At 42.5% G+C, this 144,179-nt stretch overlaps 2 long non-coding RNA genes and 1 pseudogene across 2 annotated transcripts; all 3 read left to right on the plus strand.

The window, feature by feature from the left end:
* Nucleotides 1–36,399: 36,399 nt before the first annotated feature.
* Nucleotides 36,400–100,794, plus strand: LOC143272771 (uncharacterized). Its single transcript, XR_013050359.1, has 5 exons — nt 36,400–36,517; nt 38,308–38,426; nt 99,548–99,696; nt 99,887–100,078; nt 100,210–100,794. It is a non-coding gene; the product is annotated as an uncharacterized LOC143272771 (long non-coding RNA).
* LOC102913624 (large ribosomal subunit protein eL28 pseudogene) lies at nt 46,464–46,984 on the plus strand (annotated as a pseudogene).
* Nucleotides 100,795–132,952: 32,158 nt separating the features above from the next.
* Nucleotides 132,953–138,018, plus strand: LOC121829142 (uncharacterized). Its single transcript, XR_006071936.2, has 3 exons — nt 132,953–133,004; nt 133,771–133,901; nt 136,142–138,018. It is a non-coding gene; the product is annotated as an uncharacterized LOC121829142 (long non-coding RNA).
* The last annotated feature ends 6,161 nt before the right edge of the window (nt 138,019–144,179 follow it).

Consider the following 144,179-nt stretch of genomic DNA (forward strand, 5'->3'; position numbering starts at 1 on the left):
GAGAAAAATTTAGATAAATTCAAAGTCAGTGCCATCTAAGTTGGAAGAAGTGGACATCTCGTGAATCCTACAAAGAATGACCTTGTAAAGAATAAGACGCCCTGCCCAAAATAAAGATATTAGAGACCTCCAATGTGAGTGATGTTCTTCCAAATAATTAGTCTCCATAATTCAAAAAGTAGCTTAAGACAGGTTAGGAACTGTCCCCAAACCCAAGAAGTCTACAAAGGCACATCAGGTGAGGCCAGGTGGGAACAGGTACTGGGCCAGAAAAAAGCTAGAAAGGGTGTTGTGTAGTGGGTAGTCATTCCAGCTTGGATCTGGAAATTCCAACCTCCATTGAGACTCTGGCAACTGTCATGCCTATGAGGTGGGGCCAGGGGAGGTGCCTGGAGACCCGAGATCTGGATGGGTGAGCACGCTCTCTGTGCCGGGACCCTGAACGGTGGAGGTGGACTGAGCAGAGCTCCAGAGAACAACGCTGGACTGCGATACACCTTCCCCAGACCCTGCGACCTACCTTTCCCTTTTTGTAAGTTGCCCACTAAATAAATCTTCCTTTTAACTAAGTGGAGTGGCCTTAATAATTTCACCAATAGTGTTGTGTGGACAAGTCTGATATTTTAAATGGACTCTGGAGTAGCAACAGCATTGTGTCAGGGGTAATTTTTATGATGACATGATGGTTATATGATAAATGTATTGGTTACAGGAAACAGCATTTAAAATCTGTAAGCACTGAGTCAACATGGGTGCAGAATGTTGAGGCGACGCTTTACATGGTGCAAGACAGAAAGGTCCTAGACAGGGCTTGTGTGGGTCTTGGGGTTCCTGTCCCTGGTCTTTGTATGAGGCTGGAGGCTTCAATTGCACGTGTGTAAATGTGTGTGTATGTGTAAGAGGAAACTGGTTTTCTGAAGTCTCCTTTAAAAGTCGCTCTCAGAGCCTGAGTGGTTCTGGGTTTGTAATTAGTTAAAAATTTTCACCTTCAGGGTGAAAATGGGAAGATATTATTTCCCTTTCTTCTCTACAGTCCCAGCTTTAAATCTTCTACCAGTCTCACCCTCCATTCTTTTGTTACTTCCTTCTTCCTTTCTCCTCCCCCTTCCTTCCCTTCTTCCTTCTCACCCCCTCCTCCTTCCTTCCCTTCTTCCTTCCCACCCCTCCCCCTTCCTTCCCTTCTTCCTTCCCACCCCCTTCCCCTTCCTTCCCTTCTTCCTTCCCACCCTCTCCCCCTTCTTTCCCACCCCCTCCCCTTCCTACCCCTTTTCCTTCCCACTCCCTCCCCTTCCTTCCCTTCTTCCTTCCCACCCCCTTCCCTCTTCCTTCCCTTCTTCCTTCCCACCCTCTTCCCTCTTCCTTCCCTTCTTCTTTCCCACCCCCTTCCCTCTTCCTTCCCTTCTTCCTTCCCACCACCTCCCCTTCCTTCCCTTCTTTCTTCCCACCCCTTTCCCTCCCTTCCCCTCTTCCTTCCCTTCTTCCTTCCCACCCCCTCCCCCTTCCTTCCCTTCTTCCTTCCCACCCCCTCTCCCCACTTCCTTCCCCTCTTCTCATAGTAAAACATTGCTAAATCTAGAAGATGGGCTCATGGCTATCTGCTGTACTATTACTGCTGTGTTTCAAAGCATTTGGAAGGTTTGGCAGTTAAAAAAGAAAATACTGAAATAATACTCATGTATGTTCCTGAGAAAGAAATAGCCTATAGCCCACACCATATCTACTGGAGTCAAGTCTCTGAGGCTTGGGCCATTAGCATGTTTGAAAAGCTCACACAGATTCCCTTATGCAGCTGCATGTAAGAGTCACTGGCCAGTAACTCTATCTCTGGTGCTAATTTCCCAGAGAGGTGTTTTGCTCAGATTGGGTTGTGGGGGGCACCTACTCAACTTCTCTGAGCTGACAGGACCATGTGTTGCATGAATGAGTAAGACAGTTGATTGAAGATGCCAGCAATCACATAAGGGAGAGGTGTCCACCAGGCCTGGTCATTTGTTTAGGTCAAAGGAACGTAGAGATTTTGTCCTACAGAACTCTAACCAAATGCAAGCCCATTGCATGTCTACACTCTCATGCACAGATGAAGCTGTGGGAATGAGAGAACCAAGAATTCCTTGATTGGATCCTGAACTTCCCTCGAGGGAATGAATCTAGAGTGGCCCTAAACGCCTTCACCTCCCCAGATTCCATCATGGGCCTTCACTATGCTCTACGAGTCTGTGACCAGGTTGAGTACAGACTGAGGCTCTGCCCCATGGAATCTAACAAGATGGGAACACAGAGAGAATGAGTAAACACCGAGAGGCTAGTTCTCTTCTGTTAATTGGTATTCCAAAAAGACAGGTAGAGATGATCCAGACTTGGATAGTTTGACTTAACAATGGCTCGGTGCTATGATGGTACAAAGGTTCATCCATCATCCATTCTGATTTTCACATTTACAGAGTGCTCCTTAGATTGCATAAGATACACAACACTCTTATGAAATACACTTTGCATTAGGTGACAGTGCCCAACTGTTGGCTCATGTGACATTCTGAGCATGTACAAGGTGATCTGGGATTATTCATCATGTTAGATGCATTAGAGATTTTGTTGACTTTGATATTTTCAACTTACAATGTGTATAATGGGATATAACACCATCATAAGTCAAAAAGAAATAAAGAAGTCCAATGTGAATGATATTATTCAAAATAACTATTCTCTGCAATTCAAAATCAACCTAAAGAACTCTCCCAGACACAAGAAGTCTACAGAGATACATCAAGTGAAGCCAAGTGGGACCAGGGACCGGGTCAAGTGTAGTAGGGAAACACATCAGAACCAAAGACAGGCTTCTTGTGAGATAATATATTGGGATGATTACTTTTTGTAAAGCTGCACAAATTGGAGTCATGTAGGAAGAAAGAAACTCAGTTGAAGAATTGGTCTGTAGGCATGTCTATGAATTTTTTTTTTGATTAATGATTGATATGGGAAGGTCCAGTCTACTGTGGACAGTGCTATCCCAGAAAGATGTGGAACCAGAAACCTCAAGCATAATTTTAGGGGAGATGTCCTACATGCCCTGGTCATCTCTGTGAGATAATAACTCAGGGCTATAAACAAAAATATAGATAACATTGCAACAAAAGCAACACTTAGGAAGCCTTCTTATTTTTATTAATGATTCTCTTTACCCCAGATGTGATAAGAATCCATTTGTGTACCTCTGTATGCTGCTGTGGAAGAACAGGGAGTATGGTTAAGGGCAGCAAAGAAGACATCTTCATCTGTACACTTTCGTGTGCTTCTTCAGAGATGTGGGGCATATTTCCCCATATGCCCTTCCTTTCCCCTTGTATTAGTTACTTTTCTATTACTGTGATAAAGTAAGGCAATTTATAGAAGAGTTTATTCGGGCTAATGGTTCCAGACAGATAAGAGTCCATTGTGCAGGCAAACATCGCAGCAAGTGTCAGGACAGCAGCCAGAGCAGAGAGCAGACAGCTCACCACCTCAACAGAAAGCGTGAAGCAGAGAGAGCAAACTGGAAGTGAGACAAGGCTAGATAACCTCAATGCCAACACCCAGTGACAGCCTTCCTCCAGCAAGGCTGCACCTCTCAAACCTCCCCAAACTGCCACCAACTGGGAACCAAGTGTTCAGGTACAGAGCATACGGGGTGGAGTAGGGGGTAGGGGTGGGGTAAGGGTATTCCTCATTCAAGCCATCACACCTCTCAACAGAGATACCTAACTTTTGCTCCTGTGGTTACCTAGTAATGTTCTCTTCAGTCCTGACTGCAACATTCTAGGCTGGAGTGCAGTGGTGTCAGGGATGCTTTAGTGACAAGAAGAAATGAACCTGTAGCTGGTGGGGAAGCTCCTGAATGACCCTCCCTGGGTGTGGTGAGCTCTCATCCTCATCTAAAGCTAAGTCCTGTTTGGCTTCTCTCAAGTCCAATCTTCCACTGTAGGGGCTGGAACATACCAGTACTTTGCATATTTTCACTATGTCAAGGTTTGAGTTTCTTGTGATCATATTTTCAGAGGGTTTTTGTTTGTTTGTTTGTTTTGTTTTATGTTTTGAGACAGGGTTTCTCTGTGTAACAGTTCTGGTTGTCCTGGAACTCACTTTGTAGACCAGGCTGGCCTCAAACTCCCTGAGATCTGCCTGCCTTTGCCTCCCAGAAGGTTCTTAGTTTGTTGTTATTTTTCATCTCTTTCAACAAAGCTTAATGTTGTGGAATAATCTTGTTGTACACTGTGAAGATGTGTCTTTGCCAAGGTGCCTTCTTATTGGTTTAACAAAAAGCTAAACAGCCATTAGCTCAGCAGGAGGTGTAGGTGAGAAAACCAGACACAGAGGACTCTGGGAAGAAGGATGGAGTCTCAAGGAGATGCCAGGACTCAGAGAAAGCAGCATGGGCAGTAGAGAGGAAAGGCAATAAAGCCACAAGGCAGAAAGTAAATTAATAGAAATTGGTCAATTTAAGTTATAAGAGCTGATTAGAAACAAGCCTAAGCTATCAGCTGAGTTTTCATAATTAATAAGAAGTGTCCATGTGATTATTTGGAAGCTGGCTGACAGGACAGAAAAAAAGTCAGACTACAGCTTAAATCTGTCAGCATTTGACTATGCCCCGTGAATATGCAGCACTTGGAATTTCCAGTGTAGAGGGGATGTTTACCTGCAAAGTTCAATAAATAAATTTTACTCTGCCACTCCACTTAGATCTGTGTAATTGTGTCAGACAAAATTGAGTGTGTATGAATGCATGGTATCTGTTTGCCTGTGTTCAGAACTGCTCCTCCACACACTGAAAATGAGCTTTGACTCCTTATGGTGCAATAAATGAGAAATTAGAGGGGTCTGCTGTCTCAGAAATCAGCTTCTCATGCTTTTCTGTAAGAATGAAAATCCAGATTCAATAGATATGAAGACAGGCAGCACATATCCATGCTCTGCCGTTGAGAAGCAGTGACCATCGTCAGTCACAGTAATCACACGGAGCCTGCAGCTATTAACCACTAAACACCATCCTCTACCAATGAGAATCAAGGATCTTTTTATGGGAGACTGGGCAAGGAAAGAGAAACAGGCCTGGAACTTCACTCTGAAGCACAAAGTGACGAAGTGGTAAAAGCATGATGAGAATACGCTGCAAGAGCCTGTTCAGGATGCCAGAACCAACAGCACAAATGAGGCTTCAACAGCAGAAATGGAAATGACCTTTCACAATTTGGGAGGCTAGATATCTGAGTCCATGGATCAGCAGGGCTGGTTCTCCACTTGGCTTGTGGAGAGCCAATTATCTTATGTGTATATGTTTGGTCCTTTTCTCCATTTAAATGTAAAGGGAGAGAGAGAGAGAGAGAGAGAGAGAGAGAGAGAGAGAGAGAGAGAGAGAGAGAGAGAGATTGGTGGCTGAAAAATAATGCCCAAGGTATATAACACTTATCCACATGGCACATACACGCACACCCTGAAACATATTCATATGGCCACCTACACACTAAGAATACCAGTTCTAGTGGATTAGGGCTTTACCCTTAGATCTCATGTAGCTTAAAAGTCCTGTCTCCAAATGCAGTCAGACTGAAGTTCAGGCTTCAGATTGTGAATGAGGGTGTTGAGGACACAACTCAGTCCATGATACATGTGAAGGTCCATAGGAACTGGCTTGAAGGGCACCAACTGACCACATAATGATAACAACAGAGAATATAAAATCTATAAAATCTGAATCTATGTGTCCATTCTGATGTGACTAAACTGAGTGAATATATTAAAAACTAGGGCAGATGGAGAAGTCCTCTTTGGAATTGAAAGCTGGCTAGCCACTGCATCTGGGATGATGGACTTTGACACTTGCAGCTACCACATGGTGATCATTTCATTGACACCAGAGGCACGTATTGACAGTAAATGATGAAAGCCATGGCTAAGTTTTCATGAGGAATAAAATACTTTCCCTACCTCAAAGCATCTTCCCAAATCAGAAGTACCTTACAAAAGAGAAACAATAAAGCATGGAGAAACCACTTTAAACACTCTAGCAGAACTGGCCAGAATCCTAGTATTTCAGAACACAGCAAGAGCTCATGGTCAAGGCCAGCACAGGCTATGTGACAAGACCCTGTCTCAAAAACAAAGTGCCATCATTATGCCTCTCCTAATATGACTCAATGAGGAGGGAAATGCATTTCTGAAATATTTCTGGAAAAAATCTGCATAACCAGAATGTCATCATGAGAAACTATCAGACAAACCCAACTGGGGCAAATTCTATGAATTATCTAAGTATTCCGGTACCTGATACACAATACAGCACCTGCTTAGAAGTCCTAGTCTTTACTCTCAAATGTGGAAGTTCATAAAACTTTGAATCTTAGAGGAGTCACTCAACCTTCTAATTGCCATGTGGCCCCTCAAGTCCTTCATCTCACTTACACAGTGGTGTGAGGATAGTCACAGTGCATCAAAAAGCATGGCCCATGGGGACTTTAGAGAAAAGTTATCATTGTTTATCATAGGATTGGTGACAGTACATGCACTATTACCACTGCATTTGGTACTGGTTATAATGCTTTGGATTGAATTGTGTCTCAAAGATTCTTATGTAAAAGTTTGGGCCTCTCTCCACCTGTGGTGCTATTGTGAGATTGGTAGAACAATGTCATGGAGGTGGGGCCTGGTGGGAGGGAGGAAGTTGGGTCATTGGGAATCCTCTCTCCTCCTCTTCTTCCTCTTCATCTTTCTTTTTTTCTTATTATTTGTTTACTTTATTTTAAGCAAGAGTTTATTTGGGTCTACAGTTCCAGAGGGAAAGTTCATAATGACTGAAAAGACTTGACAGCAGGCACCCAGAGCAGGAAGTTGAAAGGTTAGATTTTTTTCAACCATGTAGCACTGGCTGGTCTGGAACTTGCTATGTAGATCAGGCCCTAGCATTGAATGCAAAGAGATCTACCTGCCTGCCTGGCCCTTTCCCTTGAGTGTTAGAATTAAAGACATGTCACTACCATGCCTGGCTCTCTCTAGTCACCATGATGCATGGTGATGCAAACAGGCCTTTCCCATTGTGAGATTCCCACCATGATGTTTGCCTCACTGGCCACAAACAAGATAACCAAGTGACCACAGACTAAAACCTCTGGAGCCAAGAGAAAAGAACTTTATCCTCTTTTTCCTTTTCTTTTAGAGATAAGATCTCTTTGTAGTCCAGGACAGCTTCAAATTCACAATCCTCCTGCCTCCACCTCCCAAGGGCTGGGATTTTCCTCCTCTCCAGTGCCTATCTTGGATATTTGTTCCTGGTAGGAGAGGCAGACTGACAAGCTGATTAAAGTGAGAGCCAGTTGACAGCAAGTCAAATAATCAAAATGCTTGTGGGAGTGAGAGCTAGTAGGAGAGAGACTCAAAGTGACCCTAAAGTGAACATTCATTTCATTACCTCATTGCATGTAAGTTGGGGGGTGGGGCGCCCTGTGCCTGTGCATGTGCCTGCCTGTGCATATTCGTATGGAAGTCCAGAGGTTGTCATAAGGAGCCTTCTTCTATCATGCTCCATGTTCTTGTTGGAGGCAGTATCTCTCATTGAACCTGGAGCTTGCTGTTTTGGAGGCGGGTTGTCGAGCAAGCCCTGGGACTCACCTGTATCAGCATCCCAGCACGGATGTTACAAAGGAGAGCCACTGTGTCCAGCTTTGACATAGATTCCTGGGATTTGAACTTGGGCCCCTGTGCTTGTACAGGAGGCACTTTCCCTTCAGCGTTCTCTCCCTGGCCTCTGTCTCGTGGTTCCACCAGCTCAGTCCCCTTGCATTTTCCCGTCTGCTCTTTAGAGGCCACCAGTCTCCCATTTTTCGGGCTGATCTTTAAAAAGCGTGCCTCGGGGATGGCACCTGCCCTCCCTCCTCGGCTGCAGCCACTTCAGCTTCCTGTAAAATATGAGGTTTTCCCCCCTCGCCATATTTACTATGCACAGATGCAGAAGGAGAATTACTCACGTTCTGCAATAAAAATAAGCTCGGCTTTGCCAGCACCTGCCTTCTGCTGTTTAATAATGCCGGGCTCCCTTCCTCTACGTGCCTCTGTTTACTCTTCCACAAATTATTTTTGTTCTCAGTTGACAAAGATAAATGGTGGGATTAATATATATTGAAGCAGTCCCTGTGAACAGAGTGCCAGCCCAGGAAGGGGTGGGTATTATTTCCCTCAGGTAAGGCGGCATAGAGAACTGGATTAAGAGTCATTTGCTGTGGGGCTTTACATGATCACAGTCCATTAGTGATACACCGTTTATGAAAATTGCTTTTTCTTAAATAAAAATTAGAATGACTTTCATTAACTTGTCAGGACTGAGCCAAGCCAACTGCAGCCCCCACCCCCTACCCCCAAGGGAAGAGAAAAATATCAATGGCATCAATGGCAGGGCTTAGTTGTTTTGTTTTTTAGTTTAACCCAATCATCTCCAAACTATTGAATGGAACCATGGGGGTGGGGTAAGGAACGCTATCCCTTAAGATTCCAGGATGCTGACCTGCAGTTAAAGCTGAAACTGTCAATGGAATGGGAGGAAGAAAGCATGCAAAGTGAACCCAGCAGGAACCTCTTGGCTGGTGCTTTAACTTATGCAAATCTCTCTAATGTAAAGACTTGGCAAAATGGTGAGTGAGTGGGTGCTCTCAGAGCTGTGGTGTTTTTGCTTTCATTTTAAAGCATGTTCTTGAATAACAAAAGTAGAATTTTCAGCTAAGCAGTTCAAAGTTGACCTAAGCCTAAGCTTCCCCTGAGCATAGGATGGATGGAATACACAATGGATACTTACCTATGTGCTTGGATTGTCCAGTGATGGGACATTTTTCTTTGCTAGGATAGTATTTGTTTGTTGCTGTGTTTTAAATAGTTGTTAAGGCTACTTAACATTTGACCTTTTTGTTTTACTTTGTCTCAGTTATAGAGCTCAGTTTGGCCTCAAATCTTTATATACTTGAGGATGACCTTGAACTTCAGATCTTCCTGCCTCCACCCCGGAAATGCTGGGATTACAGACTTATGGCACCACATCTGGTTTATGTGGTGCTGGGGACTGAACACAGGGCTTCCTGCAGACAGGGCAAACACTGTACTAGCTGAGCTAAGCAAGTCCCCAGCCCTAGACTCCTTAACTATGGTGATATTTTATTTGTACTGAAATGTGATTTTATTTGTATGTTAATAAATAAAGTTGCCTGGGGGTCAGAGCTAATAGCAAGCCATAGCAGAAGCTGGGCGGTGGTAGTGCATGCCTTTAATCCCAGCACTTGGGAGGCAGAGCTAGGCAGATCTCTGTGTGTTCAAGGATACAGCCAGCATGGAGACACACGCCTTTAATCTCAATACCAACCATAGAAGACCTGGAGGTCTGTATAGATGGGCAGTGACAAGGAGGTCATGTGGTTGGGTTTACAACCAATGAGAAGGCAGAACAGAAAGTCTACATAAAGACAGATACACAGGAAGTAGGGCACTTGCTGAGGAGGATAGCAGTGGCAGTGAAGGGTAAGGTTTTTAGCTCTTAGCTATTGCTCTGACCTCTTGGGCTTTTAATTGTGCAATTGGCTCTGTGTTTCTTATTTAACAAGATGGTTACATCTACACTTAACAGTTGGATAACATCTCTTAAATGCGTTAAATGCTAATAAAAAGATGTCAGAAGTGCTAATTATTGATGATCATATCTGAGATTTAAGTCTTTCCTGTTCCTGCTTTGGTATGTAGATCAAATAACTGTTATATTAGATTTTCAAGCTTCTTATGTTGGAGGGGGTTACTAATAGTCCAGCATCTCCAAAATGAAGCAACAAGAACTCAGAGGGTCTGGGACAAATAGCTTAGTCAGTGGATCTATGTTCAGCAGACCAGTTTAGTACTCCATTTATACAACATCTAAGGTTACATTGAAACAAATGACAACTTGTTTAGCTCAGAAATACTTCATTCTCTTGTACCAATCTTTCAAATGAAAAGAAAGAAAGAAAGGAAGAAAGAAAGAAAGAAAGAAAGAAAGAAAGAAAGAAAGAAAGAAAGAAAGAAAGAAAGACAGACAAACACAGGACCTATAGCCTCAAACATTTGGAGAGGGCTGCTGAACACTGGAGCAATACCTTATTAGGATAACACAATATGTAAATGTATTTATTTGTGGTAATTACCTCTTTTATGTGCTTGTGTATCTTGGGATCCAGTGTGACATTGCCTAGCCTCTACCCTTTCTTTCTTCTACCCCCTTTAGCCTTTAGCACGGGTTCATGATTTGAATGTTGTTGAATCAACTTCCAAGGGTCAGCACTGGACAGCTCAAGGTGAAGAGTCTTTCTTGAAAGATATTTGGTCTTGCGGGTTGCTTCGGGGAGATTTAGGCTCATAGTGTTGGTCTGTATCTCTTCAACAGCACGAGACCCCCTGCCCAGTGAAGTTGACAGGGTTCACCAGAGGTGAAGTATACAAAGAGATGGGCATCCTTGAACTGCTGGATCCTTCTGTGCCTGACTTTCCCATTTATGTGACCTAACAGATAGTACTTTCTGCTTGACAAATTTCAACTGAGTTTCTCTCCCATCCAGTGGAAAAAAGTCTTAGTACATAATCTAGCAATCATTTATTAAGACTCCACTTAGTGGGGTTGGAGAGGTGGCTTAGCAGTTAAGAGTGCTTAAGTTCTTGCAGAGGACCTAGGTTCTCTAGAACCCACATAAGAGCTAACAGCCATATCTAACTCCAGTTTCAAGAGGTCCAATGCCTCCTTCTGCCTCTGCATATACCAAGTATGCATATAGTGGACATCTGTACATTCAGGCAAAGACTCATCCATGTAAAATAAAACTAAGTTAGCATTTATTTAAAAAAGAAAAAAAAAAAAACCTACTTGTGTCATGAAGTTTTAGGTGTCTTATTATCGGCATTGTCTAGTTTACATTTCCTCAAAGGTAGATTTTCCAGACTGTTAACAACCTTTGGAGACCAGAAATTTGTTACCTCCATTTTTCATAGAGGGAAAAACTGAATCAAGTTGGAGAACTTGCTCAGCATCCTACAGCTACCAAATGATCAGGTTCAGACTTGAGTCTGGAAGCCAGGATATTACTTAAACAAACACATGTATAAAACACAGTGCTTTTGAACCAAGTACAGTGGTGCAGACTTCTAATTCAAACACTTGGAGGCTGAGGCAAGAGGACCGTGAATTGCAGGCCAGCCTGGGCTACAAAACAAACTGGTGTCTACTCTAAATGCTTTTAAGGAGCTTGCAATTTTGTAGAGCGATAAATTTGTATGCAGCACCCAAGGAACTATAAAGATCTCGAGACTGTTGTGTGGTAGGGAATGTAAAGGGAGATATCATCAAAATCTTAGCAGCAGATCTCTAACCAGCCATGAAAGCACAGGGCAAGTGATAAAGTAGATGCACAGAAGAGAAATAGGGAGGGTGGTGGCATGCTTATAGTTTTGAAATGTCACTCACGGAGCCATGCGTTTGAGTACTTGGTCCCAGGGGATGCTCTTTTGTGAGACTGTGGAATCTTCAGGAGGTGAGGTCAGCTGGCAAATACAAATACAAGAAGGGGCTGGCCTTTGAGTGGCAGCACATCCCCCATTTCAATCTATCTCTCTCTGCTTCCTGTTTTTCCCCTGTAGTGTGACCAGCTGCAAGATCCTGGCACAGTGGACAAAGCCACATCAGCTGCCAGGTGTTCCCTGCCGTGACCGACTGTGTCCTCTGAACTGTGAGCTAAAGTAAACCCATCTTCCCTTAAGTAACCCTGACATGTGTTTGGTTACAACAGTGGGAAACATGGTGAATAGAGCTGGGGGTGTCAGGGTGGTATTCTAGAAGACACTAGGCAGCCCTTAAAAGCCACACTTCAGTGGCTCAGCATCCCTGGCCCCTTGCATGGCTAGATGGGGCATGTTCCAAGAGCCAGGAACTGAATTTCTGGTTCCTCACGCACGGATCTGGAAAAACAAAACTCCCCACTGCCTCACTTCCTCTCTTCTACTTTTCCCTCTCTTCTGTACCCTTCGCTGCCACTGACTGGCCCAATCAGGGGTACCGTGACCATAGGAGAACCAGGGCTTGGGTAGTCAGGAAAGCAAGGACTTGGCGAATGACAGACAGACAACACAGTCAGAAGTGGTTTGAATCTGCTGCAATTTTACTTCTGCAAATCAGTAGTTTATTTTATTTTATTTTATTTTTGAGACAGGGTTTCTTTGTGTAGCTTTGCACCTTTCCTGGAACTCACTTTGTAGACCAGGCTGGCCTCGAACTCACAGAGATCCGCCTGCCTCTACCTCCCGAGTGCTGGGATTAAAGGCGTGCGCCGCCGCCGCCGCCGCCGCCGCCGCCGCCGCCGCCGCCACCACTTGGCTGCAAATCAGTAATTTATAAACAGAAAAGAAAACTATCAAGTCATACAAGGAACAACAAGAACTTGGCAATAATTCAATTACATCATCTTTAAAAAAAAAAAAAAAACCTTAAGCACACAATTATTAATTGGCGCTAGACATATCTCTTCACCCACAAGAACTTTATGACCCAAAGAGCAGTCTGTGTTTTTTAAACTTAGCACAATCCCTAGACTTGTGTAGACTTTTTTGTGGTTGTAGCTGTGTCCTTCATCTTATCTAGTTTATTGTGTACTTTTACTTTTCTGGTTCTCATGACCTACTTAGCCAATTTGGATGTAACAGGCCCTCTCTAAGTCTTTCTTTAGTTCTTTTATCACATATCTGTTTTAATATAAAACCTTTTTACCTGCTGGAATATGGATTTTTGTACTTTTACTCCTGTAAGGGGAAGAAGGGGTTCTACTGTAGTCCTTAAGTTTCCCATTCTGAACTTCCTCAACGGAGGGGCCCACCATCTGCCTCCTATGAGATAACATCTTCTGCCATAAATCAATTTAGCTGGGATTCCTAAAGTATTCCTATTGGGTGAGTGTTCATTCCCTAGAAGTGCCTGAACCTTTATACTTTCTTTATCTAGCAGCTTGAGGTCTTTAAGAAATAGCTCATTCTGTTATATCTGATTAAGATCCATGTCCAGCTTTCCCTTTTCTTGATAGTTTACAACCCAAGCATTTATTAATTTTTGTTGTGCTTCATAGATTAATTAAAACATTATCAGAAAAGCAGTTATAAAAGCTCCCATATCCCAGGGAGCTCATGATCTGTGAAGCACATCTTCTTTGAGAAGGGAGCATAACACAGACACTCTGCCAGGGACCTCCAGGGAGCTTAGTTCCGTGGGACACGTATCTCCAGTCCGCTATTATAGACATAATTGTTTATGTCACATGGACGACACTGGAGTTGGTGTGGCACTTTGCCTGTCCTTTCCATATGTTTCCTCTCTGACTCCCTCCTTTCCTTATGCTTTGGCCCCTCTCCTCCCTGTCTCCTGTCTCTTAGGGTTGGCAGCCTTGGGCAAGTAGAAAGGACACTGGAGTTTTAGAATCAAGACAATTGGTTCCCAGTCCAGTCTCTACTTACGACTGAGAGATCAGATGTTTGGTCTCTTTTAGCCTCCCCTTCCTTGTCCCTCAATTGAGAATTCTTTCTTCAGAGGGGTGTCAGTGAGCGCTGAAGCCATTTCCCACATCAGCTCTTTGCCTGTGTAGTTCACTTTCTGATTCTTCTCTAGGGTGGAAATCTCTGAGCACAGCCATCATATAGCCACACCATGAGGCTCATCCGAGCCTTCCTGCTGACTTGAGAATCAAGATTATAATTCCTTTGGGGGTCACAAGTCTTCGCTCCTCTCTTCCTGAGATGCTCATGCTGGTTTGGGACCCGAGGTGCTGTGGCAAGTCAGCAGTTCTGTCAGCTTCTGAGACCACAGTCCCTCAGACCTCTCCTGGCTTCCTCACTCAGAACCCATGCTCACTGCACCTGGAAGACAGCTCTGTGTGTGAAAAGAGGAGGGTCGAGGTTTCTTCAGGAATTGGGTCCCACATATCCACAGCTCGGTCAGCTGTCCTTTCCCACGTAACCTTATCAGTGTACTGCAACCCCTCCCCTGCCCCCAGAAAGCCTTCTATGACCCCATCCTAGGTCAGGTCTCTCAGTTATCTGTCTGTCCCTGCAGCATCTTGTACATCTCTTGATAATATCTGGCAGAGTGGTAATAAATAACTGGGATATATTTGTAACCAATATAGGAGTCTTGCTGTTATAATTCTTCTCTATTATAGATTATCAGTAAATATTTAAGGAGATAATGCTGAATACATATACAAATGAACATGTGAAGGGGCAGTATGAGTATATATCTAACTTGTAAGGCTGAGTAAACTCTTCACTTCTCCCCCTATATCACAGTTCAGGGGTCATGGAGTCTCTGCAACTGTATATTGTAAATCATGCTTGCTTGATGCTATGTAACACCCAATGTAGGCACTGTCTAGTTAAGCTTACGGATATTGCACACTCTGCTTATAAACTGGTAAATTTATGCAGCTTGCCCCTAGCTGGGGATCTCTCCAACATGGCTGCAATAAGTGTGTCAACACACCTAGGGGACAATGTGAGTAGGGACATGTGAGCTCACTAGGTGCGATTCAGAGGTGGAAGATAGGAAGACCAGGCTTGTCTAAGGCCTTCAGCAACTGCTATGTTCATCCCTGGGAATTCACTCTGGTGGGAACCAAAAACAAGGTCTCCATGAAGTGCACTGCATCATTGTTGTGTTGGTACCAATCAATGCTTAGATCTTTTTTTTTTTAATGCTTAGACCCTTAAAATCATGGTCCATCTTATATCATCTCCAATGTTGATGATATAAATCTTACTTTCATAGACTCCCAAATAATAATGGCAAACTGATATTGGCTGCATTTTGCTGTTTGTGAATGATACTTGAATGGGGCTCCTTTAAAACATGAACACACTTATTTTTTGCCAGTCAGTAGGGAGGGAGTCAGACCTCACTAAAGTTCAAGAAATCTTCAAAGTTAGGTGAAGTGATAAAAGGAGGATGGCATTTTCATATGACTGAAGTCTGTCTAAAAACTAAGAGGCATCTAGACTCAGTGTTGCTAGGTCAGGTCCTCTTCAACATTTTCTGCTCGAAACTTCTCTTTATCTGAATTTTTTTTTTTTTTTACAGAACTCTGGACATAGAAGTCTATAAAATGGGTATACAAATCAAACATTTGCTGATCCTAAATCATGAAGGATTTTATTTTAAAAAGCATTTTGATGTTAACCATTTCTTAAAATGAAAGTAAATCTGCACAATAATGAAATAGAAGTGCTTGCTTTTTTTTGCTTTATTTGTTTAGTTGGTTGGGTTTTGGGGTTTTACTGCTTATTTTTCCACAAAGATCTAAATCCCAGCTCAATGTTTAATACCATAAGAGTTAGAACATCTTCAACATTTTTCAAAATTGATTGAGATTTTTATTTTATAATCTTAATATTGGAAGCATGAGTTAACATAAACACAGAGTAGAAAGCTGCAGAAACATGTTTAGAGCCATTTCAGAAATCATTGGAAGTTTTATTCTAAACTCAAAGCAAAATGCATCAATGATGTGAAAATCCTGAATCAGCGGTGTTAAAAATGAAACATTCTAACACTTCAAAGCTAAACTAACTTGATACTTGAATGTTGAAGCATGCTGGAAAGTATTAAAAGCTTTTGTTTTCCATCACTAAACCACCTCCTTTCTACAGGAGCAGAGATCTGTGTATATAGTGCTAAACCTCTGCAGTTCCTAACATATATTGGTCCAAGTGTCTCAGACAGCTTGAATTGATGTTGAGTGGCATGGTGTGTATTCATAATCAAGGCTGCTCTGAAGCTCGGCAGCATATCATTAACAAGGGATGCCGCACACCCCTCAGATATCTTATGTGTTTTACTTTATTTTAAATTAAGTTTTGGTCATTGAACTTTCAGAAACTTTCTGTGGCTGCCATTATTTTCCCACAAACCCTCATTCAGTTATGTGGCCTCATTTGAGGTCTAGGAGACTCTGCTCTGGGGGTATAAATGGCCACACCTCGTCTTTGTCTAGTGTGAGGACAGACTATCTAGAAAACAATAGAGCTTCCATGTTCACAATACAATCAAGTCACAAACCTTACACGCCAGTGTGTGCCAAGAACCACAACACAGGGCAGAGAGCAAAATCAAACCAGAAGGGTTTAGATATTTTTAAATGGCTACATTTTACATTCTAAAGTACTTACATAATGTTCTAGAATTTTCTTGTAGTTCACATACCTAAAATGTTTACTTTTTTTTTCAACTCCCAACTTAAAGCAAACTTGAATTTTCTTCCAAAAAGCTCACAAAATACAAATTGACATCTCCTGCCATTGTTCAGAAGAGCAAATTATGCAGGACAGAGGGAGTGATGTGTTTATCTTAGCTTCATGTGCAAAGGTTGTTCTATTTCAGGTAAAGACTGCTCAAGAAGTAGACATGACAAATGACTTGAGCTAGCCTAGAACATAGCCGGGGGCCTGGAGAGGTGGTTCAATGGTGAGAAGCACTTACTGCTCTTCCAGAGGACCCAGGCTCCATTCCAAGCACCCACTTGTCAGTTCATCACCATCTACAGCTCCAGTGCTAGGGGATCCAATTCCCTTGCCTGTCCTCTCTGAGAACCAGGCATGCAGGTGGTGCACAGTCATACATGCAGGCAAAACACCCGTGCACATAAAATAAATAAATAAAAATTAAAAGATCAATGGAAGAAGAAAAAGGAAGAAGAAAGAGAGGAAAAGGAAAAGGAAGAAGGGAGAGAAGGAGGAGAAGAAAAAGGAGAAAGAGGAGGAAGAAGAAGAGGAGGCCGATTTGGAGTGTGAGACTGTCATATATACGGTCTTACAAGTATTGTGGCTGAAATGCATGTTTAAAAGCTCATTTTTACCCAACAGCATTGATAATGACTCCTTAATGTCTTTCCTTTAGCGCAAAATCAGTATTGAAACTTTGTTTGCATCTTTGTATCGTGCATAGCTCCATGGGCTTCCTCAGTTCAGACTGTCTTCCACAAGTCAGTTATGCAGCAGACATACCTACAATTGTCCACCTGAGGGCACCAGAGAGCAATGCAAGAAAAGGCAAAAAAAAAAAATTCAACTGCCAATTTCAGGCAAGTACAATAAATGTCTGTGTTGCTGGACCAAATTTGCAATTATATTCTGAAAAAAAAAGTTTTTAGATGAAAAGAAATTTTAAGTAAAATTTTTCTAGACCAAGAATGTAGGACTGAGACTTAAATGTTATCCCCACCCCCCATCCTGTAAGGAAATCTTCTGAACTCTCAGACCCCCAGCTAACTTGATGAATCACAGGGAGTCTAGGAATCATGGAGTCACTGTCTCGGACCAGAATGTCCCTCTAGTGCACTGCACCACCTGCAGGCAGGGCTGTGGATGTCTGATCTCAAGTGAGAAAACGCTGCGTGTGGTCTTGATTTCACCAGGAAGTAACACGTGATAGGTAATTTTTTTTTTTTGGTAAATAAATTATTTATAACATCTTTGTGGGATATAATACATTGAGAAATGATGGCCCCCCTTCAACCCTTCCAGATCTTTCTACAGACATTTATTTGCTCATCTCATTTTGCCTTTATAAAATACACGTGAGAGAGTATCCCGTGTAAAAGAATCATTCTTGCTTAAATAACCGGCACCACAGTGCCTGGCCCAGTTGCTGCTCCTTGTCCATCTTTCAGTGTTGAACTGGCATCCTTTAAGCACCTGTCAGCCCTCCTTTCAACTGAACAGTCTTTGTGAAGCACATGAAGCATAACCCGGTGATGTCAGCAGATGTATCCAGGCCGCTTTGAGCTGTCACTCGTCCAGTCCCTGAATTTGTGCAAACCCCCCCTCACACCCCCCACACCTCCCCCCTCCCCCCCCCCCCCCCCCGTGCACCTGGCTCTGAAATTACCCAAGAGCTAAGGTGGAGCCCTCTCCTTGAGGCCGCGTGCCTGTCTCTGAAATGAAAACAGTGTGCATTATCCCCTGTCATGGTCTCCCGTTTCTCCTCCCTAGTTTGAACAAATGTTACCAGTTTCAGAGCTTTTGGAATTATTACCAAATAATAATTTCAGCAGCCCTCTGGGTTTGGGAAACAATACTGAGGGAAACAGCTCTTGAGCCCCTTTAATCCAAGATAATTGCTCTGGGACTTCGTGGGGGGTCTGGAATTCTCCTGCTGGCTTTGCCGAGTGGGTCTCCTGGAAAGGGGCTGTGGGGACATTTTCGGTCTCTACTGACAAACGTTTCTAGCAGAGCTTCTGTTTACAAAGGTCCCTTTTCCTTCTGTGACAACCGGCAGCTCCCCTGAGCTGCAGGTACGGCTGTTGGGGTGTCAGGGTGGTCATCTATATGCCCATTTGCTTCCTTTCTTCTCTCCTCCCTTTCCTCTTCTCTCTTTCCTTCCTCCCTCCATTTTCTCCCTTTCTCTTTTGTCTCATGCTTCTTCTCTGTGGTTCACCATAGTGAGTTTTTTTTTCAATTGCAAGGGTTTTCTTTAATTTATTTGTTTTTATTTTATGTGCATTGGTGATTTGCTATGGGTGTCGGGTCCCCTGGAACTGGAATTACAGACAGTTGTGCGTTGCCATGTGGGTACTGGTAATTGAACCCAGATCCTCTGGAAGAACCATCAGTGCTCTCAACCACAGATCCATCTCTCCAAGTGAGTTGTTTTTTTTTTTTTTTTCAATCTTATTTTTTTAATTTAATGAGGCTGGAAAGATGGCTCATCAGTTAAGAGTACTGGCTGCTCTTCCAGAGAATCCAGGGTCTATTCTGAGGTTTTACATGATGGTTCACAACCATCTGTAACTCCAGTTTCAGGAGATCCAACTCCCTCTTCTGACTTCCAAAGGTACCAGGGACACACTTGGTGCATAGACATCAATCCAGATAATGCATCCCCACATATAAAATAATAAAATAATTTTAACAGCCTCTGGTGACGCCTGGTTTTCTTGTGCTTAGAGGTTTCAGACCAGCTTGTGTGGCAAAGGATATTCCTGGGGTGGTCTCCAACACATCATCAGGGTTATGCTGGTCTTGATGGGACTATTTGCTCTGATTTGAGTGCTATCTATTTACCAAAGGTATGAAGGAAGAACTTACCTGAGAAGTAATGGGACCTTTGGGTGGGGCCTAATAGGAAGTCTTTAAATCTCTGGGAACGGCCCTTGAAGGGCTTTCTTGGTTAATGACATCAGTGATTTATTCAGCCAGGGACCACACCATGATGTTACAGTCCCTCAGAAGTCCAAAGCACAGGTCCTCCCCATCCCTGTCTTTGACTAGAACTTCCAGGGCTATAAGCTGAAGTAAACCTTTGGTCTTCTTGAGTTAATTGTCTCAGGTGCTTCAGTATAGTGATGGGAAGTGAATTCATTGTTGTACCTTGGGCAACATCCTCAAGCACACTACCAGTTTTATCTGAATTTATTTCTTCCTTCCTTCCTTCCTTCCTTCCTTCCTTCCTTCCTTCCTTCCTTCCTTCCTTCCTTCCTTCCTTCCTTCCTCCCTCCCTCCCTCCCTCTCTCTCTCTCTCTCTCTCTCTCTCTCTCTCTCTCTTTCTTTCTTTCTTCTTGTTATTTTTTGTTTGTTTGTTTTTCGAGACAGGGTTTCTCTGTGTAGTTTTGGTGCCTTTCCTGGAACTCACTCTGTAGACCAGGCTGGCCTCGAACTCACAGAGATCTGCCTGCCTCTGCCTCCCGAGTGCTGGAATTAAAGGCGTATGCCACCACTGCCCGGCTTATCTGAATTTCTTAACTTGAAACTTAGAGGTTGGTTCCTAGAAGTCACGCTAAACTTTGCCCTCAGAAACTCAAACCGGAAATGCTGGGGGCCTGGTTTGTTGTCCACAAACTTTGCTTTTAGGAACAGGAATGGGGGGAGCTGAATTTGAAGTTACAGTGCCTGAGGTGGAGAAGGCAGCCTCTCCTGTTATGAAGGAGAAAAGTCTGCTGTGTCATAGCCCTCATCCTCCTGCATGTGGGTCGGTCCACCCTTTGGGGCAGCTTCTCACACTTCTTCTTTCAGACTGGGACAGCTGCCAAGGACTCTGCTGGCCAAGTCAGAGACTTTCACCCTGCTGTCCTTGCTTCCCTGGGGACATTTTAGATTCCTGTGTTTTCCTTCTTTTTCACACCCCTGTGAGATCTCACCAGTTGCCCGCCCTGGGCCCTCTGAAGATTCCAGCAGTCTACTTGTCACCAGGCTACCTATAAGTTCCCCAGAAAGTAGATTTGGGTCTGGAGGATAGTAAAATCTCAGAAACAATTAGAACTTCAGGAGGTGACCGGGAGACTGCTTCTCTTTTGCAGACAGGCACACTTTAGAGGCCAATTTGAGGGTAATAACTGCCCTGAGAGTGTGACCTTGTTATTTAATCCCAATAGAGTGGGTAGAATGTGAGGCCTTACTGATCTCCACCTCACAGCAAAGAAACTAAAGCTCAGAGAAGTTGGACATCTTCCTTAGGTCATAGAGCTGTGGGCCTCAGGGCTGAGTGAGCTTCACAGGAACATTTCTTTGGAGGTCTATCAGATGTTGGATAAATGACACCATTCTGCAAGGAAGGTCTACAAGGACAAGTGAGTGCTGCTTGCCAGTGTTTGCTGTGTTAGCAATGTCTCTTGTGGCGATCCCAGACACCCAGAAAGAAGCTGCCATCCAGTTGAACTAAGTATATCACACTCACTGCAGCAAGAAGGCCAGCATCTGGCCACAGGTCTGGAAGGGACATCGGGAAGAGTATTTGCTGGGTCTTGGTGGGAATGGCTCCTAAAGCTGTTGGCACTGGGCACAGCTTCTGACCTTGTCAGTTGTGGGTCAACACAGAAGGTGAGAGATGGGAGGTGAGCGTCACTCAACTTTTTTATTCTCTACTAACAGAATGTTCTAGAAATGGGTTTTGCTTTTTCTCAATATTGTTCCAGTCCTTAAATATTGAGGACAGGAAGGCGACCCCACACAGACCAGGCTTCTGCTCCCAGGAGCTTTGTTGTCTGTGAGTAACACAGTAATCTCACTGGACAACTGAGAATACAGATCAGAGGTTTTAATAATATTATTGCCAAAGTTGGTGAAAGCTGGGCCTGGGACTTGCATTCAAATGCTGGATCTCAGGAACATTGGTGCTCAACCAGGGCTGTCCACTGATTTCTGTTCTGTTCTCCCAGTTACAATGGGAGACTAAGACATCCAGAACAGAGTCAGCAGAGAGAAGAAAATGTTCCTTCCGGGTCTACAAGAGATATCCACACCCTCATAATCACTGCGGCATTTTCCATAATACCTAATACATGGAAAGAGCCCACATTCCACCCATGGGTGAATATACAGAAAGAATAAGCATGGTATATGAAATCAAGGGAATATTATATTTACTCTTTAAAACTGAAGCAACTGTTACCAATTGATGTTGTGAACAGGCCTGAAGGACATTGCGTTAAGTGAAACAAATTAAGCACAGAAAGATGAGGAATGGATCTGACTTAATGGGAAATCTACAGAAGTCAAACTGTAAAAGTACAGAGTAGAATTGGTTGCCAAGGGCTTTGGGAAGGTAGATATATAGAGGTATTGGACAAAGGGTGAATCATGTCAATTAGGCCAGTTAAGTTCATTCCAGGAGTCTAAGGGACAGTAGTGACTCTGGTACTCTTAAAGCTTTCTAAAGGGTACCTCTTAGTCTGATCACTCTACAGCACATGAAGTTATTCAAGGAGGAGTCTTGGGGAGGTCTCTTTATTACATACATGCAACTTTATACATGGTCAACATGCGGCAGTAAAGTGAATTTTAAGAAATAAAAGAAAGCTGGTGATCTAGCTCTGTTGTATGATGCTTGAACATGGCACATGAGGCCCTGAGTTCAATCTCCATCACCAAAAACTGAAATAAGACAGACAAACAAACAAAACACGAAGGAAAATATCACTTGTGGAAATTCACTGATAGGAGGATGACAGAAGCCACTATATCAGTGTCCTGAGAATTCCTATATTAGTCTGCATGGACCTCAGCTATATCAGAGTGTCCTGAAAATACCTGTATTAGTCTGCATGGACCTCAGCTATATCAGAGTGTCCTGAAAATGCCTGTATTAGTCTGCAAGGACCACAGAGCACTGAACTGAAGTCTATGAGATTATGCTGGGGAGGAAGTAAGTGGGGGTGATAACATGAAAGGCACTGATTTCTGGAGTCAAAGCTCATTGCCCATCCTTTGTTTAACCTCTCTGCACAGACCTGATTGGTGCTGGCCTCTATCTTGCATCAATAACCAAAAGTGAGGAACAAGAACAGAGTAGGAACAGATGCTTTGAGGAATTAAGGAAAACCCCCAAGATATGTAGGTGATCTAACCTTAAGAAAGGCCTCTGGCCTATTCCTATCATGGACACATCTGCACACTAAAATGGTGTGGCGGTTAGTTGTTTTTAGTTGTGTTTTTTTTAAAGTCAGTTGTGTCATATTTTGGCCTCAACTTATTTCCCTGACCCCTTACATTTTTTTAAGTCTCCTAAGGTGGGTGAGACAGTTACTTGTTTATTTCTACTAAGAACCCTCATTTGGCCACCAGGGGGCGGATGAGACCAGCAAATTACCCCCAGACACTCACAGGTCATTTTGGTCTGTCTGAACTCCAGGCAATTAGCAAGGCCTGAGAACTGCCTCACAGGCTGGATTAAAGGTTAAATAAAGAGGACCATGCATTGATTTGGGTATGACTCAAAGGAAGATTATGGGAAAGGAGAGTAGCTTTGAAAAGGGTCTCCAGGTCTTCTCTGTCAAGCGCTACCCTGGCTGGCTGGTAGCTTTTCTTGTCTGTCTGCTCACCATCTCATCTTTGTTGTAGAGACCATCAGAATGCCAGTCCATAGGTGCTCCTCTAAATCCCACAGGGTCGCCTCAATTCTCCTGCCCTCTCCTTTATGCAGAATGTCAGAAGTATAAGTTAGACGGGACAATGATGTGTCTTGGCTGCTCAAGGCCCCTCTGATGCTGCTTTCGAACAGCCAGCCAGCATCCTTCCAGGACAATTCCAGGAAGACTGGAGTGGACAGGAGAGCAAGGCCCCCATGCTCATGGCTGCTTTTCAGTGTCTGGTTGGGAGGCAGCCTGGGATCAGAGAGGTAACTGCTCCATGGAAACACTGTGTTAAGCAGAGGATCACAGTGGGGCTGTTTGTATCACTGCTGCCATATTAAAATTTTTCCCAGCAGGAAGCAAGAGAGGCCTTTTAAGAGGATGGTCTTAGGTCCAGACAAGCCTTTCTACACTCTGCCCCAGGTACCTGTGCTGGGTCCCTACAAACCATAATGGGTTTGGTCAGCTGTTCCTTGTTAGATTTTGTCAGGAGGGGAGGAGAGATTGGGTGTGTGTGTGGAATAAGAACCAGTTGCTCCTGGCCTTTGAAGGACTTCCTCTTCCTGTCAGACTCCCCAGCAAGGCTTCTCCACCCTAGCAGCCATGTGACCATCACTGAAGCCACAGCTGAATCCTGTTTGCAGTTTTCTGATATCCACAGGGCCAGTGCCATCGTGCCTCCTAGAAGAGTCCATTTTCCCTGTCCATGGAACTGTGCTGAACAATGTAGCTGCTGTGGAAGAGAATGTGGTGGCTTCTTACAAAGGTAAACATATTTCTACCCTAGCACCTACCCGTGGTGCCCTTTTGGTATTTGCTAAAATGAGGTGAAACTGAGGTCCACACAGAAGACTTCAGGTGGATGCTCACAATAGCTTTATTTGTGGTTACCAGAGCAAAGAAGCAACCGAGATGTCCTTCAAGAGTGAGACATTATTTCAACCACTCAAAGAAGTGTCACTCCACAGTAATGGGAAAAACAAACAAACAAGAATGAGCCACCAGGCCATGGAAAGACAAGAAAGAGCTTTGAAAGGGTTTTGCTGGAGAAACAAAGTCAAATTGGCAAAGCTTTATTTATAATGTATGATTTCCGACTGCACACAGCATTAAGCTATGGAGATGGTGGACTTAGGCAGGGGTGGGTGGGGCACACAGAGAAGTCCTGAGGTGATGTGGGGTTATAGAGTGGGGAAGATTCTCCCAGGACACCTGTTCAGGGTACATGGGACTGTGTGTGTATCACAATCCATAGAGTACACATCACAAAGAACAAGCCCTAATGTGAACCAGACCTTCACTGATGAGTGCATCCACACTGGCTCCTCATTTGTGGCCGATGCCACACTAACACAGTTATTGAAGGCCAGGGAAATGCTGAGTCAAATTGGGGCTGAGAACATTTGCACCAGTTTTTGTTATTTCTTGACCAAGTGTCTGAAAACCTGAAACTAATCTAAGAATACAGTCTATTCACTTTCTAAAAAGCCAAAGAAACAACCAGACTAGGTGATGTTCCTGGTCACTGCCACATACCTACGTCCCCAGTGGTGGGTTCAGGCAAGGCAGAGACCTGGCTCTTGCTAAACTCTCAGTGGTGTCTGGGTCAGACACCCCACCTCCAGCACTCTGTGACCTTCTTTCTAGCTTTAGAGTCCCCCTTTCCTCCTTCCTCTGAGGAGACATGATGGCTAGAGGCTGCTTGTTTGATCTGAGATTTGTGTAGCTGGGTTGTTCTTGTTGCTTCAATTTCAAAAGCAAACGTGAAGCTGAACTATTAATGTTCAGAACCTGACATTTAGGCCTTAAATAGACTTCCAGCAGAAGGGTGTGGCCTAGATTAGAGGTGGGTCTTCCCACCTCAAAATATCTGGATTAAAGTTGTGTCTTCCTACCTCAAAGACCCAATTAGAAGTGGATCTTCACGCTTCATTTGATTTCATTAAGCAAAAATCCCTCACAGGTGTGCCCAGCCATTTTGGGGGTTTTAGTTAATTCCAGATGTAGTCACACTGACAACCAAAATAGCCATCACAAGATCCAAGGAAGAAACCTCCTGCATCAACCCACAGAGGTCTTTTAATTAGATGTGCCCTGGTGATGGCAACAAAGCCACTTCTCAAATTAGCTTACAGTGTCTAGAATGGCATTGTCCAACAGAGGTATAATGCAGGCCACAGAAGCAGGTCAAGTATTCCAGTGGCCATGTTAGAAAGGCAAAAACAAGCATGATATTAATTCATAATACATTGCATACAATGCAGTACACCCAAACTATCTCGGAGATACGTTGCACTCTTCCATGGTTTTCTTTACACTAACTTCAGGAATCTACTGATTCCTGAATCTAGGTCAGGGCATGATGGCATACACCTTTAATCCTAGCACTTGAGAAACAGAGGCAGATGGAGCTCTGTGAGTTCAAAACCAGTCTGGTCTACATAGCCAGTTTTAGGACATACAGGAATACATAGAGAGACTATAGATGTAACCAGCCGTCTTATTAAATAAGAAACACAGAAACAATGCAAAAGAGAAAGCCGAGAGGTCAGAGCTCAGAACTAAAATCTCATCCTTCCGCCTGCGATGTCCCGGCTTCCCGAATGAGGGTTCTATTTCCTGTCTGTTTGTCTATTTAAAGTATTTTGTTCTGCCTTCTCATTGGTTGTAAACCCAAACACGTGACTGCCTCATCACTGTCTGAATGTACAGCCCCCTAGGTCTTAAAGGCATATGTCTCCAATGCTGGCTATATCCCTGAACACACAGATCTCTATGGGATTAAAGGCGTGTGCCACCACCGCCACACTCTTGCTATGGCTCTAATAGCTCTGACCCCCGGGCAACTTTATTTATTAACATACAATCAAAGTCACATTTCAGTACAATTAGATTACCACCACAAGAGACCTTGTCTCAGAGAGAGAGAGAGAGAGAGAGGAATCTATACTTAGATTTCATATACTGATATTTGCAAAGGTGAATTCCAGTTCCAAAAATCCCCAGGAGACTCCATTGACTCAACTTAACATCAGTTCTTAACTATGAGTTAGAGATCTGCAGATTTGGTTCTAAAGTCCGCTAACTCCTTCCTGCACATCAGCATCACATGACAGTGGATGATGTGGTACAGGTGATAACACCAAGCCTTCCAGCTCCCTCAGGAGCTTGCATGCAGATTTCACTGACCTTCCCCTGGAGTGAGTCTGAGAGCCCAAGTGTGATCAACAGAATGTGAGTTATCTCAGAGCTAGACAGACAGCTAGGCAGGAAAGAGCCTGTATCTGACAGAGCCCAGATTTGAAGTTCAGTTCTCATCACCCATGCCAGGTGGCTCACAACCACCTGTATGTAACTCCAGGGAATCTGATACTTATGGCCTCTGTGGACGCCTATACTCAGTGCATATACCCACACACTAACACTAGCACACATAACATATTAAACATAATAGAAATCAATTCAGCTGCCAAGGCTAAAGGTAAGTTGAAATCTCTTTCATTTCTGAGTGATGGAAAGAGACCCATATTGGAAATGTTTCTCACCCAAGACAGTTTTCCAGTATTCTCTTACATAATCAGTTATACCAATGAGTCTCTCGTTTATTATCCATTACTCTTGTGCTCTCTGTGAGCTGCCCTGTGCCCAGTGTGGAACTTCAAAGAGGACATCTGGAGTGTCTTCCTAAAGGAAGAGGTGCCCAACCCATATGCGAGATGAGCAGGATTGAAATAGGGGGGTCCTCGTGATTCATAATGATCACCACTCTGCACCATCATCCTTCTAGAATGCTCCCAACCCAAGAACACAGAAGAGGGAAAGTCCCCACCTGAGACTCTGTAGTTTTTCACCTCAAGCCCTGGTCTTCCAGCCAGTGATGTCCAGCTAGTACTCAACCTTCTGCCAGAAGCTGGAAGTGTTAGCAGCCTTGGGATCTGGGGCACCCAGAGAGAGCTGGTCAGATACCTAGAGAGCTTTCTCTATGGGGACTTCCACAGGGTAAAAGAGAGAAGCCATTGATTCATCACACACACACACACACACACACACACACACACACACACACACACACACAAACAATGTTCGCTATCACAAAGAACCTGTGTCTCTTTGTAATCCGTGGAACAGTGCAGAGAACAGTAGGGAGCATGAGGATGAATTCAGTATCACGGTGGCTGTGGCGCGTGGCATTCACGCATTAAAACTTTATTTATCCAGCAAGTTCAAGGAAGTGCTGACAGTAGTTCTACAAGACAGAAGGGAATTTTCCTGTCCTCCTGAAGGAACCATAACCCACAGGGGCACACCAAACACCACCCAGGAACCCAGGTAGAAATCGGAGGGAACTGCAGAGGAGTGGGAACCCTGCAGTGTTGCCTGGAGGAAAGAGACAGAGAGATTTTGTCAGCTGACTCTGGCTTGTGCCTGGTATGGAGCATTTGTTCTAATGAAGGCCTCCTGAACTAAAGGCAGAGCTGGACACAGTTCAGTGATGCTTAAAGTCAGGGGCCCTAGGAGGGCAAGACAGGGAGGACTCCAAGTCCTCAAGGGCTGTGCTATGGAGATCTCATCTGCTGTACACAATAGAGGGTGGCCATTCTCCATCTCAACAGCACCACAGAACCAAAGCTGAGATGGGCTATAAATCAGTTCTAAAAAGTAGAGATAGTTAAGTTCACTGTAACCAAATGTATGCAGAGTTCTAAATACATGGTCTAGAGAGCCCTTGGTGCCTAGAGATAGTTCTAAGAAGTCAATGTGTTCAAACCCATTCAGTAATATGGTATTCCAGGGACATCCATGCTTTTCCCACTGTTTCTCTTACAAGAGGAGTGAAATTTCCAAAACCTTGGGAACACTCACTGTTAGGACAGATTGGACAAGGGAAGCAAGAGAAGCCATTTGTCTTCTGTGCAGTCTGAAATGAGAATAAGTGTTCCCCTTTCTTTCAGCTCTTCTGTTCTAGAACGCACTGTTTTCTAAAACTATCATTTCTGTTTCTGTAACAGAGAGTGTGTGTTTATTATTTTGAATGGATTGATAAATATTTAAGTGTCCCAGCTGTAGTTTCTAATATTCTATATCTTGATAGATATTAACACTTAGAGACCAAAGTTCTCTAAATCAATAATTTTTAAGAATAATGGGATGCTAAGAGCACAATGTTGGGAAGCACTATTCTGTTCTCTTACATTGAATGATACAAAGTCGATTTAGCTGATAGTAACCAAGAGAAGGGCATCCAACAGCATCTGTTTACAGAAGATGGGGTCTGAATGGCTCTCTAGTTTTCAAGCAGGGCAGACATCCCAAGACACACTGCACTGACCTGAACGCTCAGTTCCCTTCACCTTCTATATAATCCAGGATTCTGGAGAGGTAATGGTGCCACCCACAGTGGATGGTTCTTCCCACCTCAACTCAATCTAGATGATCTTAGACAGGCATGACCAGAGGCCTGTCTCACAGGTGATTCTGCATTCAATCAAGTTGATAATTAATAGTATCCCATATACCGCCTAGTGCAGTAACTGAGGTGAATGTCTTGGGACAGAGACACACACATGCTTGGGGCTTAATAGATATTGTTTCTTCTCTTCCTCTATCTCAAATCTGCATACATTCTTGTGCATTCACAAACTCAAGCACATGCACACTCACAGGCAATAAAACTCTTGCACACACATGCATGCTATATACTACCTCAGACATGCTTTCATGAGGCTGGCATTCACAAGTACTTGCACATGTTGGTGGGGATGACAAAAGTATACACTGGCCTCATAAACAATGGTAATTGGGGGACAGCACCACTGAACAAAAGAACATGAATCTATAAATAAAAACAGCGTTTCTCAAGGGCTTTGAGTGGTAGAGCAATTGTCTAGCTTGTATGAGGCCCTAGGCTTGATGCCCAGCATTGCAAGAAAGCAAGATAAAAAAGAACATTAAAAAATGTTTATCCTGCTGTGTTGACCTTTGGTGTGTTGTGTTCACTGAAGAATCCTTAGCCCTCTGAGCCTAGGTTTCTCATCTGATACATGAAGGCATGGAAGATGAGACTCTTTTATCTCAGAAACTATTCTTTGATAAACATCAGCAAAGCTTCTGGCCTCTTGGAAGCAAGAATTCAAAGCTCAGATTCATCCCATGGTGATTCATTCATTTCAAGTCTGGCTTCCTCCTCACTTACAGTGAGTGCTGCTGGTCCCTCGGCCTGTTGTGAGGAGGACATGAAACACAAGGACACATTCACCAGCATGAGGGGCATGCGTTCTTGGCCATCCAGCAGAATGGAATGTGCTCACCCACATGGAGTTGGATCCTATCTCTTCCCACTTCTCTCTCCTGAGTGGCAGATGGAACCCCACTTCCTCACCTTCTCAGAGAAGCAGAAAATCTTCCTGTCTCCTCTAGGTGAACTTAGCCCTATGTCCAAACATCATAGAAGCAGTTACAGGAGGAAACCCCTCACACCCACTCTGGTACACCTTGGTGTTTGCCATTATTAGAACAGCAAACTGAGTGCTGTTGATTCACAGGCTTGTGGTTTACCAACCCAGGCAGCTCAGTTCCTCTTCCTACCCAGTGACTCATGAATACACATCAAATCCTAAATAGTTTATTTACCATTTGAATGCCTTTTTGCTTCTTGTCCTATTTCCCTCTGGACAGATAACCTAAGATGCTTTCCTTACCCACAGAAGTAAATATGCAAACAAGAAATACTCTTTTAGGAATAAAGCAAGACAGAACACTAGGAATTTTATGGGAAAGGAAAGGAAAAAATCTATTAGAGGGCTTTTCATTTTCCTTTTTAAATCGCGGTTCTAATTTAGAACCCAGCATAATTCTAACTCAAAGAATAATTTCCATTAGGTAGTGATAATACTTGGAAGAATGCTGAATTATGGTGATGTCCAGGGCAAAGGACTGGGCAGAGCCCCTAGCTTCTTTGTAGGGAGTGAGGGGGATTGCTTGTTAACCCAACCTCCTTTACAGGCCCTATATGGTATTGCCATGCCACATCACACCTGTGTCCTGGGCTAGGGCCATTGAGTCACTAGAGAAGCTTGTTAGAAAAACCAAACTGTATGATTCATGGCTATGAAAACCAAATCTGTACTTCAGCTGAATGTAGGTAAACCATGTCCATGCTCCAGTTAGAGACCACAGCCTTGAAAAACGCTGCCAGGACCAAGATGAACATACATTTTAAAGGTTAGTCTATGTTTCACTGAAATTCACAGAGTGATTTTTCCAAAGTCTTCCATCTAGAGGATGTCAGAAGAGAGACTTCCTTAGATCATAGCATCTGCTGTCATTGTCTCTGAGCCTCTCCATATGGACAGTGCTGTTGCAAACTTCCTAAGGTCTACCCTCCAGCAAGAGCTTCCCTATGATGCTTTCTTGGTGCAAGGTAGAACTTGCATCTTTAGACACTTACCAGCCACTCTTCTTTTGAGAAAACATCCAGTCCCTTTCCCTGAGAAGAGGTTGGGATACCAGAGCAGCTCATGTCTGAATCCTGTATAGTTTCTCTCTGAAGATCTCCAGTCAGTTCAGAATCTCTGCCATTCAGAACCATCCCTCCCAAAGTGGTCCTGGGTTTGTCCACCTGATTCTGAGGCCACTGGATCCCATGTCAGCAAGGTGAGAGGTGGATTCCACATTTTTCTAATGCACTAGGGTGTGACTAAAATTACAGTGATCTTCTCATTTCCAGGTGGTCCATTGGCAAGCTGAGAGGTTGGATGCTGGGGCTGTTTCTTTTCTCTCACATGTCCACATGTGAGGCAGAGCTATAGGCAAGGCTCTACATCTCGACTGACAGCAACAATAAAGCCTCTTGAAATAATACTCTGTACCTGAGTGCTGGATGGTATTATGTCAACTTGACAAACGCTGGAGTCATTCGGGAAGAGGGAACCTAAACTGAGAAAATACCCCTGCAAGATTAGCCTGCCAATGAGCCTATGGTGCATTTACTTGATTGATGATTGATGTGGCAGGACCCAGACTACTAAGTGCAATGCTGCCCCTGAGCTGGTGGTCCTGAGTTCTATACGATAGGAGGATGAGCAAGCAAGCCATGAGGAGCAAACCAATAAGCAGCACTCCTTGGTTTCTGCTTCATTTCCTGCCTCTAGGATCCTGCCTTAGATTCTTGCTATGACTTCTCTGGATAACGTATTACAGGCTATAAAATGAAATTTTATCCTTTCTTCCCCAAGTTGCCCTTGGTTGTGGTGTGTTATCACATTAGAAACCTAACTAAGACAACCAGCTCCAGCAGGAGACATAGAGATCATAGGCACTGACCTTCCACAAGAAGTGCAGTTCAGATCAGCCACTGGGTGCAGATATTAGTGCATCACTCAACTTGTTTGATTTCTTGGCAATGCCTCTAACAGCTGATCTCAGTGTTCTCCAGGCAGTCAAGTTAAAGATTATCCTTGATAATTTAATAGTCTATAATCAGTCAAGTTAAAGATTATCCTTGATAATTTAATAGTCTATAATAACCATCTAGTGGATGTTTCCTATGAGTGAGTGTGTTGTTGACCCCACTGTGTAAAAGAAACAGGTAAGGCTCAGACAGGTTAAGTCACTGCCTATGTCTTTATAGCTATAGATTCAAATTCTTCTGCACCACTATAAAGCTTGTATTGTCAGTTATGATGTTGAGGTCTCATGAAGAGCTCAATTTATACTTAACATGGCCTAAGTGAGAAACTAAGAAAGGTGTAAATTATTTTTTACAATATTTACTCATCTGGCAGACAGACATTATTATTACTCCCTGGAGATGCAATGCAAATCAAAGTATTGTAGCCAATTGAGAAAGAGGCTAACCTGGCTTAAATTCTGACTCAGCAACTTAAGAGCTTAGTAAATGTAAGCAAATTCCTTAACCTCTCTGATTCTCTATTCATTACCTATAGACAGGACTTCCTCATGCCAACTTCTGAGTCCAGATGTGTCACTCCATGGTGAATTATATTGAGACCATAGTGTATCCAACAAGGCTTCTAACCCATAGGTGGGAAATAAATAGATGAGAGATAAATAATGAAACGTTTCAACACATGGTTACACACAAAATTCATTTTCATTTTTTTTTTCAAGAGAATGAATGTAGCCTTGGAATGAAAGTTTTACACCCTGTTTCTTCCTTTAGGACAGATTCATCGAGAAGTTAAGTCTGAAGGGTGGGGTATAATGTTAGGGACATCATTTTGGAGCCTCCGTATTTAGAATCTTATGGCCCAAAGCTGGAGGATGAATAGAAAAGCAGCTGCTGAAAATACAGGAACCACGTGTTGAACTTGGCATGAGAAAGGAGGGCAAGGATAGGAACCACCTTTCAAGCTGTAGGACCAGGGTCAGCAAATGTGTTCTGCAAAGAGCCACTTAGTAAATACTGTAGGCATGGGAGCCCTGGAGTCTCTGTCTTACTACTTAGCTCTGCCTCTGTGGCAGAAAAGCAACGGCATAACCTGCCACTGTCCCAATAAAACTTTATTTATAAAAATATTTAGGACATGGGATTTTGCATAAGCATCATAATTTTTCCACTGCTGATATAGAGTTTAAAAATAGCTTGAGAATATCATTATTAAGAAATGTCCCTCTTAAAAAGGGGTATCTTAAGAAACTTACTTAATCCCCAAATAAAGTCCAAGAAATTTTATAGGAAGAGATAATTTCTGGAGGTGGGGGTTCATGAAAAAATAATTCTTTTTTTACTGTCTTAGAAATGACTCTGGAAAATGTACAGGGGAGGGGAGTGTTTTCACTATTCTGTGTCTGAAAATAGCCTCCCACAGAGGATTCAAATGTTATTTTATCCAAATAGTGGTGGCAGTTTGGAGAAATGAAGACTCCGGTGCCAGAAGCTGCTACTGAACGGGAAGTCTGTGTTTAAGGGTGGGGTCCAGGTTGTGCCCAGTGTCTTGGCTTGAGCTGGCCACAGGCTGTCCAGTTGCTGGGAGCTAGGCTTCCCAAGGAGCGACACACACACAAGGAAACCTTCTTTCCCTGTGCAGAGGGGGCAGCTGTGTGCCTGGGAAGCTTCATTCATTCTGTGACTAGCTTATTGAGAATTTGTTGGATGAATTTCACCCCTAGAATTTCCCTTAAGTAATTCTAGGGGATTTTCTGGCAGAGCTTTCCATCCAAAGGTCTAAAGGGACAAATGGCTCAGCTTCCAGAAGAGTCTATGTCACTTCTGGCAGAGACAGTGACTATAAGCCACAGTAGGCTTAGGACTATTTTGGACTGTCCTTGCTTGCTTCAGGTGTCTACCATAGGTTGAAGGCGTATGAACAGCCCTTACCCATTCCAGGATACCCCATAAATGGGGAAGTTTTCTCTCATTTATTGATGTTTCTGACTTTGTGTGTAGCTGGAAAAGTGGCTGGATTGCAGACTGAAAGGAAGAGGGAGTGTTCCAAATCAGATCATTTCTATCCTGGGTCCTCAGAGAAGAAGTCCTTTTGAAAGACAGACGTTTAATCTTGGAATCTGAAGTGACATTAGAACTCAGAGAAAAGAAGCAGGCAGTCCTGCTGGCTTGTGGCACTGGGGGCTGTTCTGGTTTGTTTTTCTGTTACTGTGATAAAGCATCCCCATCAAAAGGACATGGTGAGGAAAGGTTTATTTGGCTTACACTTCCAGGTTACAGTCTATCATCAGGAGAAGCCAAAGCAAGAACCCAAGACAGGAACCTGGAGCAGAGGAAACACTGCTTGCTAGCTTCCTTTCTTGCTCTCTGCTAGTTTTCTTTCATATAATCTAGAACCACACACCTGGGCATGTTACCGCCCAGAGTGGGCTGGATCCTTCCACTTCCATCATCAATCATGTCTTCTCTGCAGACATGCTTACAGTCCAATCTGATGGAGGCAATTTATCAGATTGAATTAACCATATAGGTTAATTAAACCAACGATACAGGGCCTTCTGTACAAAGCCATATGAAAACTTGCTACACTCTCCTTCAAAAGAAGGCACTGCCCGGAAGTTTCAAAAGTAAAAGCTCTGGTCACTTGTTGGCCCCATTCATTTTTCCACCCCCTTTAAAGGAGAATCAGCACACCCTGTATTCATCTTGAGGAAAATAAACTCTTATTTCCAAAGTCCACCTATAGTTCTTGTAGTAAGCAAGTTCTTCTTTCCTCTTTAAGATAGTTTATTCTGCAAGCTATTTTTAGCTGTAATTGAAATATTACTCTGGGTGTCAGAGTCACAAGTACATCTACTTTATTTATATGACATTCATTTAAATGTTTGCTTGCCACAAAATATGATGGGATGGCTATTTAAAGAATCAATCTATTTCTTAGTTCTATCGTAAAATGCTCTAACTTTTTATTTCTTCATGGACTCACTTAGCATTTCAATAGATGTGAATTTTCTAGGAAGAAAAATATAAAGGCAAGTATTTGCTAATTCCTTTTTCAGTAGTACTTTTTCTTGTATCATTAACTTGTGCATTGTTCGGTTGATGGAATGAAAAACCATCTCATTCTATGTCTACTGTTAAGTTAAAAACAGAATCAAGGGATTTAAAGTATTGCTCCCAGACCTGACTACAACCCCATTTTCTGTATATTTTGTCTATGAGTCAATTTGAAAGCTGCAACGTAAAACTCTATTGAAATCTAGTTTAGCCTTAACAACAACTATCCTATAAGAACAATTCTACAATCAAATTAGTAATCAAATAACCAACGGCAAATTGAAAATCGGTCAATGTATTATTTCTTCTAATAACCCAATTCAAAACGAGACATTTAAAAATGTAAATCTCTCTTTTCAGTGTTACAGAAGCGTCCATGAATATTTCTATGAGCAGGGAAATCTTTATTAAAATAGTGACCAGCTATTGGGTCTGATCTTAGTCTTTTAACGGTCACCTCTTAGAAAAGACATCTGGGACAGATGGAGTCCAATGACAATGGGAAATGGAAGGCAAAGTACGTCAACTTGGGGTTGAGCTACACAAAGTGGGAAAACCACAGCCCCAACGCTTTCTGCTCGCAGACCTAGAAAATAAAACAGTAAATTAATTATTTCATAGAAGAATATTTGCTACAAATACATCCACTAAATGAAGAATAATCTCCTTAAGATAAATGCTTGGTATTTTTAAATGAGGCTCATTAAGGTCTAATGTCCCTGTATAGCCAACTATTAAAAATGAGAAATGATTAAAAGTTCAACTAACTTATCTTACCAGCTCTTCATTTTCTCTTATTCATTCTGTTTTATAGCCTTTGTCCCAGAATCCTGTCAACTTGTGACTGCCATTTATATATACCTCCCAAGGTTATATCAAATCCACAGGTGAATTAATGGGATTTGAAGAGGCCTTGCAAAATAGAGTAAATGAGCTGAAGGCAACTGGAATTTCTGCTTGGGACTGTACTTGGGCTTCTGGCAAGAATTCTACATTTCTGAATTTCATTGCTTATTGGGGTCTTGATAAGGGTACTCGGTTGGAACTCTGACCATCTTGGGAAGGTGTGTGGATACCTTTGGGAAAGAGTGATGCCTTGTTGCTGGGGTTCTTAACATCTGTTCCCTCCATGACTGCTTTGACAGATAAACTTGATAGTAACTTGAGAAGCATTTCCTATTAAAAGTTTACTCCCAGAGGAAGTAGAGATAAGGGCAGTCCTCTAGGACTTTGAAACCCTGGATCCAAACAAACCTCTCCAAGACTATTCTTATCAAGACTAGATGGATCACCTCACATGTCCACAATTTGTCAGTCTCTGAGGCTACATTTTAGATTTTGTTGTTGTTGTTTCAGCAAGAGTTTTGACACATGAAGTGACTCTCTGCTTCTAAGTCAGGTGGAAAAAGAAAAGTTCAAAATGATAATTAGAAAATACAATCATTTCACAATATTGTTCAATATTCAACCTTCCTGTCCATGGCTATATTAGAATAACAAGTTTACTTTGGACTTTGGGGAGTATTAAGTATCAGAAACATGTACCTAATGACTCAAATCGTCAAGGGACAGAAATTTCTAATTGTCATCGTGTCGTAAGCCCACATCTGAGGTTCCAGTCTGCAGGTCTCCTCCTAGCAGGTTTGGTGACTATGAGAAATAAGTACTTTGCAACTGCATTGAAAAACTTAGAAGCCAACTTATGTAACAACATTTAACAGTTCACAGCACTGTCAAGGAGTAGGAGAGCTGTCACAATCTCAAGTTAGTATGTTAAATCTCCATTCAATAGGAGGTAGATCTTAGCCTGGAATCACAGGCCTGGTGAGACAGATACAGATTTTAGAGTTGGGCCTCCCATTCATTTCTTTTCTCTTATGCTGTATTTCTTAGCCAGGCTATCAGAAAAATTCCCCAACAGAGTTTTGAAATTTGACCTAGGGCCTTGAACATTTCTCAACTGAGACATCCACCTATTCTGTCACCAATGATTAAACCAGAGGAAGTTGTTTTTGATTACTTCTTTCCAATGAATCAGCAGCAACCCTACCATATCCAGGCAAACACAGGTAATTTTGTTGTCCTATGCTTGTCTATGATGCTGGAGATGGAACCTGGAGCCTCACGCATGTTCACCACTCTCAGCCCAAGTGTAAGTAGTAGTCAGGAGTTTTAATCTTTGCCTGGGTTGGTTTGTAAACTTGAGTGATCCCATCTAGAAACTCATTACCAAATGGGAAAGTTAGCTTTTGGAAACTCATGTCTGCAGCCTACTCTCTGGCTAAGAGCACCTCAGTTACTTCAGTAAACACTAAAATCAATGTTTATCACATTTAAGCAAGCAGATATTGTGAAAATGGAGATGACAGCTCAGTAGGTCTGAAATGAGGTTAAAATTCTGCATTTCCCAAAAAAAAAAATCCCATGATGCTCCAGGTGTAAGGAGCACACTTTAAGTCTCAGAGTCATTAATTGGAAGGGCAACATAAACTGTGTTCCTTTGTTGCAGTAAGCGATATTAGTGACCACATTCTAGCAGTGTTTGGGGCACAGGCACCCAGCAAGGCTCAGGGCTGTGGTCTCTTCTCAGTAGACCCTGCAGCCTCAGCACTGGTTGTGTGCTATCTATAGCCTTGGGGATAGTGGAGGCAGCAATGGAGGAAAGAGGCCTTCATTATGAAATATACACATTTCAGTTGGTAACCCAATAGCTTCAGTTAGGGAGAATTCTTAGTATACTAAACACACATTTTCTCACCTCACTCAGCCACTGAAACCTGGAAAAGTTTAACAATATATGATGTGTGATAATCAGTGTGAAACTACGATACCGAGCTACTAAAGACTCCAGCAATTTCCTAAGCAACAGGGTTGCTAACAGTATCTTTTGTTTCCAATTTCTGCCCTATCTTGTTTCCTTTGTCTGTCTTCCGTCTTTCATTGCTTCCTGCCTTTCCTCCCTCTTCCCCCCTCCTCTGACACAGAGTTACCTAAACTTAGGATCCTTCAGCCTCAGGCTCTAGGGTGCTGAGGTTACTCACCCCAGTGCCTAACACATGAGCTCCAAAGTCCCTTGGAATTTCCTAGTTGATAGGAGCCTTTTGTTGTAATGAAAGCCTCGGTGGACTCCTGGGTAGAGATAGTTCACCAGAAAGACCAAGCTATAATTAGAATCTTAGAAGATTCTTTTCCATCCCCTACTCTCCATGAAGGAGAGAGGAGCTGGAGAGAGAGAGAGAGAGAGAGAGAGAGAGAGAGAGAGAGAGAGAGAGAGAGAGAGAGTTAATAATCAATCATGCCTTTATACTGGAGTCTCCATAAAAATTTCTAGAAGACTATACCCATGACACACCCAGCTCCACAGAGACAGAAGTTTCTGTGCTTGGGTCTTTTTCCACCTCACCCATCTACCTTTTTATCTGGCTATTCTTCTGTATTCTTTATTGTAACCTTACTTTATTATATAATAAATCAATAAGTATGTACATTTCCTTGAGATCTGTAAGTTCTTCTGGTAAATGGCTGGACACTGGGAGGACCCAGAAAGAGGAAGATGCCTACAGACCCTCACCTGAGATTTCAGTCACAACTTCCTCCTGTCTTAGTTGCAGGTGGTCTTGAAGGGTGACACAGTAGATAGGAGATAAAAGTTGAGTAGGCTAGATACTCTCCAGTGATGACCATCACTAAGCCAGGCTGAGGGTTGGACTTCCTGGTGGAATTGTTGCGTTTAAGTCACCCATGCCTCTGTAAGAAAGCCTAATAAACTCACTGGTTCACCAAGCTGTATTTGGAAAGAATTCTTCAGTTTGTTGGTGCCCTTCCTGTCTAGGATAAGTGGACATTTCTTTACACATATCCAAAAATAATCAGACAACAGATGAGCATAGGGATTTGCTGTAGCCTGGAGGATGGACATGCAAATTATGGTACCACTTCTAGGCTGGCGACTTTGCAAAGAAAGATGGATGCTGTCTCTTCTATCTCCTCTGTTGATATGGACTGGAACAAAGACATGGAGGGGATGTCCATTTGATGCCAAAAATATCTCTTCTTAATCAGTAAGTACCATACATGACATGTAGCTTGAGTGTGTCTTCCAAAGCATATGATCTGAAAAATCACTCCCCAGTGCAAGTGCATTATAAGTTGGAGCCTTAGGGGAGTTGTTTATGATCCTTATGAGTGGATTGATGCTGTCTGTAAAAGAGGTTGAGGATCGCATCTTACCTGTCTTGCTCTCTCATTTGCACATAGTCTCTTGCCCTTTCATTTTCTGCCATGAAATAATGAACAAGCAGACCTTCATTAAGTATGGCCATCTCCCCCAACCTTGAACTTCAAGTCTCCTGAACTGTATAAAGTAAATACCCAGTCTTTGATATTTTCTACTATTACAGCAAGAAAAAAATGGACTAGGACAAACATACATGTGTTAAACTTCCAATCAAAAGATAAAGACTGGGTTTAAAAAAAGTAAACAGGAGATCAAGTTATATGCTACCTATTAGATATCCATTTTAGCAGCAACTATGGTTGAAAGTGAAAGGATGGGGAAAGACTGCTATGTAATCACTAAAAGAGTGTAGGGTGGCTATACTATTATTTGACAAAGTGTACTGGCAAAATCTGTTGTATGAGATTAAAAAAAGGCATTGTGTAATGATAAAAGTGTTACTATTTCAAAAAGGAATAACATTTATGAACATGTATTTGTCAAAATCTAGAGCTCCAAACTGTATGAAACAGTTTTAATGACACAAACAATCTAGAATATAACATGTGTCAGTCTGTCAGTCTCTTACTTTCAACAGTGAACAGAAGTTTTGAACAATACAGACAAATTGACTTATACCCCAAACTGCACCAAGCAGTAGCAGAACATAAAACCCAATGCAAATATAGTTTTCTTTGTAATAGACTCTGTGTTAGGCTATAAAATAGATCTTAATAAACTTGAAAATATTGAAAGCATACCATTTTTCTTCTACTGCCAGTTGAATAAAATTAGAAAATTAGAGCATGAAGAAAACTGAACATTTCACAAATGTCTAAAATTAAATGATGTAGTTAAACAACAATGGGTCAGAGAATAAAAATCCAGGGAAATGTAAAGATATATAAGGAGAAATGAAGACATTATAAAACATGCCAAGTGTAAGGGCTGTATAACAAATGGTTCTTATTTGGAAACAGCTACAGAAAGATACACTAAAAGTAAAGAATGGCTCAAATCAATAAGATAGCTTTACACTTTAAAAATCCAGAAAAAAACAAACAAACAGTTAGACTCAAAGCTAGGAAAAGGCAGATAATAAAGAGTAAATAGATTAAATAAAATGAAGAGAAAAATGGGAAAGAAAAGTCAATCAAACTGAGAGTTATTCAAAATGATAATGAAATTGGAAAGACTTGAAATTAAATTGACCACAAGAAGAAGAAGAGATGAAGCAGGTGCAGATATGTAAAGCCAGACACTGGAGTCTGCACATTTTATTAATTTCAGTAAATTAAAAAAAAAAGAGTAGAAAACAGAACTACGAAAAATTTAGGTCAACAAATTTTATGATCTATACGAGATGGGGAAAACCCTAGGAAAAACAACCTAACAACTGAGCCATGAAGAAATCTACATAGATCTGTAGCAAGTGAGAGTTCACCACTAATAAGCCCTCCCAAGCTCAGGTTAGGACATTTCTGTGTGTGGCTTAGACGTGAGACATAGCTATCACTTTCTTACAGGACTCGTCTGTGTGTTCACTTCAACTTTAGCTCCACTACCAAGCATTGGAAACTGCCTAGGGAACCTCCACTCAGCACCCCATGTCAAGCCCCTCCCTGTCTCTCCGGATCATTCCCTATCACGTGTGTTTCATGAGATCCTGCAACTCAGATTTGCAGAATGGACCAAGTATTTCAATCAAGTGGAGCTGAGGAATTAGAGACCTGTAATACCTACTCCTGACAGAACGGGCAGCCTCGAAGAGGTGGAGCTCATTCTGCCATTTCATTTTCAACAGAAGCAGGTGTCACTCTGTGAAATATCTGTGTGTTTAAATGCTGCGATTCAACTTTCAAATACCAGATAAGCTTAGGAATGCCTGGTCTGAAATCTCCACCTAGTGTGAACACAATAGAAAACACAGCACTTCCATTTCCTGGTGTCCTTAATGTGTAGGGGCAGTTCATTAATTCTTCTGTGCATAGAAAGAGTACGAAATGGATTTCAGCATGTCTTCCAAACATCAGACTCTTGACTTGAGAATATCAAAATGAATCCTTTCTTAGAAAGGGCTTTGTTTCTCCTGCAAAAGGGTCTGAAGAGAACCAGGTGGATCTTGTCCTTTCTTCTTACCCCATCACTTGGCATTTTCTCTGGCTGCTGCTCTCATGTGATGGTGGAACTGTGGCATGGTAGTTTGAATGTAATTGGCCGCCATACGCTCTTAGGGAATAGCATTATTAGGAGGTGTGGCTTTGTTGGAGTGGATATGGCCTTATTGGAGGAAGTGTGTCACTGTGGGGCGAGCTTTGAGGTTTTCAGTGCTCAGGATACTGCCTAGTGTCTCAGTTGACTTCCTGTTGCTTGAAAGATGTAGCACTCTCAGGTCCAGCATCACATCTGCCTGCATGTCGATGTGCTCCTGTCATGATGATAACAGACTGAATCTCTGAAACTTTAAGCAAGTCAACCCAATTAAATGTTTTCTTTATAAGAGGTGCTGTGGCCCTAAGACATGTGGTTACTCATGAGACTTCCAAAAGCAGCTCCCCTCCTCCCACCCCTTTTTCTAAAAGCAAACACATCCTCTTACCCAGCACAGGCTACCCAGAACCAGCTGACAGGTTCAGAGCAACGATCATAACTCTTTCCTTAGAAGGAACCATGGCCCTTTCCAAACCAGTGTTTAGTTTGAGATCCTTGAGTAAAGGATGTGACACTGAAGTGTGCCCAGAAACACCCTGTCATGTTGTAAATAATTTTGCCAACACTGTAAGTTTTAAATAGGTTCTCAGAAAGTTCTAGAAAGACTTACTGTGCCACCTTTCTGTTATTTTTGCCACATGAGTGGACATATTGAAGAGCAGTTGGTAAATGTGAATGCAGACACAGAATGTGAATTTGAAGTTGGTGTGTCACCTGTGTGCTCCATTCCCGCCCCCCCCCCCCCCCCCGCCCTCCCACGTCTGATGCTGCTGAGTCCCTGCTGGGGTACTGCTTTGTACCAGTCCTGGTGACACACAAATGATGGCACCGGATATCTGAGTGTTACTCCACACAACACCAGGATTTTCTCATGCCCTTAGGAAGATCCATGTGCGGTCATTTGGATCTGTCAATGTTCCTCAGAGGCTCATAGGTTTAAGACTCCAAACTCTGCTTGTGGTACTGAGGTGGGGCCTTGTACCCAGTCTGGTGTACTGAGGTCGGGCCTTGTGAGAGGCTACTACATGGTTGGGGGTGTACCCTCAGAGTGCATTGTGGGACCCACCCTGGGACCTCCCTCTCTTTTCCTTCTGTTGCCTGTCTGTGAGTGAGGTTTCTTTTTTGTCACATGCCACCTCACTGCAGGCCCAGAGCAAGGGGGAGATTTGATGTTTGGAGTGGAACCTCCAGACTGCGCAAAAGCAGAGTAAGCCTCATTTTATTCAAGACATTTTGCTATAGTGATGGAAAATTAGCCCAGTGTGTAATGACTTTATACTATGCAACATACCCATGTTTCCTTTCAGTCACCTTCCTGTTCCTCTGATACACGCATCCTACATGTGACCTAAAACATGCAATATTTTCCTCAGGCAGAGCTAAGGAACAACCACGGCCTTGGAGACAACTGTGTCAAACATCCTACTGCATATTTTTATGAGCCGTCTTGCCAAATCCTCCCAATAGTCCAATGGAGTCTTGATTGCCATCCTCATTTAGCTGGTGACAAGCTCTGCTGAGATGCTGGCACAGCTCCATCTCCCCTGCAGTGGTTTTCAGACCCTTAGTGCCAAGACTAGGATGTGGCCCAGAGACACAGAGGGTGAAATCCTCAGTTGAGGCAAGGGGCTTCTGTGCTGGTCTTAGTTCTTCAGTTCTTTAGTTCTGCTGATAAAAATCACTCAAATTTTCTGCAGAGAGAAATGCAATCTGGACCACTGATTCCACCCAAAGTGTCACTACAAATAATTTGGGTGTCTTGTACACAAGTTTCCTAAAAATTAAACTTCTGGGGAATTCTGGAGGGAAGAAAAAAAGTGGTTATGTTTTCGAACCAGATTTATAAATTCAGTATGAATTTAACAAAACCTCGGCCTGGGCTTCATTTTACTGCAGGAAATGGCCTGTTTAGTATTAGTTTTTTCAAAGGCCTCTTGCCCCATTCTTTGTACACAGAGGGTCATAAAGGCAGGTGCAAGCTGGGAGCCAGAAGAGCAGACAAAACTGACCTTTAGAGTTTTGTTTCAGGCCAGTGTGCACAGCCTCCCGAAGCACACTGACAAACACAAATAACTTTTGACCTCTGCCCTTGTCGCTTGTGTTGCCCACTGTGGGTGAGGCATCTGTCTTCTCCCCGGCACATCTTTTGAACACAGAGAGACTGTGTATTGAGTGATGATGATTTTTGTGACCTTCTTCTGTGACCTGTTGGGGTATTTTGCATACAGTGAACAGGCTGGGTCGAGGCCGATTTTAAGTAACATGTATTATCATTTACTTCTGCGGAGTCTCTAACTCTGATTTCCCATCTCAGCTCTCACGTCTTTAATAAGTTACTTTTCATCTTTTCTTCTTGTGCCGTTAGTTGGAATTTAGATATAGAGGTGGAGTTAAGGTAGGGAAACAGATATTTAATTCCTAGAAGAGCCACTGCTTCTTAGATAGTAACGGTTCCCTCACTGCTGCCTAGCTATTCACAAAAGTCAGTAAGAGCTGTGACTACAGCCAGTCTCTGCAGACTTTGCTTCTAAGGGAGAAAAGCCTTGTTCACCTACAGGGTCTTCACCATCCACTATATTAGTCAGATTTTCTTCAGTAACAAAAAGAATTGCAAAACTCAGTAGCCTTATAGCAGCAAACTCGCATTTCTTGTGTGGGGCTGCAGCTGTACTCTCTGTAACATTTGTTCCTGGATTCGAGGAAGAATATGTTCCCAGGATTCTCCTTAAACCATCAGTTTAAACACAGCAGGTATCATATGTGTTCTTTGCATCGCACTAGTCCAGCATGGCACAGGGCCAGGGCCAGAGACTAGAGGGCAGGGAGGCAGACAGCACATGTAGAGAATCCTGCTCACCTCATAGGAGGAGACTTAAGAAATGGTAAATCTGTGTAAGTCATGCATCCATCCGGTCCACTAAACTCTCTGAATATGTGTGGCTTGCCTTCTCCAGGTAGAGACAAATAAGAGTGTGTGCCAGGCTGCATAACTGCAAGAAAACAGAGGAAGGCGAAAGAGCAGATTGGGATTTTCTTTAGCCAACACAGAATCATGGTAGCTTCTGTGTGTGTCTGTCACTTTCTGGCCACCCAGCACCTGTCCCTCCTTCCTAATGGCACTTCTTAATAGTTAGAGAAGCACACAGCATAGACCTTTGGAGTCTTCTCAGTCATCCTGTCACCTCCACAGGAACTAGATGCTTTTTTCTCTCCAGTGCTCTTTCTCGGGACTTTACTTCCAGGTATGTGCTTCTGGGATGCAGGAAGAGAATGGCTGTGGGTCACACCTTCTACAGCTGATAATGCAAGGGGCTTACTTCGCCCAGGTCCTATCTGTTTCCTGCCCAGGCCCCTTACCATTCCCACAGAGTTGGGGGTGGGTTTCCCCTTTCCACTGAAATTCACCAGTGAGAACTTCTCAACTTGTGTCCAAAGAGAATGGTCTGACCTAGGGCAGCAAATAGAAGGATTAATCCTTTGGTATTTATTTCCATGGAAGTCACACTTGACACTGAGAATTAGAAAATATGTGTGGCTATAGCCAGATAATAAGTGAATAAAAAGGCAGAGTGGCTTGTTATAGTGAATTGGTGGCCACATGCATCTGGAATGTGAGTTTCTTCATGGTGTATGGTTCATGACTGTGGTCAAGAGTAAAAGAGTCAGTGTGGAAAGTAAGAGCATCCTAAAACACTGCAAATGTTTCTGTGTAGAAGAATGGGAAAAACTGACATCAGTCAGAAAAACACAGGTAAAATTGTGAGTGATGCTTACAAAAGAATTGCAACAGCATGTGATGATTATATTAAACTATTAAGTGAAAAGAAACAAAGGCATTTGCAACGACACATTTTGTTCTAGTAGAATGGGAGCATTATGTACACAGGACTCTGGAGTGACTTCAGATAAAACATGAGTTCCGATTTTCTCCTTTGTTCTACTTTCATGTGGCATCCCATTCTCAAACAAAGGGGCATGAATCACCCTTACAAAGAAGGATAACATCTTTGAAAATTAACGTCATCTGCAAGTAAACAATGGAAAGCCAGGGAAGGATGATTTTATAAACAAAACACTTGACTCAGTCAACCTTTAGATGACTGCAGGTCCTCCCTCTCTCTCCCTCCCTCTCTCTCCCTGCCTCCCTCCTTCTCTCTTGCTCCTTCCCTCTCTTCTTCCCTCCAACCCTCCCTCTCTCCCCCGGGCCGTTTTTGCCTGTGCACCTCTCCTCCCCTTGGTCAGAGTCTCTGCCAATCTGCACTGAGTTGGAATGAGTTAAGAAATTCACCGGCTGTACATACGCCACCTGGATTTCTTCAGGTCTTTCTATACAATGCTTCTCTCCCTTCTTTTTGATGTTGTTGCTGCACCTCAGCATTAGCTTGTAACATCTTTATAATAGCCAGCCAGGGATCCAACGCTTTCTAAATTTAAAAACAAAAAAGCACAAAGGCTTTTGATCAGAAAGAAACCCTGAGAACAATGTGTATGCTGGCAGAGAGAGAAACTATGCAACAGCTGCTTGGAGGCTGTGCTGCAGTGGCCTGCCCCTACCCCTTGTCACTTGCAGGAAGATCTCCAGGAATTGCCATAGAAAAGGAGACATTCAGGACCTTAGCCAGACACCTGCAGATCTGTGGATTATCCCATATTCCGTAGCTGTGGGTAAACGTTTTCACGTTAATGTAGCCAACCAATTAGATTTTCAGAGCTTGCTTTGGATGTCTACTGACTAAAAAGAGATTGTCTTATTAGAGAGCAACACTGTCCTGAGTGCTCCAAGCCTAATGCTTCAAGGCCATTTGTCTTCTTTGGAAGCTGGTGGAGTATGTGAAAGGATGAAAGCTGGGATCCAAAACTAAAGCAGCATCAACATACAGAAAGTAACCACAGTGATCATATATACTGTGAAAGCAAGATACTGGGATGTGCCAGCCTCTGGATGTATAATATATACCAAGTTCCACTCCATTCCAGTCCCATACTCATGGTGGAGACTGTTATCCATGACAACTCTCTTTGTCACAAAGACAGATGTGGGCCATATCGAAATGACCCCAGATGCTGAGACTTCAGTAACCTTAGAGGCTCACAGAACCCCTTCAATATGCCTTCCCACCTGGAGTTCACTGCCAGCCAGGCCGGAGATTGTGCATACAGATGATGTTATTTTTCAGCACATGTAGGTACCAGGTTCTTATGGCCGTGTGGTCACATTCTCTCCCATGAGTTGTGAGCACCAACCCTCTTAACATCCCTCTACTGGAAACAAGTACTGCCGCTTTAAAAACCTTAAAAGAAATGGGCATAAGCAAGCAATAAATCGTGATAAGAAGAAAGTGCTGGCTCTACTGCCTCTGATCCTGTGTGTGGTCCAGGAGGTTTGAGAAAGGTACAGCCATCAACAACCAATGAGTTTGAACACTATAGTCCTGAGATTTTACACTTTGTATGAGTTTTCCAGTTGCTTTATTTTTCTGACTGAATGAGATTTTACCAGAAGCTATGGATGTAGCTCACTGGTAGAGTACTTGGCTAACATCGACGAACTCCTTGGTTTGGTCTCCAGCACTACAAAAATAATAATGATAACTGTTTTTAAGATAGAGGATAGGTAGATAGATAGATAAATGGATAGATCATAGAAAGATGGAGTCTGACAAGAAGTCCCTGTTTCCTCTTTCTGTCTCCGGCCGCCATGTCTGCGCATCTGCAATGGATGGTCGTTCGGAACTGTTCCAGTTTCCTCATCAAGAGGAATAAGCAGACGTACAGCGCTGAACCCGATAATCTGAAGGCCTGCAACTCCTTCCGCTACAACGGGCTGATTCACCGCAAGACTGTGGGAGTGGAGCCCACGGCCGACAGCAAAGGGGTCGTGGAGGTCATGAAACACAGATCGGGTCAGCGAAAACCAGCCACTTCTTATGTGAGGACCACCATCAACAAAAATGCACAGGCCACCCTGAGCAGCATCAGGTACATGATCCGAAAGAACAAGTACCGCCCCGATCTGCACATGGCTGCCATCCGCAGGGCCAGTGCCATCCTGCGAAGCCAGAAGCCCGTGGTGGTAAAGAGGAAATGGACCCATCCCACCAAGAGCTCCTAAGCCCTACACCCCAGTAACAATAAAGAGTCCGCTGACTTTTTCAACCATAAAAAAAAAAAAAAAAGTCCCTGTTTAACTCAAACCTTTTTCCTATACTGTGTTATAATCCATTGGCTTTACTCCTGACTTGGTAATTTTGTTTACTGACATCCACAGTAATTTTCTTTGGTACCCGTGAATGCCAGTGTCTCGAACTTCTCATTCTAACAATAAAAGATGGTAACCAAGCTGAATTCTGTCCACTAAAACAAAAGACTATTTTTAAACAAATCTGCACGTCTTTCCCACAGGGGTTGCCTAATACTCTTTTTTTTTTTTTTTTTAAAGAAGGAGCGTAGTCTTCAGAGCCCAGGTGAAGTCAGGCTGATCCAAAAGCAGGTATCTTGCCCATTTTCCAAATGTGAAAAGCCTTCCTTTGTTGCTAGCAATTTCTTAGTAACAGTGGTAACTATCATTATGGCTTGTCATAGTTATAGAACCTACTTTCGGGACAGCAGAGAATTACTAATACTTTTGAAAAGCCCAGTTGGGAGAGGAAAAAAAAAGAGAGAGTAAACCACAGACTATCACACATCCCAGATTGGGTGTGCCTCACCCCAGCTGTAGTGAGTCCACACAGCCAGGGGCTTGTACCCTTTATACCTTCCGAGGACCTTTAGTAGAGAGAAGCCAGTGCTGCCCATAGCCCATCCCACTCCTGCTGATGAGGAATAGAGGACTGGTTGCTGTGGGTGTTCCCCTTCTATCACTTTTGACTCTATGTGTAAGAACTTGAAAGCTTAACCTAAGGTCTGACATCTGAGTAAAGAGCATAGAGACTGGCAATGGGATCTAGGGCTCAGCCTTCCAGAACAGCTTCCAAAGCTTGGCTGGGAAGAGAGGAGGGCATGGTATCTAACTGTATTCCTTTGTCAGGAAAGATCTTTCTTCAAGTTACTCTGTTTGAAGGGCACTCATCCTGTTGCTTTCATTTGCTTGCAAGTGGAAATGCTCTGAGAACAGGACTCTGCTGGCTTCCTCTCCTCATGAAGGCTTCTGTAGCCTATACTGCATGGCTTCCTGCCTCCTCTCCTCCAACTCCTGCATCATGGGACTGCCTCCTAGATCAACCACCTGCACTCAGCTCCCGCATGCAGGTTTGCTCCTAGGATCTATCTCTCTCTCTCTCTCTCTCTCTCTCTCTCTCTCTCTCTCTCTCTCTCTCTCTCTCTCTCTCTCTCTCCCTCTCCCTCTCTCTCCCTCTCTCTCGCTCTCTCTTCTTCTTTCTCCCCTCTCTCCCCTTCTCTCATACATGCATGTATGCATGCATGCACACACACACACACACACACACACACACACACACACACGAACATGAACACACCAACACACCAACAAGTGCTGGTTAGTTTTTAGCCCCTATTCACTATACAGTATATAGAGAGAACAGGAGTTAATGAAGCACCTACATTTTTCCTCCAGGGCTTCATATGCTTCAAGAAGCAAGGGATCTATGTCAGCAGCACTGGGTAAGGATGTGGGTCAGTGCCATGATTTGTACACATTGTGGAGGCATCTTTCTTCCTCTGGGTCTCCGTGACTTAGCACACATGCCTGGGAGTCATTGTTCTGTCCTTATACCATGATAGGGGAAATTCACAGAAATAAGGCATTCTGGGCTCTGTCAAGATGAGACTAATGAAGTTTAAAGTTGCTGAGTGTTTACATGGGTTTGGTCCCAGACCGTGCATTCTATAGTGCTGCATAATCCAGGCCACAGACAAACGTGGCTGCACACTCAGAATTGATAGTAAGCTAGCAATAGTGGAGAAGGTGCTGAACTGGCCTACCCCAGTAATCAGATTGGTGAATACCCTAACTGTCATCATAGAGCCTTCAGCCAGTAACTGATGGAAGCAGATGCAGAGATCCACAGCCAAGCACCAGGCCGAGCTCCAAGAGTCCAGATGAAGAGAGGGAAGAGGGATTATATGAGCAAGGAGGGGTTAAGATCATGATGGGGAAATCTACAGAGACAACTGAACCAAGCATGGGACCAGACTAGGCCCTTTGCATATGGGAGACAATTGTGTAGCTTAATCTGTCTGAGGGGCAGTGGGATCAGGATCTATCCCTGGTGTATGAGCTGGCTTTTTGAAGCCCAACTATTACCTATGGTGGGACATCTTGCTCAGCCTTGACACAGCAGAGAGAGGCTTGGTCCTTTCTTAACTGAATGTACCAGGCTTTGCTGACTCCCTATGGGAGCTCCTACCATTTTGGAGGAGGGGATGGGGGTGAGGGATAGGCTGAGGGGGAGCAAGAGAAGGGATGACAGGGGGGTCTGTGGTTGGTATGTAAAATGAGTAACATTTTTTAAATAATAATAATAAAGAATTGCTAGTAAGCAGTTAAGTAAGTAAGCATCTACTCTTGTAAGATAAAACTCTGGACCAGGCAAGAGCTAATCAGACAGGAATGGTGCTTCCTCCTCAAGCCCATTGCTGCGCCCACTAACCCAAAGCCCTTATGGCATAAGCTTCCTAGGTCCTCGTTCTAAGACATCACTAAGCCTCTTAAGGTCACGTTCTCCCTGGCTTCAGCAAACCTAAGAGACTTGACTTTATTGGACCCACAGGTTTCTCCCAAGGCCTTCCGGGGACCTGAGCATAGTCTATGCTCTCCCAACCAGTGGTAGTTGGTAGGTAGCTGTGTCCAGTTTGAGCACTTGTCCTGTTACAGAAGACAGAAGTTCATAACAGAGCAGGAAAGAGGATTGAGAAGGGAGCAGTCCGAGATTGCACCAGAATCATAGGAAACAGTAAAAGTAACCCATAGCAAGAGCGCTAATAGCAACTTGAATTTGGATTCCGAGTCCATTGCTCATGTTTCTCCACCAGGACACACTCTAGGAGGGTGGTAGGAGATGACACATTATCTGTACCTGGGACTGGAGTGTGTTCATCAAAATGCAGCTGTTCTGTGGCCAGCAAGGGTTGATGGCCTGAATGCAGTTTACACAAAAGTTGCTTTGGCACTTGGTGACAGGCCCCTTGCAAAAGTCACTAAGGGAAACACTGGATGGCTTCCTTTGGAAGTAAATTTTGTTCCCAAATTCTACCCCTGTGCACACATTCCATGAGATACTTTGGTCAATTAACAATGACACCAAGCATCAGCCACACACATATTTATACTTCACATAGTTTCATCCTGTTCAAAACATCAGCTAGAGCATCACTTGAGAGAGAGCCCATAATGTCTTATCCTAATTCTCAAATGTTGATGAGTAGAAAAACCACAGGGTTTTCAAAACTCTGTTGTTGGGAATCTGACTGGTACATCTGGGATGGGTGCCAGGACTGTGTATTCAGAAGTTTATAGACCCAGAAGGTCATAGGCACACAGCTGAGACTAAGATGAGGAATTGTTGCTTGGATCTGCCTCCTAGTTCAGCAACGACCACTTCTCAGGCTTATCTGAGGACACCATAAGTAGTGATGGTAGTTGTCAGAGTTATGGCAGGAAGTGGATGAGTTGGTGTTCAGTACATAGCCGTCCTCTAGGAGCTCTGCAACAGAGCAAGTTGTGCAAACCCTAGCAAGCATATGGCTCAGTGTATGACAAATACTTATGACTTGGGAAGGAAGAACTGAAACCAAGCTAGCCTTGAAGATCCCCAGCCTTTTAGGTGAGCCCTCTGTCCCAGGGACAGCACCTTATATTTGATTTTGATGAACAAAGCAAGGACTGTATACTCATCTGAGATCTTCGATGGAGGTATCCCCAGGTAGTCTCACTTCAGGCTCTCTGAGTATCAGACCCTACACTTAGAGTTTGGGTGTAGTAGTGTATCAAGGACTTGTTACTAGTTAGAGTGGCAATGGATAGGACAGGCGTGGGCTGTGGTGTGGGGAGCATGAGAAGAAGCAGAGTGAGGCTAGGGGGCGCTTTCATGTGAAACTCTTGCCTACTTGATTTCATGGAGAGCTTTCAGCCATGAAGGCAGAGTGATGTCCCTCTCCATATTTTCAAGGGTTTTCCAGTGATGATGGCATGGAACTCTAATCAACTGAGCAGATAGCAGTGGGGGAATGGAAGCACAGATTGGCTCAAGAGGACCCTGGAGACACCTGCTGAGCCCCACTCATGGCAGATGTTGGCCCAGGTGCTCTGTCTTGGGCTTCTGGCACAACACAAGGCTTTGGTTCTGAGTAGCTGAGTGATAACCCAGCTTAAGGCTTTTAATTTTAGTGTCCTCGTAATTGAAAAGGGAACTGTAATGGGGACCCGGCCCTTGTGGTGCAGGAAAACAATAAAACAAGAGCTGCTGGCACAGCGGTCACTGAATCATTCTATGACTGTACTCATCCTTCACCTCTGTAAACACACTTGGCAGGTTTCACCTGCTCCAGGTTGCACAGCTGTTAAACAGCAATGACAGCCATCATTCACTGAAGGGGTACCGTGTGCTGGGCAGCCTTCCAAGTGCTTTTAACACTTAACATATTTAATCCTCAAATAACCTGGAAGTTCACATTGTTGTTAGCCCTGGGCATGAGACATTATTAATAATTTTCCTGAAGTCACAAAACCCTTATGCATGGCGCTGGGACTTAGATTCAAGTCTGTCTCACTAATATGGTAGCTACACCACACTGCCTGCAGTACTTGTGTGTGTGTGTGTGTGTACGTGTGTGTGTGTGTGTGTGTGTGTGTGTGTGTGTGTGTATATACATGTGCATTTGGGCACATGTATGGTGGTCAGAGGACAACTTCTAGGAACTATCTACTTTGCTTTTAAAAACAGGATCTTGCAATGAATTGGCCCTTGCCACATAGGCCATATTGCCTGCCCAGCGAGCTGTCTTTCTCTGTCTCTCCAGAGATGGAATTACAAATGATCCCCACTGCGTCTGTCTTTCTGTGTGAGTTCTGGGCATTGTGCTCATGACCTCATGTTTTGTGGCAAGCACTTTACTGACTAAGCCCATTCCCTCAGCCACAGTAGTTGGTTCTTTATGTCTCTCTACGGTCCTCAAAAGTAGGGGCCCCTTCCTGTTTGTATCTGCATGTTTAATTCTGGGCATAGAAATTAGATATTTGTGACACATTTGGATTATTTTGAAGCCACCTGGAAATGCTTTGCTCTATTGTTTAACTTGCCTAGAATGATCCCAACAACAACAAAACTGTTTAAGCCGGTTTTATTATCTCATTCAATAGAAACTTCCACAATGCTTGGCTTCATGACAGGCCCAGGAGGAACAATGGTGAAATCAGATACTTTTCCGGGTCATCCCAGCAGGGCTGTCCCCTCAGTAGGCAGCTGCCGTCCCCACCTCTAAGGTATCCAATAACAGGGCCCAGGTGGCCTCACCATGGTATGTCAAGAGGTCTTGATGCTGTGTGAGAGGAACTCTTCTCCAGTCTTCATCCTCAGGTTCTCAGCACCTTAACAATCAACCTTATTCTCCCCTGACCCTGAAATCACACAAGTAATAATCAGCATCATAATTAGCAAACCCGGAACTACAGACGGGGCAAGAGGGATAATGTTTCAGAAGGCATTCTGAGAACCCAGACGGACTTTCCCAAAGTTGAACACACTGTGAAAACACTCTCTGGCCACTAAGCATTACAGTCACTTCTGATTGTTCCAATGTGTCTTAATAATGACTAACTGTTAACTCTTCAGTGGAGGGCATTTCATCTGAGCTGGTTTCTTTTCCTACACCCATGCCATGTGATTTATTAGCAAAAATGAGTGGCTTTTTAATGAAAGAAAAACTCCAAGCCAGTGTCCCCTGGGCAGTGATCAGTAATTTCTTGCTCTAAGATGAGGAAGGAAAAGACTCGTTTTACTTCTTCAGCCTCACTCCCATGATGCAGAGCTGGCACTGATGAAGGCAATGGGGTTCCTGCCTTCCCCCAGAGTGACAGCAGATCAGAGTGATGCAGCACCCAGAGTTTCACCAACTATCATCCCACCCTCTTTCATTCCTGAGGATGAAAAGGAGATGTTACTATAGTCAACCAGGTGGAGTTAGAATGGGCATTTTCTCACACAAATTGGGATTGGAATATTACCCCAGTCCCAGAGGACTTGAAGGACCCTTCGAACTGAAACACCTGAAATCCTTGAAGCTTATCACCCCCATCTTGTGTCCCCTGGGGACCCACGGGAGCTCTACTAGCTGTCATTAGCTGCCAACTTTCAGGTACAAGAATCAAGGAGCTCTACAGAGGATGTACCCAGTTCTGATTTAAATTTAATCTGTGTGGTCAATTATTTGTATAAGAATGGAGGAAAATAAAGACTATTTCACAAAAGTCAACTCTGTAATTTTAGAGCCTTTAAGACATTTGAAAACGCCTTGTGCAATTATGTGGCGCTTAATACTCAGATAATGGAACAATGAAAGATGTATGTTTGCATTTTGTAAAATTAAACTGTATGCAGTTATTTATCTTTTACCTTAATTGTTTGAGCTTGTTTCTAATGTAAACTGTTGTAATTTTAAATAAATATCATAGAAAAAACTTTCATAGGTATCAAGAATCCAGAGTAAATTTACTTTGCAAATAGGCTTTGTAGGTATGTTTTACACTGAGGATCTTAAACTGACACTTTCATTCAAAAATACTTTGAATTACTCACCATTTGCCTAACTGAGGTCAGACAGATCTCAAGGAGGCAAGGCTTTACAACAGAGTTCAGTTGACTTCTTCCAGATCCCAAGGTATGACAAATGTACAGAATCAGCATAGTAAAAGATAGGGACTATATTTTTGACTGATTCTGGTTCAGCATACAAAAGCTCATGCTTTAATCTCTTCTGTTCTTCAGACTCTGTTCCATATTAAGTGCCCAATTTTTTATGCCTTCTGAGAAAATTTTTGGACAACTTGAAATTTGGTAGCTTGCTAGAGCATGGAGGCATAAGAATTTGAAGTAGATAGGATCAGTTACATAATATGAGTTTATGTGTTAATATATAAAATCACCAATAGGGAGCCAGTTAAACTACTGTTTTGGAGTCCAGTGTTCTAAGTGTTTTCTGTTGTGATAGTCACACTGTGACTACAGATACTTGACAAATAATAGTAGAATAAAGCAAACCTGATTTCCTATGGGTTCTAGCCTCTGAGGAGTCCTACCCAATCACATACACTGCGTCTTCCAACTAGGATTGCAGCCCTTTAGTACTGAGTCACCCCGGGTCAGTGTCAAATAGGATCAAGTCTGAACCCAAGCTCAGATCTGTGGTTGGCTAGGTTAGTAATCTCACACATATAACATGAAATTGCTGTGCCTCAGTTTCCTTATCTGCAAAATAAGTCATGGGGAAAAGGGGTTGTTTATTTTTCAGGACTTGGATACATTAATATGTTTTAAATACTGTTGTGTCTAGTGAGACGGGCAAAGAGTTAAGAGTGTATACTGTTCTTGCAGAGAACCCAGGTTCAGTTCCCAGCACCCATGTTGGCCAGTTCACAACCATCTGTTACTCCAGCTCCAGGTATCTGATACCTTCTTCTGAACTGCAAGGGCATCTGTATTCATGGTCACATACCCACACACATCTACATGTATACACATAATTAAAGGTAACAAAAATAAATTCTTTAAAAATACTACTAACAACATATGGCACATTGTGAGTCCTATATGTGCTTTATTTTTGTGATATCTTATTTTAAGCGAATTTCAGATTTACTGAAAAGTTTCAGAATATTCAGAGATTCTCTCAGGGTCTTATATTTTGACAATTTGCTTTAGATAATATATTTATTTTATTGTGCTGTGTAAGAAACAATCACAAACATAGAAGGCCAAGGGTTACACAATTACTGTCTCACAGTTTCCATGTACCAAGTGCCCAGGTACCACTTGTCAGAGTAATTTACTCAAGATGTCCTCAGACTAAAGCAAATGGGTCAATAGGGACAGTTACCTACATTGAGGCTCAGGGTCCTCTGCTAAGCTCCTCCCTCTGACTGTGGGTGGAACTTGGTTCCTGTGGTTGCAGGACTGTGGCCAATCTTTTTACTCAGCATCAGTCAGAATCACACTGAGCACCTAGAGGCCAATTGTCATTTCCCAATATGCGGCCTTCCTATCACATGCCAGTTTTATTCCAGCAAGAAACATCTTCCTATTGTAGCTGACCCAGTTAGTCTTTCTGCAGTTTCAGGTACCCATGATCAACAGTAAACCAACACAATTAGATTGAAAGTTCCAGAAGTAGTTCATACCTTTCAAACTGAACACCATATAAAATTGAAAAACATAAAATTCTCAGTAGAGCCTTCCCATTCTATCTCCTCTAGGGCATAGTCCTTGCCTTGGAACAGAGTACCTATGCCTTAGAAGTAGATTCTCCCCATCTTCTAGTGCATCTCAGTTATCAGATGGACCATTGGGAAATCACAGTAAACTTCATCTTCATTACTAATAGCCCCGCAGCTCAAATGAAGAGCACCTGCAGTTCAGATGCTCCAAAGGGAAGCCAGGATGTGTCCTGTGAGTGAGACCAGTGTTCTCTACTTAAAAAGGAAATGGAAGACTCATGTGTGGCTACTAAGAACTTTGGTGTGCAGACTGTTATATGTCATCATGACACAAAATAAAGTCATCTGAGAGGAGGGAACCTCAATTAAGAAAATGCCTCCATAAGATCAAGCTATAGGCAAGCCTGTAGGTCATTTTCTTAATTAGTTTTTGATTGGGGAAAGGCCCAGTCCATTGTGGGTAGGGCCATCTGTAGCTTGAGTTTTCCTGCCTTGCCCACAGTCAGGACAAATCTTTGTCACCCGCCAGTCCCACAGCCGCTCAGACCCAACCAAGTAAACACAGAGACTTATATTGCTTACAAACTGTATGGCCATGGCAGGCTTCTTGCAAACTGTTCTTATAGCTTAAATTAATCCATTTCCATAAATCTATGCCTTGCCACGTGGCTTGTGGCTTACCGGCATCTTCACATGCTGCTGGTCATGGTGGTGGCTGGCAGTGTCTCTCTGCCTCTGCCTTCTGCTTCCCAGCATTCTCCTCTCTCCCTGTCCCACCTACTTCCTGCCTGGCCACTGGCCAATCAGTGTTTTATTTATTGACCCATCAGAGCAATTGAACATACAGACCGTCCCACAGCAGCCATCCATGGGATGGTGGTCCTGGATTTTGTAAGAAAAGCAGGCTGAGAAAGCCATAATGAACATGCCAGTAAGCAGCACCCTTCCATGGCCTCTGTATCAGCTCCTGCTTCCATGTTCCTGACCTACTTGAGTTCCTGCCCTCACTGCTTTTGATGATGAAATGTTATATGGAACTGTGAGTGAAATAAACCCTTGCCTCCCAAGTTGCCTTTGGTCCTGGTGCTTCATCGTAGCAATATGGTACATAGCATAGCTAGGACATATGGTAAGACCATTCTGCCACCAGTGAAAGCAGAAAAGGGGGAAACAACTTTGCTGTCACATCTTGAACTGCAAAGGTTAATGCTACAGTATGTGATACGACCGACAGGTATAGGAAAAGCATACCATGAAGGAAGCTCGTTCTGTGGGGTTTCTTCTTACCCAGTGACTTCTCTGTCTGTTGTTGTCAGTCAGTAGTCCCTATTGAAGAGAATGGCTCTGCTAGCCGAGGTCTCTAATCCTCTTCAAGCTTACTCAGACACCTGTCACTGTCGGAAGCTGGATTCTGGGAGAGCGAATGACATGCAAGGACTTTGGAGGCCTAGGCTTGCTCTGGCCTTCAGCATCTCAGCCACAATCTGTTGGCCAGAGTGAAGCACAAGATCAACCCTAATTCAAGAGGGAAAGACATAGATTCTATCTCTGTATAGGGCGAGTTGCAAAGTCAAATTGCATGAGATGTGAATAAAAGGCGGTCCAACTATGGCCATTTTTATCAATTAATCTGTATACTCTTTTAAAAAAAATTATTTGTACTTGTGTGGGGAGGGGGTGAATACATACATGTGCTCTCATAGGCCAGAAGAAAATATCAGATCTCCCAGGAGCTAGAGTTGCTTGCAGTTGTGAGCTGCCACACTCAGGTCCTCTGCAAGAATGGTGTGCACTCTTAGCCACTGAGTCATCTCTTCTTCCCCATAACCTGCAAACTTGTAACTCACCAAAAATTGCCCCATAGCAGAGATATATCAGCTGCCTATCATCTCCTTTGTTTTTACATCTCTAGTGAGGCATTGTCCCATGGTCCCTGCAGCTTTTATCACACACTCAGCCTTCCCCAAAATGTTGCCTTCAACAAAAACGGTTGGTTCTCCAGCAGCCCTGTATAGCCATGAAAGCCTTGGTGTTACCAGTCCTGTACCAATCACAACAAGTCCTAAAATCACCCAATGTGGTGAGGAACTGCCAGAGATGGAGAGGCACTTCCAGGACTCAGCAGAGTGTGTGATCAGAGAGTCAGCTGCACTTGAACTTAAATTTCTAACAAGACACCCAACTCTGTCACATCCCATGATTCTCAGAGGAAAGCTGGGGTGCTTTTCCTTTGGTAATTCAGTCCTCTGCTTGTTTTATTTTTCATTTCGAAGTGCCATGCTGCTTAGGATAGATCACTATTTGTAGGCCAGGAAGCATGAGAAATGATTATTCCCTTCACACTTATTCTAAAGTGAGACACTACCAGAATATACATATTTCCAAAAACGCTACTCATTTTCTCAGTCATAACAGGCTGGGAGGCTGGGAAATACAGCAGGTATTTTCCTTCTTAGGAGCCATTAGGACCAACTGGATAAATTAGAAACCTATGTGCTCAATGACCCTCCAGGATCCTGGGGAACAGACTGGTGTGTCCAGGTACAGCCCAGGAATCTGTATTTCTTCAAAAGCTTTGCAGCCTCCTCTTACCCCCTGAGACTCTGAAGAATAACAGAGCCAGGTACCAGGATCACTTGATTTCTCCATCCAGCAGAGGCACAGTGATAATTGGAAAGGCAACTCACTCTCTGTTCTTGTGAATTGTGTCCAGGTTGACTGTGACAGGCCCAGAGCATCAGGCAAATAGAACAGAGATGGTGAAACCTGGAATCCAGATCAGCACCTGGAGTTGTGAGTGCTGCCCTTCCTCTAACTCATCTGGACCAAAGCAGAAGATGAGTTCTGAAGCACCTGGTGCCCCTCTGGGAAGGCAGAGCTGAACACTTCTGTAGGTTCTGAGCTAGTGGACAGTATTCCTCAAGAGGCAGGAAGAGGTAGCCTGTTCTTGGAGCCCAAGAGAGTGACAAGGGATGTTGAGACTTCAGTCTCCTGCATCACCAAGGTGCAGCGAGGAAGACAGGAGGTCGTAAGAGTTCTCAGAATGCTACGGATCCAGCACTGAGCCACTGAGGATGGAGGAAGGGTAAGAGGGACGCGCTGCATATATGTGAACCACAGTTGGGCAACAGTGAATTTTGTCAAAAGCATCAAAGTGCAAAAAAGTGTCCAGATACCTCCAGGTATCCCTGCTGCAGAGCAGAGGTTCCCAGCATACAGAAAACAGGAAGCCGCCATGTAAAGTAAGCTGCCTGTTTCATAAGACAGGAAAACAAAATACATTTGAATGTGCTTGTCCGTGCTGAAGAAACTCTGGAACGTCACTTAAGACACTAACCAGAATCATCAAATCAGAGCTGGGGGGGCTTGGCAGGAGGGTAGAAAGACATGGCTGGAGCTATTTTATCCTATTTCTTTTGGAGTTTTCTGGGTTTTGAATCATGTGTTACTTATTCATAGATTTTTATAAACTTTTGGGACCAACATATAATGCTAACTCAACTCTATCTCTGGACCAAATACATGAACACTTTGAATTCAAACTGTTTATATTAATTATCTTCATAGTATATGTACAGTCATTGAAACATTTTTATATGTGTAGCAGAATACTGACACTAGTGTGATAAATATCACTTTCTCAGGCTGCCAGTGCTGCCTGGGACCTGTGATGACTCCAGTCCCTGTAACTTAAGGGGAAAGGCTCCAGGCTGTTTTTCCCTTGAAGCAAAGTCCATTCCTCATCAAAAGTGTTTAACAAGTTAAGTCGCCTTTTCAGACGCGTCTGCTTCTGGCTTGAACGGCTTGCATCTTAGAGGTGTACGGGAAGCTGGGATGCTGTCTTCATCTTCCTTTTGCTAAACATGTGGAGGGCTTCTTGCTTAGACCCACCAGTTCCTAGAGGCTGACCTGTCTAACAAATACCTGGTGCCATTATCTTAGCTGCTAGTGACAAAAACCCCAGTCTGTGTAGGCTGGCCTGTTGAGGTAATGGAGCAGATCCTTCTGGGGAGGCAACACATTGTATGAGACAATCTCATCAAAATCACTCTCCTCCACCTGAGTGATTGAGCTGCTTCCCTGGGTTATTAAAATGATTCAGAATGTTCCATGGCCCTATTTGGGTAGTGTAAAAGTGGCCTCCATTCAGGGAATGTTCTGTGGCTCACCGCAATAGGAATTCTCAGCCACTTTAGAAGTGGCATATTTACCGTTAGCCTGATGTCCAGTCTGTGTTACTAACCAGATCGCTACAGCTAGGTGACAGTTCAGGCCTGCATCGTTTCCAGTCTATTAATAGCCCATGATCATCAAGGACCATTTGTTTCCCCTTTACTGCCTCTAAGTGAGCAGGCAGAGCTAAGCTTGCCCTTATGAGGAGCACCTCACCTTCCTATACAGTTTGTCTAAGATAAAGTTAAAATCCCATTTTTTTTTCCAGTCCTGTTGTGTTCACATGAATTTTTGATGCTGCATGCATCATATGCCTAAGGCAGGGGAGGGAAGTTGATTTGACATTCCAAGCAGAGCTGTGTGGGTGTAAGGAACCATGCGCTGGTGTGCGCTGCTCCACGGTGCCTAATGGGAAGGTTTGATGATGCCTTTCAGTGAGTTCTTTCTCAACTCAGGTGTAAAAGCCTTCACACAGGCCCAAAGAGCATGTGTGTCCGGAGACATATACCCCTTTCCCTTGGTGACCCCATTCTTGGAGAAACACCATGGTCCTAGAAGCAGAAAAAGGAAAAAAAAAAAATGTGTTGCTTGCGAGCTGTAGCATGTGGCACGATTTATTGTCCCTCTGTTTGCTTTCCTTATGTGCACAAGTGTGACAGCTTGTGGGGACTGAAGGCTAGGTTTTCCATTGCACAGCCCAAAGCAAGGTATCCACACAAAAGAACCTTCCTGCACCTTCCCCGCCCCCCCCACCCCCGACCCACGTGCTTTTGTTCTGTTCTGCTGCCGCCCACCCTCTCCCGTGTCCATTCTCTCTCCTCCCTTTTCTCAGACATGCCCAACCAAGAGCTCCCACCACGGCTCTGGAGACTTCTGCTTCGAAGTGTCCGCTGTAGGAAACTGGGGTGCAGAGTCCGCCCCCCCCCCCAACTGCACCTGGCAACCAGCTCTGCTAGCAATGCAACAGAATTCCATTTTAGGTTTGGGGTCCAAAAATCCAAGTGCTGAAAGTTTGCTGCGCTAGGAGTAAAGAGGCTGTCCTGGGACCAGGCCAAGCTGTCTTGGGAGCACAAGATGGTTTCTTTGGGCTGGAGGAGCAGGCTGACCCGAGCCCTCTGCAAGTGCCACCCTGTGGCTTGCTCTCCTCTCCTTTAGATGGCACCATTTTACTGCCGGGAGGCCATTTGATCTCCCTTCTCCAGCGTCAATTAGTATTCGCTGTGCAGAAATCAGGAAATTCCTTCATTATGCCGGTGCCCGGTGGCAATCGGATAATTAAGGTGGTGCTTCGGCATTTCCATTATAAACTCCGCTTCTCACGGAGGGTTGTGGCACAGCAATAAAAATTTGCCAGGAGGGCTTCACCTTGGGACATTTTAGAGCAAACACTGCATTTTCCTTCTGAAGGGTCTTTTTTTTTCTTAATCATGTTATGTCAAGTCTGAGAAATTTATTTTTCTCCATGTGACCAAAAATAATTAAGGATTTTTCTAGAGATTTTGTAATTTTAATGCAGACATTGATTTGCATTTAACTGTAAAGAAGCAAGTAGCATTTGAGGTAATATACCCATTAATTGCCCTGATTTGATCATTACACATTGTGTACATGAATGGGTGTATCACATGCTACCCATAAATTTGTATGATTATTATGTGACAATAAAAAATGGGAGAATATAAAGTAAAATGCAAATGTCAAAGTGTTTTCATTTTAAAAATGGAAAGAAATATTTTGAATTTTGAGACTTGTTTTCCCAAAATGTTAAGTAGTTCTTGCATTACCTTTTCCCATGCCCTCCTTTTATTTTTAGTCTATGTTGAAGTCTTCCAAAATCAGGCAGTATTAACTTATGAGACAATTGTCCAGAACTTTACTCAAAATGCATTACTGTAGGTGCCTCCTAAAAGTCACTGACATCCCAGCTCTACCATCAGCAGAAGTTTGTGCAGAGAACCAAAGCAGCTACAAGGACTCTCCTGTGTAAAGTCTCAGTCACCATCTTAGAGGTTTCTGGGGACAGACACCATCTACATGTCTCCACATCAACTCCTGTAGTCATAGTCTCCATTTCCACTGTTCTGTTCTGTCATCGGGTATTGAGTGAAATCATGTGTCCTACCTTCTAGTCATAAAAATACCATGTCACAGTAAGTTTTTCAGTCTACTGGAAAATACTTGTATATTTTCATACCCTGCTACCATATGCTACAATGGGAATAAAATCTCAAACTAACGGCATGCCCTTACTTTTAAGAGTCACTGGTGATTGACAGTGACTGTATCAGCTTGTTTACTGTGGCTGTAACCAAATTCTTCAGCTGAGTATATTACAAAGAAAGGAGGTTCATTTTATTAACAGTTTTGGAAGCTGAAAGTCCAATATCGGATGGCCCTCTCAGCTCAAAACTGGGGCCAAGCTGCCAACATATGGGCCTCTGTGAGGCACACACAAACCTTACCAAACCAGAGCAGCTACCTGAACATGTTTTTGTTTCAGCCTCTGGAAGAATGTCATTTTAAAAAAAATTGAATCTGTAAATTGCATGTCATAAAATCATATGGTGATATATTAGTTACATTTCTTTTTTTAAAAAAAAAACTTTACATTTATGTATTATTATAACAGGGATGTGTGTGAGCATGTGTGCATGCCATGTGGAGGTCAGAGGACAGCTTGGGGAATGGGTTCTCCCCTTCTACCACATGAGTCCCACCCTTCCCCTTTGGGCCATCTCGCCAGGCCTCAGCTGTCTTTCTTATTACTCTGACAGCGTACAGGGCATAGACAATCTAATGGGGAAAGGATTTATTTTGGCTAATGGGTTTCAGAGTGATTGGTCCGTGTTCACATGTCACTGTGCTCTTCAACACAGATTCATGTGTCCCCACACTTTTGAGCACAGATTCATAACAGAGAGCATGTGATGAAGTATGGTTTTCATTTCATAGTGACAAAGCAGAAGAAAGAAATGTCACATAGGCTGACTAATTTTAACTTTTGAGTCTGTACAGGTCCCTAACTTATGTGAAGGTGCCACTGGTAGTTCTGAGGGGTCTTTCCACCCTTAGAGAATCCTCTCTGGAAACACCCTCCCAGATAAAGCCAACGGTGCCCTTCACTGGTCTCCGAGTTGAAGCCAGACTGACAGTGAAGGTTAACCAGTGACAATGGATGATTGTGCATTACATAATACACTGTGTATTACCCAGATGATATTCCTTTACTTTTACTTTTTGAAATCAGAACAAGGTGTTCCAGACACACATGTGAGCTGATTCACATAGAAAATGGACATCGGACATCTGAATGCTTGTTACCAACCTCCTCTGCATGTCATTGTAAAATGACAATGATTTGCCATCTAAAAGGCAGATTTGGGACGCAAGCAGGTCGCAGTTCTGGAATTCGTAGCTCTAAGCCCTATTTGAGTTCAGAGGAAGGTCATGCAGTGAGAAACCCAAGGTGATACACAAATGAAACATACATGTTGCATCACGGGAGCTGACACAGAAAGAGGAGAGAGAGAGAGAGAGAGAGAGAGAGAGAGAGAGAGAGAGAGAGAGAGATTGATAGCAGAAGTGAGCTAGATACTATAGTTTCAGGTCTGTGTCACTTCCCACAATTATAGTTGATACTTAAAAAAAATTCACAGATGAGTCATGAGAATTGGAGTAGAATTACTTTTGTGTAACTGATACAAAGATCGAAAACAATTCCTTCCTTCCTCTTGTGTTGGCTTAGCCAACAACCTCTGTTTCTCAACACACACACACACACACACACACACACACACACACACCACAAACTGGATTTTAAAATATTAATTTAATTATAAACCAAGATTGATTGCCAGGAATCTTCAGACACAGAGGATTTATCACCAAAAGTCAAGGCAGAGGAGTGTATGGTTGGAGCACAGCTATAGAGACTCTTTGTCCAGAGGAAGTGAGGCCAAGAAGATGCCTAAAACCATAGTAAGTCTAGGTGGTTCCACTGCAGAAGCTACAAGGATAGAGCTGTCAGTGACAGGTCAGCCAGGGACTTGAGTTCATTATGCCATATATATATATATATATATATATATATATATATATATATATATATATATATATGGACTTAGTCCCCTTCTCTGCCCAAGAAACTGTTGTTCACCCTATGAAACCTAGTTCCAATGTCATACCGGATAGGATGGATATTATAAAAAACAAACACAAGAGATATGAAGTACTGGGGAGAAGATGGACAAAGGAAAAGGCTTTCACACAGCAGGTGGAAATGTATGTTAGTGCAGCCACTGTGGAAACAGTGTGGGGGTTCCAACAGCATCAGAAAACAACAGCCATATGACCAGCCATCCCTCTTCCATATAACCAAGGGAGTTTAAATCTCCAACCTATAAGGATAAATGTAATTCCCATGTTTGCAACAGTAGTATTCACAAATCAGGTATGGAAACAAGCCAAGATAGCTGTAGACAGATCAATGGGGACAGAAACTAGAATATATGCACACATGCATGTATGTAGGGTGAGCCAGTGTAGTGTTCTGATGAACAACATGAAGACATTTTGTATTACTTGGGGGATTTTCTCTAAATTGGTAGCTTTCATCTGCTCTTGTCACACAGGTTTACTTGCTCTTATCACAGGCATGAACGGCTCGCCGTGTGAAAAGATAAATATATTAACTTGCTTTGCAATGGTAACCATCTTTCTTACTATCTTTGTGCTCTATAAAATCATGGGCATTCTTGAAATACATATAATAAAATTCATTAAAAGGTTGCAAAAGCAAATGTAACATTAGCTCCAATGGTCCTGCCCTTCTTTGAGAGCCTATTCAACCCTTCCCTTGTACCCAAGCCTCCCACTATGGCATTTCATCATATTTGTGTGTAAAATGTACTCCTATAGAACACTAACTAGGTAAGGATGCCATTCTTCCCAGTGTATTGAGTTCTAAAGGATCAGTGCTTACACCTTCATGTCTCCAGTATCTTGTACAAGCCTTCCCAGGAGACTTGGTAACACAGTCAGACACTGGCAAATGAGTAGATGGATATGTACACACAGGGCTTTCCAAAGGCTCTCGCTTTATGATTGGTTTGCTATACTTGAGTGATTAGGAGGAAATAATTAGTGGCTAAAAGCCAGCTTTTCATTGTGGCTACGGATAACATTTTTTGGCCTATTTCCATCCAGTACCCTAGTTTGAAAAGAATGCTGGGAAACCATCTGTGTTTCACTGAAAATGCCTAAGACTTCCTGAAGCTGAAGATCAACCCAAGCTAGGAATTTCACCATGAGTCCCAGGCCTCAAGCCAGCCCTACTACTCCCGGATTAAGATGGCCACTCATTTGTGTGAAGCATTTGTTAGCTGGGAATGTGGGCAGTGGGTAGTGAACTGTTCAGATGCCTGGAAGGTATTTCCTAAGAGACCACACGTCAAGCACCTGCTGAATCATGAGCTCCCCTTGTACAACAATGGGATGCTTTGACAGGTTGAGGGAGGGCTGTGCTGGAGCTGATACCTGGCACACACTAGAGCTGCCCAATCTGAGACTGAGAGAAGGAAAAGGGAAACTGGAGACTGACTCACCGAGACTGTGCTTTTCATGGGAGTTGCTTCTATGGGAATCCTGGGTTCCTGAGTCAGAAAGAGCCACTTAAACTTTTTACCTCACTCATGTTTAGTAGATATTCTTCTACTCCCTCTGTAGTTCTCACCACATAGGCATAAGTGGACTATTAAGAGTATAAGTCAATCTTAAAAAAAATAAATTAAATTAAATCCAGTGTCAGGCATGGGAAACCTCCCTTCAAGTGTTGGTCAGAGGTATCCATGAGACTCTCAGAACAATATAGGCTATTGCCATTGCCCTAGGTTGCCTCCCCAGACTCTAAGGTAAGACATTATTGATGAAGAAACCACACATTTTAGACATAGCACTCGAGGAAGCCAGCTGTAATAAACATGGGAGCCTTCTCCTCAAGGACTAGCTCTCACAGTATCTAAGTATCATAAGGTGCTATGTAAGCTCCCAATGGAGAAAAGCCATTAATTAATCCCATCCAGCTATACAACCTGTGGTCTACAACAATAACCAGCCCTGCTAGATATCCCCAGTGGTGTAATAGTGGCATTTTTATCTTGGGGGTAACAAACAGCTGTCTAATCGGATGCTCAATAGGAGGAAATTCATATATATTACTGTATATCTTGCCAAATACCCACGGTGGAGAGGCCATACACTCTGTGGGAGAACCTACCACTGCCATTTTCCTAAACCAATATAATCCCTAAGTATATTCTAAATACTTACCCTTATACCCAGGTAAGTGTCCCTCTCACACCTCATTAAAGAGGCTTCTGTTTCCAGCAGACAGAGACTACTACAAAAATCTACAATTGGTCAAAATTCAGAGCATAAGTGAGCATAGGGTGTCCTGCCCCAATTAGTACATCTTCAGTGCATCTTCTACATCTGGGGCTCAGGGAGCATTGAGATATAGGAGGAAGAAAGTGTGTAAGAGCCGGAAGACTAGGGCTGTACTGTAGATAGTACCTTCTAGACATGACATGGAAGCTGTACCCACAAAATATCAACAATATGGTTGTTTAAACAAGACCCACATAATGCTAACACCAGCTGACATGACACTGTGGATGAAGTAAATTTCAAAAGGCCCCATCCCTAGATGAAGAGCCACAGGCAATCATTCATTGGCTCATGAGAAAGGGAGAATCGATCTGCTCCAGGTATGAACCACTTGATAGGTTACTGAATCCCAAGTGGTCAGCCCTAAGTACATGTACATGCGAGTTACAGTTAAAGGGACTCAGTAGGATGGATTTATGTATATATGGAGTTCATAGGGAGTGGGGAGACATGGGAGGAGTTGAGGAGGGAGGGTTAGAAATGATGTGCTTATGTTCGAAATTCTCCAAAAAAATTAGAAGTTAACAAAAGAAAAGTTTAAAGACACATAGTAGCTGACGTTAAGAGTTACTAATGAGACGGTGATGAGGACAGTGTGACAGTAGAAACCATGGGCACATAGTGCATTAGTCACTTGTTTTGTTGCCACAACAAAACACCTGACAGAAGCAACTTAAAGGAGAGGTTTACTTCAGCTCACAGTTCGTGGTCCCAGGTCAGATTGTGTCAACCATCAGGAAACAGAGAACAGTGAATGCCCATGTGCAGCAAGCTGTGCCCTTTTGCTGCAGTCTGGTAATCCAGCCCACGAAATGGTGCTGTCCACACTCCCACTGCAGTTAACTGAGTCTAGATAACCCCTCATAAACATGCTCAGAGCCTGACCTGATCTAAATAATCCCTCAGAAATGTGTTCGGAAAACTATCTCCTGGGTAAGTCTAGATCAGAGTGACAATCAATACTGAGCACGGCACATAGTTTATTGTAAAATTTGAAAATAAACCCATGTGCATGTGGCCTATTGGTCTTTAACTAAAATATGAAGGTATCCAATGTGTAAAAATGTTTTTAACAAATGATGCTGAAACACATTTATGTAAAAATATCTGGTCACTGTACATTATGTATAAAATAAAATTATATTTTTATACTTATTTTATGTGTTAAAAATATTTATGCTTTTTTCATAAAAAAAAAGAATAGTCAACATAGCTTCACATGTTCTAAATGAGAAGCTTGATAACTCCTAAAGAGGATGCTGAAGGTCAACTTGTGGTAATAGAAAATTGTGGGCTAGTTCCAACAAAGCTCAAGGAGAAATTTCAATATTCAGACAAATAAATTAGAAATCTGGGAGACATAAGATTTTATGGTTAAAGCCTAAATGTAAGCCAACATTTCTGTGCATGTTTCTAGACACACTTCACCCTCCACTACAGATCCATAATGATCTCCTGTGACCTGTGATACCATCAAAATTCCAAAAACCTGTAGACTGAAATAGAGCAAGGAGCACACAATGTTTAAAGCCTCTTTTGGAATTCCATATCTTTTCTTCCTAACATTTGCAAAGGACCATTATGTTAAGGGTGACCAGTTGGCCAACTTGAGAGAGGAAAAGGTAGATTAGACTATAGCTTCAACTCATAAACACTTAGCAGAACCTCTCCTGATGCAGAAACCATGGATTAGAACTACATTTTCTTAGTAAAATATAACTATCTATAAACCATACAACAAAGGCTTCTTAAAAAATCATTTATTTATGTTTTATGTATGCATGTGTGTGTGATTTTATATGCAACATATGACATCATAGGTCAAAGGGATGTTAGTTCTCCTAGAACTAGAGTTACAGGGCATTGTCAGCTGCCATTTTGGTCCTGAGAAACAAACCTGAGTCCTCCACAAAACCAGTAAATGCTCTTAACTGCTGAGTTGTCTCTCTAAACCCAAAGAGTGGCTTCTTTAAGAAAATATTCCTCCTTACTCATCCATTTCATCAAGGAGCTAATCTTCCTGCATCCTGGGTCTTCTTTCCTCTTACCTATAAACCTGAATGCCCGACAGGAAACTCAGGAGAGACCCAGTCATCAGAAAACCCTGGAGTAGAATTCTCTTGCTCAGAAATTCACTGTCTGCAGGCCTCTGCCTCATTACAAGTTGTCTTGGTCTATTTTATGTTTCTATAACTAAGTAACTGAACCTGGATGATTCACAAAGGGGTTCATTCTGATTCTGGAGTTGCTTGAGTGGCCATACCTTGTGCTTCTTCAAATCATAGCAGAAGGGCTAGTATATATGTGCAGAATAGAAAAGAGTCAAAGGTGTTTTGTGTGTGTGTGTGTGTGTGTGTGTGATACACAAGTATATGTGTGTGCTTGTTTGATATGTGTGTGCATGTGTAACTGTGTGAGGTGTCCACCCACACCTTTCCACCTTGTTTGAGACAAGCCTCTCTCAAGCATTCTAGAATTTGTTTGTATGAAAATGCATTTATAGCTGAGGAATTCTTGCCCTGTCTTTTGCCTGAGTTTTATCAGATGACCTCTACTATATGAGCTAGCTTCCTGTACCTTTATATTCCCATATAAAAGGTTCTCATCAAAACGCTCTCCCTTTTCCAAGGAAAGTAGGGATAACAAGGCTAAAAACCTGCAAATGTGGAAACTTTTTATAGCTGGCTTGGTGTAACATTTAATATGTATAATTGCATATATTCATTGTTTTTGTTACAGATTGATAGATATGAATAGGACAAATTGTGATGCTGTTATGTGGACATAAACACTCAAACTTCTCAATGGAGACAGCTTGTATCTTATACCTCCATAGAGGCTCATCTTGACTCATTCAGGAACTCATTCACAGCTGGGTACTGACTTCACAACCAGGAAATAGAAGCCTCTTAAGGAATAACAATCAAGAGATTTTTATCTTAATTTACTTCCATCTCATGACTACAGAATACTGAAGGAACTGATAGGAATCATCTTGTGTTCTGAGGTACACAGTCCCAGACCACAATGAAGAGAGGATACTATTTATTACGTGGGTATTTTCAAGTGTAGAGATGTGTGTCCGTGTTGAGACATTTCTATCAGGTAAACAGGGCTGGTCACAAATGCCTGCATTATTGGGATGGGAATTAAATGCCCTGTCTTACTCCTGGAAACTGCTACCTGTGCAGCATTCTAGCTTGAAGGAAATATTGACACCTAATAGTTGCCCCTTCTTTTCTTGCCTTCAGAAGTTTCTGCTGTAGGCTGTTGCTTTTTGCAAAATCTATGCACTTAGGTGCAATGGTGAGCTGATTGTTACTCTTACCATACATTAATGAAGGGTTAGGGAGATCAGCTTTATGGAAATGGTAGGGCTAAGCTTTATGGACATGGTAGGATATCTGCCCATTTAGCACATGAGGCATAAAATGGTCAGAGCACACAATGGGGTGTGTTGCTGGAAGCAGGTGCCAGGGTCATCTCCTCAGGTTCCTTATCTGTTCAGATCCCTGGCTATGGGGATCCCAGCACACCCTGAGGTCTGAGCCAGCCTGGAGGATGTTTGATCAGTGCACCTGTCCCTAATCTTCTGGCTTCCATTTCTTGACAAACGAATGCAGCATAATCCCATTTCATCAAAAGACAACTTTGATGAATGGGCTTGTGTCTTGCTCAGGCCCCACCTCTTTGTCACGCTCCCAACCACCCAGTCCTGGCCAAAGCCCAGCTGGGAGGAGAAATAGAAATAGAAAACGTCTGCTGGTTGGAAGAAAGCTATGCCACCTGTCTAAACTGAATGTTTGCTGCTGAGCTGAGGCGGAGAGACAATACCCTCACTGGGAACCTCATCCTGGTTCATAGAGAGCTGCATGTCCCTCATAGTGGGGGTAAAGAGAAGCTGCCCTTCCTAACCAGGATGTAGCCACTGGAGAAGATACGTTGGCCTTGATGTGCTGCCCTTCAGGCTCGTACCCTGCTGGGAGAACAAACAAGGAGGGGGTGTTGTGTTGTGTGGACAAACATGGCCACTGGAGGTCTGCCTGTGGGAGGAGTTTTTTCTCCTTTTATCCAGGGTGGGATGGAAGACTTGAAACTGACTGAGCATGTGCAAGCAAGAAAAGATTCTGATAGTCTTCTCAAGGGTAAACATTTTCTTTCTTGTTCCTCTCCTGGTGTGGACCACCTGTGCTGTTTCCCAACTATTCGAGAACACCTATTCATTCTCTCAGTAAACATTCTGTGGGTGGTGGTGCTCCATGAAAGGCGACAGATGCTGAAGAGGATAGATAACGCAGGTCCATCTCTGCCCTCACACAGCTCACACTCCTTTCTACAGCCTAAGGAACCTTCTTCAGCTCCACCTACCTTTCTTTTCACATGACAGGACTTCCGAGCCTTGGGTGAGCAGGTGCAGTGGCCGTCACTCCCACGTGACATCAGTGTATTCGATGCTGACTCTCATCAAATTACACGGGGCGTGGATTGAAAGAGACCATAGCATAGAGATATCCAGGCAGCACAGTTTTCAAACACACACACTGAAGGCCAGATCTAGCCAAGACCCACAGGACCTCCAAGGTGGGATGAGATCAGAGCTCCCAGCTCCCCACACTCCCTGTTCTGTGGCTACTGAATTTCTTCTTCTCCTTCTTTCCCAGCTTGACTTTCCATGGCTGAGGGCTTTTTAATCCAAATATGAACACAGAAGAAGTATTCATGTCAATGATTTTTATTGCAAGAACAGCCCATAACTTATTTTTGGAATTCATAGCATTTCCCCTGAAATAACTCAGTAGGTGATGAATCATCAGGTCCATTAGCAGCTGAATCTTGTGTGGGATATGGTCTGGTGTAGCGTGTGCCTTCACCATGAAGGTTTATCCTGGAATCTGCTTTCCCTCCTGAGACCAAAAAAATAGCTACTGATACCTCAAATTTTTTATTTTACTTTATTTTATTTAGTTAGTTTTTCTGAATCGTGTCTTTCTTTAAGCTGATCTGCCAGCTTCATGTTGAGTCTTCCAAATAACTACTTAGGGTTGAAAATGAAACGCCTTTCCTCCCCAATTTCAAGCAAGGCTGCTCATTTTTAAATGTTCAAGCCTCTGAGGCCCCACTCATTCTGCCTTAAGAAGGAAAAGGGAATTATTATTTATAGTAACATTTGAGTTGGGACTTTGGCAATTGATGGAATTTAGTCCATCCGATTCTGGGACAATGGTGAGAGATTGGCATAAGAAGTACGGTAAGTCTAATTTAAGCGTACAGAATCTAAGACTTTGGGATGAAGAAGCACATTAAAACTACAAGGGATTCAAAACAGTGTGTCTCAGCTGAACGGGGTGGGGAGTGGGGCAATGTTCAAATTGAAACTGGAGTCTCCTGGGACTGGTTCCCAGATACCACTGCCCGGCCACACTAAGCTCATGGCTGCCATTTTGCCATTTTTCTCCTCTAAAGATTACTACTGATTAAAGTCCTTTTAACAGATGGTATCATGAAAAGGACTACTGCAACAGAATAGAAGCTCAGAATGTGTAGCACATAGAAGATCAGTATGTCATGAGAGCAGTTTTCAAGAAATAGTGGAAATCAAGATGTTAAACCTTATATAATATCATGCAAACATGTACATGCGTTCTAGATAAATTCTGATTTTTTAATGTTGATTTTTTTTAAATTACAAGAAATTTTTTATGTAACAGAATCAATATGAAGAGGGTAGGGGAACACACAAGTTCAGTATAGGAGAATGCTACCAAAGACACTCTCCTAAGTGTATGCCCAGCACCAAGTATTATCTCTAACTACATAAAATATTAATTTTAAAATATTTTTTATATTTTTGAGGCTATAATTACATTATTTCCCCTTCCCTTTCCTTCCTCCAAACCCTGCCATGTACCCTTCCTCACATTATTTCAAATAAATACCCTTTTTCTTTGTTTGTTGTTACAAATATAAATGTATGCATACACACATCTATTTATGAATATACATATATATATTCCTAAATACATAAGTACAACCTGTTCAATTTGTATAATGTTACTTATATGTGTATGTTCTTGGGGCTGATCTGCTGTGGGATGCAGAAATATGTAGCAGGAATTCAGCTAACTATGACAAAAGCTATTACCTGGAAGGTCAAAGACTTTCCAGAGGAAGCCAAGGCTTAAGGAGTGTAGCTGGAGTTTTCTCCAGTCCTGCCTGGCCCATGGTCAGGACAAATCTCTCTCACCCACCAGTCTCACAGCCGCTTAGACCCAATCGAGTAAACACAGAGAGACTTATATTGCTTATAAACAGCAAACTTCTTGTTGTCTAGTTCTTTTTTCTTAAATTAACCCATATCTATTAGTCTATAAGTTGCCACGTGGCTTGTGGCTTACCAGCACCTTACATCTCACTTTTCATGGCAGTGGCTGGCAGCGTCTCTCTGACTCAGCCTTCCACTTCTCAGAATTCTCCTCTTTCCTTGTCCTGCCTATACTTCCTGCCTGGCTACTGACCAATCAGTATTTTATTTATTAACCAATCAGAGCAACACATTTAACATACACAGCAAAGGAGTATTATTTGGCTTTTTTAATATAACAGCTATTTTCTGCTATGAACTTTATGTGCACTATCATAGCTTCCCCAATTGATTCTTTTTCCTAAGAACTTCTAAACAGTGTGGATTGATCATTCCTTGGGCATATATGATTAAGATATTTGGATACAGTCACACAGGCAAGGCTTCCTGCTTCCAGGCTTTCTGCTTCTTCTTTTTAGCATTAGAATCAGATGTCTGCCTTCTGCAATTATCTCCGTTAGCAAGTATCCAAAGCCAGGGCCAGCTCTGGACAAAAGCATCCAAGGATAAACTGCAGACAGAATAAGCTCCAGATCAACTCACTAGTCTCCTGAATTAAGGTAAATATCCATACGAAGACATCACCTAGGCCAGGTGGATGTTAGGTACATGACTTTGCTTCTTGTGCAAATTAAGTCAGACCCCTCTTTCTCTTATAGCCTAAGTGGCATCTCTAGACTTCTTCTCAAGCAACTTATTTAGAACAAAGGGGCTTTTTCATACCAGGTGATTCAAGCTATGACACAGGTTTGCCAGCTTGAGCAGACTTACCCTGCTGGACCAGAAAGCTGAAGGGCCAGAATATTGCTGATTGTAGGTGTATAGAGATGGGTCACAGGGAGAGGAAAGGAAGGATCAAGGATGGAGAGGGGAACAAAGATGAAGATGAGAATGAAATGGAAAGAACTTAGAGCTATGAGAGGACAGGAGGAGAAGGGACAGAGAGGAGGAAGTATGAGAATGGAATTGAAGCTGTGTAGATAGAATTTCGTTTTAGAAGAATAAAGTGAGTGAACTAAGGAGTTTCACGTAAGTAGATTCATTTGGTGTCCCTCAGATGACTATCCCCGCCACTCTAGCATCTTCCCCAGGACTCGGGGAGAAATCTCCCCAGGGCAGACACCTGAGGGGCTTTTGATACTGATCATTTGGTGTTGGATAACCAACTGATATGCTCTTCCCTGGGGAGACTATTTCTCCCACTCTAAGCCTTAGTTACCTGTAGTTCTTTGTCTAGGGTTAAGGCCTACCAAGAATAAGTAAACAAATATATAAATCAATGAAATTTCAAAATACTCACAGTAATCTACACACCATAATATATATAGCAAAGAAAAGATCAATATCTCTACTATATAGATTTTTATAAATGTATATGAAAAAAGTATCTTGATAATAGAAAATAAGCATCCCACTGAAGAAAAGAGACAGAAAAGGGTAATAAAAACACGTAATCTATTTATAACCTAATTTGTAATCAATTGCAAATTTCAATAATTACATTGAAAATTTATTTTTATCATAATTTATTATTATAAATTTGCATTTACATTATATGCCCATATTTATTATATATAATAAATGTTGAGTATATATATACATATATATATAATTGGTCAATGTTTTCTTTTTAGCGAATATGCCTAGCATTTATTAAAAAGTACAGAAAATAAGCATTCTTCCCAGCTCACAGAAATGCAAATTGGAATAACAATTCTAAAGAGGAATCTTAAAAATAAATTGAAGAATTTTAAATAGTGGTCTATGGCTGAGGATGCAGCTCAGAGGCATAGCAAGGCCCTGGGCTTAGTTCCCAGCTCTGAAAACAACACAAGAAAATAAATCAAAGCACTTTCAGCTAAGGAAGGGAGGGGGAAGGAGGGAGAGAGAGGGAGAAAATTAAGGGTAAGCAAGATGGCTTGGTGAGTAAAGCTGCGTGTCACCGTGGCTTTGATCCCTGAGACTCACGTGGTAGAAGAAGAGAACTCCTGCTAGTTTTTTTCTGATTTCCACCTATGCATCATGATACATCAGAACCCCCACACACACCAAACAAATAAATGAATGGTTTAAAAACAAAATGTTCAAGTGATTTCTCAATTAAGCAGGACATATATAATATAAGAATATTGGATTATCCTAAGGATAAAAACAAGGCATTGAGGAAAAGGTATTCACTGTAACATTATATCTTTTGCCAAAAAAAAAAAGAAAAAAGAAAGAGAAAAAGAAAAAATGGAGAGAAATCATTTTGCTGTCTAACAGTAAAAAAGTTTACATTGTGGCATGAGTGCATGAGATGGACATAATGTGAAGAAGGCACAGCCCATTTAGCAGAAAAATGCATTTTTACCATGGGAACAATTGGCAGTGTATTCTCTAAGGGAAGTTCTCCCCAAATGGAGACCTGTTTACAACAACATGGTGAGTGTTGAAATTACCGTGTAAATAAAGTTAATTTAGGTGCATATTTAAAGAAAGACATAGCAATGGTTACTTTTAAGTATTGAAAATTATAACTAAGACAGTGAAAGTACATTCTTCATCTCCCCATTGTTCACTTTCATAAACATGTAGGATTCTGAAATCAAGGGGTAATGGGACAGTTCTAACATGTCATGCTTTCTTTAAAATGTCACCCTGTGGCCATGCTTTTCTTCCGTCAGTTACAGTATGTTATGCTTTTTGTTTCTCAAAACTTCTTAAGAACTTATTATAGCCAAATAGTTTCAGCTGCCTCCCCCACACCCCAACAATTGTCCCAGGCTAATTAAAGCGCTTTGATGCATGACCTGTGATTTCAGCCACAGCTTCCTGGATGCTTCAGAGGCAGCAGGAGGAAGAGTTTGAGGTATAGGGTGTGGTTCCAGGATGCGCCTTGGCCTCTGGGTTTCCAAACCACACTGGGACGCAAAATCAAAACTCTCCCTGGTGTCAGGGACATGGAGTACAGCAGAATGAAGTGTACAAATGAGACTTGTTAAAGCCAAGCTGCACCACACCTTATGGGGCTGCTTGTGTGCTTTCCTCCCTTGTGTGTGCAAGTGTGTGCATGCGTGTATGTGAATGTTCAAGTGTGACAACCTTGGGTGTCAACTGTGGTGGTAATCTAATTGTACTGAAATGTGATTTTGATTGTATGTTAATAAATAAAGTTGTCCGGGGGTCAGAGCTATTAAAGCCATAGCAAGAGTGTGGCGGTGGTGGCACACGCCTTTAATCCCATAGATATCTGTGTGTTCAGGGATATAGCCAGCATTGGAGACATATGCCTTTAAGACCTAGGGGGCTGTACATTCAGACAGTGACGAGGCAGTCACGTGTTTGGGTTTACAACCAATGAGAAGGCAGAACAAAATACTTTAAATAGACGAACAGACAGGAAGTAGAACCCTCATTCGGGAAGCTGGGACACCACAGGCGGAAGGGTGAGATTTTAGCTCTGAGCTCTGACCTCTCGGCTTTCTCTTTTGCATTGTTTCTGTGTTTCTTATTTAATAAGACGGTTGGTTACATCTATAGTCAACCTTAGAAATACCACCCACCTCCTTTGAGACATGATCTTTTATTGGCCTGGGATTCACAAATTAGGCTAAGGCTAACTGGCCTACAAGTCCCAGGGGTCTTTCTGTGTTCTTCCTGGTGCTGGGATTACTAGTATACTAACATGCCTATCACTTTTTTTCATTATTAATTTTTTAATTTATGGATATGGGTGTTTTGCCTGTTTGCATGTATGTATGTGGATGTGGATGACCAGGGAAGCTGGAAGAGGGCCTAGGGTCCCCAAAAACTAGAGTTGTTGCAGACTCTATGGTTGTGAGCTGCCATGTGGTTATTAGGAACTGAACCCCAGTCTTCTTCAAGAACAGAGTGCTCTTAACTGCTGAGCCATGTCTCCAGCGTGATACTTGTGTTTGTGGAAGTTCTGGGAATCAAACTTGGGTCCTCATGTGTGTGCAAACACTTTACTCACTGCGCCGTCTCCCCCTTCCCCCCTTGCTCCTTTTCTGAGTGCCCGTGCATCTTGCAAAGACTCTTCAGTTCTGCGAGAGTAAAGCCACCCTTCCAAACTTCATGGATAAAAGTAAGATGTTCACCTCTAAAGGATTTATTACATTAACTACCTTTACTGTGTATTATGAAAAATGATCAATTAGAATCAGACCTCATTAAATATGATGGGACATGTAAGGCATGGTTCCTTTTTGCCATCCCAATCACCCTTGCCCACCAAAACATCTTTTGACCTCCTTCAACCCACAGCTGCATGGAGTTCCTTTCAAAACCACCATTCTCTATTATTTCTGCCTTCAGCAGCTTTTCTTCCATAATCAATCGGTCTGATTCTGTCTATTCTCTCCTCTCACAATCTGACCCCTTCCCTATCGACAGTCTGCTTAAAGTAGCTTCTAAACACCATCAAGAATCTAGTGGCATGAAGTCCATTAGCTTCTCCACATTTCCACACAGAAGTACGAGAGATCACCTGCTGCCTGCAGTCTCCCTTGCCTATACACCAGCTGCTTACATACGCACACTGCTCACATTGGTCTTCAATGCCTGGCTTTTCATGCCCCTTCGTATTCTTCTTGTCAACTTTCCAATTCTCTTAGCTTCATCTATCTTCTTGTATTTGTGATTCTTAGATGTGGACTTTAAGTTCACCTGTCCCCTGGACTGATAACAATTCTGAAAGAGCTCCTTCGGCCTCACTCTATCCCATCCCAATACCTAGCTTCAGCCCTCACTTTCTGGCAAGAAAGTGAGCCTCTTGATAATAGCTCATCTTCCCATCTCAGACAGGATACCCCACTCCCACTCTATCACTGCGATGACCCTTAGAAGGATTACTAGGCACATTCAGTACCTCTAAAGACCCAAAGAGAAACTTAGGACATACAAGTAATAACTGTTTCCTCTTAAAACCCTTCACTAAGACCTTCAAAGAAACTGTCACCATCAATATTTAAAGTTCCAAGGCCTGTGACTATGAAGCAGTTTCTAGCCCTGAACTTGCACAGTGACCAGATATGCATAGGATATCCAGACTTCTGGTTGGTTCATAGAATTCCATACCACACTAACTAGGTGGGTAACACCCAGCTGTCAATTATCCATATTTTAATACATGACCTTCCTACAGGAGCATCTTCAACAAGTAAGAAGGTCTTATTGCCCTCAAAGTATGACTCTACTCTTTATGAAAGTAAAAAATGAGTTTCCTACCTTCCTGAAGCTTCTATTTATTGGTATACTTTAAACAGTATAGAACTATTGGAGCAAGAAAGCTGAATAGCATAGAGAGTTAAGGTATGACCTTGAATGATACATAGAGTAGTATTTAAATTCACTTTTGAACATTTACTAAGTGATCTTAAAAAAATTCTTCACTTCTATTGTCTGTGAAGTAGGGATACTACCACGATTTTTCTAAATCAGTCTCTAGAATTTTGAGCATTAGTGAAGTGATGTCTCTGTAGTGAGGGCTCTCTGTGGCTGAGCCCTGGCTCCATCTGAGGCTAGTGTTTTAGTCTTTCCCATCCCTGTATGGGGTTAAATTTGCATCCCCTCCATTGTCTTTATCATATCCCTCTGCGTTGGCTCCTTTTGGACTAAAGTGTGTTGCTTTGAATATTGCACTTATGCTGGGATCCCCAGGTACTGAATCCACTGCGAGTGTCTGAGAGATTCCACGTTATTCATGCACTCAAGAATCTTGCTGGATGTTTGAAGAACTATATGACACTTTGGACTTGTAAAGAGCTCTCAAAGGAAGGTGTTTCTACTGACTCTGGATCTTTACTAAATCACCATCCCTTGGGCCTGCATTTGTGCTGGATCGCAGCAGAACCTGGCATGGGGCTCAGGGAAGTACTTTATCACTTCCTTTTGGAAAACCTTCACAGACTTCCTGTTACCCACAGAATAAAAACCTAGAAGTGTTGGCATATGAGATCTCTGCTCTACATCAGGGAAACCTGGAGGTATCTGGACAATTTTTGCACTTTTGAAGCTTATAAGAAAAATCACTGTTGCCCAGCTTGTGGTTCACATATATGCTTGTCTCTGTCCTAGGCTAGGAGTTCCACAGTTAATTTATTTCCCGTGTGGCCCACTGTGGCTGGCACAACAGTAGTCATCCACATTTTCCAGCCTCCATTGGGGTTTCGATTCTGTTGGCAACAGGAGGAACCCCCTCAAGATGTGTTAAGCTGACACGCCTGTGACTTCATTTGTCGCACACAGGTCCACAGAACTCTTTCTGATTGTGTAACAGCCCTGTCAGTTTTTGCTCCCTGCCCTCCTCCCTTGAGCAGCTTTCTTGAATTTCATTTCACATACCCCAATATGTACTCATTTAAAATGTACAGTTCGGTGCACTGACTATATCTACAGCCCTTTGCGACCGTCACCACGCTGGCAGGGTAAAACCTTCTGGTCCCTCCCCCAGTGGAAACCCCACATGCCTTAACTATCACTCAGCACTTAGTGTTCCTACTCATGGAAACCCTGAGATGCTAACTGAGCTTAGGTCAGAATGGAACCTGGTTGTCCTTTGCTGATGGTGAAGTCATAGAGTGTGCTTCGGGAGGAAGCAAAACTGAACTTCTTGCCCTGCAGGTTGTGCTCCTGTTTCATTGCCAAGATACACAGTCACTGGGTGTCCCTTTCTGCACCCAGACAGCCCAATGAGCCATAACCTACAGACAAAACCCCAGTCAATGTGGAACAGGCATGCTTATATCCTCATTTACATAAAACCCACCAAGCAGCATTAAGCACAGTGAAACCCCTAGTTTGTTTAAGCAGACAAGAGTGGGACCCTGGTGGGGAGTGTCTTCTATGGAACACTTCTTTTCCTTCTTTCTGCCCAGATTCCCCTTAAATTTGTGCAGAAGGATGGATTCGCTCAGTTTGACCACTGCTTATTGTAAACAAGACTTCCTTTTATCATTTATTCTTTGCTAGTGAGGTTCTGAGACTCAACCTGATGGACCCTGCAGTCTCTTGATTTGCTAGTTCTGCATGTTTCCCATGAGTGGAGTAGTAGAGTATGTGGCCTTCCTTCATGACTGGCATCATTCTCTGCACCTCATAATTCCAAGGGGCACCCATGTTTTCATCTGACTCACTGTTTCATGCCTTTTTATTGCTGAGTAATATTGTATTGTGTGGTTATGCTCCATCTATCTGTCCACCTATCAGCTATCGACCATACAGACTGATGTTCCCTTTGTAGGTAAGCACTTCCAGTATTGTGTGGATACAGTCCTAATGAGGCTCAGCAAGCAGAAGGCAGTTCCTGTTGGTGAGTAAATGGTGTGCAGGGCTTAAGCAGGTGTTCATTGCCATGTCCTACTCTGCTGTCCTCATCTACAAATACTTGGGTCCCTGCCCTTTAGTGATGATTCTTTCTGTTTCTTCTTGGCTCTTGTCATTCATCGAATCATGAGATGCTTCATGCTATGGGGGATTTTGCTGAGAGGTCTCACACTTGGAACGTCAGAGGCATTTCCTCAGCTATAAGCCTCTATTTTCTGACATTCCTGTCATTTCAGACCGGAAACAACACAGGGCACAAAATTCTCTATCCAGCTGTGCATGAACACGGGACACCAAAGGAATGAATTTTGGCTCTCTTCTCTCAACCTCTCCCCTCCACACAAGCACGCTCGGCTTTTTGGTTGTTTTTATTAGCTTGTTTATTTGTTACTTTTTCCATTGTAGTCTGCATCTCAATTTCTTTTCAAACAGCTTTGGGAACCTTGGTCCCAGTTCTTTTGATGGTGAAGAACCTTCTGTGCTCGTATCCCCGTCTGTTTAGCCTGAGGACCAGAAGCACAGCCTTGACTGGAGAAGGAGTGAACTTGTTGAGTTTCCCTCCGAGGAACACTGAGGGCACACTGCCCTCAGATGTGATATTCCTTCAGAGATCCTTTGTTAGAGATTTGTGTCTTTCTCTGTGCATAGATTGTTTTGGAGACTACAGATTAAAACAAACAAATATTGCCCCACAAGAATGTTATGCCAGCTGGTTTTTGCTTTTCTTCCATTTTGTGTATGACATGTTCTACTCAAGCTGAAGCACTCTTGTAGACATACGCCCCCACCACCTCTCCCATGTTGATGACATCATGGCATCATGGCTCCTTCTCACCTCTCATCTTCCTCCTCTATTTTGAACTTCTGGATGTGAAAAATGCAAGTAAGATACCAAAACATGCCAGCGAGCGCCTCAAGTATTTTTCTGCACACTCAGAAGCCTCCATCCATAACAGACAAAAGTCTGGTGCTCCGTCACCATCATGATGAATGTTGACTTAGCGTCAGGAAAAAAAAACTAATTAAAGATGTGGAAAATACAAATGTGGTTGATTTAAACAGGCAAAGGGAATTATCCTGGTGCCGTATGCACTATCTAGGCAGTGCTGGAGTTCCTTGAATCAATTAATTTTCAGAAATCAAACAAATGATCATCTTAGTCTTATCTTCAGATGATAAGCAAAGGTTTGGTGAAAGAACATTCGATATAACGTGAGAAGACTGGCTTTAAGACATTGCTATTCTCTGTGTCTCTCTGTGTCTCTGTCTCTGTCTCTGTCTCTGTCTCTGTCTCTCTCTCTCTCTCTCTCTCTCTCTCGTGTGTGTGTGTGTGTGTGTGTGTGTGTGTGTGTGTGTGTGTGTGTGTTTCTCTCTCTTTTTTAGAGAGCCGCAGCCTGACATTACTGGCTGAATAGATTGATTTAATTCACAGTAGTTCTATGGAATCCACGAAAGAGGATTTTTTCACCCCTTTCTTCTTCACAATGCCTTTGCTTCAGAGTTTCGTTTTGGAGTTTATCATAAGGCAACGCTCTCACAGCGATGCCCCCAACCCTGTTTGCCGACAAGTTCTACTTGAGTAAGCCGTATTTGGACAACCATATATTTCATTTAGGCCTTTTGCAATGACTGGGCCAAGGTCAGTTTCATATTCTGCAGAAATCATAGAGCGACACTTGAGATAAACAGAATGTTTACTCTCTCCCTGTGAGCTCTGGCTGATATGTAAATTCATCCTTATTCTTTCATCAAATTTGCATTTCCCCTCTTAACCAAACACCACAGGGATCCAAATCAAACAGTTTTAATGATGGTCAACTCTTTCTGACCGATGGCCATATCAGAGGGAAAAAAACAGCAATTCAGATTAAAATGAAAAGCTCCATGCAACATAACTCTCCTCTCCAGGTTGGCGGTAATTGGAGAGGTGTTTTGATGCTTCGCTGCTTAACAGTAATTACCACGGCCTCTGGCTTTGCATGCCTTCCCCTGTGCCCCCTTATCTCTTACGAACACGCCACATTCACCCACCAGTCCAATTTTTTTTTTTTTTAATTTTAGTTTTCTGGTCAAATAAATCAAGGGTCTCTAGCAGATTCTTAGTGTTGAAAAGAGGAAACGAAAGAACAGAGTGGAAGACTTGATTGTCTGAACATTTCTTGGCTACTCAAACCAAGAAAGAGACCCAGGAAATAACAATAGGATTCAGGAGGAAAAGCAGAAACCCGGTTCTGTGGATGGTTGTCTTTCTTCATGATAACTGCAGGGAAGGCTCCCTGCGGGAGAAAGTGTGTCACTCATTAACTGAGGTGAGCTGGAAGCTCCTACCTAGGAAGCCCAGAGTATCTAAATAGCCCGCGGCCCCTTGAAAAGCCACCAGCAAGAGCTTAAAACTCTCTGAAGCAGCTAAGCAAGAGGGAGCCTCTGAGAACTGAGGGGTAAAGTCAGTACCTGTGTTTGTTCCTCGTTCTTTCAGAACAAAGGGAACTATTTCTCTGTCATGAGTCTACAGAACACGGCGGATTAAACAACAGGACCACACAATTCATTCTCGTGGGTTGGGGCTGGGTGCCAGACTCCAGTGCAGTCCTCTCCCCCGACCCCACTCCGCCCAGAAAAGTCCAGCGCAATCCCCTCCCCCAAGAAAAGTCAGTCTTTGGGTTTTCATCCCCGCAGCTTGGGCTGCTGGGGCCTTGCTTAGGGAGAAGAGGACTGCTCGCTGACTTCACTGCCCATCTTGCGCTGGGTTTTGTTTCTGCACCCATAAGCGATGTTAGCAAGTTCAAAGCAAGGGGTCTCAGAGGCAGGCTGCACAAAGACGGGGGTTGGGTAGGGAAAGAAAGTGGCATTCTTTCAGATGTTCCCGGGTTCTGTTTCCTGTAAGGAATAAAAATGAAGACTTGGCCCTGAGCCTTGCCTAGGTTACTGAAGATCTCCCACTTGGAATGTCAGACACATCAGTAAACGACTCGATCAGGCAACAGAGCTAACATAATTCACGCCATTGACACAAGAGAAGTGTCTCTCCCCATCTTCAGTGCTTGTCTTTGAAAAAAAAAAAAAAGAAGAAGACAACGAAGAAAAAGAAAGAAAGGGAAACTGAAAGCGGAGCGGCGAGGGGGTGTGGGGGTAGAGGCAGAGGACACAGTTTCCTTTTCATCGAGACTGTCAAATGGCGATCTAATGTGGCTGGGCTGCAGGAGAGCAGATAGCTTCTCTGAAGCCTGCAAGTATTCCTGCCATTCAAAGGGCCGGAGGATGCCACACACAGTCTGTTTGTTCAACATAAGCAAACAGATTGTAAACTGGCTGATAATTTTTGTACTGACAATGTCATTTACAGCTGTCAGCCTTTCGTCTGTCTTGTTTGCTTTATTCAAATATGAACCAAGTGGACGTCCCTTCCAGCGCTTTCTTCTGCATTAAAATCACATCCATTCCCTTCCAAGCTGTCTTATCTAAAATTCATTGGAGGCCAATCAGTTGGCTGCATGCTTTGTTGTTTCCATGGAGGCAAGAAGTCTAGTGTGCTCTTGCGGGGATTAGGAAGTTTCAGATTTACAGGCTTGAAGTGCAAGATGCTTTCGTTGAGCTTTTTTTGATGGCACAGAGGCAGGACATTTAAATATAATTTTAAGTCTGAGCCCAGAAGCAGTACTTTTAAGTTACTCCCACCGGTTTGCTGTTATGATGGACCAACACCCGCCCTTGCCTCTTTGGTGCAGTTCCTGGACTGTGCTATCTTCAAGGCATGTGCTCGGCTGCCCTATCTGCCCTCTGCTGGGAAAATTGCTCTGCTAGCTGGCACAGCTAACAAGCAGCTCCTCTTCAAGGAGCCTGTTTTGGCTCCTGCAGCCTGACAAGGTGTTGCTCACAGACTTCAAAGCCTTCTCCGTTTGTAGCAGATGTGGCAGTACTCTCTCTGTTAATGATTCACTTTAGACTGGCTGGCCAGAGGCAGGAGGACACCTGCAGCGTCATCACATTTGTGTATTCCTCTTCAAGTGTGTGCATGCTGTGTGTGTGCAGGGCCGGAAGACAACCTGAGTGTGATTCCTCAGGTACAGTTACCTTTTTATGTTTTTGTTTTTGTTTGTAGCAAAAGCCCCTTCTGGCTCACCAAGTAGGCTAGGCTGGTTGCCCAGGAAGCCCTGTGAATTCACTTGTTATGTTTTTGTTTCATTGCCTTTTCAGCACAGCAATGGTCTATTTTTTAAACTTTTTTTTTTTAATTATTATTTTTTTGGCATGGGTTCTGGAACTTAAACTCAGGTCTTCCTGTTTGCAAGGCAAGTATTTTACCAACTAAGCCAACTACCTAGCCCCTAGCTGTATCACATTCTTCAGAGGGTCTTAGTGTGCTCTTCCTTAAAATAATAAGTAATCCAGCTCAGTTACCTGTCTCCACACATCTGGTGTTGTGGTGGAACTGCTGTACACAGCTCTAAGCCCAAGCTTGACTTCATGGACATCATCAACCAGGCACATCCACCCCAAAGGAAAGGGGCTTCCTAAGAAGAGGCTGTTCCCTGGTGAACCTGCCATTCCTGGTCTTTTTCCAGAGCAAGAACCATGCTGCACACCACTGGCAATTTTGTGTGCAATTCATTGGTTAGATTGGAACTTGGAAAGCCCACATCACTGGCTAGTACACTCTGATTTGGTTTATGATCATAACACGTGGTTTAAACTTCCTTTTTCCAGTCCTTAAAACAGCCAAACCATGAATCAACTCCAATATATGAATATTGAGAATAAATCATATGCAATAATAAATCATTACATGTAACTACCTAGGATAAGTAAACCTTACATCAATTCCAATTTGCCATTTTTCCTTACATTGTATTGTAATCAACCTCAAGTATTTGTTTAGTGACAATGTTTAGCTTTGGAGACATAAATTCAAGTAGATGGGTCAAATAAGTCACACTGATGAAGCCATTTCAGGAGTTTGTGAGCATCTCTTACTTCATGTTGAATTGAACCTTATGGAAAACGAAGCAACAGTGAACCTTTGAGGCCTCTTCAGAACTTGCTAATTGGAAGGTATTCTAACTTAGTAAGCATTAGAAACAGATAGTACATTAAAGAGTTTGGTAACATTAAGAGCTGGTGTGTTATTAAAGATCCATTATATCATTTACTATTGTGTGAATAAGAGTGAAGGCTGGGATTAAAGGCGTGCGCCAGCACTCGGGAGGCAGAGCCAGGTGGATCTCTGTGAGTTCGAGGCCAGCCTGGGCTACCAAGTGAGCTCCAGGAAAGGCGCAAAACTACGCAGAGAAACCTTGTCTCGAAAACAACAACAACAACAACAAAAAAAAAAAAGAGTGAAGGCTGTGCCCTTGTGTGTTCCTCAATACAGAATGCTCTCAGCAACCTGTTACCCACAAGGTTATGATGAACTCTGCTACCTTGGGAGGAGACCACATTTCTTATAGCTGAATCCTCGATTCCCCATGATTCACTAAAAGCCTTTCTTGTCAAAAAAAAAAAAAAAAGGATTCATCTCCACTTATCATCTTTATGACATTAATTCTATCCTGGTGCGTGGGAGGATATTTATCACTCAACTTCTTGCTATTTTAGATGCTGTTAGACTTATCATATTTTAATATTAATTAAAACAAAAATGTTATATTTATTAAGCTTCCCATTCAATTTTGATGTCTGCTATCTCTAAAGGTTTTAACCCAGCACCTATCCCCAACCATATTAAAATGAACAGTCATGCACACTATGCATGCAGTTCTAAAATGCAAGAAGTTCTAACTCTGAAGTTTGACACTGAAGCTCCTTGAATGTACAGCAGACATGTTGGTATTTGACTGTGAGATTTCTCCCCTATCCCTCAGAAGAAGTGTTTTAAATACATGAAACTTACCCCTTCAAATATTTAAATTGCTGTTTCTAAAACCCATGTGAACTCAGGTCTTAGACCGCACAATGCACACCTGTCTGGGGTGTCCACATGATTATATGGGAAGCAATTTACCACTCTTTCAGACCATTAATATTTATGGCTAAGGGGACTCTTCTGTGAACAGGCAAGGACAGACATTATAACCAGAACAGGGAAATGCCATCCTGTTTGTGTGTGAGTATAGAGATGTGTTGAAGCAAGAAGGTGTTGCTACATTCATCATTTTAACCAGAACCACTGAGAGCATTCCTTTGTGTTTGGTACAGGAGAGGTAGACAAAAGACAAAGAGAAAGGTTGATATAGCAAATAAAACAGAAACGAACTTATAATCCAAGTAAGTATTTGTAGTGTTTTTGCTACAATTACACAACACTTTTGCAAGTTTGAAGCTGCACCAAATAAAAAAGAAATTTAGGTCAATAAAACCTCAAAGAATCAATTAAGAAGGTTAACATTCACAGAACAAAGAAGACTCATGCCTGATACCTCTGCTTTCTTTCCTTGCAGGTGAATGGAGCTCAAGTGAGGAAGTAATACAGCGAGAAGGGAGAGTGAGAGGGTATTGGGGAACCAAGCAAAGCAGATGGGGGTAGAAAGAGAGATATGAGGAAACTGTACCTGAAAACTATGTTTTCAAATCATTTAACTATTTTAATGTCATTTACTGGGGGAGGGGGGGCTGGGCACATATATGTATGTGTTTCTCTCTCTCTCTCTCTCTCTCTCTCTCTCTCTCTCTCTCTCTCTCTCTCTCTCTCTGTGTGTGTGTGTGTGTGTGTGTGTGTGTGTGTGTGTGTGTACCATAGAGCACAAGTGGAGATCAGAGGAGGACAACTTGCTAGAGTTGGTTCTCTCCGTCCACTGTATGGGAACTGGGCACAGCACTGAGTTCTCCCAGCTTGGTAGCAATGAGCTTTACCTACTGATCCATCTCGCCAGCCCAGTTTTCTTAATGTATGCATGCCGGCTATGTCTTCGTCTGTGAAATGGGTACAGTGCAGGCTTGCTCACCCAGTTACCATAAAAAGTAGACAGATAATCCAAGATGAGTGTGGCATGTGGGAGTACTCCATTATCTTCTTCTTCTTCTTCTTCTTCTTCTTCTTCTTCTTCTTCTTCTTCTTCTTCTTCTTTTTTTTTTTTTTTTTTTTTTTTTTTTGGTTTTTCAAGACAGGGTTTCTCTGTGTAGCTTTGTGCCTTTCCTGGGACTCACTTGGTAGCCCAGGCTGGCCTGGAACTCACAGAGATCCGCCTGCCTCTGCCTCCCGAGTGCTGGGATTAAAGGCGTGCGCCACCACCGCCCGGCTGCATTATCTTCTTTTTATGGTCTTTGTTGATACCTAGTAGAAAACAAAAGGTGGTGTAGGGCAAACTCTTTGACATTAACCTTGGTAAAATATCATTAAATTAAAACAGCAAAATAAGAGGCAACCAAAGCAAAAATAAACAAGTGAGTCTACCTCAAACTTAAAGCCTCTGCACTGCATGGCAAACTAAAGAGAAAAAGAGCACCCTGCAGAATGTGCAAAATACTTGCAAATCTGGGAAGAGGTTAATATTCAAAACATGTAGGGAACTCATACAATTCAACAGCAAAATAACCTTCATGCTTCTAGTGTACAAGGTACTGGAATAGGTGTTTCTTCAAAGAAGACACAAATGACCAATAGGTATATAGGTATGTATATATGCATTTGTACATGTATGTATAATGTACATTATTAATTAACAAGGAAATTTAAGTCAACACTAAATTGAGCTGTTAGTTTATACATCTCAGAAAGGCTATTACTAAATAGACGAGAAATGTTACATTTGGGTGAGAATGTAGAATAAATGAAACCTTGTATACAGTTGGTGAGAGTATAGACAGATGCAGTCATTATGGAAAATAGTGTGCAGGTTTCTTTTTAAAAAATAAAAAATAGAATGGCCCTATGATCCACTTCTGGGTTTATGTCCTGAGGAGAGGAAATAAAAAGTGTGAAGAACTATGCACAACTCTATGTTCCCTACAGCACTGATCATAACCAGAAAGATATGAGAACAACCTAGATATTCATTAGTGACAGATGAATGAGAAGAGGAATTTGGTATATTCTTCAGCCATTAAAATGAAGACAATTCTGCCATTTCTGACAGCACATGTGAACAAGAAGACTAGGCACAGAACAACAAATGCTCCATAGTCTCACTGATGTGAAGAATCTAAAAGTTGATCTCATAGAAGTAGGAAAGGATTGATGGTTTTACCTGCTGGGAAGTAGAAAAAGTGGGGAGATGGTCAGAGAGTACAAATCTTGATGCAATACGAACACATTCTGGGATCTAATATATACATATTGTGAATATGATTACTAATAATGCATAGTGTTTACTGAAAATTTGATTAGAGCCAGGCCTGGATATTCACACCTGTAATCCCATCACTCTAGAGGCTGAGACAGTTGAATTACTGTAAGTTTTAGGCCAGCCTGAGCTACATAGTGAGTTCCATAAAGTTTCATTCTAGCCTGGTCTATAGAGCTAGACTTTATCTCAAGAAAGCAAAACAACAACAAAAACTTGATGAGATGAGATTTTATCTGTCTTCACTGCTGCCATGGTAACCTTAGGTGGTGATGGATGGATTATATACAGATGATTGATTCTAATAGAACACTTGTGTTGATTTTGCTGAACATTTGTATTCATAGCCAAAATATGGTTGGATGTAATTGCGTGGTTGTGATTCAAATAGGATTTTAAAACTACATTAGTTAGTTCATGAATGCTATGATACTGAAAAGAAGCTGCTTGCCTCTTTGATACATATAGCTCCAACATGAATACTGTTTTTTTTTTGTTGTTGTTGCTTTTTGACTATTCACATGTGTATATGATGTATCTTGACCATATCCACCCCAAATTCCTCCCTCTCTCAGAAGAGAGGACTCAAACTAATATATAAGGACAGCTGAAGTTTGGTTTTATTTTTTTAATCTGATCTAGATGGTTCAGTAGGGAAAGGCTCTTGCCACACAACCTAGTGACATTCTGACCCAGGTACAATCCTCAAACCCAAGTAAATGTGGAAAGAGAAAATTGACACCATAAATTGTCCTGTGACCTCCACATGCATCCCCATACAAACATGCATACACATGCACACATGCAGATACCCACACACACCAATACTAAATTTTAAGATGAATAAACATTTCCTCATATTCTTTTGGTGATTCAGACACTACCTTCATTCTTTTGCTAGCTCCTGCTTTAAGGAATTAATATTCTGTAAACAATCTAAAAAGTGCACTCATGGAAATTCTGAATTAAGAAAATGCTTCCTAGGATTTGCTTGGGAAGCAATTTGGATTCATTGGGGGCAGTCATTTGAAGCAGGGTCTTGCTTTGCCCCAGGTTGACCTCAAAGCCACTGTCTTCTCTGCCTCAACCTCACTAGTGCTGGGATTACATGGGGTGTTCCCATGCTAGGATCTCTCTCTGTTCCCCAAAGTTAAAACACACCTTTTCACTCCAGATAAGGATCAGTTGGAAGAGAGTTATACCAACTGAATCATGGGAATCAATGCAGAATCCAAATTGTGAAAAACAGGGACTTCCTCGTGTAGATTCTGTGCATGATGATGGCAAGTACTATGTGGAGAGCACTTACTGCTCTGAGTTCCTGAGTGATGAGAAGCCCAAGTAGGTGGGAGACCTCTGGCTGGGCAGGCTGGAAAATCCCTCAGCAGGCTGAGCCCTGGGCTGGAGGGAGGAATGGCGGCTTTCTGAGGCATGACACAAGCCAGAAAGGCTTGTGGGGAAGCTGCTAAGATGGAGCCCTTTCCTTGCCGCCATCACGTTTTATTATCCTGCATCTCTAAAACAGATGGAGCTCTGGCTTGGTTTTGGTGATGTGTCCTTTCTGTGGGTGATCTGGCCTCCCAAGGCTAGGTTTAGGTGAGGGCACCTAGAGAAGGATCAGGATTCTCTGAGAGACAATGCCTGAAATTGCTCCACTCGAGTTCTTATTTTCTTTGGAATCCAGGATACATGGTCTTGATACCCCAGTTTGTAATTTGTTACAAGGGCTGAACATTAAAGGGTCTCCTCTTACTTAATAGTGCCTTGCTGAAGCCAAGGAGAGCAAAGCAAGGGATGCCATTTGGTGAAAACCTTTATGGAAGTTCATCTTACACATGTGAGGACAGTGGAGATGTAGCGAGTGAATTTTCACAAACCAGGTACGTCATGAAACCAGCAACCAGACCTAGAAACAGGGTAAGGGATAAGGTGTGGGGTTGTAGTGGAGAGAGGAGGAGGAAAACAAAGAAAAATAAATGAAAGAGGAAGAAGAGGAGGATGGAGGAAGAACAGCATGAGTCAAGACCCTTCCTCACAACCCTACCTCTGGCCAATCATAGTGGCTCACCCCTATAACCCCAGCCCGCAGGTGGCAGAGGTGAAGGATCCTGCCCAAAGTCAACCTGGCTATAGAGCTTGATAGCAGCTTGGACTACAAGGCAAGACCTTGTCTCAAAAGAAGAAAGGAAAGAAGGAAGGAAGGAAGAAAGGAAGGAAGGAAGGAAGGAAGGAAGGAAGGAAGGAAGGAAGGAAGGAAGGAAGGAAAAGGGAAGGGAAGAAGAAAGAAAGAAAGAAAGAAAGAAAGAAAGAAAGAAAGAAAGAAAGAAAGAAAGAAAGAAAGAAAGAAAGAAAGAAAGAAAGAAAGAAAGAAAGAAAGAAAGGCAAGGCAAACAGGGAGGGAGGCAGATAAGGAGGGAAGGAGAGAGAGGAGGAGGGAGAGAGGGAGGGAAATAGAGTACGAGCAGGTCAATAAGTACCCCAGAGTGTTGCCTTCCAGAGGCTGCACCTTCCCCAGCTATCACCCACTGCCTTTCAAGTAGAGATTCAACTTTGAATTCTAAGTGGAACCAACATTATTCACTCTTTTGTGCCTGGTTTCCTTTGCTCAGTCTTATCTTTATGAGACTTTGCCATACATTTTTTGATGAGAACAGGAGAAGGAAGCTGGACTGGCAGTTTAGGGTGGGTCTTATCCTTGACAACCAGTTCTGTCTTGGCCAGAAGTCAGAAATGTCCTTGGTTCTTGGGCAACTCTATCTTGGACAGAGACCAGAAATACTGAAAATATTTAGGGCCACTAGTTTGGGCTCCGATTTCTTGACTATCTTTCTTTTACCTTTAGATGAAAACTTAATGAGCACAGCTGCCTGAAAGCTATGTGTAATCCAACACTTCATTGCCCAGGATAATATGTTCAAAACTCCAGGGTAGAAAGGCACATGAACACCTCATGGGTGGAATAACTGGGCTGACCAGTTCACACCTGTCTTAGTTAGAGTTTCTCTTGCTGTGATGAGGCTCCATGACCAAAAGCAACTTGGGGAGAAAAGATTTATTTCACTTATATTTCCAGATAACAATCCATCACTGAGAGAAATCAGGGCAGGAACTCAAGCAAGGCAGGAACCTGATGTAAGGCCATTGAGGAGTGCTGCTTACTGGCTTGCTCCTCAGGGTTTGCTCAGTCTGCTTTTTTATGGCATCCAGGACCAGCAGCCTAGGGATGGCACCACCCATTATGAGCAGAGCATTCCCTTATGAAACACTAATTAAGAAAATGTCCTACAAGCTTGTCTACAGCCTGATCTTACGGAGGCATTTTTCACAAGTGAGGTTCCCTCCTCTCAGATGACTCCAGCTTGTGTGAAATTGACATGAAACTAGCCAGCACATCTATGCTTCAATCCAGTCACACTTTTACTGGCCCCAAGGCAGGGATTCTTGGTGACAGCCCTTTCTGGGGAGACATCCCTGATATAGAAGGATCTGTTTGGTTCCTTTTTCTTAAGCTCTCACTGATAACAAAACTCCTTTTTGGAACTCACCCTCCCCTTGCCTCCAAGTTCCTGAGACAAAGTACCTTGAACCCACTGACTCAGTGTGGTTTTGGTGGCTGTTGATTGCCTGGGACCCCAGTCCCCAGACTTATGCTAACCTGAGGTGAGAAAACCTCCATAGTTCTCAAGGATCCCAACTTTTAACCCATTTCCTTTTGAGCCTGACAACTCCATCTTTTTCATTGCTGTATGTATTCCTCTATATGGCACCTGTATTTCTTCAATCTGTAGGTATCACTTTCACTTTATGTCATCCAGAAGAGTTTTTCCTATGCTAGCACCTCAGGCTTCAAATCCAGTGGTTTCATGGCTTTATTCTCCTTCCAAAAAGATTCACCTTAAAAATCACAGAAAACCACAGATCTGGTCACATCCCCATCTGACCCCTATAACTTGTTGTCTCTACACCCACACACCCACAGCCCTCTATGAATGGTCCCTTCTTATATCCTATTTATCCTACTTTGAGACATATTACCTCTATTTTCATTCTGGGATTCTGCCACCTCACTCTGAACATTTGGTCAAGGATCCTTCTAATGTTCTTTATTTCTATCTGTAATTGTCAGCAGCTGCTAACCTATCCTTGGAGACACAGCTTACCATCCTCAGTTCTGTTTCTAAGGCTGGATGGCATCAACAGCCATTATTAAAGGCTCTGTGTCTTCTACTGAACCCTGAGCATTAGGGCAGCCAAGTTCTTCATTTTTGCTCCCAGCTTCTCCTTTTTCCTTAAGTATTTGCTTAATGGCAATAGACTGGAGGCTCTCGCCAACTTGCTACATTTCATAGCTATACCCTGTCTATTCTAGAATGATAGTTATGAGACAGTGAGTCTAATGAAGAGACAGAAGAAGAAAAATATATGCAAGAGAAAAAAGAACATTAAGTAAACAAGAGCAAACTCTATGTCTTCCTTGTTTTATTTGTGAACAATAGCCTTTAGTCTCAGAATTCATCACAATTTATATTGAAACATAAGTTTCTTTATTTTCTACTGTTCTTAGCATTTACTGTGGCATAAAGCCTTTCTGACTTGAGGGCTTATGTGAAAAGTACTGTGGTGGCACAATATGTAATCATATTTAGTTGTATGTTCAAGAAAATCACCTTATATAAAATTGATATAATTATATAAATCCAGAAATATCTCTTCACCATTGTTACTGTTTATACACCCAACATTTCCTGTCAGTTGACTAGATTTTCTCCATGACTCTGGGAGAGGAAAAAAAATAACAGAATGCTTCCAAACTCAGTAAAGAAGAAATCAAAACAAACTCATGTGAAATTTGCTAGAATAACTTCATGCAGAAGGTAGAAAGTAAAGAACAGTAGATTGAACTTAGAGAGTGATAGACACTTATCATTTGTATCAATAATATAATCCATCTCTTCATTTTTAGTATGTGACCTCAAGATGGTCACCTAAAAAAAGTTCTAAGAAAACAAAAGTAATTAAGAGTAGACTGGGGTTTCTATTGAATTTTAACTAGTTCATTTGTATGCTTCTTGTGTCCTAAGAGACCAAGTCAAAAGCAATGAAGAGCATAAAGCAAGAGACAGCTGGAAAAAAAAGTCTTGAAATGATCAATGTAATGTTTCATGTCAGCAACTGGAATTTTTTGCTGTGTTACCGTCTTGGTTGCTGACAGCATGATTTAATGAGCCGGTGGCTGCATGAGTTGCCATGGCAATGGTGGAAAATGCCATAAATATCTGAGTTGTGGACGTGAATGGTATGTTTACATTGTGTGGGGTGTATTGTAGGACATGTGGTGGCTGTTGTCCTATCCAGTTGGAAACGTCTGGAACTGACAGCCATTTTTTAGAGTCATTTGGACTAAATGACTCTCAAGACAGACACTTTACTGCAAGCCCAGGACTGTGCATTTCTGTGTATATTTGAGAAATTAAACTGGGCATGTAATGGGCCAGAGAAGCTTATCACAATTTGCCATGTGTTATGAGTCACTTGGTGTTTCAGAGTTCAGACTATGTTTCTTCTGTATTCAACACAGTTGCAAGTGATTTTATTCAGAATAGAAGCCACTAAGCACTCTCATAGATTTACTGACATCCAAGTCTTAGAACTGGAAGATTTTTAAAAATTACTCCCAGCTGAATTGTTATATTATTCCTTAAGTGATATAACAAAGACAGTTGCATATTTGTGCTCCAAGCTCTTAAAGGAAAGCAATGGTAGACACACCTTCCTTGTGCTTAGTTAATCTTTACACTTTCAAAGGGATGTCAAGTTTGAAAAAGAAGGAAAGAACTGTAAACTGTGTTATCCTGAGTGCCGACTCCACTGGAGATCACTGCAGAAACTGACTTATCAAATAAGACTTACAAAAGCCCAGAACAGTGAGGGAAGACACAGAGTACTGCCTCACTGCCTCTTAACTGTGTTTGAAGATGCAAACAGTATCAGCGGTGCCCTAGGAGCTGAGCTGAGTTATCTTTAATGTACTTCTTGCCTAGGTCTAGATTGCAGGATTATATCATATCACAGGGTTGGATTCATAGACATGACAAGGCAGAGCCTTATAATTGGTCTTGTAGAAAAAGCTGTGAGTCTTAATAAGTAACTTGTTTAGTTGCCTTCTGGGAACCAGCATTACTGAGTACATGGCTAAATTGTATTAATGGTTTCCATATCCTGTAGCTCAGGGACAAGAAACAATGACTAGCTTCAGCATTGTCTAACAGTATTACTTGACAAATGCTGGCCTTTGTTTTCTATAACCTTGGAGAAGTCATTCAATTTCTTTGGATCTTGTCGCCCCATGCATTCATTCATTCTGGCACAAATTACATACTGAGTATTGTTTTCTGCAGGAGACACAAAGTTTACTTGCTAACATGCTACCAGGAACCTATGATATAGTCTCCCAGTTCTTCAACTGCATCACTATTATGTTAGAGTCTTGTTTCTCAAGAAGTTAAATCAAACTTAGATGAGCATTTTTATTGTAAGCACTCTTGAGTTTGGTAAAAACCATATGAAACTATCTTGCCAGGTTTCGTGGAAGTTAGAGATATTTTACTCATAGGTATGGCTCTTACAGATGTCCTGGTGGGGCCTATCTCATCTCCAGACAGCAATGATGTGATTGGCTGAACAGAAACTATCCAACATAGAGCACTAAGATTATTTCAGGTTTACATGTCACCTCAATGTATCCTTTTTTGTGGCCAATGCAGTTCATAGATAGGCCATATGACCATGAATATAAGAAATTTTCTGAACAATCTTTGCACATTAACCTTTTAAAACATTCAAAGACCTGACAACTGTCTGGGGTGACTTTCTGTTGAGTAATTGAATTATAAATAATGGAGGACTACACACACACACACACACACACACACACACACACACACAGCCATTCATTCCCATACTTCTGACTAAACCATACTTCCTTTAAGTTTTTTTTTTAATTACATGTATTTATTTAACGTGAGGGTGGAAATATGCATGTGCACATGTACACGTTTGCATATATGAACATCATGACATGCTTGTGGGGGTCAGAAGAAGGCTTTCAGGACTCAGCTCTCACCTTTCACTAGGAGAGTCCTGGGTATTGGACATAGGTCCTCAGGTTTAGCAGCAAGTACCTTCACCCAAGGAGCTGTTTTACCAGCCCATGCCTTACTTTCTTTAAACAATATCCAACTCGCCACTGGAGTCAGACTTAGCTCTCTTTGCTAAAAATATTCTATTATTTTGATTTTTAATATTTTTTTACATTGAGTATGGAGGTATCAACTGTATTCCTAACACTGAAGAGGCAGAAATAGAAGAATGACAAGATTGAGGTCAACCAGAGATATATAACAAGACTCTATCTAAAAAAAAGTGAAAGGATGGGAGAAGGGGAGGGAAGAAGGGAAGAAGGAAGGGAGGGAAAGAAGGAAGAGGGGAAAGAAGCTTTACTGAATGATTCTATTAAACCATTTATGAAAAGCATCTAAATCAGCAAAAAGAAACAGACACTGAAATGAAAGATCTTAAACAGTGCAGTTTTTCTTTTCTTTGTTTTCTCTTTCACTTTAATCTTGGTTTTGTAGAAAAAGCAAAATATTGTCGGTGAAGAACAGACAAATTTGTCACATCTTAATTTGATGGTAAAGAATTGCTTTCAATCACTGACCTTTATTTCTTTGTCTTGGGATCAAACTGTAACTAGGGAGCCTGTTTTCACATGAAGTCTGAGAGAAAAGCATTTAACCTCGCTGAAGGTGACAAGCGTTCTCCTTCCCACGCTCCTCAGGTATTGACATGTTTGGTTTAGAGGCCCATTCATCATGGCCCAGAGGACTCATCCGTCACATGGAGATGGGTGCTCATCCCCCTAGCTCCTAATTTACCTTGTTCCAAACCCAGGATTTACCCAGAAGCAGTAAAATATTTCTGTTTCAACTATATATAATGAAATCATTTTTTAAATTCCTTGGAACTCTGGCATGGCACAGAAGACTCCTGTTTACATGGCATTGTCTTCTAGACTATCATCACTGAGTGTTTTCAGATCAACCTCCCTGTAGCTGACTGCTATGATTGCCCAAGGGACACTGCTATGGGAATGACATAAGTCCTTTCACAGGTTAACATGGTGACACACGTAGCGTCTATATGTAAAAATGAAATACCACCAGTGGTTCTCAACATTCCTGATGTTATGACCCTTGAATACAGTTCCTCCTGTTGTGGTGACCCAATCATAAAATTATTTTTGTTGCTACTTCTTAACTGTAATCTTGCTACTGCTATGAATCATAATGTAAATATCTGTGTCTCCAATGGTCTTAGGTGACCCCCGTGAAAGGGTTGTTTTACCCCTGAAGAGATGGTGACCCATAGGTTGAGAGCCACTGCATTAGAAGCAAAAACACACAGTAAGCACAAGCAGAACTCAGTCTTGGTTTCTAGTACCATTCTCAAAAAACAGGGAGCTGGGGCTCCTGGGAGGATGCGGATTATCAGACCAAGAGTGGAAACAAGGTGAGTCTGGAGTAACGTTCAGTGGCAGGAAGAAGAAAACTCTCTATGGGGAACAAAAGCATCTGATGCAAGAAAGTTCACAGGACTCAGGGACAAACTGAAAGAGCTTCCATGAGCCAAAACTGCGGTGATTACAACATACAATAAATGCCTGTGGATTCAGATATATTATAAAGAGATAGATGACTGGCAGATAACAGATAAGTAAATGATAGCTAGCTAAATGGTGATATATATATATATATATATATATATATATACATATATAATAGATCAATCATAGCTAGCTAGATGATAATAATGATGATGGAAGTAGATACATAGATAATTGATAGACACGTAGAAGACAGATGATAGATAGATAGATAGATAGATAGATAGATAGATGCATAGATAGATAGATGTAGCAGAGACTAATATTCCATGCAGAAAGATCCCATACCATGGGATATGTAGACATTCCCCCTCCAGAAGGCATTACATAATTCCCTTAGGTGTGGGCTGTATGTGTTGGCTTCCTTCCAAAGAAGACAATATCAAAAAGGAAAGAAGTAACTTTGGAGTGGTGGAAGCCTGTCGTGATGACAGAACCTTCTCTTGGCATGATACAGAGGAACATTTGTTTGATAGTCTTCTTCTCAAAAGCCTAGAACGCCAGTGTAAACATAAGCAAAATGGCAGACAGATCCAAGAAGGGACATTTGATAAAATTCTGGACAGACCCTCCTTAAAACTGTCAAGGTCATCTGAAATAAAGAAGGGTTAGTGAGGTGAGATGGCTCAGTGGGTGTACTGCCTAGTTTTATGTTAAGTTGACACAAGCTAGAGTCATTAAAGAAGAGGGAGCCTCAATTGAGAAAATGCCTCCATAAAGTTAGGCTGTAGCCAAGCCTGTGGGACATTTCTTAGTGATTGATCGGGGAGTGCCCAGACCATTGAAGGTGGGACCATCCCTGGGATGGTGGTCCTGAGCAAGCCAGGAAGCAGCACCACTCCATAATCTCTGCATCAGCTCCTGCCTCCAGGCTCTTGACCGGTTTAAGTTTCTGTCCTGACTTCCTTCTGTGATGAACAGTGGTGGTGAAGCATAAGCCAAATAGCCCCTTTCTTCCCCAAGTTGCTTTGGTCATGGTGTTTCATCACAGCAATAGTAACTCTAACCAGGACAGCAGGTAAAAGCATTTGCTGAGCATGAAGACCTGAGTTTGGATTCCTGTCCAGTGAAAAGCTGTGGCCATGCACAGATGTACATGTCTGTAACCTCAGCACAGAGGGCAGAGCAGGAAGGAGACAGCCAGGAGGACTGCTGGGCTTTGCTGGTCACTAGCATAGCTCCAAATTGAGTAAAAGACCCTGTCTCTAGAGAATAAGGTGGAGAGTGAGAGAGCAGGACACCAAATATCCTCTTACAGACTCTGTAAATACATGAGTATACACACACACACACACACACACACACACACACACACACAGGCTGAGAAACAGAGGTACAGAGGTACCTAAGGAGCCATGATCACTAATCATATATGACATTTGAAGAGATCCTCAGACAGGAAAAGAACATTATGGAAACACTAAGAAATGTATATTATGTTGCCAGTATGAATGTTTGAATAATGATGTATTAATATTGGTTTGTTAATTATGATAAATGCATTATTAGATGGTACTAGTTGGAGAAACAAAATTGGATAGTATGTGAGGACTCTCAATGCTACTTTTGAACATTTTCTCTAAATTTAAAGCTATCCTAAAATAAAGGTCTTCTGTTAAAAGATATGGTCCCATGTTTATTGTGATATTATTTATAATAGTCAGGTTATGGATTCAGTCTAGGTGTCCATCAGTAGATGAATGAATAATGAAAGTGTTGTATATAAACAATGGGTATTATTCAGCCATAAAAAGAAAAAAATTACGTTATTTTCTGGAAAATATATAAAACCAGACATCATTATGCTAAGCAAACTAGGAAATGTCTGAAAGACAAATATCATGTGTTTTCCTTTGCAGAATCTGGACTCTAAATTTTTGTTTTTGTCTAAGGCAGGGTGCCTTCTGCATAGCCAGGCTGGCTGGACCTCTCACTGTGTAGTTCAGTTGCAGTGACTCTCCTGCCCCTTCTTTCTGTGTGCTGGGAGTACAAGTGTGTGGCTATGTATTTGATCATATAATGTAGATATTTTTTCTCAAAACAAGCAACCAGACAAAACCATGAGAGGAGATGCAGGACTATTTCAGAAAAAGAGGACCAAGGCATGGGAAGGAGCTGAAAAGGGTAATAATAACAATAACAAACATTATCAAGATGCTTATTTAATATATAAGAAAATATTATAAAGAAACTCATCAGTTCATACAACTGACATATGGTAGTAAAATAAAACTGTACTAAATTAAAATTATATAATTAGAGGTGTGGTACCCACACACATGGTACCCACAAATGTGGTACATACACAATCTTTAAAAGTTAGCTAAAATTATACAATTGCAATGTAATCTTAAAATTGAGTTTATATTTAATAGTCATTTAAAATACAATTGATACATTGAATCAGTTTTAAGTTTTATTAATACCATTTTTAATTAGCCTTTGCAAAATATACAAAGATGTGCTAGTGAAGACAAAAGGGAAGTTACAGCTTTATTTTCTAACTTACATAGTTTGTTCTCACAATTCCCCACCCTTTGAGTAGTCAGGCTGGTTGCCAGTCGGCCGTCACCATCTCAGTTGAGTCAGGGTCTAACAATACTATTGGGACCAATTTTACTTACCTGTCTCTGTGTTCAGCAAGGCTGAGCCCAAGCAAAACTAATTTACCTGCTGGTTCCTGAATGCTGGGTCATGTACAGCAAGATATCATCTACCCACCAGAGGCTCACTTCCCAAGATTTGCTTCAAGTGTCTCACCTTGGATGGTCAGAAACTAAAAGCTAGTAGACTATAATCTCTGTGAAGTTACAAAGTGATCCCACCTTTCCAGACTTGCCTACAAATCCCCAAGTCTGTCCCATCACCTCCTCATTCTCACACACCATTGGGATGATGGAGGTGGCATTCTCTCGTGTCCCAGTAGAACTAAGAAACTGTATTTGCTTCATGAGTGGTTTTGGAAGAGGTCTTTTAGGGAGCTGACTGTAAATGTCAAGGTTGGGGCAAAAGAGCTTAGTCTTGTTTTTGAACAATAACTTAGTATCTTCCACTCCCACAACCCCAGATTGCAGGTAAACATGGAGAACCACAGTCCTATTTCTGTCTGGGAGTGTCAAATTGCTGTGTGAACTCTTCCTGGGGAGACAAGGAAACATCTATTCACTCCAGAAAGGGCCCCAGTGGCAGACCAAAGAAACTTCCTCGCAAATCCAGGTTGGTGAACCAATGAGTTCAGTTAGGATTACTTGCAGGAACATGGGCAACTTGTGGATGGCTAAACCACCAAAGAAGTCTCTCTTCCTGAGTAATGCTAACTGCCTATACAGACTCAAGAAGGGGTGGGGCCTCATGACCTCCTCCCCCTTCTCCACGGTGAACCCAATCTTATGTGAGTCTCATGCAGGTAATCACAGCTGTTGAGAGCTCAGGAGAGCAAAGACCAGTAACCCTTAACTTCTGCCAAGATGATGACTGATAATTTGGGTTTTATGTACATTGTAATACAAGGAGATACTTCCATTCTATGGATTCCTACTGATCTCTGCTGCATGCAGAACATCCCACCTGGCAAAGTCTACAGGTGTCTACATTCATGGTAATCCCTCTGAGTCCCCGCCCCACCTCTGTCCCTTCCCACCCACCACCCACCCCGGACTGACTGTCTCTCTCTCTCTCTCTCTCTCTCTCTCTCTCTCTCTCTCTCTCTCTCTCTCTCTCTCTCCACAGAATCCCCTGAGTTTGCACTATGAAACCAATTTGGCCTTCAGTCAAGGAGCTAACCTATGCTGAAGAAGTTTCCCCTCCCCCAACACACCTGACAAGCTTGCTGGGAAGCCACCCACTTCACCTTCTTCTCCACAGAGCAGCCAATGTGGACTCTGAGGCTCAGGACTTATTTCAGCCTTGTCAGGCCATTGTGCCACTGCCGTTCAACCGTGGCCAGCCTGTGTCAAATCGGGGCCACCCTGGGTGTACTCTCCAGCCAGAGTTTCAAGGTTTTGATTTTCTTAACTTACCACCTCACTCCACCCAGGACTCAGCAGCCAAATAGTGGATATCAAGTCACAGGCTTCCTCCTGCCTTGCCTCTTCTTCTCTCTACAGTGCCTCTCTGACAGAGACACAAGATGGCTCCTTTTCCTGCTGCTCTGGGATTTCTTCTGTGTCTCAGCTCCTTCTTCTGAGTGAGCATTAAGTCTGTGACTGACACAGGTTTATGCCTCTCACATGCCCTTCAAGAAGGGAATGGTTATCCAAACAATTGAGTACCATGGTTATCTGTTTACCTCCTGCTTTAGTCTGGGTTTCTATGGCTGTAATAAAACACCATGACCAAAAGCAAGTTGAGCCAGGAGAAAGGTTATTTTGCTTAGAGTTGCACATCACACTCCGTCATGCCGTCATGCCGGGTAGGAATCTGGGGCAGGAGCTGATGCAGAGGCCATGGAGGAGTGCTGCTCACTGGCCTGCTCAGCCTGCTTTCTTACAGCACCCAGAACCACAAGCCCAGGGTGGCACTGGCCACGGTGATTTGGGCCCTCCCACATCAATCAGCAAAAAAATACCCATCACATTACATCAATCATAAAATTACCCCACAGGCTGTGTCCACAGGCCAATCTAGTGGGGACATTTTCTAAAGTTATGTCCCCTCTTCACAGATGACTCCAGCTTGGGTCAAGTGTAGCTTGATTTTTCCGGCCTTGCCCACTGTCTGGACAAACCTCTGTCTCCCGCCAGTCCCACAGCCGCTCAGACCCAACCAAATAAACACAGACACTTATATTGCTTGCAAACTGTATGGCCGTGGCAGGCCTCTTGCCAACTGTCCTTATCTTGCTAACTGTGCTTTTATCTTAAATTGATCCATTTCCATACATCTATACCTTGCCATGTGGCTGGTGGCTTACTGGCGTCTTCACATGCTGCTGGTCATGGCAGCGGCTGCAGTGTCTCTGGTCATGGCGGCGGCTGCAGCCTCTCTGGTCATTGCGGCGGCTGCAGCGTCTCCTTCTGCCTTTCTGTCCTTTTATCCTGCCTAGCCACGGCCGATCAGGTTTTATTTATTAACCAATCAGAGCAACTTGACATACAGACCATCCCCCAGCACAGCCAAGTGCAGACCATCTCAAACACCTGCACTCAGGCCCATGGTCCTAATCATCCTCTATACGGACCTGCTGGGTAACGCCACAAAGAACCTGAGAATGGGCTCCCACAGGACATACAGAACATCCCACAGCACTTCCCCTTTCTTTTTTTTTTAAAAAGGAAGGTTTTAACTTTTACACATCTCCAAAGTCAGCTTGGTATATTGGGGAATTTGGGCGTAGCTTCTCTTAACTACTTCCTGCTGGAGGGGGGCGCTGTATCTTATGGGGATGCAAAGAAAATTTTAGGATCATGGAGTAGTCCGTGAGACCGTATCGTCTGAGCCAGTTGCCCCGAAACGACTCTGGATGCTGGATCATCTGGGCCATGGTGTCATCCGAGACCTTTCAGGTGGTCTTGGCTGGTCAAACCTGATGTATCTTAATCTGGAACAAATCCATAGCCTCTGGCTTTCTGTAGAGACAAAAGCAGAGTCCCCTTTCCAAAGTAACACATCCTTATATCCAAATTTTAAAGTCAAGATATCTTTAATATATACATATTGGTTTAACTCAACATCTTTTACGATCAAATGTTTTTCTGCAGTTAAAAATCCCAAAGACAATATAATCCAAACTCTCTGTGTGATATCCATCTTTACATGGCTTATTTTTTATAAACCTCTTTTTTTGTTTTGTACTAGCAAAGGCTAAATCCGCCACGCAGCTTAATGTTCCATTTGCAGAGGCCTCATTCCCGCCATACTGCAGGTCAAGCACACACGCCAGGAACCCGCCAGTAACTCAAACCGGCGGCTGCCGCTCATTTGAGAGAGACAATTAGGAACTGTGGGGCGTTTACCGACGTCACCGTTCCTGGAGAACTTACAGACGTCATCGCTCCGTGTGTTGAGTTCTGAATCCTCTTTACCACCACACGAGGATTCTTCTCAGATCACACTTTATTGGAGCGCCTCTTGGTTAAGGGACTTTGTCTTTAGTATTTTTTTTTTTCATAACACCGGCCTTTATCCCTGTTCATTTGTCCTTTTTCTTTAGTCCCTTTTTTTTTTCTTCCCTTTTTTTCTTTAGCCCTTTTTTTCTTTAGCCCCAAGTTCGGGCGCCAAATGTAGCTTGATTTTTCCGGCCTTGCCCACTGTCTGGACAAACCTCTGTCTCCCGCCAGTCCCACAGCCGCTCAGACCCAACCAAGTAAACACAGACACTTATATTGCTTGCAAACTGTATGGCCGTGGCAGGCCTCTTGCCAACTGTCCTTATCTTGCTAACTGTGCTTTTATCTTAAATTGATCCATTTCCATACATCTATACCTTGCCATGTGGCTGGTGGCTTACTGGCGTCTTCACATGCTGCTGGTCATGGCAGCGGCTGCAGTGTCTCTGGTCATGGCGGCGGCTGCAGCCTCTCTGGTCATTGCGGCGGCTGCAGCGTCTCCTTCTGCCTTTCTGTCCTTTTATCCTGCCTAGCCACGGCCGATCAGGTTTTATTTATTAACCAATCAGAGCAACTTGACATACAGACCATCCCCCAGCACAGCCAAGTGCAGACCATCTCAAACACCTGCACTCAGGCCCATGGTCCTAATCATCCTCTATACGGACCTGCTGGGTAACGCCACAAAGAACCTGAGAATGGGCTCCCACAGGACATACAGAACATCCCACAGCAGTCAAGTTATCATAAAAGTAACCAACACAGCACTACCAACTTGGTCTGGCATTTGCTTTTGTGCATGATGGTTGGTGCTTGAATAATGATGGAGGAAGACAGTGGCCTAAAGTCTAGGGCACTTCCTTCCAACATGGCCACTGTATGGCTGGCTTTCAAGTGGAGCTCTTGGTGTCTTACTGAGATTTCTCCTTCCAAGCTTTTCTTTCTCCTCACCTCAGCTCACAGACCTTTGTGTTCTGAGGCCATGCGTTCTGTCTACTTCTGCTGTGTCTCCACTTTGTCTTCCATAAGTATTGGCCATAGTATATTTCTTGTTCTTTTGCCTTCATATTGGTATCTACTTCCTGAAGGACATGCTCACCTCCACTCCCAATCATCAGTCATGAAGGGGATTGACGAAAGAGCAGGTGAGAACTCCATAAGTATATAAGCTAACCCTCCTGAGAAAATAAATCTGTGCTGGTCATTTTTCTTTAGCTCTCCAGATGTGCCCCACATTTTCCCCACCCACTTGGTCCTTAATTGTCTATGCCATCTGCTCTCTTTCCTTCTCTTTAACTGTTGCTCAGACAGTAGAAACCACCAATGGCTTGCTGAAAAGTGATAGAAAGGGACATTCAAAGGTGTTCTTCTTAGTTTTCTTCACATTAAGTCACCAGGAGCTGTTGGTGTCCCCTATTGAAAGCTGTATCTCTTACCACTGAATGAAGTCACTTCCAGCCCCGGTAGCTGCCTGGTCGGGCCCAATTATGTAACAACTCCTCATGTGGCTGGACCTGGGTACTGCACCATCACTGGGAGTCCCCAACAATTCTCACATCACCAGGACCTAGCAACAATAATTTTGGAGCATCCAGATCCACTTACAACAACAACAACAAGCAAACCCTAAATTGTTATGTTTAAAGATCTTACTTGGACATGTAGAAGAAAAAGATACAATTGCAAACAGATTACATTTCTATACAAGTATTGATGTAACTATTGAAATGAAGTCTATTTGAACTTTGCTACAGAATTATTGGTAACATTTGACACCACGGATAACACAGAGCATAACAAATGGAGTAATGAGTCATATTTGAGCTTATCAAAATTCAGTATACTACCTGAAATTTTCTTTTAAAATGCTATCTGTGGCACAAGTCTCTCGGGTTTAAAGAAGGGAGCCCTGGTTAATGTAATTGTTTTCTACTTTTGAACAGATATCCCCACATCCAGTGGGATTGCAATTTCTCTCACACATCAAATGGTAGATTGAGCAAGATGATTCAAGACAGCATGTTAAAAAATTTCTTCTACAGTTCCTTTGAGAAGTTAAAAAAAAGGTTATGAACTGTCTCTGTAGACACAATCTAAATATGGCCATATTCACAAGACACATGTATAATTTCAAAGTTTTGAAAAAGATTGTGTCCCATAGTCTTTGTGCCTCAAGTCACGAACTACTGATCTACAGACCTGTAAGGGGACAAGATAACTATAGAAGGGTGTGTTCAGTGGTCCACAACTTCATACAGACACACAGGTATGTGACACACACACACACACACACACACACACACACACACACACGCATTTATTCAGATATATACAATTCTGTAAAATAAAGGAATATAGGGGAAACAATAGAACCAGTACATACAGCTTTTCAGCTCTTCCCTCTGCTTCCCCGTGTGTGTGTGTGTGTGTGTGTGTGTGTGTGTGTGTGTGTGTGTGTGTGTAAAGGCACAAATGTCATTTTTAGTGAATTTAAGTTTCAAAATACAAGTTATTATTGCAGAGGTTTATAATTATAGATTCAGTTCCATGTTTTCCAACAATTCTTGAATCTTTGTAATATTTACCAAAATTTGAGTGTTTTAACCAGAATATGTATCATATGCCTCTAAGTTAAATATTTTTGTTGAAATTCATAAGCCTCACCCTTGTCCAATGGACCATCTCTGTGTCCCTTCTGAGCTTTTGTACCACAGATAAACTGCTGGAGTTGGGAAAGAAAGTGTACTGGTTAGGGTTCCCTACAAGAATAGATAAGATAGCATGAACATATATATTAAAAAGAATTATTAATTCGGTTTATGTTAAAATAATAACAAGTTTTACACATAGAAGGCTAGGAACCTAGTAGTCACCCCATCTTGAGGCTGGTGTCTTAGCAGCTGGGGTAGCCCCACAGCAGTCTCTCACCGTGGAGGCTGACAACCTGGTAGTTGCCTCAGCAGCCCCAGCCTGACACTGGAAACCTGGAAAGTTCCTGGAGAGCTGATGGTCCTTAGTCAACAAGGGAAGCTAGAAACCAGGATTCTAAGAGCAGCATAGAAAGTAGCAGCAGAAACAGGGTGACTCTGCATAACAGAAGGCCAGATGAGCAAAACACAGGTAATCATTCTCCTGCCACACCCACTTTTTTTCTGGCATGCTACACGAAGGTGCCTCCCACACTTAGGATGGGACTTACCACGTCAACTGAGGCAGTCAGGACAATTCTTTGGGTGAAGATCCCTACTTAGGTGATTCTAATTTGTAGCTAGTTGATGTCAAGAACAAGCACCACAGGAGTGACTCTGATGACTTCTCTTCCCTATCAACACATCTTAACTATGTCTAAGCCTCTCATTCATGTTCTTCCCTTCCTAGTCATTGTCCAGGTCTCTGGTGTGTGGGGAAAACATTCATGGTGTTCTCTCCATTTGTCAGCCTCACAAGGCCACAGCTTATCATTCTGAGTGCTTGGCTGATTAAGGTGAATTTTATTTGTGCTGAAATGTGATTTTATTTGTATGTTAATAAATAAAGTTACCTGGGGGTCAGAGCTAATAGCAAGCCATAGCAGAAGTCTGGCAGTGGTAGCACACACCCTTAATCCAATCACATGGAAGGCAAAGTCTGTGTGTCCAAGGCCAGCTTGGTGACACACTCCTTTAATCTAAGTACCAACCATAGAGACCTGGAGGTCTGTATAGACAGGCAGTGACGAAGAAGTTATGTGGTTGGGTTTAGAACCAATGAGAAGGCAGAACAGAAAGTCAATAAAAATACAGACATACAGGAAGTAGGTCTTTTTCTCAGGGGAAGGATGGCAGCAGCTGATAAGCTAAAGGCTATTCACTAGTGCTCTAACCTCTTGGGCTTTTAACTATTTATTTGGCTCTGTGTTTCTTATTTAATAAGGCTGTTTAGAGTTACATCTACAGCTGATAGCCTCATTGTCTCTTCGTGTGTGGGGCAGCAGATGGCTTGTTCTTCATGTCTTCTTGGAAGAGCACTTGAGCTCTCTACCACAGGGTGTAAGGACACTCTCCCACCTGGGTCTCTCATTCCTTCTTAGCTCTTCTCTTCTACATATCTACTCTATGCAATCAATAACACCAAGTCACTGCTCACCCACATGACTTTTAGCCTCCTTGTCTTTGCACATCCACCTTATGTCTTGATTTTCACCTGCTAGAGTGAGGCCTACTCATTTCTAAAGTCTCAGGCTAATAAATACTGCACACACTCTCAGAAGCCCCCAATGGTAACTCTAAGCTGAAGGCATCACTGTTTTTCTGTCACTGCCTAGCATCTTGCTCCTTCAACAACACACATTATAGGGTAGAAAATCATTCCTCTACACTTCTGTTTCTACCAGTAAGGTGTGCTCTCTGAGATGGAGCCAGATGTTGAACCAATTCTACTGGTATAGCTGCTTTCCTGTTGCTTGCCATATGGTAGACACCACAGATGGACAAATGTATTTCTACATCTGCTTTAAAGAAGTGCAACTCATCTATTAATTTGTGATAGATTAAATGCTTATATTTAAAAAAAAAGAAGTGCAACTCACTAATAGCCCTTATATGCACCTTTTAAAAAGCCAAATAGTCATATTAAAGAATTTTTTCATATTCTAACATCTATATGGATTAGGTTGTAAATCTCCTAATTGCAAGGCTAGCCAGGAATTAATTGGGAAGGGATAAAATATCTGTTGTGACTGAATTACTAAGGCTCAAGTCAGTTCCAAAGCCCCACCTTGGTCTTTTGCATATATCCAGGTACAGGAGTTTGGATATGGGATATTCTCAGGGGTTTTGTCCTCATGAAGATGCTATTAGGAAGCTGTAGAGTCTTTAAGAGGTGGTGCCTAAAGAGAGTTCTTTGGATCTTTGGGGATATAATCTTGTTGTTGGCACCCTGGTCTCTTTTAGTCTCACTTTTTGCTTCTTGGCTGCCATGAAATGAGCAGCTTTAGTCACTCTGTTCTCCCACCATGATGTACTGCCTCATCACAGGCTCAAAAGAGAGAACATCAGCCTACTGTGTACTGCATTTTGGTTATAAGCCAAATAAACTCTTCTTCCCAGGAAGTTGATTTGCATTAGGTACTTGTTACAGTAGTAGAAAGCTAACATACCAACCCTATTCTCTCTCTCTCTCTCTCTCTCTCTCTCTCTCTCTCTCTCTCTCTCTCTCTCACACACACACACACACACACACACACACACACTAATACACACTTCTGTGCATGTGCATACTTGCATCCAAGCATATAAACACATTTGTGAATGCCCAAGGATGTTAATGTCTGTGAATGACTAAGAGGGTGCTTTGTAGAGACACACCTAACAGTACTTGGTTTCTTTTGTGCCCTAAGCTATTTAACCAATGATTGAAATGGATCATGGAGGCAGATGCATTTACAATGGAGATATATATTTAATATACGCTGAACTGTAAAAGGATAAGGAAACCTGTTGAGCTTCTTGGTAAAATTTTCACCTTAACATCTGCTATCCTACCACCTGCTTCCTACTTCTGCCCCATATTTTCAGAGCCCTATTAGCTTTCACTATGTAAGCGACACAGATACACTTCTAGAGAGGTGGGTTGTTATAAACAACAGGATTCCTTTTGGCTGAGAAGCAGCTAGAAAAAAAAATGATGACAAAAGCCAAAGAGACTCTGGCCTTGGGAACAGAGGTCAAAGGACATTCAAAAGGGAGCATTCAGATTTGCACCACATTGTGGTTGGAGAAGAGCTGGTGTTGGATTACTGTTCTGTGAAATGCTAAATGATGCTTACCTTTTGTGTAGAGAGGGCTCACACTAAAGACTTAAAATTTTCTTGCAATTGACCTCCATATTTATCTGCGAGCGCGCGCACACACACACACACACACACACACACACACACTCACACACACAAACACACATATCCTTATATATGTATGCCTATAAGTCACACACATTTTCTTCAAGAAGCAAAACTATCTAAATCTATATATGTGTGCATACAAACACAGGACCACATACAACACATATGTACACATACAATCACACATACTCTTCATCAGTATCTCTAGACTCATCCCAAATAAAAACTGGCCTAACATTCCAACAAACTTAGAAAAGCCTTCCTGGCCAGGCAGTGGTGGCACACGCCTTTAATCCCAGCACTCAGGAGGCAGAGCTAGGTTGATCTCTGTGAGTGCGAGGCCAGCCTGGGCTACAAAGCAAGATCCAGGACAGGCAGCAAAACTACACAGAGAAACCCTGTCTTGAAAAAAAGAAAGAAAGAAAAGAAAAGCCTTCCTCCTTTAACTCCAATGCCGGCTGTTTCATCAAAGGTCACAGATCTTTATTTCTTTCTTTTATTACTTGTATTAAATTTGTTCTTTGACAATTGTGTGTATGTGTGCAATGCATTCTTATTACCTTTACCTCCACCTTCCCTCACTTTCCTAACATTTTTGTCAATGCTCTTTCTTTCCTACAATCCCTTGTCCATATCCCTGTCTTACGTTTGTTTGTAACCACCAACTGTAACCTGGCTGTGTGACCTTGAGTTTGTGACAATTCACTGCATCCTAATGGACTCAGCAGAGGATACAGATGGATTCTGGAGTAGGGCCAGTCACAGACTGTTTCTAACTAAGGTAGATTAGGCTTACCAAGTAATTAGATTGTAAGAACAACTCAGTGACACCAAAGGAATTCCACATTCTGCTAATGTGACACATGTGTCTGTAAATCCAAGAAATGGCACAGCAACCTTCCTCTCCTGAGGAGAAAGAAGAATTCTAGAAGGCACTACTCCACTTATGAAATAAATAGTTAATGCTACGCAAAGCCAAGCAAAAGCAAACCCCAGCCAGGACCCCTGAGGCAAAGCCAGAGTCGATTGACAACTTGGGAGCTCATCACATCCTTTAAAGAACCAAGAGCAAGTATCTGAGCTGACTGAAGCTCCCTTTCCTGTGCTAATAGATATAGCCTTAGATTTTCACCATGTATTCAAAGTCCCTTGGAAATCTCCACAGGATGGGGATGCCTAGCATCCCAGACACCTCCAAATGTCAATTGTTGATAATAAGGCAGGGATGGGAACCAATGGTCATAAAAGAAGAAAATAGGGAGCAAGAACAAGCAGACAGTAAGGAACACAGTTGGAAAAAAGACCAAACACTTCATACATTCCCTTAGATGCAGAAAATCAAGTCTGTTTTTCATCCAAGCTGCTGTGAGCATGCAGGAGAAACAGCTTTTCCTGTCACTGCTGCCCTAAGATTCACAAAACAGCTCTAATGAGAGGCCAGGAGCCTGGGCATCCAGCTCTTCCCTCTAGGACTGCATATATCATTTGCTCTGGTCACTTGATCCCTGCGTGTCTGTGATCCACTCCATATATGGCCAAACCAAATAAGTTCATGCTTCCAACACCCTTCTTGTCTTTGAACTTTACCTCTTGGTCCTCTCAGCTCTTCCCTTGGTTGTGCTAGCAGGAGAAATGTCCAAACACTTATTTCCTGACTCCTTATTTTGAGATGTCTTGGCCTTTTGAGCCCATGAGCAGCATTGCTAAAAAGAAAAGCATCCAGAACCAGAGAGGTAAAAACCTACAGTAGATCGTCCGTGGGGAATCAAACTCATCAACCTACAGAGTCAATTCCAAGATAATCGGCAAGTCAACCCCTGCACTGAGGATGTGTGTGAGTGACTGAACATTTATGTAGCATGAGTGAGACCCTGGGCTCTGTACCAGCAAAACACAAAAACAAAAAACAAACAAAAAAATGAAGTAAATAAATCAAGTATCTTGTTTCAAAGTGCTAAGATGGATGGTAAATTAATTAACTAATAGATAGAAGTCATTCTAAAAGTTTGATAATAGTTCTGCTTTTATAAACATAATATTTCAAATCTGGGTGAAGTTTAATGGTTTAGTATGTTTTATAATCATTTATAATAATACTATACCCTCAGTGTATATTATACATGGATTGAGTGTCTGTGTGACCGCCACATCCATGTGGTAAAGTTCTAACTCTGAGTGATGATACTACAACATGGGGCCTTTGGGAAGGTGCTTAGGTCTGATGAAACCACAACAGGCCACTGTGGTGAGATGAGTTGTTTTAAAAGAACAGGGAGAGAGACCCAAGCTTTTCTCTCCATCATGTGAAGACCTAGCAAGGGGGTGGCCATCCCCAGGTCAGGACTCTGCCCTCACTGGGAATACCACAGCCTAGCAGCTTAATCTTGGACTTCTCAACTTCCAGAACTGTGGGATAGGATGCCTGCATGCTTAGAAGTTGTCAGACTATGGTGCTTTCTTACAGTAGCCCGAGCTATGGCTATGTGAGTAAATGGTTTCCAGCATTAGAAGCCTCTGAATGCATTAGGAAATAGACACTTTGAATGGGTCTGAATAAAACAGACAGAGGGTCAACTGTGTGTAAGATGGAGAAAATAGGTTCCAGAGATGCCCACAATAAAGTGCAGTGCTGAGTTGTGGACCGGACATGTCCTTGTGCTTCAGGGAACATCCTAGATATTGACTCCTCCTCATTTTCTTCAGGAGGATGAAAAGGTGGGTCATTGGAGATGGGCATGGACACAAGTCTTTTCTTCTTAGATGCTTGCTCATCTCCAGTAAAGTATATAAGAGAAATCTCATGAGTGCTGCAAGGATTCCTTTTATCTTCTAAATAATATGAATTTGTCAGGTTAATAGCTCATGTATAAGCAAGGAGTTCCTGCTTTCATATCACCGAGTCATTCAAACTCGTCTATTGATATGTAACAGCTAGCCCTGACTTGGAAGAAACCTTCACAGATCATTTACTGCTATCATCTCCCAAGGTTCTGCAAATTGGCTGGGCTCAACTGGCCATTTCTCACCAGGGATCTTCATCTTAGTTTGTTTTCTGTTGCTGTAACTGAGTACCTGGAGCTGCCTGGCTTAGGAAGAATGGTTTGCTGGATTCATGGTTCTGGAGACTGGTAAGTCCAAGAGCCCACAGTGCTGGGACCTCATCAGGGCCTTCATGCTACTTCAAAACATAGTAGAGAAGTACATTGTGCAGTACAACAGAGTGGATGTGCTGGCTCTGATTTCTCTTCCTCTTCTTCTAAAGCCACAGATGTCACTCTGGAATCTCCTTTCTCATGGCCTCTTCCAGTTCTCAATGCCTCCTAAATGGCCCACTTCCAAATCCCATTAAGATGTGACTTTGGGGATAAGAGTCACTTATGTAGAAACAATCAGACAGTAAATAGAGTCAGCTCATGGGAAGACTCAGACATCTGGGCTCATCAGGAGTCCTTATCTGTTTGTGGGTTCCCACTGTGGTCTCCTGAGGTGTATGATCTAAGAGAGCATACTGGATGAGAACTTTACAATTCATTGTTATAAGTTCCCATAGTGTTCCTCCTATCTTATCTTAGTTAGGGTTTCTATTGCTGTGAAGAGACACCATGACCACAGGAATTCTTACAAAGGAAAACATTTAATTGGGGTGGCTCGGTTACAGTTCAGAGGACCAGTCCACTATCTCAGTGGGAAGTATGGCGGCATAGAAGCAACATGGTGCTGGAGAGGTAGCTGAGAGTTCTACATCTGGAGCTACAGGCAGCAGGAAGAGACAGTGACATTGTACCTGGCTGAACATTTGGAACCTCAAAGCCCACCCCAGTGACACACTTACTCTAACAAGGCCATACCTACGCCAACACCTCTTAATAGTGCCACTCTCAATGAGCCCATAGGAGCCATTTTCATTCGAATCACCACATTATCCTATTTATGAGAACTGAGTCAATGAGGTCAGTCCTATTCTAGGGGAGAGAAATGTATTCCTATCTCTTGAGGAAAGAGCCTTAATAATATACAGAAGCCATGATTCCAAATCTGGGTCTTCAACCAAGTCTTTGACTCATCCCTTCATTTCAGTCTTCTGATGCCTTCATCACCTTTCCTCAGGTCACAAATGGTAGAACAAAAAAAGGAAGGAAGGAAGGAAGGAAGGAAGGAAGGAAGGAAGGAAGGAAAAGGGGGAGGAGTTTCTAGGAGATCATTGATCTTCCAGACACTCTCAAGATCTTTCCCCAGCCATACTTTATTTTTATAGAGAAAAAACTGAAGACAAGAATTTTGAGTCCTTCTCTGTCTCTAAGTAAGTATAAAGGAATCAGTAAAAATCCAGACCCTAGAATGTTCTATGGAAAATGGGAGAATTTAGGGATACTGTATGTCATTCCAGGGTTGCTCAGTGAGACTGGATCAAAGCTAATGGGCATCCCCGAACTTACCATGATTGTGTCAGGTGCTCAACACTTAATATTTTGTAAAGAATTTGTAGGTAGGATGAATGTCTAAAGAAGAATAGAGTTTTCATGACCATCATTTCCTAAATCTGACTGAAATAGGTAAGATTCTGAGTAGGGTGTGAATGTGTTCCTTGAAAGTTTGCATGATAGAAATGTAGTCTTCAAATTAATATAATAATGGATTTGGAAGATGAGCCCTTTAGAAGGTAATTAGGGTTGGATAAGGCCATGAAGGCAGGGCCCCATGATGGCATTAGTGGCTTTATAAAAAGAGGTAGAGACCCAAGTTAGCAATGCTTGCTGTGACTCCCCATGTGATGCTATGTTTTACTGTACCAGAAGGCCCTCACTAGATACTAATGGCATGCTCTTGGACATTGCAACCTTCAGACAACTCTAAGAAATGTCTTCTTTTATTCTTTATAAATTAGATTATTTCAGGTATTCAGATATATCACATGAACTAAGATAATTCTCTTTCTAGGATGGAGTTTAACTTGTAAGAATTGTATTATGGAGAGGCTTTGAGACATATACTTGTATTACTTGAACTTTTAAGGCCAAAGCCTAAGTTCTGGCACTCTGACAAACTAGGCATGGCCACTGGTCCTCCACATCCCAATTAAGTCTATAATCAACAGTGAAAAATAAAGAAAGGAGATTCATTGAATGCAGCCACATTGTGAAGTGAAGCAAATAAAGAACTTTTTATTTTATACACAAAGTTTATTTTCCCCGTACTGACATGAGGTTTGTGTTTAAACAGAAGGCAAGAGGTATGTATAGCCAGGCAGTGCTGATCAAGGCGTGGACTTGTCCATTACTGAGCCATCATTGTCCTCATGTCTTCCTGGTAAGGTGGTCAGAACTCTGTGAAATCTCTTCTAGGACTCCAGTTTGCCCTCTGGCTTGAACTGCTTCTTCCCCTTTACCCACCTCCAGTCCCACACAGACTCCTAAAGAGATTCCAAGTCCATCAAATCCACTGTTTCAATGGCCTGATAGCTAAAGAAAGGGCACTAGACTATCTTCACTCTTGCTAGGATGTTACACCTAGGGAAGAGAGCTACCATGGATCCCACGGTATGTTCTGAAATGGAATACAGCATCAGTGTGCTCATAAGTAGGGCCAGGATACTGGACATTTGTACCTACACATCCTTTGGTTATTGGGTGCTCTGTGGAAAGGGGCTGAGTTTGGGTGAAGTGGACTGATAGTGAAGTTTATCTGCAGGTGGGGTTACACTAGCAGAAGCTGAGAATCCTTTATTACAGTCTGTCCTCTACAAAGAGGGTCTAGGCAGCACAGGGCAATAATTTGTTGTCCAACAGCAAATAACAAGGACTTTGCCCCCAAGAGATTGGGATGGGACAGTTTCTGGGTTTAAACTGGGAGCGTGCTTCATGAAAGGCTTATGTTGATTCTTATTTTCCCTGCAGTGGCTAAGTTTCCCTGCAGTGGCTAGATGGGCCTGAGGACTGGGAGAGAGGCAGGTGGCAGGGTGTGTGTGTGTGTGTGTGTGTGTGTGTGTGTGTGTGTGTATGTGTGTGTGTGTGTGTGCGCGCGCGCGCGCGCGTGCCATGACATTGGGTCTGATGAGCTCACCTGGACCAAGTCTCAGCATGCAGAGGCCATCAAAGGGTCCCACAGAGCAAAAGCAGCAGCAAGCTCCTCGTGTCCAGATGCCTGAGATCATCATGGGCTGTCTGGCCCTGGTGCCACTCAGGCAAAGCAAGGCTGGAAGGTGGGTCCAGTTTCCTGCCTGGTCCTCCTGACAGGCTCTAGGCAGCCTTGTCTCAAGGAGAGCTTGTTCAATTGAACTTTCAGCTCCCTAAATTGGCTCATTCCCCTACCAGAGAAAACAGCCCTATTATAAACATACAAAACTAGAGTTAGGAGGGGGCGGGGGGGGGGGGGGGGGGGGGCTCCGGGCTCTTGCCTAAGTCTGGCCTCAGAATTGACTTTTCTGTCAATGAGAACACAGCTTTGCTTTGACTTCTCCTGTGTGCTTTGGCAGTTTCGGCATGACTGTAGAATTTATCCAAGAGAAAACTGGCATTTATCTTGGGTTCACTTGCACTGGGCTAAGCTGATAAACAGATGGGGGTTGGCCAGGCCACGGCTAATTTGGTTAGCACTTTACAAAGCACAAATGTCACCTTTATTTCTGCAGGGATTATTTATTGTTAATTGGGAAGTTATTGGTTCTGTTATATTCTGACAGGATAGTTCACACCGCTGAAAACATCTACTTCCTGGCTTTTGTGAAGCAATATCCATTATAAAGGGAAGGGAGCGTGCTGCCCTGGGTGGGGAGATCTGACTTTGACGACAATAAAAGAATAAAATGATCCTACTGGGTCTGCATATGCACACAAAGAACACTATCTGTAAGGCTGTGGAAAAAAGAAAGAGAGAAAGGGAGAAAAAAAGAAGCAAAGAGAGAAACCCACAAGATCTGAGGGATGCTTGCAAAGGGGGTCAGGATTCAGAACAATGTCCTTCCCTGCTGTCTCCGGACTTTTTTTCTTTTGTGTCCTGCTAAAGGCAGTGGGAGGATCAGAGACCTCATCCTGGCTCTGTTTACTTTGGGAACAATCGGTGATGTATGAATAATAATGCCTCCCTCTGACCATGACTAATTGAATTGCAGCGAGCATAGTGCCCGGTGAGGGGCTTTGCTGGCTAGTCCATCACGCCATTTCTCAAGTAGCTCGGGACAGTGATTGATGCTCTGGGTCCTTCCAATGAGCACCCTTGAACACCTAAGAGCAGGGGTGTGAACCTGCATTACAAGTTTCTATTAACCAACTCCTCAGGGAGCAGTGGCTGGCAGGAGCCAGTGGAAGACTGGTAACTAAAAGGGCAACTGAAGGGAGAGGAAACCTTGCCTGGCTTTTCACCCATACCTCACTTTAGGAGAATCTCGGTCTTGGGAACAGATAGCAAAATATCCTACCAGGGACTACCATGTCACCATGGGATCCTTTCCACTGCAGCTGACCCTATTAAGGTCCTAGAGAGCAGCAGGAGTGCTGACCTGGGGTGGGGGTGGGGGAGTGGCAGACCTGGATGTGTCTTGTAAGAGGATATTTAGGAGACCGCTTAAGCTAATGTGCAATTGGAAGGGAGTCTATGGCCGCGTCTATAACCTAACAATGGAGAGCCCGGGACCCTAACGTGGCCAGCGGCTGTCTGCAGTCTGTTTACACAGCAAACTCGCAGCTGGGACCCTGGCTCAGTCAGACTTTGTTCTCACAGCATGAAGGTGACCTGAGTGACCTGCCGCCCCAGTGTCTAGGGAGGCTTGGTGCAGGGGGAAGTCCCCCAGTGGTAGTGCCATCCCTCTCAGGTACATTAAGTAGGGCCAAGCCCTGTGCAGGCAGGCACCTTTTCATCATAGCTGCTGGGGGACTTATGCTTGCTGGAAGGCAGCTTGCATGGGACTCCTTATTGCTGAAACCTCTGGAGAGGCAAAAGGCAGACCAAGGGACTTGGTACTTGTCCGATATTGAAAGTCCTAAATTGTTAAATTCCTACATGAACGTTCAGAGCACATGTCTCACCCGCCTTTATGTGTTAGTGTGTTAGAAACTACCAGAGATTTGAAACCTGGGGCTTATGCAGGGACACTTGGCTCAGTCTGGGAGGAGGGGACTGGACCTGCCTGGACTGAGTCTACCAGGTGGATCTCAGTCTTCCAGGGAGGCTTTGCCCTGGAGGAGGTGGGAATGGGGAGTGGGCTGGGGGGAAGGGGAGGGGGGAGGAGGGGGGAGGAGAACAAGGGAATCTGTGGCTGATACGTAGAACTGAATGGTATTGTAAAATAAAAATAAAAGGAAAAAAAAACTACCAGAGAGTGCCACTAAACAGCTAAATTGCATTTAAGAACAACATATGTTTATACTCAAGTTGAAATTTACAGGTGTAACTGTGGTATCCCATTCTCATAAAAATGGCTTTTAAAAATAAATATTCAAATGGTTTCTACATTTTTACATTGTCTATTTTGTCTTTCAGTCAGTTATAATCATTTATCAGGTCTAGCGGGTTACTAGCTAACAGTTGAGGTATCCATCTGTGAATCTACCTGTCCAACCATCCACTCACCCACCCACCTACCATCTGTCTGGCTAGGTAAGGGGACTGTTTGTTCTGAGAAAGCAGCCCCTTCCCCAGGTGACAGTGGGAAGGAGGGCACAGTGCCACAGTCCCAAAACTACTTTGGGACTCTTAAGCCAAGTAGAAAAGTTATTGCTTTCTGCTTTGTCTATCTTTCTTCCTAACCCCACTTGACCAGACAGACAAGATATTCAGGGAAAATAATCATTTCCCAGTGTTTATAATCAAATGAGAAATATTTCCAATCTCTTACATCAAGGCTGTGGGAGCCTTTAAGTCCCTGGCTTCCAATCCCCAGCCCATCCTACTAAACAAACAGTCTGACCACCCGGCGTGGGCCACACTCCTGGGGTTAAGATATTCCACCCAAAATCCCCTCACTCTTTCATCGCTGATATTCATGGCCACTATTCTTGTGCTTTGAATACCAAACAAAGGGAGACAGAGCTGGCTTAGCGGCTGCACAAGTAAGGGGAAGGGATGGGCAAGGCAATGCATTTACCCCTGTGTTCCTGTTTAGAGTCTAAATATTCCAAACCCTCAACCCAGAATCCGCATTCATCCTGTCATTATGAAGCAACAAAATTTGTTAATAGGAGAAGGCAGGAGCCAACCTAATTTTTAGAAAGACTGCACAGGAGAGCCTGTCTAGGCTCTGATACTATGCCCAAATTATAGTCACCACCTTCTGGTGACCTTTGGTACAAGGAGCAAGTTGTGCCTTATGGTGGAGGGGCTTCAGATAGGACCATCATATATTCTAGCTTTGCATGTAGGCAGTGTCTACAGGTCCCTCCTTTAGTACATGGAAATACTGCTTGAGGGGGCATTTAAAGAGAAAATGATCAAGGTCTAGGAAGAGATAATTACAAAAAGGGATACAAAGGTCTCTAAGGAGCAAAGAGTAACAGAGAAGCAAGTTAGAAATCAAAGGTTTTTCCTGTGGCTTAGTTATCACTAGGACCAGCCTTGGTTTCCAAAACCTGTAAAGCTGTGAGCAAAGCTGCCTTTCTTAATGGTCAAGCAGGCAAAACAAAGTTGTCTTTGGAATGCTTCTACTGTCAAAAGCAAATGGCATTAGTTCCTTCCGACCATGAAGAAGTCGTACTTCCCACAGGCTAAGTGCTTGGTACTTCCAATCATCCATGAGTATGTCACTCCTCCCAACAATCTAGCAAGTGGCTATGACCATTTCACCACTATACATGAGGCAGTCAAGGCACAGAAGGGTCAAGCACATGCCCAGTACCTCTGACCCCAGCCTCCTCTGTCTTTCATTAACTCAGGTCAGTCCTCTGGGCCCTGATTGCAGGACTGATTGGATCCCTCCATCCTTGCCATGAAAACCTGGACAAATGTGTGCTGTTCTGAAAATATTCTTCCCTAAAACCTGAACTATATTGAATACAACAGATTAGGCATAATGAGGTTGTGTAGAAACCCCCTGGTCCCTGAGATGCTGGGCCCTGGTAACACAGGCAAGACTTAGGAGGTCAAAGGCAGATTTCTCTACCTCACACTGGCATAGAAATCTGTGGCTCCTAAAGCAATTGCCTCCCAAGAAGCATCAAGTACAATTTAATGACATGTTTTATAAGATGAAATAACTTTTCTGATACATTAATTATGAAATATATGCAAGTACATCTTTTTTCTTACCTAGTAATTCTGTGTGTGCATGCACATGTGCATGTGTCTATTCTACAGACAATTCATAGCTTTGCAAAGATCTGTTTAAGAATACTCACCGTGGCTTCATCAAAATGACCAAAGTTAAAACACCAGATACATACATCAAAGGGAATTATTGAGATAACCTGTTTGCTTATGGATATCTGCTGGAAATAATAAAATGCATCTGCACTTGCTAGAGTGGAAAAGTTCCCAAGATATTTTAAGTAAAAACAAACTAAACAAAAATATCATCTTATATAAAACAATTGTTTTATAAACTATAATCATACCAGGATATCATGGAAAAGGCAAATAGCCTAATTAATCAGAAATTGTTATGTCTGTAAAATGGAGTCAAAGGGGATAGACTCTTTCTACATTATGTGAAACAGTATTCTTTGCATATATAAAGACATACATATATATGTATTTATAGAGGCATATGTGCATATATATGTATAAATGTATACACATGCACATACACATACACATACATATACATATACAAGTAGGCAGCCTCTCACTATGCAGTCCAGGCTGGTTGTAAACTTGTGACTGTCCTGACTCAGCATGCTGGGTGCTAGGATTGCAGGCATACACCTCTCATCCAACTGGACTATTTCCTTCTTAATGGGTATGTATGTTTAACAGACAAAGAACAAATTTAAAAGTTATTACTTATTGTTTGGGCTTGGAGGTGTAGCTCAGTGGTAAAGCAACTGTTAAACCTGTCCAGCAAGCATAAGGCCCTTTAACAATGAAAAAAAGTTATTGTTTTACTCAGAAAATATTCAGTGACTAACTGAGAGGATCAGAGGAAGCCCTAAGTGAATGAAATCTTGAGTGGATGTGTATTGTTGACATGGGCACAACCATGTCCAGGATCTCAATGCTTCAGCCCCAGGGGAGTGGAAAATCCTTCCCTTGGTGAAGCTCGGAGGGATGGCAAAGCCTTCCTCTGGTCCTAGTGCAAATGTTAACAGTGTGTGCAGACAATGTCCACTGTAGCTTTCTCATCCCTGGATGTTTATGGCCTGAAGACTGCTTCCCTACAAATACTGCTCCTACCAAGATTAACTAAATCTGCCTCCTTGTTCAGCGATATATTATAAGCCCCATTTCCTTGATTCAACTGTATGCAATAAGCCCTGCCTATTAAACTTATGTAATAAACACACTGACCTTCCTGGGTACTACAGCTTCACTGTGGGGAGAGCCTAGACCACCCAATCTCAGATTTTCTGTGTGTTTGTGTTTTCTTCATTTCCCTTTCTGCCCAGTTAGGTCAAGTTCCTGGAGCTGTGCAGAGTTCAGCAACTCCGATACCATCCACCAATCTTACTTTAAGGTAATCTCTTTTGAGATCATCTAAGGTAGTAAGCTAGGTTCTTAAGAGTTCTTTGCAATTAATCAAAATAATGATCACCTGTTTCTGCCTCGTTTCCATACTTATCCTTCAATCCCATTTTCTTCTTGCTTTGACATCTGTCATTATTCTAATGAAGCTCATCGTCATTGTCTACAAATAGATATCTGCTACTAGCCTCTACTCTAAGATCTCTTCTCAGCCCCCAAGTCAACACTCAAAGCTACTTACAGATGTGCATCACATCCCCAAAACTGTGAGTTGCCCAAGGGACTGTCCACAGCTGAAGTTGACCAAGGCTGCACACTGCTTTCTTGTCTAGCTCACAGACTATGAACAGGATCTTTTTCACAGTCCACTTAATGCCATGTTTGTGTGTCTTTGTGCTTTTTGCTAGTGGTAGTACTGTTTCAAGTGGCCCCAAATGTGATGTGGACTGCTACCTAGTTCTCCAGAATGCAAGAAGCCTGGGATTTGCCTTACAGAAAACAACATATGTTAAATTAACTTCGTCCAGGCATGAATTGTAGTGCTGTTTGCCATGAGTTCATTCTAGATAAATTAAGTGTATATAAAAAAATAAGATGTCTCCTTAATTAATTAAACATAATGTCTCATAAAGTCAAGCTATGCTTGCTTAATTTGCTTTGGTGCTAAGATTGAACCCAGGGCCTCCAGCATACTAAGCAAGTACTCTACTACTAAGCTACATCCCATCCCAAAGCTGTGTATTAATCAATATATGACATGTTTTGACTAGAGGCTAGCAGAAGCAAGCTAATGCTCTTTCCAAATGAAGCAATGGTCCTTGTTATGGCTTAAATCTGAAGTGTCCCCTACAAGCTCCCATTTTGAACACTTGTTCCTCAACATATCACATTTTGGGGAGACTGTCGGACATCTGAGAGATGGGTCATAGCTTGCAGAAGTAGGTCACTGGGGTCAGGACTTTAGAAGTTATTCCCACATGTACAGTGCATAATCATACCATCCTGGACATATCCAATCTTGTCTAAAAGTTATTCCTAGCCTCTGGTTGTGGCTTCTCACCTCTGTTTCCTGATCTGCAGTGATGTGAACAGTCTCCATCACATTCTCACATTGCCATGAACTGAGCTAACCTGAAACACCTTCCTCTCTACAATGGACCAAACCCCTCTGAACCCACAAACCAAAATAAATCTTCCCTTCCTTAAATTGTTGTTGTCAGATGTTTTGGTCATAGTCACACACAAAAGCAATTGATACATCCCATATATACTAATTCAATCTTTGCCACAAATATGCAGGGCACAATTATTGTGAAAGGCAATAATTGTTGTCTAGTTGGCTCTCCATATGCACAGCCACCATGGTCACAAATTCAACCAACAAATGATGGGAATTGATTTTTAAAAGTTGCCTCTGAACTGAGCCTAGGAAGACTCTGAGCAGCAATGACACAAACAGCAGCATGAAGGCTTTTTCTCTAAATGACAGAGGTAACTATTTATACCATGTTTAAATTGTATTACAGGTTATAAATCATCTAGATATGATTAAAATCTCATAGGAAGTTGTACAAAGATTAAATACAAAACTCTTCCGTTTGAACAAGAAGAGGCTTAAGTATGTATGGATTTGTGTGATCTGGGGATCCCTGTAGAAGGAGGTTTGGAACCGGTACCCTTAGGATTCCAGGGGACTATTTCAGTCTAGACAATATGGCTGAAGAAAGTGTCAGAGGCTTTCCTAGTTAGTTCCAGCTGTCAACTTGACACATCCCAGAGTTATCTGTGGGAAGTTTCAACTGGGGGATTGCCTTGATTAGAATGTCCTGTCTGTGAACCATTTTAATTGATTGCTAATTGATGTTCAGGGCTCAGCTCACTATGGGCAATGCCATCTCTGGGCAGGTGGGCCTAGGCTATATAAGGAAGTTTGCTGAACCTGAGCCAGAGAGCAAACCAGTAAGCAGTATTCTTCTGTGGTTTCTGCTTCAGGTTCCTGGTTTGAGTTCCTGCCCTCACTTTTTTCTGTGATGGATTGTGACCTAGTTATCTAAGCCAAACAAGCCTCCCCTGCATTGCTGTTGGTCATGGTGTTTATCACAGCAACAGAAAGCAAACTATGGCAGAGGTTAAGCACCATCTCAGAGTACACATTGCCCCATGAAACCCACACTTCAGGGCTGAAGACCAGCAACTGCACCTCCAGGCTAAGAGGGGTTCTCAGGGAAGGGGAGGCAAGCCAGTGGCTCACTAGAAGCACACTCAGAGTAGGAGGGTGATGTAGCATCATGATGCTCAAGACCTGGGGAAATGGGAAGACCCTCTGTCCTCTGTGAATGGTACATGGGCCTCTCATTGACTGTTTCCCTGCTGCTTGTAGTCGTACCCAGGTCACATTGTTACCAGCCATGGATAAGAGAATATCTGGAGCCTAGGCTTGCCTCTCAGTGTAACCAAAGTCTCCCTGGACACACTATACTGACCTTGAGGCTTGTCCCCTGTAGCCCACAGGTAGAAACACCTAAAAAGGCAGTGAGCAAGGATGCTGAGACAATCCCACAGGAGAAAGGCTGGAGCTGTCCCTTGGCCACTTGCTAATTACTGCAATGAGAGTCTGCATGAGAGGGTTTGCTCTGAGACTTATTTTCAGAATAACTTACAGTTAACCTTCATCACATCACAATTGTTGGCTGACTCGGGAGAGTTAGGTGGCAGCAGATTGGTTTAACTTGTTTGACATTCTCCACTAAGAGAACTAAGGCCACTTTCTGGCCACACAGCATCCACTGTGGCCTTGAAAATCTCTCTCCTCAACTCCATCCCCCAGCTTTGGAAATAAAAATAAAGTGGTGAGAAGTTCCTTGCAAATGTTCTGAGACTTGTCTAATCAGTTTACCTTGAAATCCAAGATTCCCTGCTGATGAGTGTGTAGGACTACCACTGAGTGTCCTTCAGTGTCTGCACCCTGACAGGACATCACTCCATGTATTTCATCATCTACAGTAGAAACCTAGAAATCAGTGGAGTTTATAGTTATTTCTAGTGAATTTACATTTGCATTTTTAGAGTTTTCAAGTCTAAAATAAGGTAACCTAATATGAATGAATATTCTCTTGCATGCAAAAAGTACATCTTATCTATCCATTCATGTCTTGATGTACATTTGGGTTGCCAATATTTGCATTTTTCAATGCAAGGGGGAAAATGAATGAAAATCAAATCTTGTCTATAAAGGGTTGGACTTTTAAACTTTATTTTTTTTTCCTGAGGGACAAAAGCTTAGTTTTTATTATTCTTTCTGTTGCTTGTTCTACTCTATTTACTCTGATGTTTCCCTCTGTCTATCTTGATGTCTTCCTTCCAACTCTCCTTTTATGTCTTTCCTGGTATTTTTCTTCTCACTTCTTTAATTTTTTTCCCCTTACAGCTTATATACCCCAGGAGAGTCTTCCAAATAATATAAAAATTACAATGTGGTCACTTTCTACTTTTCAAGTGAATGATCACAATGAATACATGTTTAAAGATTTCCTACCTAACTGAATTATATCTATGTAATTTACCTAGAAAACTTAATATGACTATAAGTTTGGCTATCATAGAAGACTAATTATTAATCTGTATTTTTTAATTATCCATTACAATTTAAATGAGTTACATAAACACAATACCTTAAACAAGAGTAGAAATATACATACAGTATAACAAAATTAGCTTTAAATTTGTATCAATAAACTAAAACCTATACCAATGTAAAACATTTTAAGAAAGTTGCTCTTTAAAAGTAGGTTCAACAATCCACCCTTTGATCCTATCATAGCTATATCCTATATTTCCATATCATATCCCCCTTTCTTCTTTTAGAAAGATATTGAATATGACCAACAACAATTTGTAACCAACAACCTAAACAAAGACAAGCATCCATAATCCATTTTTTTGGAATGTGGATGTAGTTTTCTAGGCTACTTTCTTCTGTTAGAGGGTGCTGTATTCTCATGGGGACACAAAGAAAATTTTAGTATTATGGTCAGGACTTTTTAAACTTTATATTAGCAAATGTCAAACAAGTATTGTTTTGTATATAAAACACTCCATCTTATTGTATTTTAATTTTGAGACAGGGTCTAACTATATATCCTTTGATGGCATGAAACTCACTATGTAGACCAGGCTTAAACACATAAAAATCTGTCTGTTGCTGCCTCCTACATATCTGAATTAAAGATACCACCATGCCTAGCCAGAAAGATTCCTTTTTAAACACTTTCAGTTTATGGAATGAGGAGGGTAGGGGGTCCTCTGACCAAATGAATAGTCAGAAGTGAAGAGCTCACAAGCACTACCTACTTAAAATTCACTCTGTACCATAGCCATGTGGATGTGGTCACAAGTGTGAAAAAGACACTGCTTTCAGGTGGCTAGTGACTCTCTGAAGAGCACTGAGTGCTGGTTAAAACTCTGACACAAGCAAAAGCTACCTCCTTAAGGAGACACCATCACATGTGCCCATATCTTCCCATTTAAGTTTTTCTTTCTTTTATACTAACTGCTGACTTCTGTGATAAGTGATTCACATATTTGTTAGAAAATATTTCTATTTGGACAATGGAAATAAAGTAACTACTTTTAACCTAAAGAATTATAATAAAGAGGAAATAATATTGTTACTCTGGTAACATCTAAAATAATTTATACTCTTAGATTCTGTCAGTAATAAAATCATGGTTCAGAACGTGAATACAAAAAAATTTAAAGCTTTATTATTAATGATATAATGCCAAAACTAAATGTGCTTGTTGATGCTTGGGTTACTTCTAGAGGTACTTCCCGGGTGGGTTATTTGTCTGGTCTCTCAGCAAGGCCTTGAAGAGCTCGGCATTGTCCTCTCTAGCTCAGAACATCCTTGGAAATCACTATCATGGAGGCCTGTGGATTACTTGGTTAAAATAAAAGCAACCAGCCACAGTCACTGACAAGAGAAAGATGCAATAAGAAGAAAACGACTCTATGCTCTAACTTTCCAGTTGCTTCCATTCAAATATCCAGCCAAAGTCTCAGGTCTCCTAATTTGAACTGGTTTACTCAGCCCACGTATAGCCACTGAAATCCCGGCCAACCCATTTTGCATGACAATTGCAGTCTGTGTACATTCCATAACTTAACTCCCCTGTAAAATTTCCACAGGGAAATCAGCATCTGCCTGGATATTTATTTGTTTGTTTTGTGAAGTCAGGTGGGCTGTCTCTGTTTATCAACTGGGTCTGGCTTGCATATATATTGCAGATAAGGACAAATCAGGATAGCACTTAGAATGCTGTGTCTTTGGATGCTGTCCTGTTTCTTAATATTTCTGTGATTGGGAGGGAGGCAGAGAAGAGACAAAGAGAGAGAAGGATTGAAGAAAACATCATTCCAGTTTTCAGCTTCAAAGAAAGCTAGCTACTGTGTAGAGAGGAATGTGTGTCTTCAAAGAGAACATAGCACCCCTGCCTTTTACTTCAAATAACAGGAATAGGATGGAATGGTAAACAAGGGAACTGGGCTGGACTGTACATGCAAAAATACAGTATCACATCCCTATGTTAGACTGCCATGCAGTCTCTGAGATGAAGCCATTTAAAATGCCTGCTATTCTCCCAAGCCAAAAGGTGGGCAGTCCAGGGTTTCAATTCAACATTTATTGAATATCCTCCTCTGAGCTAGATCAGGATTATGTGTTCTTTTTTTTTCCTCAAGAGACATAGAATGTGATAAGAAAACCATTGACTACAGATACAAATAGTTAAAATTAATTATACGTCATGAGTCAAAAAGTTCTGAAAAAACTGGCATATACAGTATATAAAAGTAGTGTAATGTCAAGAGTTTGAAGTCACTTATAAAAACTTGGAAATATTTCCTAGGTGAATCTTTCCTGTGATGGGCTTTGTGTTAATAAGGAAAATGAAAAAAAAAAAAAAAAAAAAAAAAAAGACCATTTCTGGCCCAGGGAATCATGCATAAAAGAAAGAGTGGTATGAGGTAGGCACACTATCAAGACAGATAATGAAGAACATGCTCAGCATCACAATCCTGGTTCAATATAAATGTGAAAGAGTAGGTTCTTTGAAAGCCCCCCCCCCCAAAAAAAAAAAAAACATGTTATAAAGTAAGAGACAAAAAATCAGGCAACACAAGCTTTCTGGAAGACTAACACAATTGGAGAAAAGTAGAATGCTGGTCAGAGCAAAAGCAGGGGTCTATTGACTAACATAGCCTTGGCTCTGAAGCTCTGAGGTGGCTGTGAGCATGAACAGAAGAAGACTTAGGGTGCCCAAAGGTGATCACTTGGTAGCTTGAGAGGCTTAGCAAGAGAGAACTCTGCCCCCACCACCTGTAAATTACAGGCAACAAAAGAGGCCACTGGGAGGTGGTAATAGAAGATGAGGGACCTGGGTATGATAGGGGAAGTGGGGGGAGGGCAATGTTGATGCCAGGAGGCAGCCAGAGACCCACTCTTGAAGGGGAGCATGAGCCCACCATTTGATATCCAAGTAGCAGCATAGCAAGCAGGTAGGACAGAAGGGCTTTTGAGAATAAATAAATGGGGAATTTCAAGTTTGAGGACACATGCAATCAGGCTTGTGTAACACTGCTGTAGTCCGGATCTTGAATGTCTCCCAAAGGTCCATGTGCTGGCCACTGATGTGTTGTACCCTTAGAGATGACACAATCATTAGTAGGTAAGGCATAGGGAAAAGAAGTCAGGCTATGGGGACAGGCCCTGGAAGGGTATTGGGTAATTGCCCCTTCTGGTCTTGCTCTTTCTGTTTATAGATGTGATGACAATGGGTCTCCTCTGCCACATGCTCCTTCTACAATGTTATGTGTGCAAAGCAACAGGGCCATGTGACCATGGACTGAATCCTTCTGAAATCACGAGTCAAAACAAACCTTTCATTCCTATTAAGTTGATTATCTCAGGTATTTTGTCACAGTAGTGGAAATCTAGTTGACATCTGCTCAGAGGCAAATGGTAAAGTGGATGTGGAGTTTCCTTAAAAAGACTGCCAGGGAAGTATGCTGACTCTGGAACCTCAGAGTACCACATAAAGAGCCTCGGTTGTCCTAAAAGGTGTACATAAGGAAGGATACTCATGGGAGATAAGGGCCTGGAGTTAGTTTGGGAGGCCTAGGCAAAAGTCCATGAGAATCTGCAGACTTCGGAGGTGAGTTGCAAAATGTATGTAGTCTTGAGAACCCGTGTTTCTCCATATCTGTAACTGAAAGCTGGCTCTTTAACAAGGGGGAAGGTCAAACTCCTCCACAGGACTAATGGAGAGATTCTTTTAATGACACAAGAAAGGGAACCATAGAAGAGAAGGAAATAGAGCCCCTAGATGAGAATCCAGAGCCGCCATCCAGGGATGAGCTGCAATAAAAACAGATACAGTGACTCACAAACTCCTGAGACAGAAGCAAGCATGAGGGGGTGAGACAAGAAGAACAAATGGAAACCTGACCTGGAAGTAGGGTCCAAAAGATACGCATTCCTTTAGGGAAAGGTTAAAAGTTATATATATATAAAGGGTGCAAATTTAGGTAAAAGCGTTGTCTAAGATACTTCTTTTCAGCTACAAAGATAGAGTTTAAGAGTCTTGTGAGGGTGAAAGATGAGGAAGAAAAACTGTTTTAGCTTTCAGTGACTATAATACATACTTGACATCGTTAACTTGGAAGCGAGGAAGGGATTCTGTGGGCTCACAATTTTAGAGGGTATTGTACTGGTCACTAGTCACTATTGCTCGGGGCCTATGCTGAGACAGTATAATCCTGGTGGGGAACGCAGAGCCAAACTGATCGCCCATGGCTGGGGAGGGAAGGCATGAAAGGATGGGCTGAGGTCGCACTGTCCTTTCAAAGGCGTTGCCCTCAGTTACCTCAAGACCACCTAATAGTACCAGGCTGGGAACCAAGCGTTTAACACATGGACTATTAGGGAACCCTTCAGATTCAAGTCACAGTAAAAATGGAGAGCAGCTGAATAACATTTGGGAGGACTTAGAGTGCAAGGCAATTCTTAAACTCTATAAAGGAACAGACTGCCATAGAGTCAGGAAGAGTTGAAGCAGACCGAGCACATGCATAGAAACCTGGCAGTCTGTGCCTGCCTGCCACTGCCACCTAAGAGCAAGACAGAAGGCCGCAGGCTCGGGGCGTAAGATAGGGAACACACTAGGTCGCTGGAAGTGCTAAGGAGAGAAACCACTTCGCTGTTTTAAGAATAACTAACAACAAACCAGAATAAGGGGCAGTTCTGACTCATAGAAATACAATGGAAACAATATATTCAATATTTAACTTTAACTTTTCCTGTGGGCATTACATCACTTTTAAGAGCGTTAGAGAAAAGGTGAAATAATCTTCACAGTTTCACTTAACCATTAGATCCAGAATATTCTCATTTCACTATGCAATTGGTGCGAAGGCCTAGTAACAAAACATTTTGCACTCTTCTTTCTGAGTCTTCGAACTGCAACAGGTATTTGACATTGAAGACGTCTCTCTTTGGCTAGATGTATTTTGAGCATTCAGAACAGCCCTATGTGGCTGGTAGTAACGATAGACCAGTAGGTTCAGTTGGTCTCAACATAGTAGGAGAATGGATAAAATAACTCTCTGCTGAGGTCTTATTTGGGAGGAGAAAAATATTCTAAACAACAATAAGATGAAAAGCATAGTCCACTTAAGTGCAGTGTGGATAATTATAGCATTAATCACTAAATAGTAAAAATAATGTGTTCAGTTTTCCACATATTTTGCAAAAACATTTCAAACACAGAGGACTTGGCAAATCCATGAAAAGCCTGTGTGAGCACATACCCACTCCAGTCAGCACAGTTAGTATGAAGGAATGAGATTTACTCACTAAAATCAATAAGTGCTTAAATTTGGGTTTAATAAAAAGAAAGAAAAGGGCAGAAATGACAATACCCTGATTCAGGCCTGTGACTACAAAATAAAATGGTGGACATTGATAATAAGTAGGAAAAATAGGTGTAAAACAAATGCTAGCCCGAAGTGGGAAGAGCCGAGCCGAGGACAGACAAATCACATTCACTCAAAAAAAAAAAAAAAAAAAAAAAAAAAAAAAAAAAAAAAACCCTAAAAGGACAGATAAAAACAGTGAAAGGAATGTATTGGTCATGAAATTTTATATAAAATTCTCTCCAAATAAACAATTGTAGAGAAGAAAGGCAAGGCATTTAAGGCATTTATAGTGCTAAAAATATGTTAGGGATTTTTACATATTTTTCTTGAAATTTAACATTAAATATGCTATTTTATAAATAATCTCAGATATTTTAAGTCCTAAACACTTAAAATAGGCACTTCTTAAAAGGGAATATTATTTTTAACATAATCTGAATGCCATATTACCCTTCTTAAATTGAAAAATATTATATTGGTATTATTTGATATCCAAACTATTTCCAAATTTTCTTACTTTACCAATCATACCACTATACATTTTGTTTGAATTAAGACTTTTGTTTATAAATATGTGTTGAGGTCTCCTCAACTTCTCTTCCCTCTCTTGTGTGATCATCCTATTTAAATCACCAGACCTGCACAGTGTCTGAGTATGTGGAGACAGGAATAATATTTGGGTGAAGGTGGAGTGGGTAGTGTTCAGAGTAAACAGTTGGCCAAAGGCCAGGAGAATTGTCACTTTGAAGGCATAAGAACCAAGGTTTCCAGTACGCTATGAATGGTACAGGGTACTTCATGTTGCATCACATCAGAATTTACACAATACAGTGTCCCAAATCCAGGACAGTCAGAGCAAGATTAGGAAACAATTAAGAGATTTCTAGAAGGTTAGATTTGACGCAAAGAAGTTATGAGAATTCCAGAGTACTTTGAGACAGAAGAGAGGCACTTTTAAAAACTTATTCTGAGAGTATGTGGAGAAGGGATTGTGGGTAAATGACAATGGAAACATAAATGCCAGTTAGACACTGCAGACAAATGTCCAGGCTCAGGATGTGGTACAGAAGTGTCCTAGGGTCTTGCCAGCGAGGTAGAGGGTTAGGGAATTTAAGGGTAGGCTAAATACAAGATGGCTCTAGGCTTTTGAAGGGGCGTCTTGGTGGCTGGTGACAACACCGAGTAAAGGAAAGGCAGTGGGCAAGAAGAGGGAAATACAGAGCTCCCTGAGTGGAAACCACACAGCTGCTCACTGGTGCTGGCCTCTGGAGACACAGAGAGCAGAGAAAGACAGTCCCATCAGATTTTGTTGTTGCTGTTTTGGTTTGGTTTTTGGTTTTTCTTTTCTTTTTTGTCTTTTCTTCTTTTCTTTCTTTTTATTTATTTGTTTATTTATTTATTTATTTATTTGTTTGTTTGTTTGTTTGTTTATTTATGGTTTTTTCAAGACAGGTTTCTCTGTGTAGCTTTACACCTTTCCTGGATCTCACTCTATAGTCCAGGCTGACCCCGAACTCACAGAGATCCACCTGCCTCTGCCTCCTGAGTGCTGGGATTAAAGGCGTGCGCCGCCGCCACCACCACCCAGCTCCAGATTTTTTGAAGGACAGTTAGAAACGAATGTGCCTAGCGCAGGCTAGGAGATGGGTGTGGATGTGGGGGGGCCCTTCCAATAGTTCACATGGGCAGGAGCAAAGCTAAGAACCAAAGTTGAGGGAATGACCAAGAGGATAGTGTCCAGAGATGAATGAACAAGACTTTTGATTGGCTGTACAGACAATGGGAGTGGGAACAAGAAGTTGGATAAGTTTCCAGGGTGGCACATGGATGAAGGTGTGAAAAGACATTACCTCAGGAACTCTAAGTTTAAGGAGGTGGGAACACAAATGTCTTTCTCTTAATCAAGCTGTGCTGTGCTCAAGGCTTGGGCCCAAGCCATTCTGTGGTCCTGTGCGTGATCCCAGGCTAGACCTTTTTAAGAAACATATAACAATGACAAAAAGGTCTCAATGACAAGGACATTGAGGTCCCTGGATCCCAGTGACAAACTTCATAACTCACTATAGTGCCCATGCTTAGTCCTTAAAAAACACTGCAAAAGAAATCCTATTTCTTGAGAATGAGAGGAGGGTGGGGGAATGAGTAAGATGGAATAAATTGCTTTGTTTTGTTCATAAACAGTGACTCTAAAAGCAAGGACTAGGGCTGGATGTAATGAAGGCATAGGGCACTTGTCTAACATGAATGAGGCCCTGGGTTCAACCTCTGGCACCACAAGGTTAAAAGGGAAAGGGGGCAATTTTCAAAGCACCATTTGTAAGTTAACAAATGCAGGGCAGGCGAGATGCTGGACTGAAAGTTTTACCTGTGGACTGCCCACTCTAGGTGGTACCTTGAAGAGACACAGTTGAGTTTCTGTTGCCTGAGACCAAGTCTAGTCATTTGTTAGTAACATTAAAATGCCAACAACTACAAACATGCACCAGATATACAAACATAGATTCAGCCACCATGAATGAATTGAACATAAGTTTGTATGCAGTTCCAGGATCTCTTACCCAAAACGTCTATCTGGGGAATTAGTCCACTCTAATAAGTGAATAAAGGAAGCAGGTGAACTTCCATTTGTCTCCATTACTTAAGCATTGCTTAGAAATATTTCAAAAGCCATGCTTACACAATGCTGGGTTCTGACTTTAGAAGCTATTGATTTGACAAATCCAAAGAGACTCTCAATCAAGAGGAGCTGACATGATTTCATAACGTGTCTAAATATTGACCACTGCTCTTCAACTTTAGGGTGTTTCAATCCCAAGATAAGGAAATACCAAGCAAAAAGCCCACGGCCTTCTGACCACAGCACACTGTAGTTTGGGTAACAGTGGAGAGGGGCGTGGAAACCCAACAGCTCACCTGCCCTGACACCGCTCCCAAAGAAAGCCTCTTACATCAGAACACAATTAGTAGCTGACTTTTGAAAGCAAAGGAAGAGGAAGGAATGGTCCTAGATCCATAAGATTTGGGGGTTACCTAAGCAAATCAGGCATGCACTGAGGTCCTGTCAGAGGTGCATAAACCAGTGATCTCCTTAATAGTGACTAAGTTCTCCTAGTGTTACCATGCTTGCAGATCTCCTAATCATTTTTCAAATAAGTGGACTACTTAACCATATGACTTTCTTGTTTCACCTGCAGTAGTTGGGTATATTTAGTCTGGCAAGAGGATTTACTCCCTGTTTAAAATCAGGTTTATTGTTCATTCTGGAATTTAGTGGCAGGAAGGTTGTTCATATCAATTTGAATCTGGACATTCCTCATTTGATATGTCAATAGGAGGGAAACACAGGCTGGGCAATCATTAGGATTTTAGATCTTGCAATGCCAGTGGTGGGAGTCAAGTGATTAACAGATAAGTATTGACTTTACAAGCACTAGAGTCAAAGAAAGAAAGTTTCTTCAACTGAGTAGGATGCTAAGATGTTTCTCCCTCCCAGGCCCCATGCACCAACCACATAAATGGTGCAAAGAGAAATTCTAGAGAACCAACAGGACAGCTGACTGACTCACCCACTCAGACCCTCCCTGCTTCTGTGAAGGCTCTCACTCCTGGCTACCCGAGCTTGTATCCCTTTCTTTGAAGATTTCCTCAGTGGTGTGATATGTCTCCACCCAAAGATCGTACTGGCTAGGAAATCCTAGAGAATTCATTCCCCTGGAAGCAGCTCTTGACCAGTCAGTGGGAGTTAGGAGGTTGGGTCCTCCAGCTCCTTACTGTTGTAAGTCTATACTGGTTTCTTGAGGTCTCAGAATGACTAAGCTGTAGTAGTTTTGGTGACCTGTCCTTTGCCAACAGCTTTCCCCAGCTTATCCCACTTTCCCCAGCCCTGACTGTTTCCAGGAATCACAGAGCACTCCCACATACAGCAGCAAGTCAGCAGGTTGCACTTTACATCACCCATCGCTAGTCTGCTTCTAGAGAACAACACACTGCAACCTGGTGCCCATTTCTCCTTGGGCAAGGTAAGCAGCCAGGGGAAGGGGTGGACCAGGAAGGCCACAGTGCTTCTGGAGAGCTGGCACTCTAATGAGTTTCCTGAGTTCCAGCTGGGTGAGTCTGACCCACTTCTGCATCCTTTCCAACCCAGCACATCGGCTGCCAGGAGCAGGGAGCATGGGGGTAAACATGACATTTTCCTCACGCTCAGCAAGACAGGAAGTTCATTAAGTTTGGTATAAATCTTTGCCTTTAAAGTGCCAGTTGGTGATTTATTTTCTCCTTCTGTTTAGATTTTTAGAGTGTAGGTGCCAACCTCTGGAATCCAATCCAAAACCCCAAGCGAAGTCCTGTTGATAAATCAACAAAAGCCCTGTTTGCACAATGCAAGCCAGATGCAAATCCTTTATCCTTGAGAGGGAGTCTAATGATCATTTTCCAGTGTTGTAAAAGGTGCCATGGCAAAGCATCTCACTAATTCTCACCTTGGCTTCTAAAAAACATCCTCCGGCTGCCTTTCTTCAAAGAAAATCCACAGATAAATAAAATCTCTAGGAACACCATGGGCTGCAAACACATCTGAGGGGAAAGAAAATTGCAGAGAGAGGGCATACTCCTTGAGCATTTGGGCAACATGATCCGCCAGCCTGAGCTCCTTCATCTGCCTAGGGGCTTTATGAAGGATCCCACAGGAGACCTTCGAGAATTGCTGAGACATTAACCTCTGCTTGCTATTAGCTGTGACTTGGACATGTGACTAACTCCCTTTGATCCCCTATTTCCTTATTTTAGGATTGTCAAAAGGATGAAATGCGTTCATTTGTTTGTCCTCCATGTCTGAAAAGTTGATTTAGCATCTGCAGCGTGCCAGAACTGTCCTGGTCTCGGGGATATACAGGTGAACTGAACAGTGTGGGCCAATGGTAAGGGAAGCATTGAAAAGAAGGGATAGAGAAAAGAGCTGGGGCTGTCAGCATGGCTGGCACTAGCCAAACCACGCCAGCCCTCAATTGAGTTGAGTCTTTGTGTTAGGAGCTGTGCAAAGCATCAAAGAGTATTAAGTGGGGCAGGGGTGGTACAACTCAGTAAGGAGGCAGGAAAGAGCTGGTGATATAAGAGATAAGAGCGCAAGTCACCAGTCAGGAGTTGGCACAGCACACGCATCAAGAAATGGAAGTATTGGCCCCTCTCCTCCCATCCCAGAAGTAAGAGTTACCACCCTGCTCTTAACCTAAGCTCTGAGGCAGAATTACCTGGTAACCGAGAAGCTATCACCTACCACCATGATCCAATTACCCACATGGGGACAAAGATCATTTATTGTTTGCGAGGAGGAAATTGGAAATTAAGTTTTATGAGCTAACATAGAAGAGGCTTCTGTTTGATAAGGATCATTGTAAAAATCGTTACACATTTCATATCAATATAGGTAGGGAAGCACAAAAGAGGTTATAGGTTCCAAAAGCAGCATTATAGGACCAAAGACTGCTCAAAGGATTGAGCAATACTCAAAGACAGAGCATGTCTTTAAAACTTCTCGGCAGTTGGGTATATTCAGTTTTGGAGGGGTCTCCATACACATCACACACACACACACACACACACACACACACACACACACACACACACTTTCTGTATTTTGAAGATATGAGTATAATCTATGAGTATAAGCACAGGTATTCCGTGTGTGTGTGTGTGTGTGTGTGTATCCTCTACACACACATTTGACATGCACACACACACATATGGAAGGGGGGAAGAGAAAGAGGGAGAGGGAGGGGAGAGAGAAGAGAGAGGTCTCAATATTCAGCCTTGGCTGGCCTGGTACTTATATAAACAAGGTTAGCCTCAACCTCATTCCAATCCTCTCGCCTCAACTTTCTGAGCACTGGAATCACAGGTGTGTGCTAAAGTCATTTTCTGGTAACTAGAGGAAGTATTTGGTGTTATAGGACAGCTAACTAGGTGCAAGTCAGAGTCACAAAAAAAAAAAAAAAAAAGATCTGCAATTAAATAAGACTCAAGAGTTGCTGAGGGTGGGACATTGGCTTGTAATTTTGGAATACACAGATATGTAAAGATCCAAGAAGGCGAACAGTTGACTGTGGCTGAGCGGAGATTCCTGCTCTGCTTACGTCTTCAAAGCATACACATTGGACAGAACAAATAGCTGTGTCATCATCAAAGTCTTAAGGAAACAACAATAGAAACAAAGTGTTTGTCGTGTTCTTAAAACACAAAAATCTCAGAACTACCTTTCAGGTTTTATTTTGCTCTATTCAAATCAATAATGAGGAAGTGATGATCCGTTACTGACTACAAATTTAATAATCTATCACGAAGTCGAGTCCTGGGGCTCGAGGTGGCTCAGTGGCTAAAGTGCCACTGCACATGCGTGAGGACCTGAGTTCAGGTCCCCTGGCGCACATCTGAAATCCTGACATGACAACACACACCTGTTAGCTCACCATGCTGTGGGGTCAAGATAGACAGATTCTCAGGACTCACTAGCCAGCTAGACTAACTATGTCAATAAGCTCTAGGTTCAAGGAGAGACCCTCCTCACCCTCCCCCCAAAATGTGGAGCATAATAGAGGAGGACACTCAATATTTCAACATTGACCTTTGGCCTCTCCACATACATTGACATCATGTGTGCATGTGCACACACATACACACACACACACTCATACACATATACACACACATACAAAACTCAATAAAATAGGAAGTAAAATCTGAAAATTGGAAATTTAGAAAATTCCAGACTTCTTGATGTATTAAGACATTATCTGATATTTATCATGGGAACTGAAAGATTTAGCAGATAAATTGTTAAAAAAAAAAAAAAAAAGCTGTGGAGCAATCATAAGAAGTGCCCAAATGCTACAGAATATAAACAGTGTATCCTTCAAATAATTCAAACTCTTTGTATTCATATTAAATATTCTTAAATATTCAGACTTACTGGGCTGTATTCTAGAAATGGTCAGCAAGGCAGTTTGTGATTGTTCCCTAGAAATCTTTCAAGAATAAGATTTCAAATATAATAGTTCTGACTGAGTTCAGAATGAAGAGGGAGCATCAGGAACCAAGATAATCTCGCTACAAAGAATTCCTTCCTAAAACTGTTGATTTCATTTTTTACTGTGTTTCCAAATAGGGAAATCAGAGCTCATAATACAGCCACTGCTACCCACCAGCAAAGGAGGCTTGCCCTGGGCACTCCGGCTCTCCGATAAGTTTGTCATCAAAATGAACCAAGGATGAATTTCTGTCAACTTCCTCCTTGTTTTCAGCCCCATCTGCTTCTCTGTCTGCCTTGGATTCAGGGTTCCTATGACACAGTGTATAAGTAAATACTGTGCAGTAAAAGTTGCTGTCTTGTGAGTTACTACACAAATGCCATTTCATATCATCTCTGTCACTGATATTTCATGCCACCTTTTCTGCCATGTACAGTAAGTTGCCATTGTGTGGGGGAGAGCAAAGGCCATTGTTTGGAATTAGTTTAGTGATAATCACCCGGTGATTCTGGACTGACAATTCTGGGGTCATGGAAGATCCATGAAGGAGATGAGAGAAAGCAGCCCACTAGCCCTTGAGAAGTGCCTTAGCTTGACAAGGAGACTGACAGGCTCACTTTCACATGGCCATGCTCCTCCAGGGAGCTTCATTCCAACATGGCCCTGGAGAAGCTCAGAGACACAGCCTTACATCATCTGTACTATATGTACACTTGGTCAGGCTGTGTAAACTTTGACATGTGGGTGTCAATCTTTCTCATATTTGCAGATGGCTTTATCAGAGCGTGATTAGTTTCCAGAACAAATTTGAGCAAAAGAAAACATTACCTACAGTATGTAAGCCAACAGACCAGCTAGTTTTCAGATTTGTCTATTTACATGGGCACTAGATGTTTTGCTAAAGCTCTCTAAAACTGATGGTAATTGCACAGTGCCAGTGTGTTAGTGGAAGCTGATGAATTGTAAAGGTTTTATAAACAACCAGGGTGGATTTGGCCACAGCCTTCCTAGTAATGTTTGTTAATCTCCCTGAGCAAGTGTGCCCCTAACACAATGTAAATACGCCAGAATTTGGAGGTGTCAATAGTGTAACTTTTACTGTTTGTAAAATCATTCTTTGATATCATCAGTAAGTTTACTGAATGTCCCATGGCCAAATATAATAAAACCTTAAGTAAGCGCTTACAGAGAAATAAGGGAAAACATGTGTTTTATTTTTACCCACTGCATGTTTGTTAAAGGATCGCCGTAGACTGATAAATACAGCCTGTGTGGAGGTTTCTGTCTGGCTTCCAGGGAAAGTGAGTTTATTCTGGGCTGAAAAGGGAAAGGATCTATGTGAAATTATTAAATGGCCAAGTTTCCATATTTGACTGAAGATTCTAGCACTTCCAGGGAAAATCTTTATTGATTTAAAATTACCTGTCAATTCAAAACACCTTTCAGATTTATTTCAAGTAGAATTGAGGATGCAGATGCCGCTGGTGAGAGCTGTGTTCAGGCATAGAAATTCCTGCACACACACCTGTGTATGGGTGTGGATGCAATAGGAATGATGTCCAAAGCTAACTAATGAGTCTCCCATTGTGTCTGAGCTCCCTTGTTAACCACTAGAGGGCTTGTCTGTTTCCCGTAGACAGACAATAGAGAAACATGGTTTCAAGTATCCGAGAAAAATATTTGAAAGCTTCCTTTTGTTATGTTTCCTCCCTGGTTCTCTTTCTTTTTTCTTGGAAAAAAAAAAAAACGCATGGTCACCCCTGTTTTGATGATACCTGTGAAAATTTTGGGAACCTGCCAGACCCCCCTACCCCAGAACCTTTGACAAGACTAGAGCCCTGAAGGTTAACAGGCAGCCAGCCCCCAGGACTACAATATTGATGGGAGAGAAAATGAAATGGTGGTGACATTTTAAAAGAGGAATTTGTGAACCACAGATCAGCATGGCCGGCAGCACATAAAATCAATACAAATAACTGAAACCTTAATACCTTGATCCGGGGAAGAGGCTAGCTTTATCAGGCAGTGGGAGGGGGCAGCGGGAGGGCCATCTGCTATTGACTGGCTTAGGAGATGCATTAAGCCAACCACAATTATGGCTGAGGTGTTTTGTTTGTTTGTTTGTTGTTTGTGTGCCTTCAGAGCCATCCTGCTCCTGCCACATTGATCTAGCAAAAACAAGAGAGGCTTCCACGTTCTGCAAATCAAGTTCTGCATTTGAATGTGTTAACACAGATCATGTGGCCTTCCCCTAGTACGGTGTCTAAATGCCAAAAGCCAGTCTTCCCCATTGTGAACTCGTGCGTACTGCTCTCATGGTTCACTGCGAGAAGGAAAAGTCATTTTCTCTTCATTGTTGTCTGAAACTTCGCTGTGGGTAATTAAGTTTGTGCAGCTAGCCAAAAAAAAAAAAAAAAAAAAAAAGTCAAAGAGAGTTCAGACCTGATATTATAAAAGGGTGAATGCAGGACGGCAATATGAAACTTTTTGCACAATTGTATCAAAAAGAATAAACTAAGAAATCTGTTGTCAGTTTAATGTGAAAAAGATAGGTTAAAAATACTATGCTTTCTATTTCATGAGGGGTGTGTGTGTGTGTGTGTGTGTGTGTGTGTGTGTGTGTGTGTGTTCCCTTTTGGTAAGTTGTGGCAAAAAATGTGCAGACTACAGGAAAAGTAACATTTTCAAAAAAGTACAATGCTTGGAACACACTTTTAGCCAGTTTTCCTATGGGCAGCCCTCGCCAGGCAGGTTTGATTCAGAAGACATTAAGTCCCGTTACCACCAGATATAGCAGTATGGAGGTCTAATACCAGACCAGAAAATTGTCTTCTTTGAAATCATTCAACCTTGTGATTCTAGAAAGATGTATAAGTAACCGTAAGTAACCAAGCTACCTTGTTTACAACTCACAAAGACTTGGTGGACCAGACCTAGGGCCATCTTTAAAAAGCTGGGAAGCAAATCTCTGAAAAAATATTGAAAATAACAAGAAACTTTGGGCTTTTTTTATTTTATTTTATTTTATTAGTCCATCATCCAGTGAGTAAAGGGATAGGAAATAATGGACATCCCAGCTATCTGTGTGAGCAGGAAGACAAGATGGTAGATTCTATTTTCACTGTGAACTATTCACATTTGCAAACAGTAACTCTGCCTTTGAATTCTTTGATATGCAGGGCAAATGGGCAAAGAGGTGCTTGCCCAGCAGCACTTTGTCTCTTCATAGAACTAGAAAACCAAATGAACCCCTCCTGTTCCCCAGACACAAGGACAGGTGGGTATTAGAGCCAGATGCATCTCAGTCATGCCGGAACCTCATTTTCCCCATGGTTTTCCTCTGCCTTCGAAAATTATGACACTGAAGGACCTCAGAAGACAAAGCTCCTCCAGGGTTCTGGAACCTTCTAAGTCCTCTGCAAACTCATGTTATGAACCCCCGTGGCTCTGAGAAGGCAACAGCCCAGCAGCCTGGCGTTGCGGTTGTTAATGTGTGCACAGAGTAACTCTGTTTGTTTGTAGGTCCTTAGTAGAAGGGTGTCTGATGTTGACTTTTTGAGGCTAATATTGTTTGAATTTTCTCTCTGACTCTGAACCACCTTACAGAGGGCTCTTTTTTTCCCCCTGTGATGTTTGTACATTCATTACCTTTTAAAATGTCTTGAAGTAGTAAACAGTCCAACACTTTCCCCCTCCACACATCCATTGTCAGAAAGAATAGAAACCAGACCGCCAAAGACGGCGTCAGATGCTGTCGCCTGCAGCTTGCCCTGGTCATAAATATCTGGAGCTTTGGAGAGAGTGGGGAGAGCATTCCCACAGGACAGCCCAACATGGTTAAGGCCCCTTTAGATGCTTAGAGAGAAACCCAAAGCCATTTCTAGGAGTGTAGCTGATCCAACTTTGCATTCATGTTTTGGTCCCTAAAATGTTCTGAAGGGAGTGAGAGCTGAGGTTTCACAGGCCCCTCTGTGTCTGCATGAATGTGGGTTTTCCTTAATGCACACAAGACTGAATGCCTCTTTGCCATTTGCTCTGGCAAGAGCTATGAGGAAGGGTTTGTTTTCTTCGGGGGGAGAGGGAGGAGAAAACCATTTCATGAAAGATTCTCACTCTCAATCTCTATGCAAAGAACTGAGGACACACACACACACACACACACACACACACACACACACACACACAGTGGGATTCAGAGTGGGGAAATGCTGGGGCTGGGGTGTGTCCTTCTGACTTCTTGACAATCTTTAGGTGGAGAACTATTCTGTTCTCACAGACCTGTAATGACTACACTGTTGATCAAACCAGAAGCCATGCCATCCTGGCTGCCTGTCAGCTTAGGAGCTTTCTTTTGTCTTTCAAGGCTCTACCACAGATCTTTTCAGAGTCTTCAACTCCTCACTGTGTAGGTCAAGAAGGCAAAGCACATCTCAGCCTACTCCTCTCCGGAGACTCTCAAAAACAAGTTCAGGCCCATTTCTTCCTTGGAGATGTGCATCCCTCATGACCCCTGTGATGCAGCACATGAGAATAACAGGAGAGATGTGAGAGCTGACTAATAACACCAGCTACAGTCTGCAGGGGCGAAGGAAAACCTACAGCACCAAGGGGCCATTTCCTCTATAAAACCACCTTCTTTGAGGCAATAGTGTATTTTCAGGAGGTAGACCAGGTGTGTGGCCCATCACTCAGGTCAAATGCAGTGATCCAAGTCAGTCTTCATCTGTTCAAGGACCCTGGGGTTCAGGATCTTGTGTGGGAAAAAGATCTTTGAGTACCTATGAGCTAGAACATGGCTCTGTGAATTTCATTCATTCAAAGCCCACTGGGGAGGATTTTCTACTCTATCAAGCTTTAGCAACTGCCAATCAGTTAACAGGAAAGAAAACAAATGATTGATCACCACATTCAGGGGTAAAAACATAAAGATTAGGTATTAAGGGAAGAGGATGTCTATGGCATGTGCTACCTGTGGTTGGAAAGCAAAAAAGAAAATGGTGAGCAGAAAGAACAAGATGGAAAGCATCTACCACCACCCCCACCATCACCAAGTCCAACTTTTAATTGAGTCTCATTAGGGAGTCTCTAACACAGACAGGGGCTCCCTCTGATCAGACTAAACTATAGGTACTAAAAGCAGTTTATAAAGACTGAGGCAAGTCTTTAAAACCAGTTTAGGGGCCTGGACAAGACTCCCTTCAGCCCATTCCTCTTGCCTGATAGAAGGGATTTTCATTATTCTCGTTAAGTCCCTTTCTTGGGCTTGGTTCCCTGAGAAGCTGCCCTTAATGTGAAATTAAGCGCCTGAAGTCCATTGGGGAATAGTGGTGTCAAAAGAAAAGGAGAGGGCTAAGTTAGGAGGAGGGATCTGGCCTCAGCACAGACCTAGCAAAGGCCACACCCAGGGGAGCTCAGAGCAGAAGAGTTTTTGAAATAATCTCATGTTGGGCAGAATTTGCTCAAGGCTTGGACCCCTGACCTGCTCTGGCACTGTCCAGAGGCCAGTTTACAAAAACTCAAGCCTAAGATGCATCTGCCAGCTCAGCCTAGTCATCACAGTGTAACAAAGGGTCCTCACTTGAAAGGAATTTTGAGTGGCACATCTTCACATGGACCACACCAAATAATACTTCCTTCTTCATCACCAAGCCTCCATCAGCATTCATATTGTTCACGGCAAAGATTCACAGACACAAGCACTCCGCAAAGAAAAGACCCTGCTGAAGACCTGATCCACTGCCGTGTTTTCACTGTCCTGTGTAACAACATGGTTGCAAAGCCAGGTGTGGTGGCCCATGCTATATGGATATGGATATTGATATCTAGTGCACCACTGAGGAAATTCTAGTTATACTCAAATGTGTATTCTGCCTTGTCGCTTGTGGCTTCCATTTTGCTCCAGGTCACATTTACTCTCTTGCTCATGCAATGTCTACCTTAATATCTGCCTTAGTTTTTTTTTTTTCCTGCTACTGTGATAAAATACTGTGAAAAGCAGCTTAAGGGGAAAAAAAGGACTTATTCCAGTTTACAGCTCCAGAGTATGCTCCATCATGCTGGGGAAGTCAGGCTGGTCACATGGTATCCACAATCAGGAAGCTGAGAGCAATAAACACACACTGCTGTTGGAACTCTCTTTCTCCATTGTACAGTCAAGGATCCCAAGCAGGCAATGGCACCACGCACAGTGGCAGGTCTTTCACACCTCAATGAACATGATCCAGGTAATTCTCTGCAAGTATGCTCAGAAGCGCCTCTCTCATGAGATCCTAGATTCTGTCAAGCTGACAATTAACACTAACCATCACTTCCTGACAGCCACCCCTATGACCTTCAATTCAACATTGGGGTTTACAAAGCACAAAGAAATACAAGAACATCTGGAAATTTCTGTCTGTACGTCTCTCTGTGACATGCCATTGCAGCACACATCTATTTCTTGCCAAGTGTTCAGTCTCATCCCTAGAGTGCCCCACCTGCAATGGTACTCAGATGACATGTGGGATGGCTCTGAGTCTTAGTTGGAAAGAGACCTTTGAACCCTTCTTAATGTGGTTCTGAAGATGGAATCAAAGCACATACAGATCACTTTTGTCCCAGGTGACAATTTTGGCCATCCTGTTAGTGGTTCCTTTAAAATCCTTGCAACAGTCTAAAGCACTAAAGTGGAGTTTTGAGGATGGGGCCACATATTAAATCCACAGACATACACTGTCTCTCATCTGAGCTACTTGAAAGATGGACAGTACTTCCACACTTTTTTCTTTTTCACTTTTCCTATTTCTCTATAGGTACCTCACAATGCTAGAAGGAGCATATTAAGTTGGCTACAGCTATGATTGAAGCACCCCCAAAAGTGAATAGAGGCAATGCTTAATGGTTGCAGAATATTTTATTTAACTATGCAGATATGTATTGTACTTGTTTATGTTTTGGAATATTTAACTATGTAAAGATGTATTGCATTTGTTTAATTATGTAAAGATGTGTTTCTGTTTCAACTTGCCTGCCTAAGGTGACTGTTCCAATAAAAGTTGAATCACCAATAGTGAGGGAGGCGGAATAGGCAGGACTTATGAGCAGGGAGAGTAAGTAGGAGGATGAATTTAGCCTCAAAAGAGAGGAAAAAGGATGAAAAACAGATGCCAGAGAGATGCCAGGGGCCAGACAGACAGACACAAAGGAAGCAGGAAAGTAGGACATACAGAATAAAAGAAAGGTAAAAGGCCCTGAGGCAAAATGTAGATAAATAGAAACAGGTTGAATTAAGTTAAAAGAACCAGTGGGACAAGCCTAAGCTAAGGCTGAGCTTTCATAATGATAGGTCTCCATGTCTTTATTTGGGAGCTGGTTGGAGGCCCAAAGAATATTCCAACAACAGCTTAACTGCTTTCTACACTCCCCAGTGACGTCATTTAGCTGTCCCATCTGAAGAAAAACAGGGAAATAGAGGCCAATGTCTATATTTAAAAGAGAAACTGAAGCAATGTGGCCCCAGATACTTGCGGACCTTCCCTTCTCCTGCAGTTCAGGTGGGCTATGACAATGGCACACAGGCCTGTGGAGCAGGTGGGTGGAAAGGACCCAACCCTTCTTCAGCATCAGAGACAGCGCAGGAGCACTAGATGATTTACTGGTGCCCAGCATCAGAGAAAGATGGAGGTAGCTATCTGAGCCCTGTGGGAGCTCTAAATGGGAAGCTTGCTTCTGAATGAAAATATCACCAGGTATTGTGCAAAGAGGTGTGCATGCTGCAATGATACCAAAGAGAAATTGAAATGACACCACAGAGAAGCTTCACCTCGAAGCTAACTTATCTCCTCCACCTTCCCGGCATCCTCTTGACACAGCCCCGTACGCTCCACAATCATCGGTGTCTGTTCTAGATTCTGTTATTCCTTGGAATATCTAATTGACTTGCACCCCAAGAAGAGCACAAACAGACCCCCACTGGGAAGTAGGAAGAAAATAGGTACTTTCATCATTTAAAAAATCAAAGTAGGCCGGGCGGTGGTGGCGCACGCCTTTAATCCCAGCACTCGGGAGGCAGAGGCAGGCGAAACTCTGTGAGTTCAAGGCCAGCCTGGTCTACCAAGTGAGTTCCAGGAAAGGCGCAAAGCTACACAAAGAAACCCTGTCTCGAAAAAACCAAAAAAAAAAAAAAAAAAAATCAAA

Source organism: Peromyscus maniculatus, chromosome 4 (assembly GCF_049852395.1).
Source record: "Peromyscus maniculatus bairdii isolate BWxNUB_F1_BW_parent chromosome 4, HU_Pman_BW_mat_3.1, whole genome shotgun sequence".
Taxonomy (NCBI): domain Eukaryota; kingdom Metazoa; phylum Chordata; class Mammalia; order Rodentia; family Cricetidae; genus Peromyscus; species Peromyscus maniculatus.